The sequence below is a fragment of the Ctenopharyngodon idella genome, chromosome 21 (assembly GCF_019924925.1).
Source record: "Ctenopharyngodon idella isolate HZGC_01 chromosome 21, HZGC01, whole genome shotgun sequence".
Lineage (NCBI taxonomy): Eukaryota > Metazoa > Chordata > Actinopteri > Cypriniformes > Xenocyprididae > Ctenopharyngodon > Ctenopharyngodon idella.
In genome coordinates this window covers 23461367-23603963 of record NC_067240.1, presented here as the reverse complement: position 1 = coordinate 23603963, position 142597 = coordinate 23461367, and the positions used below count along the sequence as shown (strand labels likewise).

At 36.4% G+C, this 142597-nt stretch overlaps 4 protein-coding genes and 1 pseudogene across 7 annotated transcripts; 2 read left to right on the top strand and 3 right to left on the bottom strand.

The window, feature by feature from the left end:
* The first annotated feature begins 4817 nt into the window (after nt 1-4817).
* Nucleotides 4818-10228, top strand: il12bb (interleukin 12B, b). The gene is made up of 9 exons (XM_051878811.1): nt 4818-4902; nt 5151-5232; nt 6302-6568; nt 8095-8200; nt 8333-8505; nt 9469-9629; nt 9716-9834; nt 9922-9955; nt 10064-10228. The coding sequence occupies exons 2-8, from the start codon at nt 5151-5153 to the stop codon at nt 9950-9952; spliced, it is 939 nt and encodes a 312-aa protein (XP_051734771.1). The 5' UTR covers nt 4818-4902; the 3' UTR covers nt 9953-9955; nt 10064-10228.
* A 9088-nt stretch (nt 10229-19316) lies between these two features.
* LOC127504235 (serine/threonine-protein kinase pim-2-like) lies at nt 19317-21155 on the bottom strand (annotated as a pseudogene).
* Nucleotides 21156-24400: 3245 nt separating this feature from the next.
* Nucleotides 24401-37329, bottom strand: ublcp1 (ubiquitin-like domain containing CTD phosphatase 1). Of its 2 annotated transcripts, none has more exons than XM_051878779.1 (12): nt 37182-37329; nt 36723-36803; nt 33618-33784; nt 33169-33255; nt 32924-33005; nt 32270-32385; nt 29949-30047; nt 29824-29861; nt 29515-29613; nt 29317-29433; nt 28035-28162; nt 24401-25420 (listed from the first exon to the last, which is right to left on the bottom strand). In XM_051878779.1, exons 3-12 carry the CDS (start codon nt 33769-33771, stop codon nt 25393-25395), a joined length of 948 nt encoding a protein of 315 aa, XP_051734739.1. In that variant the 5' UTR covers nt 33772-33784; nt 36723-36803; nt 37182-37329; the 3' UTR covers nt 24401-25392. The 2 variants fall into 2 exon arrangements, with proteins under 2 accessions (XP_051734739.1, XP_051734738.1); XM_051878778.1 differs by having other exon boundaries at nt 32924-33009; nt 33164-33255; nt 37182-37328.
* Nucleotides 37330-38013: 684 nt separating this feature from the next.
* On the top strand, nt 38014-62566 carry rars1 (arginyl-tRNA synthetase 1). Its single transcript, XM_051878777.1, has 15 exons — nt 38014-38192; nt 38801-38938; nt 40728-40916; nt 41074-41182; nt 41266-41366; nt 41461-41582; nt 41806-41926; nt 45278-45407; nt 48767-48871; nt 50273-50451; nt 50891-51000; nt 52306-52411; nt 53423-53595; nt 58333-58580; nt 61018-62566. The coding sequence occupies exons 1-15, from the start codon at nt 38148-38150 to the stop codon at nt 61125-61127; spliced, it is 1986 nt and encodes a 661-aa protein (XP_051734737.1). The 5' UTR covers nt 38014-38147; the 3' UTR covers nt 61128-62566.
* A 1804-nt stretch (nt 62567-64370) lies between these two features.
* On the bottom strand, nt 64371-135887 carry si:dkeyp-23e4.3 (rho GTPase-activating protein 7). Of its 3 annotated transcripts, none has more exons than XM_051878774.1 (14): nt 135404-135882; nt 83866-83937; nt 83678-83759; nt 83477-83540; nt 82059-83350; nt 81715-81885; nt 79977-80136; nt 78431-78629; nt 78062-78275; nt 76900-77014; nt 71198-71407; nt 70733-70950; nt 68082-68255; nt 64371-65374 (listed from the first exon to the last, which is right to left on the bottom strand). In XM_051878774.1, exons 1-14 carry the CDS (start codon nt 135522-135524, stop codon nt 65248-65250), a joined length of 3219 nt encoding a protein of 1072 aa, XP_051734734.1. In that variant the 5' UTR covers nt 135525-135882; the 3' UTR covers nt 64371-65247. The 3 variants fall into 3 exon arrangements, with proteins under 3 accessions (XP_051734734.1, XP_051734735.1, XP_051734736.1); XM_051878775.1 differs by lacking the exon at nt 135404-135882 and adding an exon at nt 88106-88319; XM_051878776.1 differs by lacking the exon at nt 68082-68255 and having other exon boundaries at nt 135404-135887.
* Nucleotides 135888-142597: the final 6710 nt, after the last annotated feature.

The window sequence follows — 142597 nt, the reverse complement described above, 5'->3', positions numbered from 1 at the left end:
CCTTTTGAAGTTCCAGTCTTGTCTGACAAATGAATATGCTGGAGTTTGTTTTTAGATGAGCGAGGAGGATTTTTCTCGAACCCTCCCAAACAACTTGTGGGGATATAGGTGCTGTTTGATATATTTTTTTAGGCTTTCTGACCCTAAGACTCAACTAATCTCTGCAATTCTCTAGCTGTGATCCTTGGAGACTCTTTGGCCACTCAAACTCTCCTCCTCACTGCGCATTAAGACAATATAGACACATGTCCTCTTCCAGGCAGATTCGTAACATCTTTAGTTGATTGGAACTTCTTAATTATTGCCCTGATAGTGGAAATGGGGATTTTCAGTGCTTTAGCTATATTCTTACAGCCACTTTCTATTTTGTGAAGCTCAACAATCCTTTTCTGCATATCTGCGCATCTTTGGTTTTACCTGTTGTGATGAATGATTAAGAGAATTTGGCCTTTGTGTTTCCTCATATTTTATACTTCTGTGAAACAAGAAGTCATGGCTAGACATGTTCCTAGTCACCCTGATGTGCTAAAAATATGTAAACATGAATGGGAATATACTTCAGAGATATTTTACTCTATTGATGCCAATAGATGCTAATAATTGTGGCCAACGTGTTTTGGAGAAAAACATTTAGTTCATAATCTGATCTCCCCCCATAATCTGATTTTTTTTTTTTTTTTTTTTTTTTTGAATGAAAGATCAAAAGGATAAACTATTCAGATTTATTTTTACGTCCATCTTTGATCTTTGGCCATGATTGTATATACACTACCATTCAAAACTTTGGGGTCGGTAAGATTTTTTTTAATGTTTCATTTTCTTAATGAAATAAGTCTCTAATGCTCAAGACTATTTATTTTATATATATATATATATATATATATATATATATATATATATATAAATTTAAAAAAAAAACACTAAAAGACAGTAAAAATGATAATATTGTGAAATTTTATTACCATTTTAAATAAAAATATTTTTTAATATTTTTAATATTAATATATTTTACAATGTTTCTGTGATTGCAATTTTTTTTCCTGATGGCAAAGCTGAATATCTGAATCTATGTTCAATTTTTATGCATCCTTGCTCAATAAAAGTAGTCATTTCTTTCATAAAATAAAATAAAATCTTACCTACCCCAAACTTTTACACAGTAGTGTATAATTTTTAAAATGTGTGTGCACATGTATATTTATGAATTTTAATGGAATAATTAATTTAAATACGTATTTGAAGCAATATTTCGTATTTTTTTAAAAAAAGTTTTAAATACTAAAATGTATTTATTTATATTTAACTGTTTGCTGATGCCTCTTGGTTTGATTTGGTAATAACCAGTTCTAGGTATAAGGCCTATTTATTTGATCCTGCTTAGTGTCAGCAGAGTTGAAGTTTACGCTACTAAGGGTAACCATACTCAAAATTACGTTTTTATTAAATATGAATAACATTTCAGCCCATTCAAAGAGTCCTTTGTGTAATAATGGGGAAGTCGCAATTGACACTGGATTTTCTTTATTTCCTGAGAGGACTGATTTTTCCCCTTTCCTCGTTACTTTGCAAGTGATGAAAGCTTTAGAGGTTTTTATAGATGTGTTCCTGTTAATAATTAATAAACTTGGTTTTTAGGTTATCATATTAGAGGAATTATGGAACTATATACAAGAATGACAATGCCGGTAATGTGCAATAAATTTTAACCAATGGTTTGAGAAGAAGTCTTTATTGCGGATACATTGTACTGAAGCATCACATAAACTTCCTCCTCATTATCAGCATGAACATTATTGATTTGGAGGCAGGATTTGAGTGGATGGATGTTGGAGCAATTGTGACCACTCTAGAAAATTTCTGAGTAATTTTAATGCTGACGTTCAACAATTTACCCTTTTAAAATTATTTACAAACTATGCAACCATGTAACGTTTGACCTACTTTATCATGTCATAAAAATACATATAGGTTTTGTGGCTTTAGTTTAAAATGTTTCAATGTGGCTTTATCACACCATTATGCATTGTCATTGTTGTATAGTCATTATATTGAGGTAGATCTTGGAATCCCCTTCCATTCCATTCATCCATTCTGTAGTTTGGTTTGTGGTCGATAAAGGTACACACTTTCTCTTGTTGTCAGTGCTTTTGCATGTCACTAAAATGTGTAACTCACACTAAGACAGAGGCTGTGGTGTAATATCTGCACAAGTGCCACTACTGCCTAAATATCTACATGTTACGATTATGTTCAAATTGACACGCTCTACGTTTGCATTTGGCAGCAGCGAACCTAATCATTTTCACCATTAACTTCACCTGAAGGAATGTAAGGGCCATACTGTTGCCATTCATATATGTTAAAAATATGTAATTATATATTTATAAATTATATATTTATAAATTACTATATACTCCCATATTGATGCAATTCATGTTAAAAATATGTAATTATACAGTAACTTATGAATATATCGTAATTTATAAATATACAATTACATATTTTTAACATGAATTGCATCAATATGGAAGCATATAGTAATTAGTAGATATATCTTAATTAATATATGCCATTCATATGTTAAAAATATGTAAGTATATATTTATAAATTACCATATGCTCCCATATTGATGCCTTTCATATATGTAAAAAAGGTAATTATATATTTATAACTTACTATATATTTATAAATGACCATATGCTCCCATATTGAAGCCTTTTATATATAAAAAATATTTCTAACTATATATTATATTCATAAATGACAAACTACAATTTTATATATATATATACACACACACACACACACACACACACACAAACAAACCTGAAGGAGCATGTAAAGCTCATATTGATGCCTTACAAAATTGTTTGAATATTTATAAATTACAATAAAATAATATATATACAGTATATGTAACCACAAACACACACACACATAATATATATATATATATATACAGTATCTCACAGAAGTGAGTGCACCCCTCACATTTTTGTAAATATTTTATTATATTTTTTCATGTGACAACACTGAAGAAATGACACTTTGCTACAATGTAAAGTAGTGAGTGTACAGCTTGTATAACAGTGTAAATTTGCTGTCCCCTCAGAATAACTCAACACACAGCCATTAATGTCTAAACCGCTGGCCACAAAAGTGAGTACACCCCTAAGTGAAAATGTCCAAATTGGGCCCAAAGTGTCCATATTTTGTGTGGCCGCCATTATTTTCCAGCACTGCCTTAACCCTCTTGGACATGGAGTTTACCAGAGCTTCACAGGTTGCCACTGGAGTCCTCTTCCACTCCTCCATGATGACATCACGGAGCTGGTGGATGTTAGAGACCTTGCGCTGGAGGTGTGTTTGGGGTCGTTATCATGTTGGAATACTGCCCTGCGGCCCAGTCTCTGAAGGGAGGGGATCACAGTACATGTTGGCATTTGAGTATGTCACAGTACATGTTGGCATTCATGGTTCCCTCAATGAACTGTAGCACCCCAGTGCCGGCAGCACTCATGCAGCCCCAGACCATGACACTCCCACCACCATGATTGATTGTAGGCAAGACACACTTGTCTTTGTACTCCTCACCTGGTTGCCACCACACACGCTTGACACCATCTGAACCAAATAAGTTTATCTTGGTCTCATCAGACCACAGGACATGGTTCCAGTAATCCATGTCCTTAGTCTGCTTGTCTTCAGCCAACTGTTTGCGGGCTTTCTTGTGCATCATCTTTAGAAGAGGCTTCCTTCTGGGATGACAGCCATGCAGACCAATTTGATGCAGTGTGCGGCGTATGGTCTGAGCACTGACAGGCTGACCCCCCACCCCTTCAACCTCTGCAGCAATGCTGGCAGCACTCATACGTCTATTTCCCAAACACGACCTCTGGATATGACGCTGAGCACGTGCACTCAACTTCTTTGGTCGACCATGGCGAGGCCTGTTCTGAGTGGAACCTGTCCTGTTAAACCGCTGTATGGTCCTGGCCACCGTGCTGCAGCTCAGTTTCAGGGTCTTGGCAATCTTCTTATAGCCTACGCCATCTTTATGTAAAGCAACAATTCTCTTTTTTTCAGATCCTCAGAGAGTTCTTTGCCAGGAGGTGCCATGTTGAACTTCCAGTGACCAGTATGAGAGAGTGAGAGCAATAACACCAAATTTAACACACCTGCTCCCCATTCACACCTGAGACCTTGTAATACTAACAAGTCACATGACGCCGGGGAGAGAAAATGGCTAATTGGGCCATAAACTTTTGTGGCCAGCGGTTTAGACATTAATGGCTGTGTGTTGAGTTATTTTGAGAAGACAGCAAATTTACACTGTTATACAAGCTGTACACTCACTACTTTACATTGTAGCAAAGTGTCATTTCTTCAGTGTTGTCACATGAAAAGATATAATAAAATATTTACAGAAATGTGAGGGGTGTACTCACTTCTGTGAGATACTGTGTATATATATATATATATATATATATATATATATATTATTGTGTGTGTGTGTGTGTGTGTGTGTGTGTTTGTACATATATGGGGATTTGACAATGATAGAAAGTAAAACAAACCAAAAAAAAAAAAAAAACATAACAGCAGTAAAAACATGAATCACAAAAAAATTTGCACAATTTTGCTAAGTGAAGATTATTTAATTGCTAGAGATGACCTGTAAGGTGTTCTCATGCTCAAGCCCCTAACATATAACAAAGAACTCATGGAAATCCCGAAAAATGGCTTCACCACTTTGGTTTCCACATCCCTTTGTTCAGCGTTTCTCACTTTTGTTTGCTGGAAATTCACACTTCTGTATTACGTACATATATAAATGCTGCTCAGGTCTAAAACTACTTCAGTGAAAGGGAAAAGAGTCACCTCAACTCATTCAGTTCAAGGTAAGATTCAAATAAGGTATCCTTCACATCTGGACTGCTTATATGCACAGCAGTGTGAGCTATTATTTAGATATTATAAGAACATTGTTTTGGAGAATGTTTATTAAACACTGTTTATGATTTCGCCGTGACTAACTTAAAATAATATTAATATATAATTAATATTTACTTCTATATTAACATAAACTTTTTCAAAATGTACACAATAATACTATAATATTAACAATTCATTTTCCTTTATTTTTTAGATGAACAAGATTGTCTTTTTTATTCTGCAAGCTGTCCTTCAGTTGGCAGGCAGCACTTCACTGAGGTTCCTCAAGCCAAATGGTGACTATTGTTTAAATCTCATTCATTGTTTTTTTTTTTTTTTTTTTTAGCTGAAGTCTTTAAACAATGTATATATAATCTTATGTTTCTGAAACATTATGTTGGTTACACTTTATTTTAATGGTCCCCTTTAGACATCCTGTTAAGTAACATTTGCTACGTCAAAGTTAATTATAGTCAGTAGAATGTCTGTTGGTGAGCTTCAAATAAACAGCCCTGGTGAAAAATGGTAACTTTATTTTGATGGTCTCCTTTAGACCCCTAAGGTGTTACCATTATGTTTACCAGGGCTGTTTATTTGATAAAAACAAACAAACAAACAAACAAACAAACAAAAAAACGTAAAAACTGTAATAAATTGTGAAATATTATTACAATTAAATTTGTTATTATTTGTTTTTGTAATATTTGTTTTCTATTTGAATATATTTTAAAATGTAATTTATTCCTATGATGAAAAAGCTGAATTTTCAGCATCATTACTCCACATTGTAAAAAGAATTGTTGGTTTAACTTAAAAAAGTATGTTACCTGGTTGTCTTAAAATTTTGAGTCCATTAAAATTAAAAATTTGAGTTAATACAATGAAGGCGATTGATTTAATCAACAGAAACTTAAAATATTATGTTATCTGAACAACATTAATTATCTATGTTGATTTGACAAAAGAAAAAAAAAGTTTTTTTACAGTGCAGTCTTCAGTGTCACATGATCCTTCAGAAATCATTCTAATATGCTGATTTGGTGCACAAAAAACATTTCTCGTTGTTTCTTGAAAACAGTTGTTTCTCTTAATATTTCAGTGGAAACTGTGATACATTCTTTGATGAACAAAAATACATTTTTTAAAAAAAAATATATAAATCTTTTGTAATATTATAAACATTATAAATAATAAATGTAACAAAAACTAACATAAATTTTGATCAATTTAATGTGACCTTGCTGAATTATTTCATTTTTGGAAGTAGATATTATTCCTTTAATTATTCTATTATTAGGTGTCAGATCTGTCAGATCTGTCATGAAATCCAGTGGCAAGTCTGATGAATGAGCTTTTCTGTTGTAGTTGAGGTTCTGGAGGTGTCAGATCTGTCCAGCTCAGAGGTGTCACTGCATTGTGGAGAGCAATATGAAGGAGAGCAGATTCACTGGGAGAGGAATGGGGAAAGCATCTCCGAAACAGGAAACCGCATCACTGTTACGATAGATGGGCTGCGTGGCGGAAACTTCACATGTCACAGAGCAAACGGAGATCTCCTGAGTTACACACTATTACTGGTCCATCCAGTCAAGTTTTCTAAAGGAGGAGTTCTCATAAAATCCAGTGATGGAGGTAAATATAAAGAATATTTCTGTGTTCATAGTGTAATCGCAAAAGTACTAGGAGGAAACGGCTATATGGCTGTATATCAGCACAGCTGTGATTTGACCGTAGACAATCACAGTGCACGGCTATGAGTGTGATATTGCGTTTATACAACAGTTCGACGGCACGAGTGTGTAAATAAATAAGAACAGCAATGGAGTGTCTTTAAAAACCCTCATTTGTGCAGAACTACTTCTGCCACAGATTCACATCTCAAGTTGACAGTTTAACAGTTGAGCCTTTTAATTCTAAAACATCATTTTAGAATTAGTAACGAAGGAACGTTGTGTCACTTCATTGAAGCTTATTGTATTTTGTAGAGTAGAGTATGGTATTATGAGAGAGAGATCAACTAAAGGAGTGCATTACCTGCATCTGATATAGCATTCATTCTTCAGGTCGATGTCCGTAATATTATATCCATTATAAAAAATCTGTTTGAATGTCCGATGAGGAAATGGATATCTTTATCTTTGTCCTTTTAAATGTTAAGGGGATTTCCCATAACACTGAAACAAACCTCCTTGTACTGACTCACTTTGCCGCAATCTAATGGTGTAATAATGTAACTTTCACTGATACTTTTGACGGACCCTTTCTCAATACCAAATATGGCATATTAATTATATAAAATAGTATTTATTGAACAACAATATTTAAATTAACAACAATAGCCATTATAAAAGACATAAACACAAGTAAACAATAAACACAATCAAATAAATAAAAAAGACAAGCAAACAATTTAGTCAAACATACAAAAGTAGCACTCTAGTACAGGATTTAACTTAAATATAGCCTAAATATAAAGCTTTGCTCTGGAACAAGTAATAAATTAATAAGACCAAAGACTGCCCTTTTGATAAACCCCAAATGAATTATATCTCGTTTAACCACTATTTACATAAGAGCCCGTGGCAAATACCCGTAGGACTGGCTGAGATTAAGCTGTTCTCTGCGGGTACATGAGCGCTGAACGGCCGCTGGCGGCCTGGAGCTCGCATCTGTGAACAAATTGTAAAATAAGGCATTATTGAGTTATTTTGCTTCCATAACTTGTCTTCTTTCAGACTAGTGCAAAGAAAATATCCAAAGTACAAATTTACATGTTTATTGCACTTTATCTGTTTACATCTGTAGATTTCAAGTACAATACAAAGGCCGTTTTCTCAAAATGAGTTTTTTCTCCTGCACTGAGTACAAAATCTCCACTTTAGTAGCTTTTAAAAACACCATACTTTCCAGATTTATTCCTATGTATCTATATTCTGAAGCTTTTTACGAAGGGGTTTGTTCATATAATATCCGCCTGGTTTATATAACATTTTTTTTCTGCCTGTTAACATTTTATGATTCATGGAGGGATAAAAATAGATATATAAAAATTAACTTTACATATGATTTGTGTAACATAAACATGAATGTGAAACATATCAGTTTTTCTCACTGTACTGGACTTAAATGAAACTGCTCAACTTTTTTTGTCTGTCTAGAATTTGTTTCTTGCACTGCGAGAAACTATAATGGACAGTTTCATTGCTCTTGGAAGTGGCATCAGGAACGGACCAAAAGAGCCGTGGTATATTTCACAGCATTACGGTAACGATTCAGGATTATTCTTATTCTGGATTAATCATTTATCAAGAATAAATAATCAAATTGTCAATATGTTAATCAATAATCAATGTTGAAAGGGCAAATCAAAGCTAAACTGAGCATGTGTTTCTGCAGGAACTCTAGTCTCATCAACTGCACTCTGGACTCGGATATCTCTGGACTGACTTGTATCGACAAGGAATACTGTCCGTACTCCGAAGAGCCTAGGAGCATCAATCTCACTCTGTTCGTCAGAAACCTGTATAGGCTGGAGGAACACCAGAGGACTTTCTTCATCCGAGACATTGGTAAGAGCTTTTGTGCCCCCGGGTGGTCACTACATGTAATGGACTTCAGATTTGGGATCCATGCTGTTTACATTTACTGTGGACCCATAATTTATATGAACACAAATATATGATAACTTAACTTGAATACTTTTTTGTATTAATTTTGAAGAGTATATCTATTGTTTTAGTATTTGAAACCAAAAATTGTAGTTCAACTGACCAATTTTGTGGGCAGTATGTGTAAATAAATACTCTTGTGAAAAAAAAGTACAGTTCAGCATACTCTTAATTAAAAAGAGTATTAATTACGGAAATAATAAACTTAAGTGTGAACTGAGTGTAATATTTCAACAGTTTATTGCATGTTATTTACAATTAAATGGAAATGTATTTTAGTTATAAGGGATTTTGACCCACTTAAGTAGGATTTTTACAAATATACCTTTAAGATTTGAAGTACATTACACATTCAATACAATTAAGCGCACTTCTTTTTCCACAAGAGTATGAACTAGTTATTTATAAGTATCAGTTTGTTAGTAACAGTTAAGTAATACTAGGCCAGTGGTTATCAACCTTTTTGACTCCAAGGCCCCCAATTTTTCGCAACAATATATGGGCACAGAAAAATAATTACATTTCAGAATTCCAAACGTTTTCCAGGATTCTTACTCTTTTTAACCCAATAGTTTATATATCCCTTCCAGTTGTTAGTGATTTACTGAATATAAGGTTTTTTACAAATATTTTTACTAATACATTTGTACCCGGTAAAATATTTTCTAGTTTGGAATAAATGGTAAAATGTGTATTCATTATAAAAAAATTATGATTTTATTCTTATTTTAAATCATTTTAAGTCATCTTGAGGCCCCTAGTTTGTCCCGGTCCCCTGGTTGAAAACCACTGTTTCTAGACTGGTGATTTCCAATAAACTATTATTTCTGCCCTAACTCTTTTCTCATCAACTCAAACTCTCAGCCAAACCAGATAAAGTTAGCATCACCATGATCGAAGATGATGTATTTGAGTGGCGCCCCCCTCAGACGTGGAGTTTCCCCTGCAGTTTCTTTCCTCTCTCCTATGAGGTGAAAGTCGTTCCCAACAATCATGACTGTGACTTCACAGGAAATCGAGTTGAAGTAAGCCACTTTCCTTGATTTTTTTAATTTTCAAGATCAGTTTATTAGGATCTGAATATTAACGGTGTTAATTTCTGGTAATATAGAAAATGGAAACCAACGAGACACATTACAAGGTGAACATCAAAAAATCATATACTTTCTGCGTCCGAGCTCAGGACCCACTAACTAATAAAGTTTGGAGTGACTGGAGTCACCATCATAAGTAAGTACAGTATTAAGTTGAACTACAGTATTATTGTATATTTTATGAAAATATTCAGCTACACATTTTGCATCTATTGTGTAACAGGAAAAAACACCGGCACACCTCGGAACAATAAAAGGTGTGTTGATTTGTGTTTTAATGACAATATCGATCATTTTTAGTTGATGTTATATTATCCTGGTGCTGTTATTGTGACATTTTTCTATTCTTTGTTTTATGAATGCAGGTCTCAAGGGAACACACCACTCTGCTTGACAATCTGCCTCCTATTCCTGATAAAATATTGCAGCTATTCATATTTATATACATTTTATGTTTTTAATATGTGCCACGGTAAAATGTGTTTGTACAATAATTTTCCAGATAATTAAAAGTACACTATGGCTTCAGATTTCATGTTTTTTCTGTATTTTATTTCATTTTATAGTGTTATGTCATGGGGTTTGTGTTAGTCAGGGAGAGTGTCATTCCTGCCTGTGTGATTTATCTTATTTACATATAATGTGTTTCCATTATAATATAATATAATATAATATAATATAATATCATAATATATAAGCAATCACACAAGTTGCCATGCGATATCTCTATATCAGCACTAGCAACGAAGGAACGTTATGTTTTCATTGAAGCTTATTGTATTAGAGAGAGAGAGAGAGAGAGAGAGAGAGAGAGAGAGAGAGACTAAGCGATCGCATTACCGGCATTTAGCTGATATTCGTCAGGTCAATCTTGTAGTCATAATCACAAAATTTGTTTGAATGTCCGCTGAGGAAAGCGATATCTTTGTCTTTATCCTTTTAACAGTTAAGGAGATTTCCAATGACAGGGCTAGTCAATGCATTTGTAGGTTGCATCTTATAAGGTGCTGTTTAAAGTAAAAACAACGTCCTTGTTTACAACCTTGTTTCAGTCCCTTTCAATATAAAAGTCTTTGCTATTCACTCATAAAGACAGTCTTTGCTGCCATCTAATGCCGCAATAATGTAACTTTCACTGAATTTGAAATCGCAATCACTAACAGATCCTCATGTTTAAACACTATCTACATCAGAGCAAATGGATTATTTTCACACATGAATTGGCACCTCTGTGTCCAGACCTTAAATTCATTGAAAGTAGATTTTACAGAGTACTTGACTCTTGCATTGTCAATACAAGATCTTGACCAAAAAATTATGCACCTCTTGATGGAAATAAATGTTGTAATGTTATGTGCTACACTGTTGAAGCTGTAATTAGCCAGTAATTAATAATTTTTTAACTTAGCCAACACTGTGCACAAATTAACCTATATTAGGAGATTATTTATATATATATATATAACAGTTTTAATGTAGAAATATTAATTGATTAAAAAATATATAAATAAATAAATAATAGGCTATATGAAACCAAAACCGCCAGTAGGTGGTGGCAAGTCACTTGCTTAATTAGTGAGTTGAATCCTTCAAGAGATTTGTTCAAAGTGCTAGTTTATTTACAAACTTTTTAACTATATCACGAATTACATGTTATATTCCGATTGTCAAATATGTGGAAGCAACCGTGATTTTTTGATGCAAACCATGGTTTTAAAAACCATGGTTCGAGTACCACAAATTAACTATGGTTGTATTACCGTTTAACCATGGTTTTCCAGGAAATGACGTCACAAGGGCAGAGGTTATTTTAATGATTCTCACATTTGTCCTCCGTCATAAAATAAGTGGAGAGAATCTGAAAGATTTCCTGTCACTGCTGCACATCTTGTTTCCAAGTATTCTTTCAGCCACAAAGTACCTATTTGATAAGTACTTTTTATCCATTACAAATCAGTTTGAAATTCAGTTTTACTTTGAGTCATGCAAAGGATACATTTGTAAGGAAGCAACAGTATTCCCCAAATGTCCTCATTGTGATCTTCCTTATGATCTTGCCTCTAATCTTAAAAGTGGATCATTCATGATCTATTTGCCATTGTCTTCCTCATTGAAAGATATCCTTGAAAGTCTGAAAAGGAACTCCCAACAGCCAATAAACAAAGCTGAATGGGTATGGGATGACACAATTCGTGGTGACGTCATGAGAGATCACATTCAGAACAAAACATTCGCCAGTGGGATTTTACTTTGGAATTGTGATGGAGTTCCCATCTTTAAATCATCTTAGTGTTCCCTCTGGCCAATATAAGTAACAATCAATAAGCTGCCACCAGCTATGAGAAAAGAACATATCCTGCTGTCCTCACTGTGGTTTGGCAAGTCAAAGCCAGTCACTGAGACCTTTTTAAAGCCATGTGTTGAAGAGATGGAAGTTTTAAAAGAGACAGGACTACAGTGGATTGATAGTGATGAGATTCGCACTAGTAGAGTTTTTGCAGTTGATGTCATCAAAATGTCATCTCTTTAAGTATCTCTTTAAGCCTCTTTAAGTGGCCTTTTATTTCATTAATATTATATTATCTGCAAGTGCAGTTTTTAAAAATATGCCTTTAAGATTTGAAGTACAAGTGCACATTCAATACAATTAAGCGCACTTCTTTTTCCACAAGAGTATGAACTAGTTATTTATTCAATTCAATTCACATTTATTTGTATAGCGCTTTTCACAATACATATCGTTTCAAAGCAGCTTTACAGAGAATGCATATCAACATTACAATTTAGAGAATGCAGTTAGCTAATAATGTATTAATTTAGGCAATTAATTTACAATCACTGTTAGCAATTTAATTGAAGGTAGAAGCAAAGAGCTCCTGGAAAAATGAATTACATATTAACAATAATTAGGATATATAGAAATTTGGGAATGTGCGTGTTGATCCTCGCAGGAGAGACAAATGTGAAAACGCTCTCCCTCCTTTAGTGGACTTAGCTATCCTAGGTACAACCAGAAGTCCAGAGTTTTGTGATCTTAAAGAATGTGAAGGATTGTAGGGCGGTAGAAGATCGGTTAAGTACACAGGAGCTAAACCATTTAGAGCCTTATAGGTCATTAGCAGTACTTTATAATCGATATGGAACTTAATAGGTAACCAGTGTAGAGATGATAAAATTGGTGTTATATGATCATATTTTCTTGACCTGGTAAGAACTCTAGCAGCTGCATTTTGTACTAATTGTAGCTTGTTTATTGAGGAAGCAGGACAACCAGCTAATAATGCATTATAGTAATCTAGTCTAGACGTCATGAAAGCATGAACTAACTTTTCTGCATCAGAAACAGATAACATATTCCGTATCTTAGCAATGTTTCTGAGGTGGAAGAAGGCTGTTTTTGTAACATATGAAATATGATTTTCAAAGGACAAGTTGCTGTCTAATATAACACCCAGGTCTTTAACTGTCGAGGATGGAGTAATAGTACATCCTTCTAAATGCAGATTATAGTCTGAGAGATTCTGTGTACAGGTTTTTGGCCCAATAAGTAATACTTCAGTCTTATCTGAATTTAATAGAAGAAAATTACTAGTCATCCAATGTTTTACTTCTTTAACACACTCTGTCAGATTGGATAATTTAGAGATTTCATCTGGTTGTGTTGAAATATATAACTGAGTATCATCGGCATAGCAGTGGAAACTAATTCCATGTCTTCTTATAATATTACCAAGTGGCAGCATGTATATTGAAAATAGCAGAGGGCCTAACACAGATCCTTGCGGCACTCCATAATTTACTATTGTTATCTTAGATTTTTCCCCGTTTAAATAAACAAAATTGTGATGGTCTGATAGATACGACCTAAACCACCGTAATGCCTGTCCCTGAATACCAGTGTAATTTTGTAGTCGATCTAGGAGTATTTTATGATCTATAGTGTCGAACGCAGCACTGAGATCAAGTAACACTAGTATTGAGATAGAGCCTTGGTCAGAAGCTAGAAGTAAGTCATTCGTGATTTTAACGAGCGCAGTTTCTGTGCTATGATGAGACCTGAATCCTGACTGAAATTTTTCATAGATAGCGTTTTTTTGCACAATTGGACCGACACCACTTTTTCTAGTATTTTAGATATAAATGGAAGATTTGAAATGGGTCTGTAATTTGCCAATACATTTGGATCTAATTGTGGTTTCTTAATGAGAGGCTTAATAACTGCTAACTTGAACGGTCTTGGAACATGACCTAGAGATAAAGACGAGCTAATAATATTGAGAAGAGGCTCTTCTGCTACAGGTAACAATTCTTTCAGTAGTTTAGTGGGTATTGGATCTAATAAACATGTTGTTGGTTTAGATGCCGTGATAAGTTTATTTAGCTCTTCCTGTCCTATAGTTGTAAAGCACTGAAACTGTTCATGAGGGGTGATAATTGAGGCTGAATCATAAAACTCTGTCAAAGGTTGCACATTTACAATTGTATTTGTGATGCTTTCAATTTTTTCAGTAAAGAAATTCATAAAGTCATCGCTACTAAACTGTAATGAAATGTTTTGTTCTGGTGATGTCTGTTTATTTGTTAATCTAGCCACTGTACTAAATAAGAACCTTTTGGTTATTTTCTATGAGTTTGCGGAGATGCTCGGCCCTGGCTGCTTTTAGAGTCTTTCTATAACGGGACGAGCTGTCTTTCCACGCGATTCTGAAAACTTCTAAACGAGTTTGTCTCCATTTGCCTTCTAGATTACGAGTTTCTCTTTTGATAGCGTGAGTAATACTGTTGTACCATGGTACAGTATTTTTCTCTCTAACCTTTTTTAATCTCAGCGGTGTAATAGTATCTAATGTACTAGTGAAAGTGGTGCACATACTGTTAGTCATTTTCTCGAGATCATTTGTGTGTTTAGGTACAATGAGCAGCTGAGACAGATCAGGCAGTTTATTTGTGAATTTATGTATAGTTGTCGGGAGAATTGTTCTACCTAGTCGATATCGTGGCGCAATTTGACAAATATCAGCAGTATGCAGTACGCATGTTACAAGGTAGTGATCAGTGACATCATCACTTTGCGGTAGGATTGATTCCATGTGATATAATTAAATCTAGTGTATGATTAAGACGGTGAGTGGGTCCAGTGACGTTTTGTTTGACCCCAAACGAGTTTAGTAAATCTGTAAACGCAGCCCCTAACGCATCATTTGTATTGTTTACATGAATGTTAAAATCTCCAACAATCAGCGCTTTATCAACGTTGACCAATAGGTCTGAGAGAAAGTCTGCAAACTCTTTTAGGAAATCAACATAAGGCCCTGGAGGTCTATAAACGGTAGCCAAAGCAAGAGATAGTAGCGACTTTTTACTTATATCTGAGAGTGTAACGTTTAGCACGAGAATTTCAAATGAATTAAACCTGTAGTTTGTTTTCTGAATAACGTTAAGAATATCTCTATAGATTGTTGCGACACCACCGCCACGGCCAACCGGACGGCATTTATTTTTATAACAGTAGCCAGGTGGACAAGACCGAAATAATCATTTGGTTTAAGCCATGTTTCAGTAAGGCAAATTACATCAATACTATTATCTGTGATCATTTCATTTATAATAACCGCCTTAGGTGTCAGCGATCTAATGTTTAGTAGCCCTAGCTTTAGAAATTGTTTTTGTTCAGTAATTTTGCAAATTTATGGTTTGATCACGATCAGATTTTTTCTAGATCCTTTATTTTTATTGTTAAACCTCACTATTCGGGGAATAGACAGTTTCTATAGACTGTACTACACTCACATTTCTATCCAGCCTGGTCTCATTGTTAATACGTAGGTATTAATACGTAACTTTTCAAAGACACAAAACGTACATTTTTTGTACGTTTAGAAAGGTGCTAAAACGTACAATATTGACGTAATTATGGCACTAAAACGTAAAAATACTTACGTTTTTACAGCGAAAAAACGTAAAATATTTACAAATCTTTCATGTCATAAAGATATATGTATAATTTCCATTTTATCGTTTTGTAGATAAATATAAGATCCCTAATCCCCATCCCGAACATATACAGAATGTTAAAAGAATAAAACAAAAAGAAAAGAAATGTGTAGGAAAATGACAATTTTAGTGAAAATATAACATTAAAACGATATTTTGAGCCACTAATCCTACACCTACCCCTAACCATTTCTTTAAACTACCTACGGTTATAAATAAAAGAATGACATACAAACAAGCGTAATCACAATAATTTATTTTTTGCGAAAATGTCAAAAGTGGTACCAAAAGTAGTTGTGTGATGATAAGTTCCAGTCACAGTCCTCTCTGGCGGTAGTGTACAGAGCAGAATTTAATTTATTAATCCATGAAAATATGATAAATCCGGCTACCCTCCGTGAAGGCGCGCACTCATTTCAAATGTCAATCCACTGAAACACGGCATGTCGCAATCTGTGACGAAGCAGGTGAGAACCAATGAGCGTTCGATATCAGTGCCGTAAACCATGTCGTAACGCTTCTCGAGGGTGGCGCTACTTTCAAATTTGAATCATAACGAGCGCGAGCTTTGACTGTGACTGTCGCTGTTGCTAAGAATGAAGATGAAAATCGATGGATAAAGAGCTGAATTTGGATCTGTTCCTTACAAACATATGGATTCTAAAGATTTGGAGTACAGCGAACAAATAAAATGGATGTGATTTGTGAATTTATGTTGTGCTGGTGTATCTGTCAGTCGCTGCATAGGAGAAAACGCCTTCTCTGTCTCACAGCAAACAAACTAAATATTACAAAATGGTTAAAGGATTACAGAAATTTTATTCATAAGGTTTCAAATTGTAGTCTTGTTTAACATTATGTAATCCTCCGAAACGAGCAGCACAAGTCACGAACAGAAATGTTGTTTCATATTAAGTGAGTAAACTGCTTTCAATAAATTCGACTAAAAACATAGTTAAATCATTAAAGCCACGATATTTAATATTAATACATGGGAATTCATATACATTCACACTTTACGTTACGTGATTTACGTTTTTTTTTTTTTTTTTTTGCTGTTAATACGTAAGTATTTTTACGTTTTAGTGCTATAAATACGTCAATGTTGTACGTTTTTGTGTGTATGAAAACGTAAGGAAATGTACGTGTGGTAGAATCACAATTTACGTAAAAATACATACGTTTTCTCATGAGATCACGTTGTTCTATCAATTAAGTGGGCAGAACACAGACTGTGATTTGAGGTTTGACTTACTAGTCATACGGTGCGAAGCGTCTTGGAGATGTTCTCCGACAGAATATCAGCTCCGATTCTGCTGGGGTGCAGGCCATCAGCACGGAAGAGCCTAGGTCGCTCCCAGAAAAGATTCCAATTATTTATAAAGAGCAGCTTTTATTTATAAAATGATCGGTAACACTTTATTTTAGGGTCTTTTAACTAGTTGCTTATAAGCATGCATATTTCTAGAATATTGGCTATTTATTAGATTATAAAGCACATATTAATGCCTTATTCTGCATGACCTTATTCTACATTCTTAATCCTACCCAATGCCTAAACTTAACAACTACCTTACTAACTGTTAATAAGCAGTAAATTAAGAGTTTACTAAGGGAAAAGTTGTAGTTAATAGTTTATATGTGTTCCCTATACTAAAGTGTTACCAAATGATCAGTTTGTTAGTAACAGTTAAACTATCAACAGTCATGACTGAGATTTGCACTAGTAGAGTTTTTGCAGTTGTAACTGCTTGTGATGCTGTTGCCAGACCAATGCCAAAAGACAGCACACAGTGTAATGGCAAGTATGGATGTGACTGGTGTCTTCACCCCGGTGAGCGTGTAGAAAAGGGAAATGGCTTTGTGAACACCTATCCTTATGAATATTCCCCTGTAGAAAAAAGGCAACCTCAGCAGTGGGAAGAGGATGCCTTCAAGGCCTCACAAGAGAGCTCTGCTGTGAGGGGAGTAAAATGAATACACTAAAATGAATACACTTTTGTTTCTGCCATTTTTTTTGCTGCCTTTGCAGCATAAATACATTTGGAGAAATATTAATAAATATCCTGACTCATCTGAGCTTTATAATCGCAGTGAGTGAGGATCAACAAGTATTAGCTGAAGAAACTGTCTCCATCCACATCCATCCATCATAAACATACTCCACACGGCTCCAGGGGCACAATAAAGGCCTTCTGAAACAAAGCGATGCGATTGTGTAAGAAAAATATCCATATTTAACAAGTTATGAAGTAAAATATCTAGCTTTCGCCAGACCGCCTTCAAATTACGAAAAAAACTGAACTGGCGTCGTGTCAGTTAAGCTTTTTACATAAGTAGGACGTAGCGTAAGCTTTTTGAACTGTGAGAGTTTTACACTTTCTTCGTAAGTAAAATACGGAAGGCAGTCTGACGGAAACTAGATTTTTACTTTATAACTTGTTAAATATGTTTTTTTTTTTTTTTTTTTTTACACAAACGCATCACTTCAGAAGGCCTTTATTAACCCCCCGGAGCCATGTGGAGTACATGTTTATCAAGGATGGATGTGGATGGATGCACTTTCTTCAGGCTATATAAGAGGCTGATCTTGCCTTACATAAATTTGTGATAGAAGTTGCAACGTTATACAGCACATTTAAAGTTATGGGGTCCATTGTGGAGTATATCTGCATTTACATTTGAAAGTAATAAACGTAATCTCATGCTGTATTTTCATAGTACCCAGTGTGTTCCTGAATAGGTATGCTGCACATTTCTCCTTTGGCCTGACATCTTTACACAAGCAGTAACAGCGCAAAGTAGTCTTGTGTTCAGTGCAGTAGACTAACAGGAATGAGGCAGGTGAAAAAAACAGTGTACATCTGTTTGGCACTCATTTCAAGCACTTGCACCAAGCCAACTTTCCACTATTAACTGAACTTTTAATGTTATGGTATTGCGTCTCTTGTGGTTCTTCAAACGATTTTTACATGGTGTTACTTTGTACACTTCTACAACATACATAAAATGTGAAAGCGCGTTAATTCAGTTGCAATGCTTCAAGATTGAAGCTTTTTGTAAATTCAACATTTAAACCATGGTTACTGTAGTAAAACCATGTATTTTTTTGTAGTTACTATGGTTTTATATTTTGATATGTCCCTCTCCACCCCCCAAAACACGATCGATTTTAAAATCGATCATGTTTCGGGGGTGGAGGGGGGACAAATTTTAACTGTTTAATAATATACATATTATATATTTAGTCATATCAAACTGCTTTAAAGTCAGCATGAAACATAAGTTGCGAAAGTTTTTTCTTCCCTATTGTGACGTATAATCCGAGTGAAATGTCACTTTAGAACTAGTAGCAATGACAGCTTGGGCAGCTTCAATAAAATATTTAGTGTATTAGTAAAGTAGAGTATTATGAGAGAGAGAAATATAGAGTGTGATTACCTGCATCTGTTAGAGCTTTCATTCTCTAGGTCAAGTCAATGTAACCTGCACTGAAGTTGCTGAAAAATCCCCACCACTAACACACAGACCGTTTCTCAATAACAGGTACACCAATATTATTTATATAAAATATTATTTATTGAACAATTATATTTAATTGACAAAAACAGCAGCAGCAAACAATTCAGTCAAAAGAACAAAGATTAAATAAAAATATAAAGGCATGGAGGGAGGGATGCCACTTGTGTCAGGAACTCTGGAACTGTGGTGGTAAAGTTTCCATTTCATTTGCACTTTTTACATATTCCTCTCCATGTCTTATTCTGTGAGTCTTATTCTTCATGTCTTATTCTTATTCCTGAAGAAAAAAACAAAAACAAATCAAGGTTATAGTCTATATACATTACAATTAGAAGACAATACACAAACAAACACAATACACAAACTACATATAAAAGCAAATGCACAAAAATACATAGGCAACATTCTTAAAGAACAGAAACTGTTTGGGAAAAAAAATAGGGAAAACATTTTTAAAATCTTAAAAAGTGAATCTATCTTCAAAATCATTTGTAACTGATCTTAGGCTCAGTACCTTAAACCATTCATGTTGAAGGATTTCCCTCAACTCAATCCGCCGGCTTGGGTTTTCCTGCAGGAGGGATCGAATCAGGTGGCAGCATTCTGTGCAGAACAATGGAAGAGAGTCAGATTATTACTTTAAACTGTGTATTAAGATGTAAGATTTGACTATTCTAAACTGTATGTTCAGAAAATAAGGAAGAATTCCTGTATTATCCACATTATCCATCTTTTATAAAGCCATCTTGTTGTGATGAATGCCATCTTACCGTTTGACAAGCCAGGTTTAAACCAGATGTCGTCATCAATCATCTGTGTGTCTCTGGGTTTTGGAAAGTGTCCACACACCAGCAAGAATAAGACCACTCCCAGAGACCACACAGTAGATGGTTCACCATGGTACTTGCCCGTGAAGTACTCAGGTGGACGGTACTTTCGAGTGCCTGAAGGAAGGAGATTTTGTTTGATAGGTAAGCTTGAAATACTACAGCATGTTCTCTCAGTAAAAAAAAAATGCCGCTTCAAAAGTGAGATATGGTTTACTTTACATGATATCAATTTAACTTGTGACTAGAACTTAAGTCCCAAACTACAGGTTTGATGCATAATACATACCACCGAATCTTTCATATCCGGATTCCTTCAGGAGATCCCCGCACCCGAAGTCTATCAGTTTGACTTCAAGTGTTTCTGTGTTTATCAGCAGGTTCTCTAGCTTTATGTCACGATGGAAAACTCCACGGCGACAGCACATGTGAGCGGCCGTTGTTGCCTGCTTCATGATGAAACGTGCTGTGTCCTCATTAATGGTGCCGCCGTGAAACCTAAACTTCCACAGATCTTGGCAGGGTGAGGGACGCTCCAAGACCATGATGTATTGGTCAGGTTGGTCTTGCCAGTCCAGCAGCTCAATGATCTCTGGAACTTTTGGGCCCCTGTTAACAAGCATCAACAGGCCGACCTCTAATGGAAGGGGTGTGGGATGACCAGGCTAGAAGAAAGATCATGAAGATTTAGGTGGTGCTGTCAGTGTGTTTACGCATTTTAATTTGAAAACAGTGGAAAAACAGAGTAGCACATGTCGCCTACTTACAATGTTGATGTATTTCATGTTCCGTGGCTTTCTGGCAAATTTCACTGCCACCTGATCAACCAAAAAATTGTTACATTTTCAACATGTCAAGTGCACTAAATAGTAAAAATAATAAACACTAAAAGGATTTGAAATCGATATAATGGGACAAAACAATTTGTTAGCTAAATAAAATTACAATACCTCACGACCATCCCTCAAGCGTTTCCCTTCATAGACAGATCCGAATCCTCCCATACCAAGCAATCTGCCGATTTCATATTGGCTCAGAATGTTGTCTGTTAAAAGATGAATCATTTGAGTTGATATGAAATGTCAAGCATGGACAGTAGTAATATACTGTAGAAAACCAGTGTTAAACATTTAAGTTATCATTAATGGATACTTAAATATGCCTGAACATTATGTAGACTTTATGATGTACAGAGCTCTAATAAACAGATTCTCAAATGGATACTGGATTTACCCTCAGCGTGTCTCTCACTGACGCCTGCAGTGGTCTGATCCTCCACTTTCTGACCCTGACCTGAACTGCAGCTCCAGTGAAGAGTGAGCAGCTCTCCAAAACTACTCTTCCTCCTCCTCTTTCTCACTGGCATCTCAGTGTCCTCACCAACACTAACGGGCTGATGGTTTTCAGCCGCATCAGTGCTAGATGTTGTACTCTGATGGGAGTCGTACACCTGAGCACTGTGAGAACTTCGTTTTCTCTTTCGGCCAGTGATGAGAGATGTCCGCTTGGTTTCATCTGTGTTTAAAGATACATGACGTGCTGGAATAAAAATCTGACCATGATTTTGATCTAACTTCAACTGATTTTTGATCAAATATGTGATGGTGTGGATTTTTAACCTATTGTAATAAATGACACTTCATCCTAAGGAACAGAAAAATTCCGCCTAATTTATGAATTAGGTTTCACACTCATATCTAGCAGAAAATTATGTAGACTTTATGATGTACAGAGCTCTATAAACAGATTCTCAAATGGTCACTGGATTTACCCTCAGCGTGTCTCTCACTGACGCCTGCAGTGGTCTGATCCTCCTCTTTCTGACCCTGACCTGAACTGCAGCTCCAGTGAAGAGTGAGCAGCTCTCCAAAACTACTCTTCCTCCTCTGTCTCTCCTGACTATCATTTCCCTCACTAACAGGCTGATTATATGCAAAACACAAAAACAGGTATCAGGGTAGGTGCCTACATTACACATAAAAGAGATCTGACCTCAAAATTCTTCCAAATATTAATATATATATTCAGAGTCATTTGTAGCTTAGACTGACTGGACTGAGGTGGACTGGAGTTGGAGCGGTTTGAACCTGCTGATCTGCAGGAGGAAGAACTTCAAGACCACTGGAAAGAGGTTCCTGAAGACCATGATCCTCTACAGCACAGGCACTGTACCGTACAGAATTCTGATCTAAAGCAGGGAATATTGAACAAAAGCATGTTTTAATCAATAATAATTATTAAACATTGCATACTCATATTGGTGATTCTTCAGTTATTTATGTCTTGGGGGGAAAATCTGACCAAACTTCAGTTGTATTTTGATATAATATGTGATGGTGTGGATTTGTAACATATAATTTATGACACTTCAATGACATTCTCAAATGCACATTAATTTACCCTCAGCACGTCTCTTATATTTCACAGCGATATCTTGAGCTGAGCTGCCGCTCCAGTCACAGAAATGAAGAGACGACAGCTTCTCAAAACTATCCGTCCTCCTCCTCTTTCTCATTGGCATCTCATTTTCCTCAACAACACTAACGGGCTGATGATGGTCATTAGCCGCATCGGTGCTAAACGTTGAGGATGTGCTGCGGTAAGAGTCGTACACCTGAGCGGGAAAACTACGTTTTCTCTTCAACATTGCCATGATAACAAATGTTGACTCGGGTAACTCTAATACGAACAGCAGAATGAGCAACGAGAAGACTGAGAAAACTGACGCTGTTAAAATTAAATTAGCACACACAACGCTCTAATTCATTATGGCGTCATCACATTCCTGAGAGACGCGTTCGAATGCGCGTGAGACTGAACTCTTCTCACAGCTGAGAAAAGGCCTGTTTCAGATTCTTGCTATTATTATTTGTTGTATAGGTATATTTAGGAAAATATTTCTAATTAAGGTATCACTTTCACCTTTCACTTCACAATAAAACAACCATTCAAAAAATCCTACACTATTCATGTATAAAATATAATTGCTTATAATCTACAAATTTTAATATATACTAGTAAAGCTTAGTTAAGCATTGTACATCCAAAGTGATACATAAAATAGCTTTGTTTTAAATTTTAGGGAGTTAAATGAAATACTTGAGTTTTGGAATATAGCGTCAACAAGGCGAAGATCTGAAACCATTCAGCTGCGGTCGATTTATAGATTTCACATCTGGAAGAGAGGCGTACATTCCAGAGCGCCCCACCAAAATATTTATCCAAACATAAACCTCTGTATACATACACTGAATTAATAATAAATTATAAATGTGTTCAGCATTCTGCAACATAATATTTTTAGGATTTTCTAGACTATTTAAGTCGTAAAGTGAGCAGGATATATTAAAATGAAGAGGCAGGCATATATTCATGATACTAAGTGGGGCAGCCGGTCTCAGAGCCCTCCCTAACTCTACAGCGCCCCACAAATTTCCAATGTAAATCTGTGGTGAAAAATGGAACTGCAGCGCGCTGCAGATTTCTGGCTATCCGCTTATTTTCACACCTTACGTAAACCTCGCTCTAGACCAAGACGATATCAGCAGATATGTGTCTGCATCAGGTCAGTAACTAGTTGGCATATCTGTTCTTCCTATGTGGAGTAGCGTATCAAATTAATTTAAACGTGCTCATGTAAATTGCTTTTATATACAGTAACGTTAGTTCTGTTATGTTTGTGTTATGTTTGTTTGAGAATAGACTACTTTTTTCTCACTGGAATTTCTACATAACTTGCAATATTCTAAAACAACATTCGGAAGCAATAAATACTAGATGGCATTCTCTGTCCCTGCATCCCAATGTGCATACTATCCACCCTATCCGCCCTAAATAGTACTGAATATTACTAATGTCACATACTATTTAGGATGGATAGAATGCACATTGAGACGCAGGCAGTGTTTGTCGTGTGTACTAAAGTCTGCCAACCATCATTAGAGCGCCAATAACTAAATAACGCAAGGACATTAACGTTACAATACTGCCAAAAGTGTGTCTGATGTGTTAAGCGATTAGAATTTAAATCTTTCAAAAATGGTTATCATAAACTAGCGCTAAGACCCTGAATCTGCCCTACCTATATTTATGGCCAGGAGCCGCTACTGGTACGTTCGTTCTGTGAAATGATCTTAGATCAAATGTAAGACGGTTTCTACGCAACATTTTATAAATGAGGACCAATATTAAGGCTTGACATATTTAAGTATCTTAAAATTTAGGCCTTCAAGGGACTAGTATCCCTGCTAATTTCTTTCTTAAAATAAAATATTGACTGATGTATTAACTTTTCCTTTGAGTGAGGTATTAAACGTTAATCAAACTCGAGGGCAGATGTCTGACAAAGTACACACAAACTACTGTAAAACCATTTTAGTTTATTTTACATTTAGGCTACAAACATAAATCCAATGCCCACATTTGAGTACCGGCTGAAATGCACAAAATGCAATACTGTTTACATAAGTTAATATCTACCGAACTTGATGACTTAACTAAACACATACTTTGTGTTTAAAATGGGAGGGGGGGAAATACCAACAAGCTTCAATGTTATGACTTGGTAGATGGAGGAAAAAAAAAGAAAAAAGAAAAAAAAGTCTGTCTAGGCTAGTTTGATATGACCTCTTTTTCTCCCTATCATGTGACTGCTTTAGTGAACATAAAACATACATCACATTTGTATTTAAAAAAACAAAAACATGCATGTAAACACGACAAACGTTCATCACTGTTCATTTGGAGAATTGTTTTTATCTGCTGATGAAGCTGCAAATGCATGTTCATCTCTAAACCTCTTTTGTGCTGCTTGAAATAACATCTCTTTGGAATTTAAAGCCATTCAGACAAAGAATTACACAGCCAGCCCTGAACTATTGCTTCTTTTAAGACATGGCCAGTGTTTACACCTTCTTGTAAACATTTCAATCTTTCCATGGACTACAATTTTGCAGAAAACAATTACATTTGCATCATATCCTCTTTCAATCAGATATTAACAGAATGTCCAAATTTCCATATTACCACCAAGAGAAAAAAAAGTTAATTATAGGAAGAAGAGTGTGTCAGGCAGGAAGTGAGGTAAGAGGACCGTCATGCTTGCTTTAAATGCAGTCGATGCTATTAGTTGTTGAATGCTTTTCATTGACCTGTTGAGGTAAATAGTGTTTTGAGTAGGACAAGTGCTAGAATCTTTTTTTGTCCTCCAGTAATGACCGACTATAAAGAGATGTAAGATGAACGACGCGAGATACAGAGAAGCTGATCTGTGGAGCAGCAGTTGTTTGGGGAGGACGGGGTTTCCAGCACCAAACCTTTCTAGGCTCAGCTTCTCCTCAGTGCTGAAGAGGTCATTGATTCTGCCTCTTTGAGAGGTACCTGTTGGACAAGGACACACAATCATTAGGGTTGTAAAAATAATTACTTTACACATTTTTATTGAATTAATTACATGATATGCTTATTAATGAATCAAATTAAATCACAATTAGTCACATTTTCTTTTGTTTGTTTTTTATTCCATCAAATACTGCTAATTCAAATCCATTTCAATGCTGCTGTCTTCACAATAATGTAGAGACAAAAAGGGTTTTATTTTTCATATTATTAAACAGTCTATCACAGTCTATAGCAGTAATATTTTAGTATCACTGATATACTATTATAGTTTTTGTTAATATTTTGAATTATAAAAATGTATTTTCTCATTTATTTCAACTTTAAAGTTGTGATGTATATTTTGTGTATACACATATATATATATATATATATATATATATATATATATATATATATACACACCTTATAAAATACATTAAATCAGTATTTTTGTCAAAGTTTAGAATTTTGTTGTTGTTTTAAAGTCTTTTAAAGTGTCTTGTTTTTGCGATAATGCCACATAAGTTGCCACTAAAAGACAAGACTTGCTTGTAATCACATATTTCAATCTAAATGTATAAAAGTAATACATTTTAGAATAAGAAACTAATTATAAAAAGGTAAATAAAGGCAAAAAAAACAAAAACAAATCAGCAATAAGCAGATATGAACAGGAGTGAAGTGAGTGTGCGCACTTGTGTGATCATGTTCGTTCCACATTACATTTGTGCTCTAGTACCAGGCCCTCATTTATGTGTGGAAATTTTCAGATTTATGCTAGATTTATTGATTTTTTTTTTTTTTTTTTTCCCCACTTTTCTCATTCATTTTCAATGTGGGGTCATTCTCACCCCAAACACAATATGAGGGTTAATAATAATAATAATTTGTAATTTTAAATTTTGTGTTGATGTCCTATGGAAACAAAAAGTGCTGACGAACATGCCGTTTTCACCTTGGCTTAAACAACAACTGTATAAGAATGATGCGTCTCTTTTATAACAAGCACTCTCGACAGTTAGTGAATAGATCACCTTGCAATTCAATTTTGATGCGGGATGTAGTTATAAATGTCTTTACTGTCACTTTAATCAATTTAATGCATCCTTGTTGAATAAAAGTATTACATTTCTTTCCAAACAAACAAAATCTTACTGACCCCAAACTTTTGAACAGTAGTGTGGTTACAAAAGCTTTCTATTTTAGATAAATGCTGTGTTTTGAACTTTCTATTCAAAGAATCTTGAGAAGAAAAAAATAAAAAATGAAAATTGTACACAACTGTTTTCAACATTGATGATAATAAATGTTTCTTGAGCAGCAAATCAGCATTTTAGAATGATTTCTGAAGGATCATGTGACACTGAAGACTGGAGTAATGATGATATATATAGAGAGAGAGAGAGAGAGAGAGAGTTCTCAGCGTAAATGAGTACACCCCTTTTCAAAAGTAACATTTTAAACAATATCTCAATGAACACAAAAACAATTTCCAAAATGTTGACAAGACTAAGTTTATTATAACATCTGTTTAACTTATAACATGAAAGTAAGGTTAATAATATAACTTAGAGAACAAAATTTTCAGTTTTACTCAAATTACGGTGATGCAAAAATGAGTACACCCCACTGAAAGTCTCTGGAGCAAAGCTAAATTTTAGACTACAAATGTCTAATTTAACAAGAATTCAACCACAGGTGAGTCTAATTATTCATTACACAGGTGTCCAGCAGACAGTTGACTATAAAAGGGTGTTACTTAAAGAAAACCCCTTCCCATTTCATGCTGTCAGCAATGGCACCACATGGAAGAGAAATGTCACAAGACCTGAAAAAAGAAGACAATTTCTTTATACCAGAAAGGTGAAGGCTACAAGAAGATCAGCAAGATCATCCCTTGGTTGTTGTGCGCTTTTCCAACATGACAATGATCCTAAACACACATCTAAGGCCACTGTTGGATTTCTGAAGAAGAACAGGGTGAAAGTGATTCAGTGGCTCCTGATCTGAACCCAATCGAACACCTATGGGGAATACTGAAGAGACAAGTTACTCTCCATCCAGCATCCAGTCTCTAAAAGAGATCATTCTTGAAGAATGGAAAAAGATAGATGTTGCAAAATGTCGCCAACTTCTTCATTCCATGCCTAGAAGACTTGGTGCTGTCATTAAAAATCATGGAGGCCATACAAAGTACTAGATGTAGTAGTTTTTGTTGTGGGGTGTACTCATTTTTGCATCACCCTAATTTGAGTAAAACTGAAAAATGTGTAATCCAAGTTATATTATTAACCATACTTTCATGTTATATGTTAAACAGATGTTATATTAAACTTAGTCTTGTCAACATTTTGGAAATTGTTTTTGTGTTCACTGAGATATTGTTTAAAATGTTACTTTTCAAAGGGGGTGTACTCATTTACGCTGAGTACTGTATATACACACAGAAAATTAAGCAAATCAATATTTATAAACATTAAAATTTCACCTTATGGCATTGCAGCATAAGAGTCATAAAAAGTCAACACTCTACATCTCTCAAATCTCATTTGTAGCTTTTATTTTCTCTTTGTGAATTAATTGTATAGTGAATACAGTATTTTCTTTGCTTCACCTTTCCCAGTGCTTGTGGTTGAGACCTGAGAAGTCGTCCAGTTTAGCGATTTCCTTCAGATACAGAGACAGCTTGTAGAGCTCTTTGTCTTTCTCACGGTTTAAGTGTGCCTTCATGAACGGTCTGATCTGTGACCAATACATGGAGAAGACGACATTTTGAAACCATTTAATACAGTTTCGTATAAAGCAGAAACGAAAATAACAGAGACATTTATTTGACACAATGCTAGTGGTGGGAGAGAAAAAATAAACAGATTCTCTGATACTGAAATGATTCTGAAGATTTTCACCTTTGATTCTGGGTTTAGTTTTTAACTGCAGCTGCTGGGTAGATTACTTACAAATTGTAGTTGGTTGCTAATTCCAAATTACTTGACAAAAATTGTAGTCAGTAGTAACGTAATCCATTACATTACACATTTTAGGGAATATAATCTGACTACTTTTTGATTACTTTTAGATTACTTTTGACCTAACTCATTTATCACATTGAATTGAACTGGATAATCTTACTATATTGATATAAAACTACAAAGAGAAAGAAAATATATTCCATTCTTTGTCATCAACAACATGAATTGCATTAAACATTACATTACTTCAGTTTTTTTCCAAACTAGGGTTCGTGAAGGAGCTCCAGGGGTTTGTGAGTTTAATGAAAAGCTAATAATTAAATAAATCATAAAAAAATGTAAATTAAAATAAATAATTGTAAATATAAATGGGTTAGAAAGACAAAAGCCTTCCAAAGACAGTAATAACATGGTTAAATGACATATGCAATGTTGCAATGTTAAGAAAACACTCCTTAAAATTGAAATGACTTCTGTAAATCCAGTAATCAAATGCATTGTGGCCCCCTAAATGTGCAATTTCACAGAACTAGAAGACTAAGTGTATATAAGTGATATGCTTTTTATAGAAAGGAAAATTTAAAACGTGAAAAAGCTGTGTGAATAATATGTAATCATGTAATCATTTAAAAAGTAACTGTAGTCTGACAAGTATTTTACGTAATCCAGATTAAATTTAAACAGTTACTACCCAGCACTGCACTTATATATGTGCCAGACAAAGCCATATTGTGCTAGGCTTGCTGTCAAATCTCTTACGAAGAAGTTCCATAAAGTTCGAAAAGGTCAAAGCAAATTCCTTGAACAATCATATGCTTCATTGCACAAGATATGATATCATATCAAATCAAATCGAGGTGCCTAAATATTTCCAGTCAATGCCGTACTTAAATCAGAAATACACTGTAAACACAGACTCCAGCATACCTTCAGTCCATTCTGTGGATTCATGAGGAAGTTTCTTCCGATGTCATCAAACATAATTGTGTTCTTCCTGTCGTAGAACTCACTATATTTACCCCATATGACTCCCAAAGGCTTCACCTGAAACATGACATGCAGACATTATGTACTAATGGAACGCAGAGACAAGGATGTGTTTATTTTTATTAGAATATGTCTGACCTCTACGACTCCTCTTTTAGGTGTGTGCACAGTGATCATAGCTGCACTGTCCAACATGAAGGTGATCTTGTAGTTTGGGTTGTCCGTCACCCCCAGTTCCTAAAAGACCACAGTTATAGCAATATGTTAATGCCAGTAATGGGGGCAGTAGGGTTTGTTTAACTATTTATCACCATCATAACCTGAGGCACATTCAAGGGAAAACAGCACATTTTCGGTGGAATACACTTTTAGCACATCAGCATATATAAAAGCATTATGATTGAAGGCTTCCATTCTAATGTGGAAAACAAAACAACAAGGACCTACTTTCATTTTAGCATCAATCCACTTCATACTTGTTGCAGCTGAAAAGGAATGAAAGAGAAACAAGAGATCTGCGTCCTTGAGCGTCTTGAAAAGAATCTGCAAATCTTGACCAAATGGATACTTACACCAGATGACAATATCATAGTCCTCATACGCTGATGTAAGAAACTCATGTAAGTATGGTCTCATCAGCTCCTGACCTGTCTCTGCACATGACTTATGATCTACATTCAAAGAAAAACAAAACAAAAAACATATGAATATACAGTGCCCTCCACAAATATTGGCACCCTTAGTAAATATGAGCGAAGGCAGCTGTGAAAATAAATCTGCATTGTTTATCCTTTTGCTCTTTCATTCCAAAAATTCACAAAATGCTAACCTTTCATCGAAGTAAAACAATTGAAAGTGGGGGGAAACTCACATTATGAAATAAATGTTTTTCTCCAATACATGTTGGCCACAATTATTGACACCCCTAGAAATTCTTACGAGTAAAATATCTATATGAAGTATATTCCCATTCATATTTACATTTTTTAGCACACCAAGGTGACTAGGAGCATGAAATTGTCCAGCCATTACTTCCTGTTCCACAGGAGTACAAATATGTGTAAACACAAATGCCAAATTCCCTTAATCATTCATCACAATGAGAAAAACCAAAGAATATAGTTCTGATGTGCAGCAAAAGATTGTTGAACTTCACAAAATAGAAAATGGCTATAAGAAAAAAACTAACGCATTGAAAATCCCCATTTCCACCATCAGGGCAATAATTAAGATGTTCCAATCAACTAAAGATGTTACTAATCTGCCTGGATAAGGACATGTGTCTATAGCATCCTAATGCACAGTAAGGAGGAGAGTTTGAGTGGCCAAAGACTCTCCAAGGATCACAGCTGGGGAATTGCAGAAATTGGTTGAGTCTTGGGGTCAGAAAGCCTTAAAAAAAAAAAAAACAGCAGCTAAAAATCCTCTGCTCTCATCCAGAAACTATCTCCAGCGTATTCAGTTGTCAGACACGACTGGAACTTCAAAAGGGACCTGGTTCTATGTTCAGATGAAACTTTAAAAAAAACAAAAGAGCTTTTTGGCAGCAAACCCACCAGATGGGTTTGGTGCACACAGGAATAAAAAGTACCCCATGCCCAAAGTTAAATATACTGATGGATCTTTAATGGTGTGGGCCTATTTGTTTTGCTGGAGGTCCTGGACATCTTGTTCAGATACATGGTATCATGGATTCTATCAAATACTAACAGATAAAAATCAAAACCTGACTGCTTCTGCTAGAAATCTTATAATGGGCCGTGGTTGGATCTTCCATCAGGACAATGATCCAAAACAAACTTCAAAATCAACACAAAAATGTGTCACTGAGCACAAAATGAAGCTTCTGCCATGGCCGTCCCAGTCCCCTGACCTGAACCCTAAAGAAAATGAGTGGAGTGAACTGAAGAGAAGAAGCACCAACATGGAGCTGGAAATCTGAAGGATCTGGAGAGATTCTGTATGGAGGAATGGTCCCTGATATCTTGTCAGGTGTTCTCCAAACTCACCAGGCATTATAGAAGAAGACTTAGAGCTGTTATCTTGGGAAAAGGACGTTGCAGTAATTGGGTGTCAATAATTGTGGCCAACGTGAACTAGAGAAAAACATTTATTTCATAATGAGCTTTTCCCCCCATTTTCAATTGTTTTACTTCAATGATAGGTTAGAATTTTGTGCATTTTTTTGAATGAAAGATCAAAAGGATAAACAATGCAGATTTATTTTTCACAGCCGCCTTTGCTCATATTTACTAAGGGTGCCAATAACTGTGGAGGGCACTGTACGTACACACGCAGTTGCAATAGTCTTTTCTTCCCTATTGTGATAATAGGGAAGAAAAAATATATTCAAAATATATCCTACTATGTATATTCAAATGAAACAACTTCTCGAACTACACAAAATGTAGGGCGGGACTTGATTTTGTCCATAGGGAATTAATTGAATTGTTGTGGTTTGCTACTGCTGTGATGTCATGTGAGTGACAGGTTGCCCCGCCCTCACGCCAGTAAACACATCATCAGAGAAGAGATGTTGCTGCAAGAGTTTTTTTTAAAGATTTGTTTTTGGCAATTTTTGCCTTTATTATGATAGGATAGTATAGAGTGGACAGGAAGCAATGTGGGAGAGAGAGAGAGGGGGATGGGATCAGGAATGGTCCACGAGCCGGGACTCAAACTCAGGCCACCCGATGCACAATGGCATTATGTCAGGCTGCACACAAGGCTATCGGTTACAAGGGTACATGAATGTATAATAAATACCGCAAAATTGCATAAAAAAAAACCAAAAAAAACAATTGTCAATTTTTATTTCATGACAACTTGAATGCTTGCTATTGGCTAGATGGATTTACTCAGTGCTATGTACATTATCAGATGCAAGACTCACCAAAAAGCGTATAGTCAATATCTAGAACGAGCAATCTTTTTCCTTGTCTTGGGGGATTCAACTCATCAACTTTATAATCTTTCACCCGACGAGCTATCTTGGCCAAATTCTCCTCTCTGTATGAAAGGAAGACAAATACAAAACACTGAATCAGAATAATAGGATGAATAAACTTGTTTCCAAATGTATGATAGTGGCAAAAGAAATAATTAAAGTAAATGTAACTCTGGTAATTCATTAATAAACATATACAAGTATGTTTGGGGTCTGTCAGATTTTTTAAAATGAATTTCAAAATCTCTTATGCTCACAAAAAGTGCATTTATTTATTTTCCTCATCATTACTCCAGTCTTCAGTGTCACATGATCCTTCAGAAATCATTCAAATATGCTGATTTGCTGCTCAAGAAACATTTATTATATATTAATATTTTTATGGAAACCGTGATGCTTCATTTTTTTCAGGATGCTTTTGTGAACAAAGCTTCAAATAAACAGCATTTATTTGAAAATGTTTAACATCATAAATGTAATAAATGTTTATTCATACTTACCGAATAAAAGTATTAATTTCTTTAAAAAAAAAAAAAAAAATCTTACTGACCCCCAACTTTGAATGTGGAAAAAATTAATAAATAACTGGGTTTCACTGGCCTGTTTTCAACCTCAGTCACTTCCTCTTCAATGTCAAAGTCATTGACCACATCATCATTTTCTGGTGGAGGCGCCAAGACATCTTCCTATGGAACGTTAACTCAAAGGTTACGAGATCTTGCATTGTACAAAGAGCAAAATGTACTTGAAATAACATAACATAGCATAACATAACATCATAAAACAGAATTGCATAACCCCCCTCCCCCAATTACAATTAAACTCAATAATATTACCAACCAAACTTTCCTCTCTGGTGCCCATCATCATAATTTTGGTATTGGGCTTCAACTTCAAGTCACCCAGTTTGACATCGTCATCTGCTGGTTTACCTGACAAAAGAATAAAGTTAAACAACATTTATTTTTTTTAAACTTTGCATATTTTGTATCAGATATATGCCTGGTTTCACAGACAAGGCTTAGATTAAGCCAGGATTAGGCTTTAGTTCAATTAGGACATTTAAGTAGCTTTTATAAACATGCTTTAGAAAAAAAAAAAAAAAAAAAAAAAAAACATTACTGGTGTGCATCTTGAAACAAAACAATGGCAATGACATATTAAGATCAGTGCAAGTCATATCATTGAGGTCAGTGCAAGTTGCTTTCAGTTAAAACAGCTCAACATGCATTTAGTCTGGCTTAAGCCTTGTCTGCGAAACTGGGTGAGAGTGTCTGTTTTTAATGCCACACACCTTTCACTTTCAACCCCAGGAGCTTCTGTCGTTCTGGAAGAACTCCTGTGAGTGATTTAATGGACTGTTTCAGATCCAAGACGGTGTCCTCCTCAGACAGTGTGCTAATGGAGTACTCCTGCCCACCCCACTTGATAATAACTGAAACAGACATGCTGGTGGACGAGCTGTGAAAGGTAGTTTTGTGTTATTTGCTCATCTTTGTAATGATTTTTGAAATCAAATCAACTGCCAGCCTATCAGAAACACTTTATGGAGTGCATCAGCATATACAGGGGTTGGACAATAAAACTGAAAAAGCTGGTTTTAGACCACAATAATTTATTAGTATGGTGTAGGGCCTCCTTTTGTGGCCAATACAGCATTAATTCATCTTGGGAATGACAGATACAAGTAGGGAATGCCATGATATTGCAGCCCAAACTATCACTGATCCACACCTGTGCTTCACTCTGGGCAGCAACAGTCTGGTTGTTAAAGGGATAGTTCACCCAAAAATGAAAATTCGGTCATAATTTACTCACCCTTACGTTGTTCCAAACCCGTAAGACTTTTGTTCATCTTCAAAACACAAATGAAGATAATTTTAATGAAATCTGAGAGCTTTCAGTCCCTCTATTGACAGTCTAAGCAACTACCACTTTGAAGCTTCACAAAGTTCATAAAGAGATTGTAAAAATAATCCATATGAATTGAGCAGTTTAGTCCAAATTTTCTGAAGAAAATTTAAATGCATCGCATTTCAATGCAACGCAAAATCAATGCATCATCAAATTACGCCCTTGTTTTAAATAAGCAACCTCTAGAGACCAAAACTACATAGTGTGCCTTTAACTTAAAATACTCCGTCATTTTGGTCATACAGATATGAGTAATGTAAGCTGTAAAGGGTCCACTTTTATTTCTGTAAACTCACAATAACAGCAAAACGTTGTTTTTGTAAAATAACAAAAACAGTCAGGATGTGCTTTCAACCGTCTCGGCCTCAGCGAACTTGAGCGCGTAACAAACATGAACCGAAACCCAGCGTATACTTGCCTCACAGACATGAGAAATATATCTATAGAAAGCTTGAAATGTCTACTTTTTAAACAAACCAATTCAAATGGAAAATAAACATTCTCGGATTATGTAATCCATATGAAACATGCATATAGGCGCGTCCACTACTGCAGAGATGACGAGTCAGCATCGACTTAATCCCTGCAGCCGAAAACATTATCAATAAATTATTCAAATGTTTAGACTGTCTCCTTGCTGTTTTTTCACGACACACTCTTAATCATTATGTTTTCCGGTGCGCTGTGGCAAACTTTATGCGTGCGCTTGAGTGCTGATTAGACTATGTATTATATATAGGCAAATAAAGGCTCATTATTATGATTTATGGCTTATTAATATAAACGCGTGAATAATCGATTAATGGCTTAAATGAATGACTACCAGTCGACTAGAAAATCTTCAGTCGAGAGCAGCCCTAGTAAAAAGTGAAGTATAAGTTGGCCTTAAAGGGATAGTTCACCCAAAAATGAAAAATTGATGTTTATCTGCTTATCAATGACGACACACTGATGTCCTAAGACACGAAACGATCGGTTTGTGCGAGAAACCAAACAGTATTTATACTGTTTCTTCAGTAGAACACAAATGATGATTTTAACTCCAACCGTTGCGGTCTGTCAGTTGTATAATGCATGGCAATGGGAACTTCGTCTATAAGAGTTAAAAAAAAAAACATGCACAGACAAATCCAAATTAAACCCTGCGGCTCGTGATGACACATTGATGTCCTAAGACATGAAACGATCAGTTTGTGCGAGAAACCGAGCAGTATTTATATCATATCCGGTGTGTGAGGTCTGAAAACGCACTCTGATGACGGAAGTGATCTCTCACGCTTATACTTCAATGAGTGCGAGCGATCACTTCCGGCGTCAGAGTGCATTCAGACCTCACACACTGGATGCTCAAGGCAGTTGGACATAATGGTGTATTAGAGGTAAAAAATGATATAAATACTGTTCGGTTTCTCGCACAAACCGATCGTTTCGTGTCTTAGGACATCAATGTGTCATCACGAGCCGCAGGGTTTAATTTGGATTTGTCTGTGCATGTTTTTTTTTTACTCTTATAGACGAAGTTCCCATTGACATGCATTATACGACTGACAGACCGCAACGGTTGGAGTTAAAAATCATCATTTGTGTTCTACTGAAGAAACAAAGTCACCTACATCTTGGATGCCCTGGGGATAAGCAGATAAACATCAAATTTTCATTTTTGGGTGAACTATCCCTTTAACACACGAGAATGAACATCACTGGTTCTCGTGCGTCAAGCAAACATGCTTGAGCATCCGTTTACCATAACTGATGTGATTTGATGTGAATATGAGTCTAAATTCAATCTGTTCATCATATAACGTGATCATGTCTCTTCAGAAAATTTGGACTAAACCGCTCAACTCATATGAATTCGTTTTACGATCTCTTTATGAACTTTTTGAAGCGTCAAAGTGGTAGTTGCTGTCAATGGAGGGACAGAAACGTGTTTCAAAGATGAATGAGAGTCTTACGGGTTTGGAACAACATGAGGGTGAATAAATGATGACAATTTTCATTTTTGCTTGAACTAACCCTTTAAGCCTCTTTTGAGCTTCTCCACACCGTAACTTCCATGGATGTGGGAAAGACAGTGAAGGTGGACTCATCAGAGAACAATACTTGTTTCACATTGTCCACAGCCCAAGATTTGCACAGTTGGCACTAATGAAACTGACGTTTGTCACTGGCATGATTAACCAAAGGTTTGGCTATAGCAGCCCGACCATGAATGTTGACTCTTTGGAGCTCCGACGAACAGTTTTGGTGAAAACAGGAGAGTCGAGGTAAAACTCTGATACGTTTCCTATTATGTTGTGTGGATTGCAATATTTTATGTACACCTGTGCTATTGCTCTGCTAATTCAACCTTCACAATCTGCTCTTACTGATGGAATGTAGTCAGTGAAGACTGGCCACCAGGCCGCGCATATACAGGCGTGAAACCTCCAACACTATATTGGCCAGTGTTTCAGTTTCATTGTCCAACCCCTGGAAATGTTACCTTGGCAACGCTACACCAACATCAGCAACAGAAGATTTCCACTGGTCAGTATACAAGACAAATGGGTCAGGTGCTACATCACTGTAAAAAAAATAGCAAATAACAACCTCAACTAAAAAATACAATCTAAGCATAAGGCATGATGATCACAGAGCATTATTATTACATCTCTAAGTGTTTGTAAAAAAAAAAAGTGTAACTAACTAGTTGATTTATTTGTTTTGCCATTCTTTTTTTATCAAAGACCTCGATAAAGGGATGGATTGATCTGGTATATTGCATTAGTGAACAAGCATGCATTAGCTTCATTAGCTTTTAACTCATTAAGTTATTTTGCATGTAATACATTAATGAGATATGATCTGATAATCGTAATCACGCCATTAACTTATAAATTAATTCAATCTAAATTATCCATACTAAACAGACAAGAAGAACAGAGAAAGGTTTCTCACGTACATAAGATCCAATTCATTCAAAGCTCAAGCTGAATACTGCAGGTACCACTAGATTTGCTTTGTTCTTCTTCTCTCTGCTTTTGACTGCCTGACTGCTGCGCCTACTGCCACCTGCTGTCAAAAAGTAGATTGAATGCTATTTTTGCTTTCTTTAATAATCTAATTATTTTTTTTCTTTTTAAATACAGACATCATTTGTGTTTAACGTATTGGGTTTGAATTTTCGATATGGAGACTAAATAAACGCATTTTCGCGGAGTTGTGTGTGTGTGTGTGTGGGCGGCAATGAGTTCGACTCCGCGAATCGGTTCTTTCAAACAGTTCATTTAAGGAACCGATTAAAAAAGCGACTCGATTGGTTTGCGTGCAACAGTGCCCGACCAATTTTTAGCGGTGTTGGTTCCGGAAATATTTTCCGAATTCATTTGTAGATATAAAAATGTATTCCAAAATTGCATATATGCATAAATATTTAAGTATTTTTGAGAGCGTATATAGCTGACGCGATTTACTTGTTGGACTCTCTGATTGGTGGAGATTTCTCTGCAGAATCATGGGTAATGTAGTTTCTCACCATGATTCCCGATTATTTAAAAAAATTTAAATAGTGTAAGCTGATGGCTTTAACAGAAATATATACCATCGATTAACAACTACGTTGCTCACAGTATATCTTTTTTAAAATGTTTGTAAGTTATCGTTCAAAATGAATTCCTCTATGAAGAAAATGAATGGGATTTTTTTAACTTCCGGAACACGACTGCTGCACTCATATGAGACCACGAATCGTTCAGACCAGTTTTATGAACCAGTTCAACTGATCCAACTCACACGAAGATTTGTTCAACAAATCGGTAACTGATAATCGGAAGTGACGTGCTGAAGCCGGTGAAAGTGGTTCTTCGCGTTGGAGAAGTGAACATTTTTCAGAATTTGTGCCTGTTTGCACCTCACTTTATCCGAAAAAATGGGTGATCCCGTTGCCGAGCACACGTCCCGACTTCAGCGACAGGTCAGCTTTGCATTAAAACGTTAAAGGCTGTTCATTTAAAAGTTGTGTTCATGTTTCCATGTGTTTCTCGTGTTCTGACGTAAGAGACTGAAACACGCATGCAGTCTGACAGTCATGAGTGTTCAATGCACTGCATATTCGGCTCTGTTGGGATGACATTAAAGTATGAAGAAAATAAATCATGACCTACTGTACTAAGGGTGCCTTAATATCTAGTGAGCTGCATACCTGGGCTGCGTTGAGGGCTATTGTATGTACATTAACAAAAAAAAATCACAAAAATGGGCATCATGAAACTGTCCACAAAAAGTCCACAGCTAATGCTTAAATGCAAAGTATCCTAGTTATGCTTGTGAATGTGGTGGTTTTTACCTTTCTTTAAACAGAAAGCCTTTTTTGGAAGTAATCACATTCCCAGTTAAAGTGAAACCAAAATAACTGTGTAGCATAATAAACTATTGTCGTGACGTCAAGTGTCACAATCTTAATGCCACAATCAGCTTCCACTTTGAAGTATTTTCTTATAACTGAGATATGTGTTATCTGATGTTTATGATATTTGTCCCTTGCCTACTTGAGATTTTATGTGGTTTTAATTTGCCATACAGGAAAGAGAAATCAAGTTACTCCAAGACGAAATCGAGAGGCTGAGAGATCCACAGCAGCTGAACTTCACGTCTTCACAGCTGGATGTGTTGCGCGAGGAGAATTCCCGTCTGAAGTACCGCCTCAACATCCTGAAAACAGTGAGTGTTATGTGCTTTTCCTTTAAATGAGATGATTGTGATCTTTGTAGTGCAACCTTCACTACAAATTTTCAATGCATGTTCTGTGCAATTACATACAGTTAACACATTAAACTATGTCAGCAGAGTTTACACACTAATGTAAGAATAAAATCTAATAATTTGGGCACGCTATGAGACCATTTTACAGGAAAATTGTGCTGTTTGCGGAAGTTTCTAGTTCATTCCTATGGAATGTTCTGTAAAACTTGAATTTGTAAAGCTTTATTACATTGTAACAGGATCACAAAACAATCTGCACTGAAATGATGTGTTATGGTAGATCGGTTATCAGACGAAATCAGAGATTTTTTTTATTTTTATTTATCAGCATCCATCAAAATTAGATATTTTTTTGTGCATACTTATTTCCCTTATTACCACATTTATATAATATTTTGCTGTCATCTTACACTCACTTAAAGTAAATCTTAAAGGGGGGCTATCACACACAGTTTCTGCCAGTCTCATGTTAATCTTGAGTACCTATAGAGTAGTAGTGCATCCTTCATATCTCCAAAAAGGCTTTAGTTTTATCATATTTATAAAAGATACATACGCTGTACCGAGTCTTTCCGAAAACAGCCGAGCGCCTGGAGGCGTGCCGTGTGAGCGGAGCTAAAGAGTGACGAGCATGCGCAGCTTTTGTGTAGCGATCGTCTGCAAGCTATCAATGGTCAGCTAAACAAATGTATTTAAACACACACAATACACCATCGCATTATCCATGGATAACTTTTGAATCACTATAATGAATATAGCATATAGTGAATGATGAATAATGAATTTATGAATTCACTACGTTCATGTTGTTTACATTATATGCACTTAGGCGCCTATTGCCAACAAAACAGACATTTGAAGCAGTTTTACTCACCACCTGCAGTTCTGACTCATGACCGGGATCATTATCGCTGTAACAGTTCCATCTTTCAGTTTCAAACAATCTCTAAATCCAGCGTAGAACTGGGCCTTGTTTATAAAACTATAAGCGCCGATCCTGAGGGCTCAGGCAGCCATGGAAAAACACGAGATATTCTCCATTCATTTTAACCAATAAAAAAGTGATTGCAACTATCAGTTTCTATGGTTATTTTAATAACAAATATCAAGAGCGCATCAATGTAATGCTTGAGATTAGTGACAGTGACCAAAATAATATCAAAGATGGCAACATCCATAAAAATTATTATTACTTTTGATACGACAGGAGTGCAATCGAGCTGAGAGTTCATCCATCAAATCTTTATTAACCGACAGCAGCTTTTAAATCTGAGTGGAGAGCAGAGCATTTGAGTCGTGAATAAAATGCAAAATTGATGGGAGCAGCTCCGGTGGAGAACAGTGACTGGATCTAGAACTTTCAGATCACACACAGCTCATATCTCCGTCGCTGTAAGTTACTGAAACCAAACATGAAAACCCACAACACGCGGTAGGTGCGCGTTTGTGCTGCGCAGAGCGGCTCTCTCACACTGACAGACAACTAGTTGTCCGGTCCGGTTCCATTCACACAGCGTGTTTTCTGAGAATGCGGTTGTGAGTCCTGAAAATGTACAGATGTTAGTTCGGTTATAGAATGCGGTTGTCACTATCGTAAATTACTGAACTGTGTGTGAATGTAACCGTTTTAAGGACTAAAATACAGGACTGACAACCATATTCTGCTGCTGTGTGAACGTGGCCATAGTATATACTAAAATAACACTGCAATTCAGTTATTAAATCTGTTGCCACTATGTTTCCTCAGAGTTTACAGGAGGAGATAAGCCAAAACGGCAAGACGATGTTGAACATCAACCAGCGTTTGCAGCAGATCTTTGGGGAGGCCATCAGTACCGCCTACCCTGACTTAGAGAACCCGCCACATGTGGTCACCCCCAACCAGCAGGCCAAGTTTGGCGATTATCAGTGTAACAGTGCCATGGCGATGTCTCAGGTCAGTTTCCTTTATATTATGTATGAATTTTCATTTTTGGGTGAACTGTTCTGCTGCTCCCCTTCAAACTTTCTGTCAAAGGAAAAAGTTTTGAAGAATGTTGATGTGACTTGTTTCTTTTGTTTTGGGATTATTTTTGTAAATGTGTGTTTTTAAGATGATGAAAGCTAAAGGACAGAAGGTCAGCCCCAGGGAGATAGCAGAGAAGATTGTCCAAAACATTCCAAACAATGAGTTAATTGAGAGAACAGAAATCGCAGGGCCAGGTTTGTTCAGAACCACCAAGATAATTTTTTTCCAATCCTTTTAAAGATTTATTGTATATAATCAAGTACATATTGCATTTTAGGGTTTATCAACATTCATCTCAAGAGAATGTTTGTCTCTAAACTTCTCTCAAACCTGCTTGTGAATGGAGTTCAGCCTCCACCGTTGGAGAAGAAAAAGAAGGTAGGCGTTTCACTGTAGTGATGAAATGCATCACAACATAGTTCTACAAAGCAGTGTGTTATCAAGTGGTATTTACCCTTTTGGTGTCTTTCAGGTCATTGTGGACTTCTCCTCACCTAACATTGCCAAAGAGATGCATGTTGGTCACCTGCGGTCCACCATTATTGGAGATAGCATGTGTCGACTCTTTGAGTTCCTGGGTTATGAAGTGCTAAGGTTGGTGTGTATTAGTTGTGAAGCTCAACTGTGAGCTTTCATAAAATTTAAATCTCTGTTGTAGAGTTCGACCGATTGATCTTTTTCCCTATAAAAACATAAACCTGTGGTTAATGTGAAGTGAAAATTATATTCTTTTATTGCGTTTGTGTTGGCCAGCAGTAATCTGTGTGTTCATTAGTGCTTGTGTGCATTTTTCATCCTTTCGTCCTCTATCTGTCAGGTTGAACCATGTTGGAGACTGGGGGACACAGTTTGGGATGCTCATTGCTCATTTGCAAGACAAGTTCCCAAATTATCTCAGTGTTTCCCCGCCTATCAGTGACCTTCAGGCTTTTTACAAAGTGAGTACATGTTATATACAACCTGAAGGGATGTGCTTAAAATTTGGTTATCGACTGCTGATCATACCAGCCGATGTTTCACCAACATTTCACCAATGTTTACACTGTTATTTAATGTTATTACTATTATTATTATTATTTTTTAAATCAGGTCAGCTGATAAATGGTGGCATCAGGGGGTCTGTAAAAATAGCGCTCAGACTGGATTAATGATGCTGAAATGAAAATTCAGCTTGGCATCACAGGAATACATTACATTTTAAATATATATTAATAGAAAAGTTATTTTAAATTGTAATAATATTTCACAATATTACTGTTTTAATTATATTTTAATTGATCGAATAAATGCAGTCGTGATGAGCAAAAACATTTAAACAATCTTAAAACCCCCCAAATTTATGATTTATATTTGTATCTGATATTATTTACCCCAAAATGAAAATTGTCATCATTTAAACCCACAAGACTTTGGTTAATCTTTGAAACACAAATCAATATATTTCCATTGAAACCTCCATCCATTGAAAGTCCAGGTAACCAAAACTTTTAAGATTTAAAAAGGTCATAAAGGCATCATAAATTGAATCCATATGAATCAAGCTGTTTTATTAAATTACTAATTAATAATTTAGGCTAAACAATGATCAACACTCATACATAGAGCACATCACATTAGGTAGACACTGAAGCTCAAACATGCATGCATGATGCTCGAGAACCAATGAGGTTTTTTCTAGCACGTGATGCACGGCACAAGCTTTCATGCTTATCATGCGTGATGCGCTCTATGTCTGTGTTTTGATCATTGTTTATATGCAAATAAAAGCCTAAATTAAACCTGTTTATCATATAAAGTGATGGTATATCTTCACAAGGCTTGGATTAAATTGCTGTATTCATATGGATTCATTTATCAACGCCTTTGTAATTTTTGTTTACCTGGGCTTTCAATGGAGGTACAGAAACCTCTCAGATTTCATTACAAATTTGTGTTTCGAAGATTAACCAAATACTTAAGGGTCTGGAATGACATGAGGGTGAGTAAATGACAGAATTTTCATTTTTGGGTGAGCTAACCCTTTAAGTCTGCATTTTGTTACACTTCAAGGGTTCATAATCATGTGGTAGTGAAGCATTAACACACCGGTAGTTGATGATTAACTGAACATATAATAAAGGAATATTAGCCATTATTTATGTGGTAGTTAAGCATGAACACACCAGAAATTGTCTTTAGTCGTACTGTATTACTGGCTACTTAGCCATAATTACTGGCTTATTCTGGTGAATAAACTTGAACATCACTCAATAAGTGCCATACAAATCAATAATTAATGTGGATATACTTTTCGCTTTAGAATGGGGGTGGGGGGTCAAATTGTCTTTAATGTACAATTTTAGCAATTTATTACTTAACTGTAAGAGCAACACTAATTAAACAATGATTCATATTGTTCAGTTTACTTAATAGATGGTAAATCACAGAAATATTACATTATGTAATTCATTTACTACACACACACACACACAACAATTAAAGGGTTAGTTCACCCAAAAATGAAAAAATCTATCATTAATTACTCACCCTCATGCCGTTCTAAACCTGTAAGACCTTTGTTCATCTTCGGAACACAAATTGAGGTATTTTTGATGAAATCCGAAGGTTTCTGAAGCACACATAGGCAGAAACGTCTTTGTACCTTTTGAGGTCCAGAAAGATAGTAAAGACATCGTTAAAATAGTCCATGTGTCTATAGTGGTTCAACCTTAATGTTATGAAGCGACAAGGATACTTTTTGTGCGCAAAAAACAAAACAAAAATAATTACTTTGTTTAACAATTTGAACTGTTATGCATAATGCATATGCAGTTGACGCAGGCTTCCGTGTTTATGCCCGAACGGTGTCTCAGTATTGGCTGGCGCTGTTAATGTGAGCAGCACAACGCATGTGTGTGGTGCTGACACAGGAGTCTGCGTTCTGTCGTAGAACACGGAAACCTGCATCAACTGCATATGACAACACTTCAAAAGGTACAATGACGTTGCTGCCTATGTGTGGTTCAGATACCCTCGGATTTCAACAAAAATATCTTAATATCTTAATTTGTGTTCCGAAGATGATTGAAGGTCTTGCGGGTTTGGAACGACATGAAGGTGAGTAATTAATGACAGAAATGTCATTTTTGGGTGAACTAAGTTGTAAATAATGGCTGAAAGGGGTGATACTTTATTTTCGACAGTCCACTTTAGACATTCTGCTGACTATTAGTAACTTTGCAACTACATGTCAACTAATTCTCATTAGAGTATTAGTAGACTGTCTGCTTAATATGTTACTTTATTTTGATGGTCCCCAACAGACATTCTACAGACCATAACTTTAAATGTACATGTCAGCTTAATCAACTAAACCCAACCCTAACCTAACAGTCTACCAATACTCTAATTAGAGTTAATTAACATGTAGTTGTAAATGGAATGTCTAAAATGGAATATCAAAATAAAGTGTAACCATAATTTATTGTACATTCAGTTAACCATTCAATATTGGCTTATTTCTGCTTATTTATCCTTCAAATGTTTAATCCTTCAAATGTTTGATAGATAGGTTGTAAATAATGCTAATATGCCCTTTATATATGTTCAGTTAATTATTAATTACTGGTTTGTTAAAGCTTAACTACTTCATAACTAATAGCTAATATGCCTTTACTATATGTTCAGTTAATCATCAACTAGTGGTGTGTTAATGCTATACTACCACATAATTATGGACCCTTAAAATAAAGTGTTATCCAAAAACTCTCTCCTATAATTTCCTGTTCCTTCTATACTGGCTCTGTCATAACAGTGAAATAGTGTCAAAATTCACAAAAAAACACACAAACTGCAAAAATCCGCTGTTTTCTGCAGGTCTGTCCAAACACTTTGTGCACAGTTCATTTGTTGTGATGCATTTGATGCTTTTCTTATTGCTTGCAGAACCGTTTTGCTTACCCAACAGAATGTTTGCTTGCTAAACTGCTGTTACACAGTGGAGAGAAAAAATGAAAGTGAAATTTGACAACCTTGACCCTTTATTTATTTATTAATTTATTTACATAGGACACTATACTGATTGAGTTATGCAGAGTAGCTTGCTTTAACTTAGATCTGTGGTTGTATTGTTTGTATTTTGTCTCCACATAAATGGAGCGTTTAAGTAGTTTTTCATGGCACCCTGTAATATACAGTCTTTTTGCAGAAGGCTTTGACGGAATCTTGGTTTCATAGGTGCTAAGAGCTTTGATCCTGTGCAGCTGAATGTTTTACTTTTCAAAGCTTGTTTCTTCTCTCATCTCTATCAGGAGTCTAAGAAGAGGTTTGATGAGGATGAAGAGTTTAAGAAGAGGGCCTACCAGTGTGTGGTTAAACTCCAGAGCAAAGAGCCAGACTTCATCAAAGGCTGGAACCTCATCTGTGACGTTTCCCGGAATGGTACGTGCGAGACACACTAAGAATGTCATTCTCACTTTATCAGGTATTGAATAGACCAAAACCTTGCCTCATTCATGCTGGTACAAGCCTCTAGAGTGTCCTCTAGAGGCATTTAACGCTCTCCGTTACATTATTCTCTGAAACAACAGCCCGCAGTGTGGAGAGAATATCAGCTGAACCAGCAAGAAATAGCAATAAGAAGTAGTTTGCCCCACTTTATGTATCTAAGGATAATGTGAATTGTTCACTGGAAAAGGAAGCAGACAAAACATCAAAGATTCAAACAACTACACTACCGTTAACATTTTTTTTCTTTTGAAAGAAATTAATACTTTTATTCAGCAAGGATGCATTCAGTTGTTCAAAGACGTTTGTAATTTTACAAAAGATTTACATGCCAAATAAATGTATGTCAAATAAATACTATTCATAAAGGAATCTTGAAAAAAATGTATCAGTTTCCACAAAATATTAAGCAGCACAACTGTTTTCAACATTGATAATAAGCAGCAAATCAGCATATTAGAATGATTTCTGAAGGATCATGACACTGTAGTTTGGAGCAATTCAGATTTGCTATCACAGGGATAAAATACATTTGAAAATATATTAAAATTGAAAACAATTACTTTAAATTGTAATAATATTTCACAATATGACATTTTACTTTATTTTTTGTCAATTAACTGCTGCCTTGGTGAGCATAAGAAACTTTAAAAACATTAAAATATTTACCAACTGCAGTCTTATATTTTATTTAATTTTTATATTTAGAATATAATAAAACATTTTATTTATTGCATTCACAATTTAAAAATATTAATAATTAAAAAGACATTAATATAAGTAAGAAATGTTATTATTTTGCGTTTAATTTAAATGCATTATGAAAATGTGCATTTATTTTTGTTTTAAAAGAGCTGTACCATAATCAATTTGTTTATTTATTTTTTTATTAATATAACATTATTTTTTATAAAAACATTATTTTCTTCTCAGAGTACTATGCATACAGGCACATCTACTCAGGTGGCCTTCCCTCAAATTTCTCTAATGGGATTGAAGCCCAAAAGTGCACACTGACCAAATTTAGGATGCCACGTGAGACCGAACTTTTTGGAGACGGTGTGCACTGGCACGAATGCCACAATGACATCACTTTTGACATCACCAGGCTTCAGACCAGGGCTATGAACCACAGGCCAAATCCAGCCCGCCAGTCATATCCATCTGGCCCGATGGCATCCCCCCCTCCATTCCCCCTCTTTTCACTGTGCGTGCTTATCATGAGCGCTCCTACTGACACGAGAAACATTTTCTGTGCGAATATTACAGCAGTTATTATGTGTGTCCTGTATTTCTGTCGGCTGAACTAGAGATTCAAATCATTTGTGAATTATTCTTTCGATTCTTTCTTTTCGGTGAATTGGCTAAACGCACTTGCATAATGGTCTGAAACTATTCAGATTCGTTCGGACTATCACTGAATCATCTTAAGCGGTTGTTCAGTTGTTTCACTAGTTTGAACTGCGCTGCACGGCCGAAAGGATAACGGAACACAAGCTCAAAGGAGTTGCGTTTACTCCTGGTCACTAGTTTAAACAGCGCTGCAACATCCAGTGAAAAGCAGTTCAACTCGACACACACCTCTCTGTTACAAACCACAAACCACTCGATGATTTAACCTATTTTAAATCGGATGAAACAGCCTCGACATTCCCAACAAGACTGATGAAGAAACATTGTGCCATGAACAAAGTTAGAAGACTTTTAAATTCCCCAAATCACCACCCTTACAAACATTTACAGGTACCACTAATGTACTGTAGTAACACTGACTGTATTTACCATGGTTTTGGCACAAATGTGGAATATTTATATTGAATACTATGCTATTAATATAGTCATTTATATTGTATTAGATTTATTAGGTGGGTAGGGGAAAATAATTCATTTTTGTTATAAAATTATGGCAAATTTTTTGAAAGGTGGGTGCATAGTTTCTAACTGTGTTTAGGCTATTTTTTTTTAATAGCATATAGATTCATAATATCATAATATCATTTGACTGTGGTAGTGAGTAGCCAGCATGGTTTAACTAGTGATGGGGAGTGGACTCCAAAAGAGTCCAGATTTTCAGTTTTATCTCGGCCAAATATTGTCCTATCCTAAAAAATCATACATCAATGGAAATTTCAGATAAATCTCAATTTAAAAAAAAAATTGACCCTTATGACTGGTTTTGTGGTCCAGGGTCACATATCTATAGCTAGGAAAATAGTTGTACAAAGCTGTATCTGCATACATCATTATATCTGCATACTGTTGGGTATCACGTTTCTAGGTATATTTTAGCTTATTTATTGAAACTGTTATGTGTCAACAGCCCCCCGCTATTCCCACCCCCCAACCAACCCCTGGACCACCTCAACTTTTCGATTTGATAATCCGGCCCTCAAATGAAGCTAATTGAATAGCCCTGCTTTAGACTCTTTTAAGTAATATTTTATAAGGACAGTAGAGGTCAGTATATAACTGCATCTTAGTAGTAAGTTAACATAACGGTAGACTCAGTGTCCATACCAGGTGTGCCACATAGGTCCTTAAAAGTGAAGCCAAAGAATCGCTACTGTGCAGGATCCATCTCAGGATCAACTGCTGCGCAGACTCGGGCTCCGAACGACGTAATCGGCAACAACCATTACTGGGATATTTTGGCTTCATTTGTCTAAAGTAGGAGGAGGCATGCTGTCCATCTTTTTTTTTTTTTTTTTTTTTTTTTTTTTTTTTTTACAGTCTGTGGTTTATACCAGTAACTAGAAAAAATGAAAGTCATTATTTACTTACATTACATCCAGACAGGAAAGGGAAAAGCTTCTGTTTCAAATATTGTAATTCATTTAAGAGCTTTCATGTTCGAGAAGGTATCATTTTTTTAAAAGCTTTATCTGCCATTTTGATTTAATTCTTTAATAATTCCAACATTTATAATCTAAGACAGTCCTCACACATTTGTTCTCCTCTTCCCCTCAATTTCTATATTTATTGCAGAGGAAAAATGTTTTGGGTAAAACAAGCCTGAACATTTTAAATCTGAAGGGCACAGATGCCCTTCACCACCACCCAGCGACACCAGTTCTAGACTCTGATGTGACAGCATCTACCTTTAGCCCTTAATCAAACCTCGTTCCCCCACCGAGGCTTGTCTAATGAAGGTCAATTAGTATTTTTTTTTCTGCTGATGCTGTCCAATCAGGCTTTGCTAAATCAGGAGAGTGTTGCATTTGATTTCCCTGTGGTGTGACTGTTGTAATTAAACCGTCTTGTCCCTTCCGCTTCTGTCCGCTTTGCTGATGCAGAGTTTCAAAAGATCTACGACTGCCTGGAAATTCGCATAGAAGAGAGAGGAGAGTCCTACTACCAGGACATGATGACGGCTGTGGTGAAAGAGTTTGAGGAAAAAGGTACAGATGGAGTGTTCTTTGACTCTTTCTTAAGTCTGTTGTCTTAGAAACTAATAGCAAACTTTGATATATGCAATGTATCTTGATTTGAGAACAGATATGATAACGATAGTCTATTGACATTTGAATAAAGATTAATAAGTTGCTTTATTTCCTGTGTTTATGTATTTCTAATTGAAACTGGAAGTGTGGCCGGGACATATCAAAGGGTTAAAAGTTTATTTTAGGAACTTTTTGGAATACACTATAATATTGATGGGCTCAAAGATAACACGTGATGATCTGGAGCCACAAAACTTCTAGTTTGAAAGGGAAGTGCATACATTTTTTACATCAATAGATTCTCAAATCTTTCGTTGTTCATACAAATAGGCAGTCCCACCCCAAACCCAAACTCACGCTATAGGTAAGGTCACTGGGCTGCAGTTCCAGATTGCAATTCTGTTTTGTGCTGCTAGTGGTACCAGAAAAACAGACTTCACTTTTAAGATGGGACAAAAGAAAGTGTGTGTGTGTGTGTGTGTGTGTGTTTGTTTGTTTGTTTTATTTTTTTGTTATTATTATTATTATTATTATTATTTAAATTTTATTATTTTTTTAAATAATTAAAAATATATTATTTTAATTATTTTATTAATAAACAATTTTTATTTATTTATTTTTAGTTGATTAATATTTATTTTGATTATTTTGATTAATATTTATTTTGATTTTGTTTTTATTTTCATTTATTTTATTTGTATCTGTTTGTATTATTTATTATTTTTAGTTGATTTTATTTTTATTAATTTGTTTTTATGTTAGTTATTTTGTTTTTGTTTATTACTTTTAATCACTTAATATTCATTTATTGTTATTTGTTTATTTTATTTTTTATCGGTTATTTTTTTAATTGATTTAATATAGTATTTACTTATTTTCATTTTATTTAGTTTTTTTTTTTATTATTTTGAATTATTTGTTTGTTTGAATGTTTGTTCTGAAGAATGATTGACAATTGAACAGTCCCAGTTATCCTTGCAAACAAGGTTTACATTGACATCATGAGTTAAAGATTGTATAACATTGTACAGGCAAAGTTGTTACTGTATGTAATGTAGTACACTAGTGTCATGTACTAGCAGCTGTACTTCCAAAACATTGTGTTTAATGTTTACTCTGGTGCAGTGCAACTGTAAGTACAATACTGTAAATACAATTTTTGTTTGTTTTTTACAAACGGAGGGACGAGTATTGCCAATCGACAATAATTGAGCCAGAACATTCCGTTTAAAAAAAAAAAAAAAGCATTGCACCTCTAACCGCACATGTCCAGTGGGGGGCAGTGTTGTTTCAAGATTGATTTTAGCCCCTCGCTCTACTATACATCCATTTCACATTCACATTCTTCTCTCTCATCAGGGCTGGTGGAGTTGGACGAGGGCAGGAAGATAGTGTTTGCTCCGGGCCAGTCTATTCCCCTGACGATTGTCAAATCAGATGGTGGCTATACTTACGATACCTCCGATCTGGCTGCCATCAAAAATCGTCTGTTTGACGAGAAAGCTGACATCATCATCTACGTGACCGACAGTGGCCAGGTGCGTGGGTGTAGGTCTGGATATATGGGTTTGTAACGGAGAGTGTTGGGGAAGTCTTGAACGGCACAAACCTTCCCACAGTTATCTGATGCGCATGAGGACACATGCAGCAGGGGTCAAGGCTGCTGGGCGAGACACAAAAACACCCCAGAATTCAAACGGCTGTATGTTTAAAAATGTGTGCAATAGACTCCTCACCTACTCAAATATTAATGCGGTCTAGGTCACGAAATGTGGTCTGCTCACATCTCTATCAACACTGCTAGTTTGCAATTCTGCTTTGCTTAGAAAAGAAAGATGGATTTATCAGGAGGATCTTGATCCAAACTGTGTACAACTTTTTGTTTGTTTGGTGTGTTGCTTGTATTGATGGTCAAATAACTAAATGTTCTTGGTGTTTTTTTTTTTTCTTCTTGGCTTTAACGGCAATGTTCGACAGGCAATGCACTTCCAGGTGGTCTTTGCTGCTGCTCAGTTGATAGGCTGGTATGATCCCAAGGTCACACGGGTAGAACATGCGGGTTTTGGTGTGGTGCTCGGGGAGGACAAGTAAGTGCATTGATCAGTATAGAAGTCACCTTTTGTCTGCATCATGTTTCCATCTGGATGACCCTTAGTGCTGCAAAAACTAGTAATTGATAAAATTCATAATAATCGATAAGAAAAATGATAAATTTCATTATTGATTAGTTGAGCCTTTTTACGTGGCCACAACAAACCCGTGGCGTGACCTTAAAGTAGTTTAAATGCATTTCTTTGAAAAACAAAATGTTTACACATACTACGGTTTAAAAGATTTACTTTCTAACTACGTTCTAATTCTTTTATTCAGCTTGGTCACATTAAATTGATCAAAAGTTACCGTAAAGACATTTATAATGTTACAAAAGTTTTCTATTTTAAATAGACACTGTTCTTTTGAACTTTCTATTCATCAAAGAATCTTGTATTCTTGTATTCTTGTTTTTCCACAATAATATAATTTTTTTCGAACATTGATAATAATAAGAAATGTTTCTTGAGCAGCAAATCAGCATATTAGAATGATTTCTGAAGGATCATGTGACTGAAGACTGGAGTAATGATGCTGAAAATACAGCTTTGCATCACAGGAATAAATTACATTTTAAAATATATTAAAATAGTAAATAGTTATTTTAAACTGTAATAATATTTCTCAATATTAATGTATATTTGATCAAACAAATGCAGCCTTGGTGAGCATTTTAATTTGAGACATTAAAAATCTTCCCAAACCTAAACTTGAATTTATTCTTATAATGCAAGCATTTCTATTTTGCAAAGCAACAGCAAAAGTGTAATTAAATGTCACCATCAGTGCGAAACTTTGAAAACTTCATGGAGCATATAGCATAAATGGAATGAATTCATTTTGATTAAAGCAATATTTACTGTTCAGTATCAGATTTGATGAAATGCAAATAATAGTATTTTTATATGAACGATAACTGGATTACTGCAAGATTAATGAAAAATAATAACACTTTGGTGATCAGAGGAGATAGGGGATATTCTAGTGTTAGTTTTTAATCTGTTGCTTTTCAACTGTGAAAGGATTTTTTGTTCTACTTTTAGTCATTTTTATATTTTAAACCATAACATTGTTTGAAGGCGAAACCATGGCAAGGTAGCCAATAAAATATTTAATGTTCGATTGATCAAAGAAATAATCGATCGATTAATCATCAAAATAGGGGTTAGTTGCAGCGCTAGTGGTTCATGTAGCATTAGTTTTAGCTGTAATAGAAATATTGAATAATGAATGATGCATTTAAAAAGCACTTTTCACATTTCCATGATTATTTTTTTATAAACATGAAATTTCCATCTCAGGAAAAAGTTTAAGACGCGTTCAGGGGACACAGTGCGATTAATGGACCTTCTGGAGGAGGGTCTGAAAAGATCCATGGACAAACTGAAGGAGAAGGAGAGAGACAAGGTGAGCCCCTCAAACTCCAAGGAAACTAGCATCATCTTATGCCACCCTGAAAGCTTCCATCCAAATCCTTTTGTGTGCCTGAGTACTTCAGCTCAATTCAGAAGAGATCAATGGATCTCAATTGAGACCAGATGTGCTAATGACAATTACTGGCTGTATTACTCACAACTCCTTTGTGCTCAGAAATGAAGAGCATCCTAATGCCTCACTCACTTGATTGATATCTCACAAACGAGTGAGCTTCTGACAGTAAAGGAGTTTGAAAAAAGACAATTCTATTGCTTCAGACACAAGTAAGCAAAGTAAACGTCCTCGAATAGCCTTTCTTGGAATAGTTAAAGGCGCACACACACCATTTTAAAAGTTTTTTTGTAGATTTTATTATTTGACGGATGTTACCGAGTATAAAAAAAGACTTCCTTTCCCTAAAGTGAATCAGACTTTTGCCAAGTGCCTTATTTGTCAGGAACATTGAAAGTAACATATGCTGCATTAAATTAGGCAGAAAAGTTAGCAGGCGTGTAATCGTGCAATGTTCCTGTGAGCATAATCAGTTTGAACCAGTGATGTAGGACAGAGCCAAAATTTGATCTGATCTGCTGATCTGAAGCAATCTTTTTTTAAATCACTCTGAACACTAGTTATCTGTTCATTCCCCTTTAATTGGAGACAAACGTGTATAAAATCTAATAAGGTATAGTCACATTTTTTGTTGCTCAACAAAATTTTGTGCTTCGAAATCCAGTCATTTTCAATAGGAATTCACATAATCTGGAATTTCATATGAAGCGAAAATGTTCCCCATGCATGTTTTGCTAATTTTCAAGTTGGTCACACATTGACCAACAGAAAGCTGTTTGGTTTGTGACCGTATCTTAAGATTAGCTTATTTAATCCTGATTGCCTATTCAGCACATACTTGGTAACTTGTTTTTCTGAAGGTGGCAAAAGGTCTTGGCTGCTCTAACCTCAAGGGGTTATCAACATTTTGAAAGCGTGTGTGTATTGCAGGTGCTGACCCCGGAGGAGCTGGTAAAGGCTCAGCGTGCCGTGGCCTTTGGCTGCATTAAATATGCAGACCTTTCACACAACCGCATCAATGACTACGTATTTTCCTTCGACAAGATGCTGGATGACAGGGGCAACACCGCGGCCTACCTCCTCTACGCCTTCACACGCATCAGGTAAGCCCTCAATGTGATGGATATCTTTAACCACGACAAATGAGCCCCGCTGGGTATTGATCTGCGTCATGTCTATTAATTTTTTTAAAAAGTATTTTCAAGGGGACCTATTATGCCCTTTTTCAAAGTCTTGATTTTATTTTTGGGGTCTATTAGAATAGCTTTTCATGCTTGAATGTTCAAAAAACATTATTTTTCACATATCTTATATTGTTGGAGCACCTCTCTTCCTAGTATGTCTGTAACGCTCAGTTTAGTTCCTGTCCCTATCCTGTCTCCTTCTAAAAAGCGCATTGTGCTCTGATTGGTTGGCTGGACCAGTGTGTTGTGATTGGTCAACTGCTTCGAGCCTGTTTCAGAAATGTCACGACCCTTAAAGGATTAGTTCACTTTCAAATGAAAATTAGCCCAAGCTTTACTCACCCTCAAGCCATCCTAGGTGTATATGACTTTCTTCTTTCTGATGAACACAATCGGAGATATATTAATAAATATCCTGACGCGTCCGAGCTTTATAATGGCAGTGAGCGGGACCAAAGAGTATGAGCTGAAGAAAGTGCTTCCATCCACATCCATCCATCATAAACATACTCCACACAGCTCCGTGGGGTTAATAAAGGCCATCTGAAGCAAAGCATTTGTGTAAGAAAAATATCCATATTTAACAAGTTATGAAGTAAAATATCTACCTTTCATATTCAAGTTACGAAGAAAGTGTAAACTGACATCACATCAGTTACACTTTTTCCGTAAGTTGAATAGGGAAGGCATAGGACGTAGCGTAAGCTTTGTGAACTGCAAGAGTTTTACACTTTCTGCGTACGTTGAATACGGAAGGCGGTCTGGCAGAAGCTAGATATTTCATAACTTGTTTAAATATGGATTTTTTTTTTTTTTACATAAACGTTCCGCTTTAGAAGGCCTTTATTAACCCCCCGGAGCCGTGTGGAGTACGTTTATGATGGATGGATGTGGATGGAAGCACTTTCTTCAGCTCATACTCATTGGTCACGTTCACTACCATTATAAAGCTCAGATGCGTCAGGATATTTATTAATATTTCTCTGTTTATGTTCATCAGAAAGAAGAAAGTCATATACACCTAGGATGGCTTGAGGGTGAGTAAAGCTTTGGCTAATTTTCATTTGAAAGTGAACTAATCCTTTAACATAACCACAAGTTTCAACACACTACTAATGCAACTCAACCAGGCCTGGCCCTTTATTTTGCATATGTCTTGGGAATCATTTAAATGAGGAATATTGTGACGTGTTCAATCCTGTCATATACATCACGCTAATATAAAGGGTTAAAATTAACAGCAAACTATCAAATTCAACTGCTGTTTATTTCTAGACACAATCAAAACATAGGTTTTGCTTTATTCAAACATTTAAATTGCACGTGAGGCAGTTTCTATATTTAATGAAGTAATGTGTACTCAAATTCATTGTTTGTATAAACATTTAGACGGTGGCTGTCAAAAATATGTTTTCATGACAGATTTATTCAAACATTCATAAATAATGAAGACATCACTAACAGGTTAAGTAAAAATGTGATGAATATGTAATGCAGTGCATATATTTAGCAAAGTGCTCCTCTCTAGAGAACATTGAATGGCTTTTTTCTGTCCTATATTGTCTTCTACAGTATTGACCCATCTTCACCTGCTTCAGGTGAGGTCTTCTGGGGTTTGATATACCCCTTCTGGGACATCTTTATGTGGGTCTGTGCTGGAAACGGTGGCCTGATTGATTCCCACATGGGTGGTGGGAAACAACCCACCAACACTGTTGAATGGCCCTTCTAGTTCATTCTCATGGGTTGTTGGTTATTTGTTCTCTTGGCAGTTGTAACTGTGCTGCTGTTTGGAAATGGTATGTGTGTGGGACCCTGGGGCTTTGGGTTTGTGTGCCCATGAATGAATGCATGCATCTGCTGTGCAGTCAGTGTGTTTTTCTGGCTGAAATGTGTGTGTTTGTGACAGATCTACTTCTGCTGTCGCCCGAGTGGATGCTCGGCACAAGTGCTCTATTATTCTCACTCTTTATCACCTTGTGTATGCTCTTCTGTCTCAGTAGGGCTGTTGACCTGATGTCAGGAGCGTAAGGTACCACAATCCCTTTGGTCTCATGGCTCCCATGCATTTGGAGAGCTTTTTTCTGTCTCTAATTGGCTGTTCAAAACAATTGGTTACAGAAAATCATTTTTGGGACATGTGAAGGTGGAAATCAGAGCCAATGACAGAAGAACAAGCCAAAAAAATAATAATTGGCCATGGCAGCAGTTGTTGGGGATTTCAGTGTTTGATTTCTCAGAACGTGTTCAATAGAACCTGCTCCTCTAGTTCTCTGGCAGAAAGGTCTTTTAGACACTTAGCCATGGTGATTCTTTCTTGTAACATGTTTTTCTTATTTATGTGAGCTGTTGCAACAGTTAAATGACACTTCTTTCTTTCCTTTTGTGCACTTTTGATTTTTGTTTGGCCATTTGCATTGATCTCATCCTGTGTTGATCTCCGTAGTAGACCATTTAAAGGAATAGTTTGTTTGAAAATGAAAATGATGTCGTTGTTGTTCTTCAAAATCCATGAATTCCTTCTATGAAACACAAAAGAAAAAACTTCTAGCTGCTTTTTTTCATACAATAAAAACATACAGTGACTGATGGCTGTCAAGATCCAAAATTAGAGCCTGACCGATATGGGTTTTTGGGGCCCGATAGCGATATTAGGAAGAAAAAAAAGTCCGATATCGATATATCGGCAGATATTCTTTGTGTATATTATAGTTCAGTACCAGTAAAAAGTTTGGACACACTTTCCATTTGTGTGTCCAAACTTTTGACTGGTACTGTATATTGAATACCATATATACATAAACAGAATATATATACATAAACACATTTTTTTTGTAATGATCACTCAAATGTGGTGATCAAACACTTATGTTTGACTTGATAAACATATGTAATGAAGGCAGGGTATTTAACAATTTAACAATAAACTTTATTATCCAAAATAAGTTCACTTATTATAAATAACTTTACAACACAAATGAAACAATGTGGATATATAACTTGAATTAAGAAAATAAACAAGGTAATTGTGTAGGGCATGCAAGCACCTGCCAATCCAACAGTGGCAGGTTTATGCAGTCAATGGCTTATTTTCTGGTATTCTAATGAACATGCAGAACATGAGCATCATATTTAAATAGTCTTTTTGCAGTTAAATATTCACAGACGCTAGTCTACATCGCGATTTGATTTAAGTGCCGATTGCCGATTTTTATCTGCCTAAATGAGCCTGTAGCCGATATATCTGCATCGGCGTATATGGTGCTGATATGCCACCGATATGAACATTTATTTTTACAGAACATATAACGCAGATAAAATGGTTGTAAATGGTGTGACATCACATATCCTAAATTAGCATAGTTTATCAGTACAGTCAGTTAACGTAGCAGATTGAAAAGTTAGTATCTTTTTGCAGTCCAATAGACCGCGGTGCGGTGGTGGCTTGAGTCTGTTGAATGGTGATTTAGCGCTACGTTGTCACCTAGTTGGTGAAACACGCTGCTATAAAATAAATAAACATGTCCCCATCTTTTACTCTTACAACCATCTTATCATACTCATTTGCTACATTAGTAGGATTTCCGCGATGCAGAAAACGCGGACGAAATCACGGAATCCATTCATAAAACGGATTTTACTGTATAACACAGAATTTGTCATATTTTTGATGAATTAATAAAAAACAGGTCAGAACACTTAAATCAAATTGCGTTGTAGACAAGTGTCTGTAAATATTATCAAGCAAAAAGACTATTTAAATATGATCCTCATGTTCTGCATGTTCATTAGATTACCAGAAAATAAGCCATTGACTGCATAAACCTGCCCCTGTTGGATTGGCAGGTGCTTGCATGCCCTACACAGTTACCTTGTTTATTTTCTTAATTCAAGATACCCTGCCTTCATTACATATCTTTATCACGTCAGTATAAGTGTTTGATCACCACACACCATTACAAAAAATGTTTATGTATATATATTCTGTTTATGTATATATGGTATTCAAAATAGAGTACCAGTCAAAAGTTTGGACACACAAATGGAAAGTGTGTCCAAACTTTTGACTGGTACTGAACTATAATATACACATAAAAAATATCGGCGATATATCGATATCAGACTTTTTTTTACTTCCTAATATCGCTATCAGCATTGTGCCCCAAAAACCCATATCGGTCGGGCTCTAATGTTTAGTTGAAAACGGTATCTTGTAAACCCTTAAAATACATTTTCATGGCATCAAAATGGTTAAATACATTTTAAAAATACCCTCACAAATTACAGAGAATTTTAACGGCATTAAGCATTTTTAAATGATACACTGTAAGCAGTGTAAATTTTGGCAAAAATAAAGATTTTGGCCCTAAATTACTAAAAATATAATAAAAATGAAATGAACTGAAACTCACAAATAACAAACAAACAAATAAATAAAACAACTAAAACAATGAGCAAGCAAAAACTAAATTGAAAATAACAAATTAAAAAAAAAGAAAAATCATTACTAATTAATAATTAAAATTTCTAAACTAAAATAACCCCAGCATATTCAAATCAGTTCTCTTATGTCTCACAACCAAACGTGTCAAGTTTGACCATGCAGAAATGTACAATATCTTTTATAAGACGCATTCTTCTTCTGTTTACCTCCAGGTCTATAGCTAGACTGGCTAACATCCAGGAGGATGTCCTGCGCAAAGCAGCCGAGACCACAGAGGTCTTACTGGACCATGAGAAAGAGTGGAAACTGGGTAAGTGCATCCTGCGCTTCCCTGAGATTCTGCAGAAGATCACAGATGACCTGCTGCTTCACACACTGTGCGACTACCTCTACGAGCTGGCCACCACCTTCACAGAGTTCTACGACAGCTGCTACTGCGTGGAGAAGGACCGGCAGACAGGTGGGTTCCCTGAAGGAGCACGATCCAGAAGCCATTAATGTTCACAGTGAGCGGGATCTATATGCTCCACGCTTTCACTGACAGTGATGACTGAAAATAAGTGTTACTGGACCAGAAATTCCCCCCATACTGAGAAAGAAAAACCATGAGGTTTTAATGGTTAAAGGGTTAGTTCACCCATCATTAATTAATCATCCTCATGTCGTTCCACACCTGAAACACTGTGTCCTAACTACACGCGATGCGATAAGATTCCAGCGACTGAGCAATTTTACTGTCCACACTAGACGTGACACGACAATGAGAAGCGATAAAATCAATCAAAAACCACAGCCAATTAGAATAGAGTGTGGGCGGGCTCTCTCGGCAAGAGCACAGCAGACACAATGAAATAGGCAAGTACATAGTAAAATTCATAAATATTACACATTTAAACATTGTTTAAAGTACATACAGAGTGACTGAACCAATCTTTGTAATAGAATACACTTGTTTGTTCGCAGTGAGTTTATTTTCAAGATCTGAGGTGAATTAGCCAGTGTTGTTTTCATTACAGCTAAAAAGCTGGGAACACAATGATATTCAAACTCACATAGACGCTTTTAACATTAAATAAAAGCACATAAACAGTACCTGATATTATCATTGCTATACTTTGTGTTGCTGTTCCAGCCGCGACTAACCAGCCGGAGAAATAGAAACCGGCTAGTTAGGACAAAAACTCTAATTAACATAAAAAAGATACCTTTTATCGTGTGTCGCGGCGTTGCAGCGCGTCTGGTTAGGACACGGTGTAAGACCTTTGTTCATCTTCGGAACACAAATTAAGATATTTTTGATTAAATTTGATGGCTCAGTGAGGCCTGCATTGCCAGCAAGACAATTAACACTTTCAGATGCCCAGAAAGCTACTAAAGACATATTTAAAACAGTTCATGTGACTACAGTGGTTCAACCTTAATGTTATGAAGCGACAAGAATACTTTTTGTGCGCCAAAAACAAAATAATGACTTTATTCAACAATATCTAGTGATGGGCGATTTCAAAACACTGCTTCATGAAGCTTCGAAGTTTTACGAATCTTTTGTTTTGAATCAGTGGTTCGGAGCATGTATCAAACTGCCAAAGTCACGTGATTTCAGTAAACGAGGCTTCGTTACGTCATAAGTGTAATTTCAATGGTTAGCGTGACTTTGGCAGTTTGATACGCGCTCCGAACCACAGATTCAAAACAAAAGATTCATAAAGCTTCGAAGCTTCATGAAGCAGTGTTTTGATATCGGACATCACTAGATATTGTTGAATAAAGTCGTTTTTTTGTTTTTTTTTCTTGGCACACAAAAAGTATTCTCGTCGCTTCATAACATTAAGGGTTGAACCACTGTAGTCACATGAACTGTTTTAAATACGTCTTCAGTAGGGCATTGAAAGTGTTAATTGTCTTGCTGGCAATGCAGGCCTCACTGAGCCATCGGATTTTATGAAAAATATCTTAATTCGTGTTCCGAAGATGAGCGAAGGTCTTACGGGTGTGAAACGGCATGAGGGTGAGTAATTAATGACAGAATTTTCATTTTTGGGTGAACTAACCCTTTAAATCAATCCATGTACTTTGGAGTATGTGGTTTTTGCACTTTAGAAGATGTGTCAGGCGTGTATTTGGTCCAGAAATGTATTTAGTTTCAACTCATAGGCCAGAATAAACTTTTATACTGTAATGAAAGATACTAAATAGAGGAGCTGTAATTTAGATACAGTGTAATAACTTTGTTTTTCACAGTTACAATACATTTTAATGAAAAACAAATGGTTTATCTGAACAGGGAAATTTAATCTAGGACAATATCAGATAGAAAATCCTTTAGTTGTTTTTTTTTTTTTTTTTCCTCCCATTTTAATCTTCTCATTAAAAACTAGTTACTTAGGCACTGATGAAGCTACTGTCTCATGAATTTTACAGCTTCTTTAGTCTTTTAATGTAGACTAATGAAATTAGCTGTAAGAGTTTGAAAAAGACTGCTGCTTATGGGACTTTTGGGTTTCTTATGTTTAATTGTTTTGTTTAAAAACTCATGGATTTAAAGGTAAAATGTAATTTCTGCTGCACTTAATGCAAAAATAATGACAACAGTATAATTAAAACAGTACTGTCTTACTGGGTCACTTATGTGTCTCACATTAAACTAGGAAAAAAAGTACATCTTAAAAGAAACATCTTGGAATGCTATTTGCTGGAAGGACCTCATGAAAAATTATTGAAAGAACAGAAATATATTATTGGCTGGTCACATTTAGACATTAAAAATGTAATTATTTTTATTTTTCTAATGTCCAAATGTGACCAGCCAAAACTATAATAAAGACTTTGCATTAGAAGTGCCTTAGACTCCCAGATGGCCTGTTTGACTAATGACTGCTCTAAATCATTCTCCTCAGGGGAAGTGGTCAAAGTCAACATGTGGCGGATGCTCCTCTGTGAAGCCACCGCAGCTGTGATGGCCAAAGGTTTTGACATTCTGGGTATCAATCCAGTTCAGAGGATGTGAATTGGTCAATGCCTTCCTTCTCTGAACACAAGACCTTTTACACAAAAACATTGATGTCCCGACGGATTCTTATGGTATACCAAATAAAAGTCATTCGACTGTCCATAACAAAATCTTTGATTTCCTGGTCATTTCTCCTCACATAAATGTCAGAGTAGCCATCTGGAACCTGAAAACTGCCAAAAAGTCAATCTCTTCAACCTTTCCTTTCTATATAACAAGTCTGAATATTATGCTGCATTCCAGACGAGGTTGGACGTGGGAATATCCCAAATTAAATGTCCCACTTCAGACCCAGTCAATCACATATCACGTTTACATGTTAACCACATTATATCACATTACACATAAGAGCATATTGAGTTTTGTGTCAATTATAGCAAAAACAGAATAAAAACAACATAAAATCGCTTTGAAAACAGCTGATTTGAAAGTGACGTCAAATGACGCGTCTTGCTGAGGTCGGGGTTGATCGATGTACCCCGAGTTCACACTTGTCCGAATTTGAGTGGCGTTCCAGACATTATTTCCTAAAAGAAGGTAGGAAAAATCCAAATTCCGTTCTGTCTGTAACGCAGCATTATTCTAGTCTGGCAATAAGAATTAGCTCACCTAATTTTGGTTTACCTAGTTTTCCAAACTCGTTGCTGGATGGCAACTGTCCTGCACTGTGTCTAAAATCGCCCCCTATACCCTTAAATAATAATCCCACAATGCACTGCAATAACAAGTGTACAGCTGATGTATGCTCAACGGCTAGAGAATACCCATAATGCACTGTGATAGTCACGCGCCAAATGAATTCCCGCGTCTGACCAGAAGATGGTCCCGCAGATGAATCCATTTTCCAAACCGCTGGTCCAATGTTGCTACAGCGTAATATCATACAAGTATAAATTCTTTTTAATTGATTATTAAGTTGTTTAATTAATCTTACTACTGGAGCTTCCAGATTGCTAAGTTTCAAATGATTATTAAACAGCAAGAACAAACTACGCAAAAGCAGCAGCCCTTCTGGGGCACTCAGTCAAAGACTTTATATAAAGTCTTAAAGGGACTTTGACTCAGTTTCTGAATTCACTCACTCGTTTTCACTCACTCCCTTAAGTGAACTATATTAGTGGACTAATGTAGGAAATAGTGAATGAGGGTATAGGGGGTGATTTCGGACACAGCCCTGGAGAGTTTAGCTCCAACTTGTCTCAACATAACTGCCTGGAAGTTTCTAGTATGCCTAGTAAGACCTTGATTAGCTGGTTCAGGTGTGTTTAATTGGGGTTGGAGCAGGATTGGACACCCTTGACCTAAAGATTTTACAACAACAACAACAACAGCATTATTTATTTGGCTTTTGGACTTTTGAATCCACAATATGCACAAAATATTGTTCTCCCTTGAATTGTAATGCAATAAATCAATTTCTAATGTGTTTATATTCACTGGTGTATTCCTGTATCTGCTTTCGCTAGAGGCTTTCGGAGCATTATTCAGTTTGAGATAGTAACTTATTTCATTTAAGATTTTTAATAGAGTTCAGTGTTTGTTTTGCTCTTGCCATCAGGATTAAATTAATTGGGAGTGATAAATGCAGCGTCCACACCTGATAATCTGTGTGAAGATTAAGAGGAATGATTTAATTCACTCGCGGGGTCACTGGTTATTTACTCTTTGGATGTTCTGCAACTGGGATTTTCTTGATAATTTCAGGTCTGAGATCAAAATGAAAGATTTGGACACTTAATTACCTTGTTGAGTCTAGGTGAATCCAATAGTTTTCTTCTAAGCAACTCTAAGGCCATTTGTACTTCATGGGTTTATTTTCAACCCCTGACAATAAACTGTTGTTTCTGACCACGCGCCCCTTTTGGAAAAAAAAAAAAAAAATACTAAAATGTATTTGAAATACATTTTTTTTTTTTTTGTGCCAAGTATACTACAAATACATTTACATATGTATGTGCTAATTAAAAATACCCTGCAATTGTACTTTTGGCATACTAAACTGCTATACTTAAAGTCTGCTAAATTGGAACAACTAATTTTGTACTTAATGCAATTTAACTGTGTGGAAGTAGTGCTGAGGTCCAACTAAAGATATGCTGAAGTATATTTGTGCTAAAGTGGAACTATTGCAGGTATACTTTAGGTACACTTTAAATATCTTGCGTTTAAAGACTGATATTATGCAAAGATCATACAATCCTTATTAATAGTGATATTAAAACACTTTTTAGGCATAATATTAAGAAATGTGCATTGTGCAATAAAGAATACTCAAAATAAAGTTTAATAATAGTTTTATAACTGTAAGTCTGAAGTGATATGTCAATAAATATGTTAATGGATTTGAAGTATACTTAGTATGAAATAAATGTATTTTAAATATATTTTTGGTATAGTTTTTTTTTTTTTTTTTACTAGGGGCAATTGTACATCGCACATTGCTGGAAGTGGTTGTAGTTTATAATTCTTCTATACATGATCAAAAACAACCTATTTAATAACAGACAATTTGACTATTTTACTATTTTCATCTTGTAAGATTATGCAAGTGATTATGTAAAATGTACAGTCAAACCGTTTTAATGGATAATAGGGTTTATTTTGTTGTAATAACCAGCTGACTTTACATTATTCCACCTATTACCCAGCTATACTCGCCAAATAAATTGATTTGAGTTTAAAATATTTATTTTTAGAAAGAATAAGATAAATTATTACTTAAAATAAATGTTTTTTTTTTGTTTTTTTTTAAATATTAATTTAACCTGTGTTATCAAGTCAGCATGAAATGGAAATTCACCATGTCTATTTTTTAAATGTATGTTTTATATCTTATTTATCCATGTATGTTGTTGTTGTTGTTTTTATTTTGACCTCATAACGTTTAATCATGTAAGAACTGAATCTTTCAGTGAAGATGACAGACTTCTCTCTGGTGACCTGTGCAGGACTTCTCCAATCATGTAGTCTGCTTAAGCCCCGCCCCCAAGTGCCACGCCCTCATCTCAAAATCCAATCAACAACTGATACTCAGAACCAAGTCCCGCCCTCCGTTTTCTCTTTTTCAGCAATCCGTTACACTCGGACATGTCACAGTACGGCAGCTACTTCCATTTCATCATAACTTCAAAGCTTCAGATATGAATAAAAATAGTCTATTACAATGTAAAAAGCAGATTGACCAATCAGAAAAGAAATAATTCATCAGCGCATCAAGAAATAAGTCATGTCAAGCCATGGTGTACTTCAATGATATATATTTAAATAAAATCTGTAACATCAACAAAACCATCACAAAATTATGTTATATTAGAACTTGCTATGATAAAGTTGATATTTATAGTATAATTATGCTATTTTGATTATCAAATCACATTTTGATCATATAGTTCAAAACTCTATGATAGTAAAATACAAAATAATTATAATACAGTGGTAGCATTTGAGTCTGACACAATAAAGCTTTGTAATGTGTCAGGTCACATATATCATCAAATGGTCGATCAGACAGTCTTTTAACGCTTTCGAATAAATAAAAGCGAACATGGCAGCTTCCAACTGAAAATCACGCCTGCTTGAATCAGTGTCTCCGCTACTGTACACAACATGGCTAATCTGCCTTTGTGTTTCTCATCTTGAAGCATGTTTGTGATGAAGGTGTCTCAAGAATGACACGGTAGTCGAGTCTTCAGAGTGGTATATTTCCAGATCATGTCAACCAGTCCATCCTTTAAAACTCTCAACTCCCGCTGTTTTTAAGCATTAGAGTCAACCACTGCAAAGCATTAGCCCGTGGAACGGTCCTTTAAATAGGATGAGACATTTCATTACTCTGACACTCTCTCTTGTCAGTCTTGATAATGCCGAGTGCACCAGCTCTCTTGGAGCACCTCATCACACTGTTGTTGTTCCTTGTCTGCAGGCTGAATGGTCTTTGCATTAAAATGGTCCCGTAACTCTCAACGGTACCGAGATTCTGGAAAATCATCTTGGAGCTTTGGAGTTCATTCGCTTGCTCACACCCACTTTATTTCTTTGTTTTCGCTCTTTCTTTTTTTTGTTTTTTTTAGCTGACACATTGCTCATGGGTTTTTAAAGCTGTCTGGGGTTTAACAAATTACTCTTTGGAGTCCTTACAATGCTTTGAGTCTTTTGTTTTGTGTCTAAAAGAGTCCCTCATGGCCATCAACACGGATGAAACCAGGTGTCCTCCTACTTTATGGTGCCATTCTGGAGATCGACCTCTGAAAGAGAAAAGAGTGAAAAGTCAATATACACGTTCATTGCATCCTAAAATAAACAGAAGCTTTAAGGATTGAAGAGTAAGACGGGTTTACTTTGAGACCCATTTGCTTTTCAGATTTGTTTGTCAATATCTGATTCTAAAAACTGAAACTTTTGTCTTTTGTCATTAGCATGTCAGACATTGCTTCACATTCAGGCATATTGTAAGTCCAAAACAGCTAATTCTGCATCCCAAACCATGAAAAAAAAAAAAAAAACTATATAATCTGATTTGTCCATTCACACTGAGATAAATCTATTTAATTGGATTTACATGTTTGTTTACATTTGCATTTATAACTATATATTTCATGTAATATTGACATATGTAAAATATTAAATAAATAATACAACTATTTTAATATATTTTTTGAATATAAATATATTTTACATAATTTATATTTGTATATACAAAAATGTATATTTATAATATGATTTTATAATGTCATTTTTATCTATGTGGTTTAGATCAGGTTTGAAAATGTAATATTTCATGTTTTTTTTCCCATATGAATCAGCTACACAAATAGCAGGTTTGTAAACGAGATTTATTCATTTGCTCAAATTTATTTATTTGCTCATATCTTGTCAGACTACAAGTTGTCTAAGGGTATGTTTACACGACAACGATGTACTAAAAATGCAAACGTTTTTCCTTTGCGTTTTTCACCTACAGATGACAACATTGTTGAAACGATCCACGAAAACAACTAAAAACGCTGTATTATTCATGCCAGGCCAGTAGTTGGCGATGTCACTTTGAAAAGAAACATGTGACGTCACCGTTTTCACAAATTCACATTTTTTTTTTTTTTTTTTAGTTTACAGGGAGATGACAACAGTATCATTTTCAAAAACTTGCACTTTGAATCCCGTTTTCAAAACTTTACTTTTTTTAGACCCCCAAAACACTGTTCACCCAAAAATGAAAATTCTGTCATTAATTACTCGCCTTCATGTTGTTTCACACCTGTAAGACCTTCGTTCATCCTCAGAACACAAATTAAGATATTTTGGATGAAATCCGATGGCTCAGTGAGGCCTCTATTGACAGCAAGATAATTAACACTTTCAGATGCCCAGAAAGCTACTTAAGACATATTTAAAACAGTTCATGTGACTACAGTGGTTCAACCTTAATGTTATAAAGCAACGAGAATACTTTTTGTGTGCCAAAAAACAAAATAACTTTATTCAACAATATCTAGTGATGGGCGATTTCAAAACACTGCTTCATGAAGCTTTGAAGCTTTACAAATCTTTTTGTTTCGAATCAGTGGTTCGGAGCGTGTATCAAACTGCCAAAGTCACGCCCCCCCAGTGGTGAACCATTGAAATTTCGAAACACTTATGACGTAATGAAGCCTCATTTACTGAAATCATGTGACTTTGGTAGTTTGATACACGCTCCGAACCACTGGTTTGAAACAAAAGATTTGTAAAGCTTCGAAGCTTCATGAAGCAGTGTTTTGAAATCGCCCATCACTAGATACTGTTGAATAAAGTCGTTATTTTATTTATTTATTTATTTTTGGGGGGGCACAAAAAGTATTCTTGTCGCTTCATAACATTAAGGTTGAACCACTGTAGTCACATGAACTGTTAAATACATCTTGAGTAGCTTTCTGGGCATCTGAAAGTGTTAATTATCTTGCTGTCAATAGGGGCCTCACTGAGCCATCGGATTTTATCAAAAATATCTTAATTTGTGTTCTGAAGATGAACGACGGTCTTACGGGTGTGGAACGACATAAGGGTGAGTAATTAATGACATAATTTTCATTTTTGGGTGAACTAACCCTTTAACAGCCAAAATGCAGAAAAAGTTTTCCATTTGTAGTTGAAACGGTGTTGTGTAAACCACCCCTCAGTCATTGCTAATTTTTGCTGCCTGTCAGAACAAAGAAATATGAGTGAACTCTTAAACAAACTGCCAGAAGCTTACAATAATGTAGTATTTGATAAGAAATCTAACTGAAAGTCCAAGTGGCTAAAAAAAAAAAAAAAAAAAAAAAAAAAAATGGAGAAAGGGGTAATTTACTGCTTTGAAAATAAATAAAATGCAGCTTATTAGTGTATTGTTTTAGGTTCTCAAAATAAGTGTAAAAATGTTCTTGGTTGCCATCTGAAAGTGATAAAATAGTAGTAAAATGTGCAGTCTTTTGGAAAATGATGCCCGTATAGTCACTTTGTAAATGCCTGCTTGCTTAATTGAAAACACAAATTGATGCTCCCAGCCCCACCAATCAATATGCAGCAATAGAATGCTTACTTTGTTTTGACAGGACAAATACATGATGCAATCACAATAACGTATAGTGTCTCTCTTTGCCTGCTCTCTCAAATATGCCAGCTAGACTAGTTCTAGCCAGTGGAGGTAATATAGTATGTCTCAATGATTGTGCCGCATGTTTGCGCTGTCACACCACATCTCCAGGAACGCATCTCAATTTCCAGTGACAACTGTTTTCTGTATTACAGCCCTGTGTTTCATTGAGTCTACCCTAAAATATGAATCTATAGGTGGTTTTGTAGACCAACAGAGGTTTGCAGGGAACAAATTGATTGTAAAAGAAATGAAATTTTGAAGAATTTGGAGCCTGAAGCTCTTTGTCCAGTGTGCCCTCACTTTTCGTCTGTGTTCTCGTTTTTATTTGAGGTACACACCTTGTGTCTGTCCGGCAGAGGTGTGTGACTCGTGACTTTTTTGACCCCAGTGGCTCGATTAAAAAGAAGCTGCAGAAAACTTGCGCCCGTACTCCTCTGACAGTCACAGCGGAGTGCTCCACAGAGGTGGAGGACACAAACATGGACCCTGTGGAATGATCCGTTTGCCACATCCTGCAGGAAGAGGATGGAAAAGTTGTAATTGAAAGATCATGTAGGGTGACACCAGAAACAGAACAGCAGTGCAAGCACATAGATATGTGGGGTGGCTCGATTACAGCCATGGCAGCGGTTAACGGGATTACACGTGCAGTGGCGCGTGTGTCATGAGGTGCCGTTGTCAAGGGATTTACTCTTTACTGTGCTAATTTGTCACTGAATTTGCAAAATTAAATCCAGGATGGAACCCGTGTTAAGTTTCAATTTTCTGCTGAAAGGTTCACCTATTATCATTCCAGCAAGCTAATTTAGACATCATCATTATAATTTGTCCCAGATGCTAATGCAGGGAATTATACAAAGGTGAAACCTTTGAGTATGAAGTACAAAGCTCTTGCTCTCAATTCATTCTGTGAGTGTCATCCCATTTCATGGTCTCGAATTACTTTATTGCAATGTTAAACTCAGATACCCATAGAGGACTACAATCTTTCGGGCTTTGGGTGATAAGCCTCAAGTTTTAACGTTTGACCTTGATTTTCTAAATATTGCCCAGTTTTCAATTTTCACTGTTGTCATCATTGTGAATAACATATTAGCGCTGTCAAATTGATTTATCGCATCTAACACACATTAATTGATTTTATATATATATATATATATGTAAGCAATAAGGTACTCGAGGCTGTGCTGTATCGTGACTAAGTCCCGGCTGAAGGGCGTTGTTAGGCATGACGCGATGCGGAGTGCCTGCAACCCCTTCAGCCATGACTTATTCACGATACAGCACTAGCTTTCGAGTACCTTATTACTTTTATAAAACGGTTACCACACAATACAAATATTAAAGCCAAAAATATGTATCAATTCAACTTTCGTGAAGTAAACTTTCAATAAAGCCTTCCTTCCGCCGGAAAAAAATAGTCCCTGACCGTGAACAGCAAAAGAAGTTACATTATTACGCCTTTAGATGGCGGCAAAGACTGTCTTTATGAGTGTGTCAGTCAATAGTGAAGACTTTTACATTGAAAAGACTTTTTTTGTGTGAACACGGAATAAGACGCAACTGACAAATGCTTTGACTAGCGCTGTCAGTCACGGGAAAACCCCTTAACTCTTAAAAGGACAGGATAATACATCGGACATTTAAACAGATTTTTTATTATGAACACAGGACTGATCTAAAGGAAAATGCTAAATCTGAATGCAGGTAATAAACTCACTCAATCTTTTTCTCATTTATATATATATATATATATATATATATACACACACACACACACACATATACAAACTTATCAGACTTATATTAGATCGATTTGACAGCACTATAACATACAGTATATAAACTTTAAAAGCACTTTGTGATTAAAATGATTGTTTACATGGAGACACATCTAAAAATTGGTTTTTAATTGGATTTCAAACTATGCATTTATATTTGTAAGTAAAAGTCAGTGTTATTTTAGTATTTATATATAGTTTTTATTAATATGTAGTATAAGATTTTTCTTTCATTTTAGTTTAATTTTTAGTAATTTTGTTATGTGTATCTAATATATATATTTTTGGTCATATTACTATTTAGGTTAAATGTATTTTTATTTCAGTTTTAGTTTTTTTCTGTAGTTCAGTTTTTATTTATTTCCAGTTAGTCATTTTAGTGCTTCAACTAATTTCAGTTTATTTCAGCATTTCTAATTTTCATTTAGTTAACCTTTTCCATCAAAGATTTATATTCTATTTTATTTCAAACAAAGATAAAACAAAACATACAAAATGTTTTAATAGTTTTAATTAACAATAATAACCCTAATAAAACCCTAAAATATGAAAAATATATTAGAATAAAACTCAGATTTTTATTTTTATTCTTATTTTATTATTCTTTTATTAAACAAGATTTTTATTCTAAAGTATTATGCATATATTTATAATAAAATTCAATATTTCAAAATATAAATATTGTATTTTGTAGTAATCCAGTCAAACCCAATTATTCAAATCACATTTATATTAATATCTGTATATCCAAATCTAAAGTTTGCTTGGCTATAAATGTGGCAAAGTGCTAACCAATTGTGATCCTATTAACAAAAATACATTGTTAATGCGATAGTTCACTCAAAAATGAAAATTCTGTCATCATTTACTCACCCTCAAGTTGTTCCAAACCTGTATGAATTTCTTTCTTCTCCTGAACACAAAAGAAGATATTTCAAACAACAGTTGATGGAACCCATTGAATTCCAAAGTATTTTTTCCATACTATGGAAGTCAATGGGGCCCATTAACTGTTTGGCTACCCATATTCTTCAAAATATCTTCTTTTGTGTTCAGCAGAAGAAAGAAATTCATACAAGTTTGGAACAACTTTAGAGTGAGTAAACGATGACAGAATTTTCATTTTTGGGTGAACTATCCATTTAATGGCTGGTGTAAAAGGGGGCCTTTGAGAATAAGTTACCCTAGATTCTCCAGTAACGTCTTACCTTAACAGAACATGCTGCAGTGGTGGTCTGGCCCCTGCAGCCTGCAGTATGTAATGGTACACATCTGCATCCTTGTCCAGAGTCTCCACCACCTCGCTGTGCAAGAGGTCTCTTTGCCACTGACTCTGTTCTCTTAACACGTGGTGGAAGACTTCCTGCTGCGGAGCATCCACTTCGGTCGTTCCTCTCCACAGCCGCAAAGGGTAACCGTCCTCCACCTTCAACAATCACATTAGAGCCATCACATCCTTATCTTTGTTTGCAGGATGTTAATAAAGATGAATTGCAAGCGCAAACTAAAACTACGTGTTTGCTCACAACTGATTATGGCTTTGGGACAAAGTTATCCTTTATGTGCATAATATATTTGAAATCTTTTCGGCAGGAATCTCTGTAAGTGCTTTGGGTCTCTAAACCCAATATTAGAATGATATTAGGATGCAAGTTGGAGGAAAACGTACAAACCTTTTTAACCGCCACATCCACATGATCACAGCTTAAGCAGGATATCCAGCCTTTAGACTTGTCTCTGACCTCCTTCAAGAGTTTTTGTGTTAGTAGAAACAGCCTGGCACGGTCCGGAAGTTCATTTTCTCCACAGTGAGACACAGAACTTGCATCATTTGAATCTTCAGTAAAGCTGCCTGCTCCCTGGTCTTCCCAGTATTTCGGTATCTGTATTGATGACAGATATGATTGTTATATATTTTATATAGTACACATCCTTGCATATTAAATTTTCCAGTCCCTTGGAACGCTTTAAAAAAGCGTGAAGCTGACGTCATGCCATGTTGAGTTCTGGGTAACTCCTGTTTAGACGCCATATTAGGAGGATTGCGCTGCTTTAAGGCTGGAATACACTACACGACTTTTTACTAGTGAGTTTAAGACAGTGTTTTGAATTTCAAGGTCAAGGTATCTTTATTAGTACCCGAAGGTAAATTTGTTGCGCAGACAGGAGATTCAGCAATCAATCCTTAAGATAATCCATATGAAACTCAGCATGTAAAGGGTGGGAACAATCTCTAATTATAAATCTTGCTGTAAATAGTTGGAGTAAAGACCTGCTAAGTTAAGTTGTGGTTCACCTATAATCTTACTTGCCCACCTAACAATTTCATTTAAAGAATTTTTGTTCTTCAAAGACAAATTACCAAACCACGCTACAAGGGAGAACGACAAGACTGATTCAATAAAAGCCATATAGAAAAGGGTCATCATAGATGTCAATGTGAAATCTGGACAGCTTTCTTAGGCAAAACAGACGCTGATGTCCCTTTTTACATACGATCTCACAGTTCATTTCAAAAGTCAATTTAGAATCTATGACTGTCCCAAGATATTTGTAGCTTTCTATACAATCCACCGTCTGGTCTTTAATAATCATAGTGTCATAATGTAAAACACAAGTTCTAAAATCTATAATCATGTCCTTTGTTTTAGTTATATTTAACTCCAAATAAGATTCATCACACCAGGTGACAAACTCCTCAATAATAGGACCATGACCAGACTCATTGTCGTGTAGCAGACTCAGCGAATTTCAATATAGTCCTATTTACATGCTTACCTTGGCACATATTAGTATACAGAATATAAAATAAATGTGAAAGAACACAGCCCTGGGGTGAACCAGTGGACGAACATAATAAATCTGATAAAATGCCATTTACTTTCACCCTCTGTGTTCTGTTTGTCAAGAAATCCAGTATCCAACCCACCAAACTGTTGCTCAGCTTAAAATGCTCTATAAGTCTCATAGCTAAAATGTGAGGTTGGATAGTATTAAAAGCTGAGGAAAAGTCAATAAACAACAGTCTAGCATGAGTATTTCTCCCTTCTAAGTGCTTATACAAAAGATTAAGTAGAGTAATTGTAGCGTCCTCAATTCCTCTATGTGCCCTATAGGCAAACTGCTATCTGTTGTGATTGGGAAAAATGTTCCCACTGTAGATCATTCATGCTGCATCAGAATTGCCATAGTAACTAACATCATCGTTCAAGGAGAAAACGAAACAATGTAATATGTTTTTTTGCCTTTTCTACGTGTAAAAACACTAAGGGAAGCAGGTTGAGGGGGTGACGAAAAGATGTCGGATAGCAAATCTATTAATGTCACTGATTAAACACGTCCTATCACTCAATAAAATAATCAATCAAATAATTAAATTTCTGAGTGTTTTTGAAAGTTTTGTATTTTGTTTGATTTAAAATTACTTTTGACTCTCACAGTTTGTTTCTTTGTGAATTAGCAGAACTTGCACATAGCCACTGCAAAACTGTTCAGCTTCTAGGAATTTGATTTTGATTGTCGTGTGTTGAAATAAATATACAGGTGCTGGTCATATAATTAGAATATCATCAAAAAGTTGATTTATTTCACTAATTCTATTCAAAAAGTGAAACTTGTATATTATATTCATTCATTACACACAGACTGATATATTTCAAATGTTTATTTCTTTTAATTTTGATGATTATAACTGACAACTAGGAAAATCCCAAATTTAGTATCTCAGAAAATTAGAATATTACTTAAGACCAATACAAAGAAAGGATTTTTAGAAATCTTGGCCAACTAAAAAGTATGAACATGAAAAGTATGAGCATGTACAGCACTCAATACTTAGTTGGGGCTCCTTTTGCCTGAATTACTGCAGCAATGCTGCGTGGCATGGAGTCGATCAGTCTGTGGCACTGCTCAGGTGTTATAAGAGCCCAGGTTGCTCTGATAGTGGCCTTCAGCTGTTCTGCATTGTTGGGTCTGGCATATCGCATCTTCCTCTTCACAATACCCCATAGATTTTCTATGGGGTTAAGGTCAGGCAAGTTTGCTGGCCAATTAAGAACAGGGATACCATGGTCCTTAAACCAGGTACTGGTAGCTTTGGCACTGTGTGCAGGTGCCAAGTCCTGTTGGAAAATGAAATCTGCATCTCCATAAAGTTGGTCAGCAGCAGGAAGCATGAAGTGCTCTAAAACTTCCTGGTATACGACTGCGTTGACCTTGGACCTCAGAAAACACAGTGGACCAACACCAGCAGATGACATGGCATCCCAAACCATCACTGACTGTGGAAACTTTACACTGGACCTCAAGCAACGTGGATTGTGTGCCTCTCCTCTCTTCCTCCAGACTCTGGGACCCTGATTTCCAAAGGAAATGCAAAATTTACTTTCATCAGAGAACATAACTTTGGACCACTCAGCAGCAGTCCAGTCCTTTTTGTCTTTAGCCCGGGCGAGACGCTTGTCTGTTGTTCAAGAGTGGCTTGACACAAGGAATGCGACAGCTGAAACCCATGTCTTGCATACGTCTGTGCGTAGTGGTTCTTGAAGCACTGACTCCAGCTGCAGTCCACTCTTTGTGAATCTCCCCCACATTTTTGAATGGGTTTTGTTTCACAATCCTTTCCAGGGTGCGGTTATCCCTATTGCTTGTACACTTTTTTCTACCACATCTTTTCCTTCCCTTCGCCTCTCTATTAATGTGCTTGGACACAGAGCTCTGTGAACAGCCAGCCTCTTTTGCAATGAACTTTTGTGTCTTGCCCTCCTTGTGCAAGGTGTCAATGGTCGTCTTTTGGACAACTGTCAAGTCAGCAGTCTTCCCCATGATTGTGTAGCCTACAGAACTAGACTGAGAGACCATTTAAAGGCCTTTGCAGGTGTTTTGAGTTAACTAGCTGATTAGAGTGTGGCACCAGGTGTCTTCAATATTGAACCTTTTCACAATATTCTAATTTTCTGAGATACTGAATTTGGGATTTTCCTTAGTTGTCAGTTATAATCATCAAAATTAAAAGAAATAAACATTTGAAATATATCAGTCTGTGTGTAATGAATGAATATAATATACAAGTTTCACTTTTTGAATGGAATTGGTGAAATAAATTAACTTTTTGATGATATTCTAATTATATGACCAGCACCTGTATATAAAAAACAGCATGTCGGTGTCTATCCGCTAAATGTGACCCACAATCTCTGATTCCCCTCCATGGCCATGGGAAAGTGAGTATTTACAATGGCAAAAATCAAACTTCAGTTACATTTAAATGATTCCAATGAAGAAATGGATCGACTTCTTCAGCCATCACACGCTAGAAATGTCCAAATAAAAATAATGTGTTCAACAAGCTGAAAGAAGCAGCAGTAAGCGCCCAGCATGTGATACTGTTTTCATGGTAACCAGATCTATTGTGAACATAATTCTGCAAAACTACAGTGAAAACATCAAATTATCATGCAGTGAACTAAAATAGCTTCTCTTTCCTCCAAACAATGGCATGGAGAATGTGAATATTTAATTTAAAGGCATAAACAAAACAAAAGGTGCAGGTATTGGCAGCGACCCAAGTCAAGGCATGTAGACATGGTCAAGATGATCTGAAATTCAAACTGAGCATCAGAATGGGGAAGAAAGTGATTTTGAACGTGGTATTGTTGTTGCTGCCAGACGGGCTGGTCTGAGTATTTCAGAAACTGCTGATCTACTGGGATTTTCACACACAATCATCTCTAGTGTTTACAGAGAATGGTTCAAAAATGAGAAAATATCCAATGAGCGGCAGTTCTGTGGGTGAAAGCGTCTTGTTGATGCCAGAGGTCAGAGGAGAATGACCAGACTGGTTAGAGCTGATAGAAAGGCAACAGTAACTCAATAACCACGCGTTAAAGCAGATGTATGCAGAAGAGCATCTCTGAACGCATATACGTCGAACCTTGAAGCAGATGGGCTACACCAGCAGAAGACACGCCGGTGCTACTCCTGTCATCTAAGAACAGGGATCTGAGGCTACAATTTGCACGGGCTCACCAAAATCGGTCAATAGAAGACTGGAAAAATGTTGCCTGGTCTGATGAGTCTCAATTTCTGCTGTGACATTCAGATGGTAGGGTTAGAATTTGGCGTTAACAACATGAAAGCATAGATCTATCAAGCCTTGTATCAACAGTTCAGGCTGGTGCTGGTGGTGTAATGGTGTCTGGGATATTTTCTTGTCACACTTTGAGAACTTTAATACCAAATGAGCATTGTTTAAATTCTTATGGCTACAGCAGGATAACATGCCATGTCAGAAAAGCTCAAATCATCTCAAACTGGTTTCTTGAACGTGACAATGGGTTCACTATACTCAAATGGCCTCCACAGTCACCAGATCTCAATCCAATAGAGCACCTTTGGGATATGGTGGAACGGGAGATTCGCATCATGGATGTCCAGCCGACAAATCTGCAGATGCTATCATGTCAATATGGACCACAATCTCTAAAGGAATGTTTCCAACTCCTTGTTGAATCTATGCCTCGAAGAAGTAAGGCAGTTCTGAAGGCAAAAGGGGGTCAAACCCGGTTACAAGCAAGGTGTACCTAATAAAGTGGCTGGTGAGTGTATTTACAAGTATAAAAACTCATTGGCTTTGAACAGAGTTGTTTTATAAAGAACCCCCTTTTCACATTTCCGGGGTTCTCCAAAGCAGAAGTCGTTATAAGCTTCTATAGTGGTGAATGGAAACTGCAAGAAATATGTATTTTGTATTCCCATTTGCTCCAATGGCAAAAGAGGGAAAAAAAATATTGAGAGATTGATTACGTTGATCAGAAGAGAAAAAGATATCAAATTTGCCATCACTCTGTCAGCCGTTTTTAGAAACACCCACATAGCAGCCTTAACTAGTTTTTCTGAAATTTAATGGCAAGGTAATATAACACAAAGTATAGTAAATGGACATTATTATTATTATTTTTTTAAATTGAAAAAGTAATATATATATATAAATTGTTAAAATATTTTCTTTGTATTATGTAAGAAGTAGTAGTAGTATTTCCCACAAAATTACATTACAATTTTTTTTTCTTACTATTACAAAATGTGGCACATTAAATTTAATAATTTCTGAATGAAAAATGTAAAAAAATCTTTAATATCATTTCAGGAAATAGTATTTATTTATTGAATTTAATTGAATTGGATTCTGAAGTTAAAAATATATTTTGTAAAACCCCTGGTTTGGAACTTTTTTCCCCTTTTAACACCTGGGATGAGAAAAAAGAAGAAGAAAAAAAAAACATTGTGCATCAGAGCTCTAAGCATGTTCAGATTGCATGCAGCTGGGGTGCTGATAGTCATTAGCACTAAACTCAATGCACATGGTGCTTTGTACCTGAAAAAGTCGAGAGCATTCAGTAACCATATGGGACAGTCCTTGTGTTGCAGCCAGGTTCTCACTTAGATCCCTCTGGTCTGGCCTCCCCAAGCTGTATTTCCGTTGTCTAGACCTGTGTCCAAAAGCAGAAAAATGGCACAAATTTAAGATATTGTTTACACAGAGCTGAGTAAAACAGCTTTGCAGCCAACCAAATGAGTAACACTCCCTCCTATAAGCTTTAACGGGGACCCAGAGGGAAAAGAGGTATTGATATGATAAGACTGGGGTTCTCTTATGGTTTTTTGTCAAGAAAATTTAAATTGAGGGATGGGATTGCTGACGCATTTTATTTCACAACACATTTAGTCAATTTGTTTCTTTTCTAGTGGTTCTTCTTTTAGCAGCACGCTGAATCTAAGCATGGAAAAGTTGTCTGCAGTGCCAGTGCATAGCAGCACATCCACAGCTCAGCAGGAGGGCAAAAAGAGCTTGTTGGCTCCGAGGCAACTGGCTTGCAGCAATATGGGGAGTTTCTTCAATTGCCTTCAAGTTAGCCTCTTGGATGCGTTTACCCAGGCAGGACTGTGACGTAACTGCCTCACTTTCCTCTTTACCCTCAAGACACTCCAGAAAACAAACTAGTGTCCATAGCATCCCTATACTTCAGAGCCAAAAGTATTAGATAACTTGTTGTGGAACATACGCCAAACATTCATTAGTCCTTATCTTCTCAAAAATAAAGTTTGAAGGGACCAGATTTGGAAATATTAATCCCAATTTCCTGTAGAATCTGTCTTTCAGACATTCTCGTCCTCACACTTTCTGTCGCACTTCCAGCGTTTCATTAACCAGCTGAAGTGTATTACAGATACAATATCTCCCTTATCTGTGAAATTAAAGCCAGATGTTGAACTGCGCTGTTACATAAGCTGTGCTCACACAAACTGACCCAACAATTGTGGCGTACGAAACGGTAAAAAAGATTTTTTGTATTGATGTAATCTTTATTGTGAAAGATGACAAGCCTTAAATAAAATCTGGAGCTGTTTACAATAAAAATGCTTATTGGATGTCCAGAACAAAAGTATGGGCACCAATGCAATATTATATTAACAATATAAAATGTTATGTAACCATTACAGTGCAACTGATTATAGTTTTGATGGCTTAAACCTACCTCATGCTGGTTCTGTCTCTTTTGAAAGAGTTGAGGTGGAACAGAGAGGGCGCCAAGCACACAGCGATGTTGGTTGGGGTCATCTGGTTCTCCTCCACGCAGGCGACCACCTCTTGGAGGAAAAGGAGAAGGCTCTGAAGAGCCTCCCTGTTCTCATCAGGCAAGAGGTAGATGGCTGCTTGAACCCCCGCAAACTGTTGATCTTTTGGGAAGTCTGTGGAGAAATCATAAATGCAGAATATTAGCTTAGAAGAAGATGCTTTTCTTGGTCTCTAATTCAATCAAATTCAACAATTGGTTACTCTTGATGTAACTACAGTAGATTATGGAGTCAAATATTTTGCTTTGTTTCAACTTGAGCTAGCTTACATTGGTAGATGTGAAGGAAGCTTTCGCACAGTTTGCTGGAGAAGATGGGTTCAGGTAGGTCTCTGAAATACTGCTTCACCATGTCAGCCACATCAAAAGCAGACTGATTTTCAAAGGACACGCCATCGGGGTCAGCCTCCACCATGTCCCTTAAATTTTGAATGCGGGATTTGACCCCAGACTTTCGGAAGAGCCCAACCTGTCGGGTTCAAAGAGATATGTGTTGGCGAAGGGGACAAACTGTTACGTACTGAAATGATGCAGTTTATTCTACTGTAATTATCATGTAATATGCATTAGGATAGAAACTCAGTCGATAACACATCAGTCATAAATCACATTTATACACTGTAAACCCAAATAAGTTGGCTAAACTCCAAAAATTTGAGGCAATCAGTTGCCTCAATTTTTAAGTTAAGAAATTTAAAGACGGCAGATTTATATTATGTACTCATACATTTTAATTGTTCTTAGCTTGAAATATTTGAGTACACTAATTTACACATTTAACTTAAAATTTTTGTGTAACCTCAATGTAAACATTTTTAGTGTAAATTTAGGTAGCTATAACGAGCTAATTCAGAAAATGCTAACTTGCTAATTAGCTAACATGTAAACAATAACATGGTATAGCACTTGCTGAATGAGTACAGCAATATGAGGCATTTAACATACTTGCTCTCAAACCAAGCCACATGCACCACTTGTCACCATGAGGGTAACTCTCCAAAAACCCACATTTACAGAAACTCTTTAAATTAGCATAACAAAACATTAATCACTACTAAATCTCCCACATAACATTAATCTTGCACACACACACACACACACACACACACAAATATTATATAACACTTAATTTTAGCATTTACTCTCCCTTTCGAGTGCCATGGGCAAAGTATGCTGGGAAATAGAAATCCTAGCCCAGATTCAGTTAAACTTAAGTTTGTCTAAATTAAAAGAAATATGTTCATTAAACTCAAAACAATGAAACAGTTCAGTTTACTTCAAATATATCAGTTCTGTGGACCTGAAAGAAAAAGAAAGTGCTAAATACTCATCATAGTTGATTTGACTGAACTTATTTAAGTTAGTCCTAATTTTTTTGAGCGTTAGGGTTTACAGTGTAGACTGCAGATATGGATTCAGCATGTCTAGTCTCATGGGAAAAAAAGCGTGACTTTACATACATTTATGCACAGCCTGAAATTTGCTGTCTCGGGAAAAATTGTAAAATGTGTCCACTAGTGGTTCTGAAGTAAGACATTTGCTCTCTTTGAGAAAACACGGTTTCAAATCAGTAAAATGCACCTCTGGTAGACATTGAAACCTTGATTTTACACATTATTTAAAATTCCTTTTATGCATTATTTGTTAATGACCATTTCTGTTGACGAGAATAATTCTGATGTACAGCCATGTTTTTCCCTTTAGCAAGAAAAACTGCTGTTAATCATAATTTTTGGATGATTATGCAAATTCAACTTTGTACGTTTAGCTTTTGTTGAAACAGCCTCTATTTTTGGTTGGTGACTGGATGGCATACCTGATCCAAGCACTCGGTCCTTAAGAACTCCATTGCTCTCAAAATGCTTGGTGGCAAAGGTTTCCCCGATTGCTGGACGCTCTGGATCAAAGGCACCTCAAACACCTTTCTGCTCTTATGTTCTGCAGGTTTAACCTTTCGGTAGACTTTTGGCACAGTCCTAAAATGGCAGAAGTGTAGAATGATGTATTTTTAGTGACTGGCATTACGCAACTACATTTGTCTGAGATAATGAAATGTTGTGCTAAATTGAAAGTAGAAGTAGCAGAGTATATTTAGCGGATCACATTAACCATATTAGCAGTGTTGTAAGGCTCTCATGCACATCAGCATCAGTGATAAATGTTTGCATGTGTTGAACTGACATTTCATTTGTTTGTTGTATTAAGCTTCTTGTTATTTTCTCTGTCTGAGCTTGAGGAATCTAGTAGTAAAGAAATAAAGCAATTAGAAGAGATGTAGTGGTTTTAATCTTTGAGTACATATTGGCCAGCTGGCGAAAGGCTCGTGATGACTTTCGAACTGTCCCTTTCGTTTAGCAAAGCCCATACTGATTTACATTCTGAAAGGCCTTTTTTCATTAGACAGTGAACTTGCTGCCATGACTATAGACTGTGTATTAGAGAAGATAACCTGACAGCAATTTAAGTCCTGCTTCTCATTATTTCTATATAAATCAGGTTCAGGGACCTTGAGATAAAACTTCAAAGGCAATTAAATTCGTTTTTGCTGGAGCCAACTAATTCGACAAAAATTTGATTTGTAAAATTTCATACAATTTAGTTTCTCTTGATAGCGTTACCCTCAATTACCCCTTCATTTCTCTTCTAGCCTAACTCTCCTCAACATCAAGCTAGGTTGTTCAATTAAAGACAATATCGATATCCACCCCTAGTGTCTCAATGTTACTGTTTAGATTCAAGAGGCTCTGCACTCTACACAAATTTGCAATAATCAGTCTCATATATTGTTTATTGTAGAAGAGAGAAAGAAATTTTGAATGAACAGCTTATCTGAAATCAAGTGAGCTGACTCGGAGTGAAGATGCTGAATACTCAAGCAAGCGATCAATGTGAATGCGGGGGTAGAGCGTTGTTTCTTTTGTAGTTAGCTCAATGGTTGTTAAAACAAATAGCCCAATTACTCCTCTCCCAAGAAGTCAATTATCCTCTCCTCTTCTGCTTTTTTTTTTTTTTGTCCAGTTAACCTACACAAATGTGTAATGTCAAACATGTTATTAATTGCTCAATGGGGAGCTTAGTTCTCAGATTTGGGTTAAATATGAAGCTAGCAAAAGGCAAATATTTTCTATGAATGATCTGATCCTAGTATGTAAGAACCTGCAGTTACTCGTGAATTGGACATCAATGGACTCAATTTCTCAAAGAACAAATCTCCATTGTTAATCTATATCTCCCCATGGCAGAATCTCAGTGTGAGAGTGTCTTCCAACGTGGTAAAAAAGACTCTGCTGTGTCAAGCAGCCTATGGTGTGAGAGAGTTCACTCTCGTTTTCCCTCACTCGTTTTGAACTCACTACTCTTGTCTATTTTGTCTGCTGAGAGATTTTCCAAGGTTGTTACTCAGCATAAATAATGAATGAATCTCTAAACAGCAGGTCTCTCACTCTCTATTTCTTCCTCTGTCATTGTCTCAGTGTTTTTTAAGCAAGCTACTTTTACCAGATTGTATCTATCCCTCTTCCCCTCCCCTGCTTTTCTTCCTCACCCCATCTTACCAGTTCCAGCCTTGTTTGCTGAAGGGTGAGTGCTTGTCCATCAGAGCCGTGAGCCTGAGAAGGCTCAGTCTTTGCAGCATGGAGACATGTGGTGCTGATTTTGCCTGTATGCCTGTGCTGGGGTTACTCAGTGAAAGCATCTGTGCACTGGACCAGTGGGGCCTCTGAATTCTGAAATGTAGGAAATGAACCAGCTTTTGTATAAATACGCTTTGTCAGTGTATGTTTAATGGTCTTGCAAGCATTTGCTCTTTATTGAATGAGGGAGACGTGTACACTAGATCCCTAGCGTGTAGCATTCTTGTTACAGTTGCCTTAATAAAATGGTAGTTTGTGTCTCTTACCGATCAGTATGCTTTGTAGGCCGAACAGTGTGTGGAAATGCTTCTGGGTTCTTGTTGTATGTCTCCTCTAGGGCAGCTTCATCTGTCTCTTCTGGCTCTTTGATCTCAAGGTGGATGTCAGTTAGAGAGGAGGGTGAGGGAGAACCCGAGTGGGAAAAATCTGAATCCCCGTCCTCTGACAACTTATCCGTCCAAGAGGTTACCAACTGCTGCAGGCCACAAATGCGTTCCATTACACTGTCCAAAGCTGAGAAGACGTCATCATCCAAAATTTGCACGTGATCTGGGACGTTGTCATAAATGCTGACGCGGTGATCACAAGTAGCCAGCGGGCTGCATGCTTGTTCCTGGTCCTTGGAGCTACTGCTTTTACAACGTCTACCTCGGTAACCATGGAAGCTTCCAGTCCTCCAGTTGACCGAAGTGTTGTCGATAGGTGAGAAGGCGCTGTTGTGGGAGAGCACAGTTGGGAAGGTCCCTGGCTTGTGTCCATGGGGAATTTCAAAGACGGGGTTGGCGTCAAGGTTGCGCTGGTTGTTGAAATGCTGCTCGTTGATTTGCTTCTGGGTGTCATCTTGTTTGGGCAGCCCAGGGCGTTTGCAGTTGCTGCGCACCTTGGTCACAGGGCTTGGCGTGCTGACTGCGCTGCTGCTTTCAGATGGACTGCTACTGGATCCAGAGGGTGGTGAGCAGGATGCAGGACTTCCAGTCTTGTCTTGGACCCTTGCTAAGTCTAGACATTGAAGATGCTTCAGCCTTTCCTCAGCAAGGCCTTCCTGGATAATTGGTCCACTTATGACAAGTCTGGCTTTCCCACTTTGGGTGTGTGGCTGTAGCGTGCTTCCTCTTAATCTGAGTTTCTCCATCTTCCGAAGAAGGCTTTTGCCTTTTTTTACTGGAGGCTTTTCAGCAAGGCACTCTTCGCTACTCAAAGTGTGATGTTCACTGGGGGATGGAGGTCTGCTGGAAGAAGTGTCGGGAGATTGGGGCTTGTAGTTCGAGGAGCATCTGGAGGAGCTACGACTTGTTTCGGGTTCCTCTGCCGTTTTGTTGGGAGCGCTTCCCCCATCGCTGTCAGCATTACTAGAGCTATGAGTGGAACAAAGCTCATGGCATTCACCACTATCGGAAAGAGAGGCCTCACAGCTTCCAGATCTCCTCAAACTTGAAATGGGGCTGTTCAGAGAGTGCAGTAGCTCCCCATCATCCACCCGGATCCAACGCCTGCTCTTCCTGTCGAATGACCATTTTGGGCTGATAGCATAGAGGCCTTCTTCCTCCTCTTCATCTCTCTACATGAACAAAATGATGTGTTATACACAGCGAAGGATGGTGGGAAGGAAACTTTTCCCCAGGCTTTCTTTTGTTTATGCACTGTGTTTACACGTAGCTTCTCTAGAGTCTTCTCTCACACTCACCCTTCTTTTGGACCGGCTCAACTCCAGCTTCATCTCCACACACTTGTTTAAGGTACTTAATCTCCTGAAAGCAAAAGAAAACATTGATGTCAAACAGGAAGACAGCATGATGTTCCTCTCAAATTCCTCCCGCTGTGATTAGCAGCTCATTCTACGTCAGCATAGCATGAGCTCTTGCCACCGAGGGGTGAAAAGCACTACCTGGAGAGAGAATCTAAGGCATCCTTATCCAGAAATTCGTGATCACTCTTCACCCAGTCTATGTTAATAGGGAAACAGCAATCTGCAAGGCAAACAAAGTAAATTGAATTGTAGCACAATAATATTTGCAATTTATTAGGACACATGGTTAAAGTATGCAATGAGAATTGATAAAAATAAATATTTACCGGTGAATAACTGTGCATACTGAGGAAAACCAGCTGCATGAAGCCAATCACAAGCCTCCTTTGCTTCAATCTCTGCAAAGAGAATCAGTGCATATAAAGTATGTCATTTCAGGTTGTTTAGCTTTTATGAGCCTAACATAAGAGGCAAACTACTGTATTACCACTTAATTCAATTTATTTTTTTAATTAACATTGAAAGTGGAGCATTTTTTTTTTTTACAAAGCCATTTTATTCCACCCCAAGTTTATCAACCATCCTCTCATTTAATTAATTTCATGTGGATTAAAAGTGGAGGCTGGCTAATTTGCTGCTAATTGAATGTCTTTGGCTTTAACATGGTTGACCAAAAGAAGGCAAGCAGCAGGCACACATGATTCCAGTCTTGCTGCTTCTATTCCTCTGTCACTCATTTACTTTCACCTTTTTAGATTTTTTCCTAACATAACTCTGCCAGGAACAGATGGTGGAAACAAATCCTTTCTTCGCACTGACTGGCGATCCATAAAACCTCGCATAGGATTCTATCTTTCCCATAAGCGGCGAAGGGGTCAGGGGAAGACAGCTGGATCTGTGCTACAAAGAACAGATGGCTCAGATATGTAAACATAGGGACCAAGTTAATGCTGCCACTCCCTGACTCTCCACTCTCTGACGCAGGAGCGGCATGTAAAGGACTGTACTGGGTGTGATGGCCTCATGTAGATGCATTGCAGACGACATGCAGGTTACCACCGTGGCTTGCAGTCAGCTTGCATTATCTGGGCTGTTGAATTCTGATCTGGATAAATGAGCATTGCAGATCAGAAGTTTCTCAGACAGTGGGTGTGAATTTGGAAGGAAACTTGTGGGAAATGTGTACATACTCATGCTGGTAGCTGACGCAATAACAACTACCTCGGCAAATTACCCTGTTCTAGCCATTTTTTGAGAACTCTAGCATGGGAATTATATAAGCATGATCATATCACATGGCTCTCCACTGTTTAATAGAGCTGAGCAGGGAAAGGCACTTCCTTTTCCAAATACCTCAGGCGGCCCTACAGGAAGTTGTGCTTTTAGGGTTTGGATGCTGATAACAGATGTGGCTTGTGATTGTCCCTTACCCACCCTGGAGCTCTCTAGAAGACTACAAGCATCTGAATGGTCTGGGAGGGTCTTGGCTAATGGTGCTACGTGCCGTACAGGCTGTAAGCTATGAATGATACAAAACGCTGTTAGATTGGTTGGCTGATACATCCCTTCCTCCTTGCAGGAGGCACATAGACACTCCAGGTTGAAGCCACCTAATAAAGTGCTACAGCAGGACTCCTGGGGCTTCAGCAACTGCCATAAACACCTACCTTCAGAGGAGCACTCAGAGAGTCGATTGACATGAGAAAGGCATCTATGGGACCCCTGAGGGGTGGAGAACATCATGTTTGTCTGACAGCAGTTCTAACCTTGAGAGTCTTGGCAGAGCTCAAGCAGAGCAACCTTTAGCTTTTGAATAAGCTCAGAAATAAGTTCAAAAGATTTAAGAGAAACGTAAAGTTTTGTGAAGGCTTCCAAAGTCTAGAGAAGCATATTTGTGTTACGATTCAATATATTGTCTGCATATATGTGCTTATGTTTGATAATAATAGAATAAGTACAGTTCTATATTAAAAATAGCACTTGTCATTCATTTCATTCAAAATGTTGAAGCTAAATTTATATGTTTTCTCTCTTTAAATCTTTTTAAATTGGGTTTTGACAGCAGTGCAAGTCAAATGCTCCACAAATCATTTACATATGAATTACTTTACAGATGTATAAATGAATCCAATGAGTATTTAATTCTGATTGGAATTAATCAGTTGATTCTATTGGTTAATTCTGTTGTTTTTTTGACCAATGAGATTATTTTCAGTTTCATTTATTAAACACTGTTGGCTCATTTACTTTGGAATTATAACATTTCAGTTCTGTGTCTTCTGGTGCCAGCTCTATTCAAAGTAATACACATTTTTAAACAAAACTACAGTTTAAAATCTTAAAATTAATAAAATTTTCATTTTAACATTAATTTATTTATTTTGTTTGCCATGGGACATGGCAGTTTTCTAAATATGAACCCATAAAATACACCACAAATGCACCATAAAATGATCCATCCATTTTATTCTCGCACCATAATCCTAATTTTCCAAAACCATACGATTGCATTATTTGCGGAACAGAACCAAATTCAAATCTTTATTCAGTGATCTTCATCTGCAATGAAGTAGCGAATGTAAGGCTGTGTGTCCACCAAAGTGTTTTTCCCCGAAGCTAGAACATTTTTCCAATTGTTTTCAATGAGAGCGCCACTTTCTTTCAAATGGCAGCAGTGTGGCAAGGTGCTGTGCATTTTTTTTTACGCTGAGCTCTCTGCATTTTTTACCGGTCGCCGAGAGTTGAAGAATGTTCAACTTTGGGTAAAATGCAGCGCTCATCATTGTCACTTTTTACCCAGCCGTCCAATCACAGTGGAGGAGGGGCGGGACAAATACCACACTGACCAACCATCACATTCTGCTTGTACAACGATAACAAACCACCACAAGCAAATCAGATACTAGTAAAAGTTCAGCAGCTATTCCGTATAATAGCACATACAGCGTCTTAACTGAAAAAACAAACAAACAAACAAACAAAAAAAAATGCTGCGGCGCCAAAGTGCTGTCAGGCGCCTACAGCAAGGCGTTTTCAGCTGGCTAAAATGTTTTGGTGGACACGGCCTAACCGTGAAATCCCGCACTTTTGGGGGATGTGTGGTTTTGAATAAGACAAGAATGCCTTCACAAAGTGGATCATGATTTTCAGTCATTAACAACTAAAATATTATTTAAAACCACACAAAACTGTTACCACCAGTGAGCACTTTTGAATGCAACACATCATCATTGGTACTGCTTTTTGCAAATAAATGATTGTGATTAAACTTATGTTACAAATTTGTATAGGGTTAGATTTAGAGATAGGAGAGGTATTTATATATTTGATTTTTTGTAAATAAAATTGTCACAACTTTTTCTATGGCTGTTACTTATACATTGTTGAAAATGGTTATGTTTAGGTTTGGGGATAGGGTATATAAGAGATCTAAAATATACCGAAAATATAAATATATTCGTGATATAAAGAATTTGTAAATATATTACATTTCTATAGCTGTAAATATGCAATATTGCTTAGATTTTAGATGCTGCCACTATGTCCATATTTACTTTTCTATATATTTTAGCATCAAACCAAACAGTATAGTTTGTACCTGTAACCGTTACGTACAACATATAACAATGAGACCAGGCTGGGTGCTCTCCATCCCAAGTCTTTGCGATTATATGTCGAGAGTAAAAGTGACAATTCACTGGCTTTCCAACCATTATCATAATATCCAGATGTGGCACAAAAAGTTTTTAAGCCATGTTAGCCCATTTTCCACAACTATGAACTCGCACAGCTGTTTTCTGACTGACAAATATGCTCCATTTCATCAGTGACAGGACTGATTTCGATGAAAATCTTGGCAGGTACAGAAAAATGAGGTCATTGGGATAATTGCTCAGACACTCTGTTATTACTCCTGGTTGCTAACAACAATCTTTGCATAGCTCAGATGTGCCAGTTCAAAAAGAGACTAACTCCTCAGAGCTATAGTTACCCCTGCCCAGTAATCAGAGATCATTGCTTGTACAAATCTTTGCAAATTGTTAGATATATTGCTGATGAATTAAATGTTCAATTTAAAATGGCCAAGGACTTGTCATAACCAGCAGACAAACATAAGTGAGACAATGAAACTTTGTTAAAGTAACTGCTTTTGCTCTCCTTTTTCAGACCAGCAGACCAAAGTATACATTCTAATGTGATTCAGATATAGAAGTACAGGTATTCAGCTCTATAATACCATGTAACATCCTTATACGCTCACTTTTGTTTTTCTGTGATAAAGTATTCACTCTTAATTACTAAGTGGGCCCCTTGAAGTCATTAAGATGTTATATCGTCTTCACTGATAACATCTCAATCACTGCTGATTTACAAGTGAACAGTTGTATTCGTTCAACTAAATTATGCTCATGCTTGTTCTGCCATATTTATTAGAATATTGAACCGCTCAAATATACCACGCTCTCATAACTAAAGAGCAATTTTAGTCATAGCTTTAGATTCATTTGACATAAAACTTTAGAATCGCTTAAAATAAAAAATAAACAGACAAAGATTTTTACTTACTTGTAATGAGCATTGTTGTTCGTTTGGTTCTTACGCGGAAATGTCATACAAAAAGAAAAAAGTGTAATAAAGACTTTCAGGCATTACTACTAAAAAAATAATAACCTAGGCAATAAGCTTCAAGCTTCTATTAACGGATGCAAAGTATTGCTACTTTTAGGAGAAAGCTAGGATTCTCATTCACACCGGTCACCATAATGAAATCACAGGAAAGGCATTCCCCTCTTTCCTCACTGGACCAAACCAAACACAACTTTGACTGGGTGGGTTGATTCCAAAGTAAACAATGACTTTTGTCAAGGTTATTTACAGTGAGTGCCTGAAATTATTCTAAGCATTTTGAACAACTGTTGTATGTACATGTGTCTTCAAAAGGCATATATTAATCTAATGCATTACACTATAACCTTTTAGTTTTATGAGGAATTTCCCTTATAACAGTACTCAGTCATGAAATAGTATGTGTAGATAGTGCCAGTTCAGTGATACCTCAATGAAAGTTTTGTGAAAAGGTTTTAGATTTGAACATCTGCTCTTTTGTTGCATTTCTTCGAAGGACAGACGCAAAGCTATGACGGTAATGAGTGCCCTAAATCCCATAAGGATATCGACACAGCCCATCACAGCTAATAGTTTTTGACTCTGAGGCTTCATCAGGACTTACTCCATAGTAACCCATTAGCACTAATGGCTCTCATTAAACACACCGGTGTTGATTACATCCTCTTAAGTGAGAAAGCCTGAAGTTCTCAGTTCGACATTCTCTCCAAAGTGAACATTGAAAGTACAGATGAGGACAGGATGGTTTACTTTACTTTGTTTCTGCAAACATTTCCTAGACTTGACTAGAGAAACTAAGAAAGTGTTTTATAATGAATGCAGTTCTATGCAAATCTAATCTGACCTTTTCTGTTTACTGTAGTTGTCAGTTTTCTTAGCAGACAATTCTGTTGTTTTGTATTAAAAATATCAGTGTCCAGCGGAAAGAAAGGGGACGGAATCACAAACCAGGCATGTGATAAGTTAGCGGAAGACATGACAGGCGTCCTGGCTCCATCGTGTCCCCAGCCTGTCCCACCCTCGCCTGAGGGTGGGATGGAGTCATTTGGCGGCAAGGCACGCAGCACTGTAACAGTGCAGTTTCCTTTCTGGCTCTGTGTCAAATTGTTTCAAAAGTGTCACTATAAAAGCCTGTTACACTGGAAAAAGTAGAAGTACTAAATGGAAATGCACAATATGGATATATCGACATTTCCAAACTTAAAATACACTTTGTGTAAATGCAAGAAAATACATCTATTTAGATTGACAATAAATAAAAAGTTGCCCTAAATTATGTAAGAAAACACAAGTAACAAAAAAAAAATAAAATAATTGAATATATATTGAATATATAGACCTATATAAATCTACATGTGCGTATATGGTCAGATCACATTAGCCTGTTATTAGGGGCCAAGCACCGAAGATGCGTAGGCACCTATTGTATCCGCTGGCATTCTTATTATTATTCTGGTAACACTTTACAGTAAGGTTCATTAGTTAACATTAGTTAACTACATTAGTTTACATGAACTAATAATGAACTGCACTTCTACAACATTTACTGATCTTTGTTAATGTTAATTTCAACATTTAGTAATACATTATTAAAACCTTAACATTAGTTAATGGACTGTGAACTAACATGAACAAACAATGAACAACCTTATTTTCATTAACTAACATTAACGATGATTAGTAAATACAGTAACAAATGTATTGCTCATGGTTAGTTAATACATTAACTAATGTTTAACTAATGAACCTTATTGTAAAGTGTTACCATTATTCTTCTTCCGTTTCTTCTTCTTCTTCCGCTGTTGAATCTATGGAAGCCCATAGAACCGTATAGTAAAATGTTGTGAAATTTGGCACTAAGATAGAGGTCAGTACCGACATTAACCACACCGATTTTGGTGTCTCTAACTCCATCCCTCTACCGCCACCATCTGTCCAAAATTTAAATAACTCATGAACGAATTTTACGTAGTGCTTGCAAAAATAGATGTAAGGCTGTATCTCTGCAATGCTTTATTGTATTCAGACGTATTTATGCGTTTCGGCGCAGTGCCACCTACTGGTCCAGAGATACGAAAAATGGCTATGGCTATAAAAATGAATGGTTTGTCCAAAAATCATAAAAGTTGTCTCATTAGATTCTTGCATCATGCCTGCACCATGCTGAGTCAAATGATTTTTTCCATATCAGCCTTTTTGGATTTTGTACTAAAATGCTGTATTTTATGAACGCATTAGCGAATCGTTACGAAACTTGGTATGGGTCATCAGCACAATGCCCACTCTAAAAGTTTCATTGCACCTTATGGTCAAAAGTTATAACATTTTCAAAAATGCTAATAACTTTTGAGTTAATTAGCCTATTGTAATGAAACTGGTCTTAATAGATTCCTTGGGTCATACCGAGAACATAGATATCAATTTTGCCATAGTCAGCCAAACTTCCTGTCCGCCATTTTGATTTTCTTAAAAAAAAACTACTTTTACAAACTCCTCCTGGTCTATTAGTTTGATTTTCACCAAAATCAAATTGTATCGTCCTCAGACCATGCCGGCAAAAAGTTATTGATTTCGTGTCGATAGACAAAACCGTTTTCGTATACCACAGCAACAAATTTGAGGTATGATGCCAAAACGACTTTTGAGGCTGTATCTCTGCAATGCTATGGAATATTGACACCAACCTTTGCATGTTTCATTGTCACCTCACTCTGACTACACTGCATCAAATTGGTCACAGAGCCACCTATTGGTCAAAAGTCATAAACCATTAAATCTTTACTAGTGACTGTATTTATGATTTTTCATTCATTTTGCCTAAAAGCATCTTCATATGCCTTTAATTGCTCATTGTTGCAGTTGGTCTGATGCTCCCAGCCATGGTGGCATGACTCATTTGTGCTTGGCCCCTTAACGGCTGTTTGCAGCTATATTTTTTTTGTATTGTTTTCCATATGTGTTCTTATTAAAACTATAATATTGTTCAATTTCAGGGAATGACGGTTCTTAATATGCCTTAAAAACATTGAGTCAGTATTCTTGGTAATGTTTATTTGATAAGGACAAGTGCTGACATTTTACATGACTCTCGTAATAAGTATATACACTGCCTGCTTTCCATGGCAATTTTTGTAATTGAAAAACTCAATTACTATTTACAAAATGAAAGAGACTGGAAAAAGATGTATTCGGGCATAAAAAAGTATGTTCACTTTTGTAACCATACTATTCAACGTCAAAAGGTCAAAAGCTTTACTGACAGTATAAAGCAAATATAAAGTCTCTCTTTTCACTTCCAGATTGCTTTTGTATCTAGCCTCTTTGGATATCATAAAAGAGGCACTCAATCCCCAACATTAATCGCTTGACAAAGTTATTTATTTTTTTTTAGTTTTTCTGTGAAAGAATTGCTCTTGTTCTGGGTAGAGCTATTTTGACACCTGGGGATAATTACAGCTCTGTTTAAGATTTGTTTTGTGTACCGCTTGGCATTTGGATTGTCACAGACTTGTCAGATCCCTTCAAGAAGAAGTGCATTTGAGAAAAAGAGTCATTCTGTGAACGAAGCTGGCACAGACTTGAATATACCCCCGCAAAAAAATCATTCCAGCTCAGCTCACATAATTGTGTGTTTTCGGACAGGCTGACGTGAACTAGTGGTGGCAGGACTATCAGCGTGTTTCATTTCAAGAGAACACAGCATACTACTTTACTCCGGTGGCAGCCTTCCGCATTCATTAAAGGCTAAGACATCCATTTGATCAAACTGTGAAAGAACGGCGTGAAAAGGAGCTCGTAAAAGAACGGTGATAGAGACTTGCACTAACAAAAGTGTTCCAAATCGAATGGAGATGAATGGCTTTGTTTTGGACTTATGTGTTTAGTTGTATACAAAGCGACAGATGGCTGACGGCCGTCTTCCATGAACTCGTCAGAAACTGCAGCTCTTTCCTCATTCTGTCAAAGCGAACCTGCTGTTTGCGTGATAATAAAGTTGTGTCTGGGCATTCTGTTGACCCCCTGGTCACCCTTTACAGAGGTTACACAAGCACGTTTCCTTTTCTCAAATACAGGAAATAGACGACCGTAAAGACATATTTGTGCAATATTATTGAAGGGTGAGCCCCTTGTGTTTTGGTTATATTTATAGATGGGTTCTTTTGTAAATGCGAGGAAGAGCTTTGAGAACCGGCCAACTTGAATCCGTGGCTGCCTCTGAGTCTCTCCAGTGGTATTTCCTATATTTCCGTAAGCGTTCTGCTCCAAGAACTGGCTGTCCTTCCTGTACACACACACTCTGTCATCGCAGCAGCGACTATCAGCTCCACTTCCACAGGGCCCGGGGCACTGCGGCCCCTGATCTGACTGTTGTGCAGTCATAATCTTCTCTGGTTCTGTGACTGTGACCTTCTAGGAGGGCGGTGGAGATAGCAAATTAAGAGTGTGAAATACATTATCAAGATAATCCAGACTGCGGAGATGACTGCTATTTGAGACTTTCTCTCCAAGTAATGGCCTTGCAGAACTGAGAAAGCCAGCTAATCAATCTGGTGCAGGGGCAAGAAGAGATGCAGTGGGCTCGGGTCCAGATGCTTTCAAATGAGATTCAATTAGGAGTGAATATGATTAGAGATTACATTAACAAGTGCTCATAGCTGATCTGTGGCACTTAGTGTTTGCTGTGGCCTTGGAAGACCTGGCAAACTACTGTCAAACTCAAAGAGTCCAATTGGCCCTCAGGTTTTATGCGGCACTAAATCAGGCATGTCCAGAACTTTGCAATCAGAACTTTGTAAAAAGAAAATGTCATATTTAGGGCCTTTCACACTGAGCGCGAGTGAGCAATGTGAATGTACGACGCGATAACGCTCTTGAATTGAAACAATATATCCCAATGAAGCTAAAAATGTGACAAAGCGAGATTTTTTTTTACGACCATTGTGCCAATTGATGCTAATTGTAATGCAACTGTTACCTAGCTGCGATTATATTTTATGTTGTATTTGATGTATTTGTCATTATTTTTGAATGACAAGGTAATTACAAGGAGAAACAATGTTTCTCCAGGTTGTGGAAAGGTTTTAAGTGTTGTCTGATTGACTGATTCAGTGTAGTGATAACACCACTGTTTTAAACTATTTAACTGGGGAATTATGCTCTCAGTAGTTTAACTTATCTGCCTAGGTTTTAGTGGACAATTTACTATTAAAAATTCCCACTTTATATTAGGTATTTTTAACTACTATGTAATAACATTTAAAATTAATCAACTGATACAATGCACTTATTGTGTATATACATGTTTTTACATTCTACTTATATTTTTTTTTAAAAAAATACCAGCATGTAATTACAGCTATAATTACATTGTTGACCTTCCCTTATCCATTAACCCAACTTTAAACCTAACCATACCACCAAACCTTGAAAGTTACAGGTGTCTGTAGTTGCATTTTACCGTTAAAAAAATAAAGCTTCTTTTACTGGAACCTAACAATAATTGATTTTAAAACCTCTACAATTGCAGATATGACTACTTGTAGTATCATCATATATAATCATATTAGTTATTACTGGTAAAAATAGTCAGAATTGCATTATAGGAAAGAGGAAATTAGGTGTAAAAAAGTAATTTTGTTTTTAGCCTTTATGATTTAAGTTATCAGCATAAACGAGTGCAAATTTGAGCTGTTGGAGGCATTAGAGGGTTTGAGATAGACTTCAAATTTGGTAGGTACCAGGTCAGACTGTTATATCTGTGTGCCAAATTTCATAACTTTACCACAAGATTTTCTCTATGGGCTGCAACACACCAAATGCAAACAAACAAACAAATAATAAATAATTAAATAAGAATAATCTTAATGGTGATGTATGTAGTTTCTGCGACACTAGTGGGACTTAGCAGAATTATAAAAATAAAGCATATTTTCAAACAATTGCATTTTTGACATGATGCACCACAAAGTAAACTATATAAATTGGAACATTTGTCTTTCTGAACAGTGCATGATGATGCTGTATGGTAAAGAAGTGTCCATTGTAGCGCGTTGCATCGCAATGCCCCATTCACTTCGACATGTTTATGACCTGTTTCATCTTTAAAGGTATAAATGCAGCGCAATCTGGTTTGAAACTGTATTGTCTTTTTCTGTGTAACACGCCATTCATGGTCCCACACTGGCTAAACACCCTCTGTCTCCGCCTTCTACAGTAGCCACGCCCCAAATTCACACTATAGATTGTCTAGAAAGAGATTGACGGATCTGAGCGGGCCGCTCTCAATGTTTAGATGGTGCCTTAGAGGCTCAATGTTTACACTTTTGGGGGAGATAAACCCATAAATGTCTAAGTTTAATTACCACTAAAACAGGGATATTAAAAGTCAAGTCAAGTCAAGTCACCTTTATTTATATAGCGCTTTTTACAATGCAGATTGTGTTAAAGTAGTTTTACAGTGATAACTGGTATATAATTTTGGCTGCACAGCAGCTCTTAAAGAAAATGGTGTCAATGCAGGCAGATCAAAACACTGTTGAATATCAAATATCAAGTGTCCCCAACTAAGCAAGCCAAAGGCGACAGCGGGCAAGGAACCCAAACTCCAACAGGTGACATCAGGTGGCAAATAGGTGTTAAATGGAAAAAAAAACCTTGGGAGAAACCAGGCTTAGTCAGGGGGCCAGTTCTCCTCTGGCGAACAGTGCTTTGTTACGATTCAGGTAGCTATCATAATTCCGATGGGATCGCAACATTCAAAGTATTTATTCCAGTTCCATCCAGTTGAGGATCGTATTTATCACGCAGGTATGGACGGTTTGTTGAGGAACTGTGCCACTGGCTGTCGTGTTGGCTAGCTTGCTCGGCAAGCTAAGTTGGCTAGCCATACATACATCTTTTTACTGACCAACTCATTTTTGCTGTCTGAACTTTGTATCATTTTGGGTAGCTCTGAAATGTTGATTCTCCATTTGATGCCTGCCTGAAGTTTTAGACTTGGAAAGGACAACACGATCAGGCATTAGATGCTGGTGGTCAAACGGGCAGCAGTTGTTTCTGTTCGGGACACAGGCTTTAACAAGTTATCCAGTTGTTCTTGTTGTTGTAGTCTGTGGAGTGGAAAACGTTCAGTCGTGTTGGCATGAAGGTCAATTTGTTCTGTTCATGAGGGATAGAGTGTTCCTATCAGGATATCCCCAAGCCAGCCCATGTTGTTGGTATCGGGGTCAAAAATAGTGCTTTCATTCTCTTGTCCATCACAGGAAATGATCATGCACAGGGGCTACAAAGTTCTATTTTTCCCTTTGACGTTTTATCATGCAAAATATAATTGATTTAGTGTTGTGTAGATCATCAAGCCCTCCATATGTTTTTCTAATACATTTAAAAGGGGTCATGAACTGTGTTGTTTTATTGTTTTATAATGTTGGGTGCACTTATAATATTGCTTAAATATGCTTTTTACATCAAAAATTGTCATAATTTAGAAATAAAAGGCATTTTCCCTGATTTTAGCCCTCTTATTTGAACGCTCTGTTTTAAGGGGCGTTTCTGCTGTGAGACTTCTGTGTAAATGATAACATCGTTGGATAACATCTTTGCCTATAAAATAGCTAAGTATTACTCTCTCGAAAACTTTTAGCACGTTTTTACTATTACAGCTCTCAAGGTTAACTAATCATGAAAAGTGTTGATTATAGCATTACATTTAGATCTATAGCTTTATATTGTCGTGCCATAAAAGACATATTGTTGAGCTCAAGAAAGCAGTGATCTCATCATTGCAACTCAAGAGTCCAAAACTCAGTCACTGATAAACTCGCGCTGACTGATTGACAGCTCCAGCGATTGTAAAGGCAACGTTCTTTGATCACTTCTATATATAATTTAATCACCGTTTAGATAACAGATTATTTTCATCCTACTAAGAAAAACAACATTAAGTTGACCGTTTAGTCATCGGTTTGATTTACTGACACATAGACAAAGCACATCTGACTGTACATGAATCATTACATATCAGATCAAGCATTAGAATGAACACAGTTACTTACATGTTGTTGCATTACTGTCGAGTCCATACCGTAAAAGTTTGTTTGCAAAGCCTGCGCCGAAATGTGATTGATTTACCAAAGAATCCACAGTGAAATGTACAAATACAAATAAATAATGCTTAACTGAGACATTCACATTGTTGAAAATAAATAACCATATTCCTAGCATTAGGATCCTTTGAAAGGTAATGTTATTTTTAGTCCTGTATCGCTCTTCTCTCCTCGTCACTCACTAACACGCCAGTGGGTGGTGCTAACATTGCAATGATGAAGTAGGCGTTGATTTCTTCTGCGGAGGCAGCGTTTCACCTATCTATGAAGATAGGGACATTCTGAGAGTCGTTCGCTGGGCCTGGTGTCAATAAAAGCTTTTATTGGACTAACAAGGAAGTTTTCAGTTCTGAAACTTACAGGATATTCTTATAATACGATGACATCATATATCAAAAGCTCAAGGAAAAGTTGATTTCTCAATTAATGACCCCTTTAAATGAAGATGCAGAAATGTCTTTTACGAGGCCTCGACATCTTGGCCACAAGCACTGTACTTTCTTTTTCTGGTTTGGAAAACAAGATTACATATTCAGCTTAACATCTGATTCTAAATAAGAGGGAAATGGCAGAATTGCAGCAATTGAGAGGATGGCTGCATTGAAACAGTTTTCACACAGTAAAGGAGAGCACAGAGAGAGAAAGAGAGAGTATGTGTTTGCTTCTCCTCTCGAGTTGTAATGCCAGCTGCCTGACTCTCAGGGGGCCTGGAGCCAGTATGCACAGTGTGAACTCAGTATATGCAAACTGTTTAGATTCAGCTTTGCATAATATCTTGCTGGCTTCAGTCAGCAGTGCCAGAAACTGTAAACACTCATTCACCTACATGTATATATACATGCACCCATTCATCGTCTCTTTACAGCTATAACTATAATATAAAATCACTCACAGTTTATAAAAGCTGAATCATTTACTGTAGCTGACGCTTTTATCCAAAGCAACTTGCAGTACGTTTTCAGTTACCAGCCTAGATCTTTAACCATACAAGACTGTGAAAGCATTATAATGTGCTTTCAAAATCAAAACCAAGTGCATCTGCGATCAAATGTTGCTAGAGATTTTCTCAGGCTATGTCTACATTAATGCGGATAAATTTGAAGATGCTTTTTTCTTCAAAATGCTGTCCGTTCACTTGAGTGTTTTGAAATCACCTTAATGCACATGCGTAAAATCTCATGAAATTGCACTAAAATTATACCTAGAGACCAGACATATTAAAGTTCTCATGCCATTTCTCTAACACAGTGGTTCCCAACCTTTTTTACACCAAGGCCCCCCTCCTCTCCGAATCAATACTGCACCCCCCCCCCCCCCCCCCCCCCGCCTTCAGGGTTATTTTTGGCAAACATACTTTGCAGAGATTCTTAAAAGTACTTACTCTGCTCAGTAATACAGTAACTTAAACAAATAAGCACAAGTCAACGTGCCATACCAAACAAGACCACAGGGAGATACCAAAGGACTGAATTTAAATACTATGCAGATCCATTCAAAATTATTAAACACATATAACACCACTGATCCTCTCAAACTTCTCCAAAACACGCTTGTTCGGCGAGCATCCGTTATAAAACACTCACAGTACATTAATTTTTACAACTACGCGAATATATTTAACTGTGTTCATGCAGAAATACGATGTTATAGCGATCAGTGAGTCGAGAGCGCTTGATATACTTTTTAATTACAAATGCTCATCTTGCACTAGCTCTGTGATGTGCCACGCATTACGTAATCACGTGGACCTTCAACCCATTGGTAGCTGTTGAAGTTCACTATATGGACAAAAATCCTGGAATGTTTTCCTTAAAAACCTTAACTTCTTTTCAACTGAAGAAAGAAAGACATAAACATCTTGGATGACATGGGGTGAGTAAATTATAAGCAAATTTTAATTCTGAAGTGAACTAATTCTTTAATAATATATATAAAAACACAAATCAACATATTCTCACCTTTGAAAGGTTATCCCATTTCTTTGGCAAATTAAATCTTGGTGGTTTCACAACTAGAAGCTGCACAATGTTGTGGCATCATTGATTCTTACTGTGAGTGACGACACGCTGACTGTTCCAAGATAGCGGGTGCGCGGAGCGTTCGAATGTGGCATCTACATATACATATCTATGGTTTTAGGTTGAATAGATCACGGGACTGCATCAAAAGTCTAAACACACAAGATATAGTACCTTCAATGCCTTGTAGATGGCAATATCACTTCTTTTGTAGTAGAAATAAACTGCTGCAGAAAAAGTTAGGGGCCAAGCAAAAGGTAACAAGTAATTGCATTACTCATTACAAATGTATTGGAGTAAAGAATACATATATTTATTCAAAAATGTAGTCAAGTAGAGAGTAAAAGTTGCTAATATCTTTGATACTGTAGTAAAACTACAGAGTAGCCAAAAAGATACTTAAGTACAGAAACTAACTGATCATTTTCAATCAGTCTGTTTTTTTTTTTCTTTTTCAAATTATGCAAAAAGTATAATAATATCATTTAATTGTATGTATTTAGGATAAAATAAATGCTAGCTGTGAAAATAGCCTTAAGCCAAAAATGTAATTTATATTACAAAATGCTATTAAACATTATATATCATTTGAAATGTGCAGGAAATGACACTGTGTTGGAAAATGGAGAGAAAATGGAGAATGCTGCATATACTGTATGTCCAGTAGGGGTGTGACGAGATCTCGCAATATTAAAATGTGACAAGATTTCTCGTTGAGTGAAAAGCTCTCTCGCGATATTGCAATGACAGAGCATGAGGGTGAAATTAGCATATTCTATGTGGAGTGGGCACCGTGGTGGGCACCACCTCCACTGTCATTTTGCTTTTTTTTTTTTTATAGAAATAAAAACCATTTAATTCAGTTGGATAACTGTCACTTCAATTGTAAACTATTGTAAAGGTCTGCTCTGCTCATCCAGCACGAGCTGTGCAGCAGGAATCACAGTTCACTGATCACATGACGAGAGTAAGGCGAGATGACTGACAAGACCATGGCGGAGAATTCGTTGCACAACAGAGCCTAAGCGTCTGATAAATGTCTTATCTTGTAGAATACGTGCTCAGCAATGCCGCTACCCATACACAGAGTGCGTGCTATCTCGAATTCGAAACGCGAGCTCCCTGATGCACCAAATTAGGCTACTTACAATAGCTTGTCTCCCAATATTAAATCTATCATAGGCTGGGCTGTGTAGTTGTAACCACCTCTTAGCTCTGGTCTCTGTTTTGGTTTCTTTTTGCACTTTGAATATTGAGACAGTACTTTGATTATGGTTGCACCTATTGTTTGCACTTAATAAGACTAAGACAATTTTTTGTTATTTATACTGTTTTTATTTCTATGTTCAATTTGTGGAGCTCAATTAGGAGGTAACACACAGCCTCAATCAGAAGTTCTGGAAGCTCATAATTCATGTACAGTAAGATCTGAAGAGACTCATGTGAAGTAACAATATACAAGCACTGTAAAAGTTTTACAGTGCTTGTATATTGTTGTTTTTCAATGCATATGATAACTCATACTCAGAAAGTAGAACTGAAATGGCATTCATTATGATTAGTTAAAACATTTCAAAATGCACCTGCAGACTCTTTTTCCAGTCAAATTAAATAAACTGAGAAAGTAAAACATGTTTTAAAAGAGTTCAAGGAGCCAATGGTTGAAGAAACACCAATATGAGTGTGGGTGTCTTTTGCATCACTGTCTGTCCTACTTGCACCACCTTGTGCTCTATGAAGCACATGGCCAAAGCAATCTCAGATAACATCATTCGTGACCAGAGAGTCAGGACGGAAACAGACAGCCGGCAATATTGTAAGCTTTAAAGTTCTTAAAGTTTAAAATCATATGGTTATTTTAAGCATGTCACTTAATTAAAATGAATCTGTAATTTTATAAACCATTAGTGATGTACTTTAGTGTCATTTACACAAAGGTTACAAGTCCTGTCCATCTGCTAATCCCCTACAGTACAACATCAACGTCTTAACTTTTCTGAATCATAGAGGACAGACATCTGTTCAATGAGTTGGTTCAGTCATTGAGGAGTTACTTGAATTGGGAAGACTCCAAAACTGGCAGCATATTTGGGAATGTTAAATGACAAGCCTGAATATGAAGTCTTACAGTACATTATCCCAATTAAATAACAGCTTCTGAATGTCTAAATGAATCATGTTGTCGCTGTGAACTGCCATACTGTTGGTAGTTAACCAAAATACAGTGAAGTATTACAGTAGCGGCAGTGTTAGATATGGGCTTTTTTCTTTTTCTTTCTTTTTTTTTTTTTTTTTACTGTGCAGTACTAACCAGTATTTTAGATTATTACAGATTAATGAGGTGTGCATTATGCTAAAATACAAAATAATAAACAGAAAAGGTGGATTACTCTGAATGGGAACATTATGAGTGAGAGTAGTTTTCTAATACATGTATTTACTTTGTCAATATTCTGACCACATTATTCAATGTTTAAAACTTATATTTGATAATAAGCACATACTTTATTTGTTTACTGTCCGTTTTTGACACATCTATTCCCAAACTAGAGGGCCCTGCACATGACATGCCAAAAAATATAGTATCCATGAATTAAGAAATTGTTGTTCACTTTTAATTAAATCGTTCCTTTGTATTAGTTAAAACGTGAGAACATTGTGTTAATTAGTTCCCAAGATTTAACTAAAAACAAAAGGAAACAAATAAGTAGGAGGTAGCCACAATTTTAAATTACATGTAAATTACACATTTTCAACTCACATAAAGTCTGGGGACAGTTGAAATTTGTAAAAATGCGCGCTTGCCAAATATGGGTCTGTCGCTCATTGAGCATTCAGACATTGATTTATGAGAAGAGATCGGTCAGTGACACTCAGGATGTAATGATGGAAACTGAACTCTGTGATCTTGAGCGGTGATATTGCCGTTTATAGAAGTTTGTCTCCAGAGGAAATCCTTGCCTGATTAACCAAGTCCTGCCCTCAGGCCCAGAGCCCAGCCCTTTCCTGTTTAGTCCCAAGGTGAGAGAGAGACAGACACGGAAAGATAAGTAACTGTCTGAGGATGTGGACAGTAATGAATGAGGAACTTTATGAAAGGATAGATGTCCATGAGATGTAGATACAAGGAGTTGCCTATGCCTTTGATTATCCCTGACGGCAACGAAACTCAACTGGACTCAACTGAATCACTCTGACTGGTCTCTCGCTAATTGTGTTTGACAGGACTAGAGCAGCGCTCCAAAATAATATTTCCGAACCCTCATGGGCCCCATAAACCTTTGATAGGAAGATGACTGATATTTCAGAGGAAAAATTACTCCTTATAGTTATTGGTCATTCATAATCCTGTTTTGAAGTGTTAATGGAGAACCATATTTAAACTGCCAAATTTAATACATGCATACAGCAGATATATTAAATCTTTAATGCTTATTTTAGGAACGCACATGGCCAACTCCCAAGGACAGCTAAGTTCCTTGAGGTAAAAATGCTGAAATGCTGTGCTGTGACCTTTTTTTAGAAAGCAGGGGTGAGATTAAAGAAAGTTGGCGCTGGTAAAAGTATCGTTACTTGAAAAGTAGCAGGAGCAATATATTATCATTGAGTGCCTTCTTGTGTAATTTGGAAGACGTACTGAAATGTGCAACTATTTACTTTGAGTAACATGTTAAGTGAAATCTGTCATAATCGGTGCTGTTAAGGTATTTAGTGCTCTAGATGCCAGAATATCATATCCAAATTGAAAAATTAGTCATTTATAGAAGCAGTTGAGTAACAAGAGCTGTATGTCTTCATTAGGTTGACTTTTGTTTAACTGACTGTTTAAGCTTTGACAGCAAGAAAAATTTAGTGTGTAGCCCAGATGTAATTATAAACCAGTTTGATGTTTTTTGCTCCTTAAAAGTGTCAGATTTTTGAATAATGATGTATTGAAGCCGAAACAACATAGTTCATTTAGTAATGAGGTAGTGATAAGTGAATATGATATAATTTTTTTTTTTTTTTTGCAATCTGACTGATTCAAGATCTTGCACATAAGAAAATGGACCATTGACCCTACAAATGTTTCCATACGGCATTTTCAAACAAGCTTTTATCTCTTTTTCTAATGCAAGTCTATGAGAATCTGTGTTTTTGCATACTTTTAAAGGCAGTTTAGCCAAAAAATACAACGTTGTCAAAACGATCCATGAAAACAACTAAAAATGCTGTATTGTGAATGCCAGGTCAACACTTTGTAAAAAAAAAAAACACTACACAACTGAACACGTAATACGTATGCGCATGACGTCACCGTTTTCATCCAATGTTGACTTTGAAACCGTTTTCAAAACTTTGCATTTTCAGGCCCCCAAAATGCCATTGTCATGTGTGAAAGGACAAAACGCAAAAAAAGTTTTCAGTTTTTAGCTGAAAATGGTGTCATGTAAACAGACCCTTAAATTACTATTAAAGTCCCCCGTAGTCAATCATTTTATCCCTTTTAACTCATCTCTGACCATCAAAATGACATTTAAATGTTTTTCCTGTGAAAAAAAAAAATTCTTCATGCCTTAAAATAGCTTGAATGTAACTCTACACCCTTGGTTCATTTTGTATATGCAGATCTATGAACATGCTAATTAGCCCCGCCTCCATAAACTCACACAAGCTCAGAGATCCACTCGGTCAACTTACTGAGGTAAATGCTGCACAATGGTATCACTCTTTACAACGTTGGACACATAACGGCAATTAATATGATTAGCCTTTTGCTTGACTAAGTTATCAAACAGCTAATAACGTGTTGCTAATGGTACACGACTCCCTTGCTTCAGAGTGGTCATAGTTAATGATATGCTAAAACCCACTGGCACATTGACGTGATTGGTTACAAGGTAGTTTGTGATTTCACAGACACTAGCAATTTCAAACCGCATTTTTGAAACTGTCTTTAGATCACTGCAGTTTAAAACAGAACATACTCAGCAATGGTGTTGACTTACGGTATGAATTTGCACATGATTTGTCTTAAAGCATATTAAAAACACTACATAGACATATAAACAACATTAAAAACTTTTTAAAAATTGCACGAGATTCCATATACCTAAAGCTGGCAACATTAAGCACTGGACTGGAGTCAAGGCCCGTTCACACAAAGGACAATACAACTATAATTACTACTATTACTATAAAGTTTTTATAATAATTCTAATTCTATGAGAATAGGGAAGTCCACATCATAACGACACAGGGGAATGATGTTGTTTTTCACAATTTTTTCATGATGATGAATAATAAAAACACTAGCAGCCAATCAGAATCCACCCAAACTTACAGAGCTTGTGCATTTACAGCAGCAGAGAACATAACTGCAGCTCGTGCTTATAATAAACAGAACGTTATCGTGTGTTGATGTGAACATTCCTTCATGACATACCTTCTGAGCCAGTATTTACTGTTACACTAATGAGACAGTAGTGCATTAATAAGGTAGCATCTTTTAAACCTGTTTTATTAATATGCATTGCCTACGTTTAAATTGGGAAGGAAGGGAGGGCGATGACAGAATAAATATTTTGAGGAAGTAACATGCCAATACTTATAACCTTTCTCGCAAAGTGTTGGATGAGGCAGGCTTTGATGAAAATGTCACACCATCTTTTCTTATTGAAAATCATTACCACCTTAAAGATCATGACATTAAGGAACTAGGCAGGTACATAAACATCGTACAAGTAAGCAAAAATGCCCGCTGGCCAACACTGGGTCCTGATCTGGTGTGGCTGTCCCATTGGTGCCTGAGAAAAATGTCACGGACAGGAAGTCCATTCATCAGCTGATATGGAGACATATCACAAGTGCTGTCCAAATATTGATGCATGATCCCATTGATGTCCTATTATTTGACGGTAAATCATGGTCAATATATATATATATATATATATATATATATATATATACAGGTGCTGGTCATATAATTAGAATATCATCAAAAAGTTCATTTTTTTTATTATAAATATTTTTAAAAATGAAACTTTCATATATTCTAGATTCCCTACATGTAAAGTAAAACATTTCAAAAGTTTTTTTTTTTAATTTTGATGATTAGAGCGTACAGCTCATGAAAGTCCAAAATCCAGTATTTCAAAATATTAGAATATTTCCTAAGATCAATTAAAAAATGGATTTGCAAAACAGAAAAGTTCAAGTTCTTTAAAGTATGTTCTTTTGTGCACTCAATACTTGATCGGCAGGACATATTACAGCAAATGACTTGCTCCTAGCACAAATTACTGCATCAGTGAAGTGTGGCATGGAAGTGATCAGCCTGTGGCACTGCTGAGGCACTATTGAGCCTTCAGATCATCTGTATATTGTTGGATCGACTGTTTCTCATCTTTCTCTTGAAAATATCCCATAGATTCAGGTCAGGCATATTGGCTGGCCAATAAAGCACAGTAATATCATGGTCAGCAAACCACTTGGAAGTGGTTTTTGCACTGTGGGCAGATGCTAAAGTCCTGCTGGAAAAGGAAATCAGCATCTCCATAAAGCTTGTCAGCAGATGGAAGCATAAAGTGCTCCAAAATCTCCTGGAAGATGGCTGCATTGACTTTGCACTTGATAAAACACAATGGACCAACACCAGCAGATGTCACAGCCCCCCCAAATCATTATTGACTTCAGAAACTTCACACTAGACTTCAAGCAGCTTGGATTCTGTGCCTCTCCAGTCTTCCTTCAGACTCTGGGACCATGATTTCAACATGAAATGCAAAATTTACTTTTATCTGAAAAGAGGACTTTCGACCACTGTTCACTGTCCAGTTCTTTTTCTCCTTAGCCCAGGTAAGATGCTTCTGACGTTGTCTCTGGTTCAGAAGTGGCTTGGTAGTCCTTTTCCTGAAGATGTCTGAGTGTGGTGACTCTTGATGTGCTGACTCCGGCTTCATTCTACTCATTGTGAAGCTCTCCCAAGTGTTTGAATCGGCTTTACTTGACAGTATTCTCAAGCTTGCGGTCATCCCTGTTGCTTGTGCACCTTTGCCTACCCAATTTCTTCCTTCCAGTCAACTTTGCATTTAATATGCTTTGATACATCACTCTGTAAACAGCCACCCCATTCAGTAATGACCTTCCGTGACCTCCTCTCTTTGTGGAGGGTGTCAATGATTGTCTCCTGGACCATTGCCAAGTCAGCAGTCTTCCCCATTAGTGTGGTTTCAAAGAACAAAAGATACCCAGAATTTATACTGTAGGGATGGTCATATAATGAAACTCAAATGTAAATATTCTAATATTTTGAGATACTGGATTTTGGACTTTCATTAGCTGTACGCTCTAATCAACAAATTAAAAAAAAAAAAAAAACTTTTGAAATGTTTTACTTTACATGTAGGGAATCTAGAATATATGAAAGTTTCATTTTTTAAAAAATTTACAATAAAAAAATGAACTTTTTCACGATATTCTAATTATATGATCAGTACCTGTATACATACATATATATATATATATATATATATATATATATATATATATATATATAGTAAATATATATACTTTTTTTTTTTCTAAGACCTCTCTGTTGAGCAATACTTCAAGCAATATCTGAATGGTCCTATGAGTCACAGATGCATCATGCATAAGTACCAGTAAACATTATATCTCACTGGGAATTATACCTTATGTCCTCTCATGTATGCTACTATTTAAAGTCCAGTGTGGCCCATGTGTCTAAAACTTTGCTCACCCCTGCTTTAAAACCTTTAGTGAATAATTAGGTCTTGTTGGCTTTCCTGTTGCTTTTGGGTTTTTGGACTAATTATAATGAGTTTATTACTCATGTGGCACCTAGTGGCTGAAAGGGGAAACAAGAGGTCACTTAAATCTGATGTAATGTCTGGCAAGTTCAGTGTCACCTTATATGGTCATGTAGAAAACAAATTACACCCTTCCTCAACATTACCAGATGAATCAGGTGACACAAAATAAAATGTATTTATGTAACAAAATAAAAGTCTTTATTGGCACTTTTCATCAATTTAATGCATCCTTGCTGTATAAAAGTAATAATAATAATAAAAGAAAATCTTACTGACCCCAAACTTTTAAACGGTAGTGTATTGCATATTGTACAACCATTTTTATCAGAAATAACTTAAAGTAATAAATCAGTAGTTTCATATTCTTCTTGAGGGTGGCAACTCTTTAGATCATTGATGTTTAGAGGTAAAGCTAGTTCACTCTTCTCCAACTTCCAATGGTTGCTGTTGGATCGGTGTGGTAGTCCTGTCGGTGTTTGTTCTTACCAGCTGAACATGTTCAATCAGTGTTTGTCAGATTATGGAATATTTGAGCAGTCTGGTGCGTTTTACCAACAAACCCTGACATAATCTGACTTAATTATGGAGTCTGTTCCATTGAGTTGCTGGTTCTCCATAGAAATAAAAATATTGGCTGCCATCTGTCTTGGTGAGTATATTTACAATATTATTAACATATATTTATAGTATTATTTCAGGGTAAGTAGATCTTAAAACTGCATATTTTCAAAACTACATTAGTTTTCAGACTTAAAGGGATAGTTCACCCAAAAATGAAAATTCTGTCATTAATTACTAACCCTCATCTCCTTCCAAACCTGTAAGACTTTCGTTAATCTTCGGAACACAAATGAAGATCTTTTTGATGAAATCTGAGAGATTTCTGTCCCTCCATAGACAGCTATGCAACTGACACTTTGACGCTTCAGAAAGTTCATAAAGAGATTGTAAAATTTTTTTGAAGAGACGATTGCTTTATATGATGAACAGATTGAATTTAGACTCATATTTACATATAAACATTCATCAACTCACACATCAGTTGTGGCAAACGGAACACATCAGTTGTGGTTGACGTGCAAGAACCAATGAGGTTCATTCTTGTGTGTTACGCAGCACGTTTGAGCTTCTAGAAGAATCAGTGAGGTTGTTCTTGTGTGTTACGCAGCATGTTTGAGCTTCTGCAAGAACCAATGAGGTTCATTCTCATGTGTTACACAGCACATTTGAGCTTCAGCAAGATCCAAAGAGGTTCATTCTTGTGTGTTACGCAATGTCTGAGCTTCTGCAAGAACCAATGAGGTTCGTTCTCATGTGTTACGCAACACTTTTGAGCTTCCGCAAGAACCAATGAGGTTCATTCTCATGTGTTACACAACACGTTTGAGCTTCCGCAAGAACCAATGAGGTTCTTTCTTGTGTGTTACGCAGCACGTCTGAGCTTCTGCAAGAACCAATGAGGTTGTTTCTCGTGTGTTACGCAGCACGTCTGAGCTTCCACAAGAACCAATGAGGTTCATTCTCATGTTACGCAACACGTTTGAGCTTCTGCAAGAACCAATGAGGTTCATTCTCGTGTGTTACGCAGCATGTTTGAGCTTCTGCAAGAAAGAACCAATGAGGTTCATTGTCGTGCGTCACGCAGCATGTTTGAGCTTCTGCAAGAACCAATGAGGTTCGTTCTCGTGTGTTACGCAGCATGTTTGAGCTTCCGAAAGAACCAATGAGGTTCATTCTCGTTTTAAGCAGCATGTTTGAGCTTCTGCAAGAACCAGTGAGGTTCATTCTTGTGTGTTACGCAACACTTTTGAGCTTCCGCAAGAACCAATGTGGTTCATTCTCATGTGTTACGCAACACGTTTGAGCTTCTGCAAGAACCAGTGAGGTTCATTCTCATGTGTTTTGCAACACTTTTGAGCTTCCAGAAGAGGTTTGTTCTTGCTCGTCAAGCAGGTTCGGTTGACCTTCTGTTTATGTTTGCTGATCAATGTTTATATGTAAATAAAAGCCTAAATTCAATCTGTTCATCATATAAAGCGATAGAGTCTCTTCAGAAAATTTGGACTAAACCACTCAATTCATACAGTATTTATTAGTTTTAGAATCTCTTTATGAACTTTTTGAAGCAGGACCGAAAACTCTCAGATTTCATCAAAAAAAGATTACTTTATTTGTTTTCCAAAGATGAACAAAATCTTATAGGTTTGGAACAACATGAGGGTGAGTCATGGGTGTCGGAACTATTGTATGTGGGTGGGACAAGACATGTCCACTTTTCATTTTATGTCTGTCCATATAAATTAAACTCCATTCTGTGTTTTCACTACTCCCGTGACACAGCAAATTAAACAAAGCATCTTAGCATGTCTGCTGCTCAGGTGGGTCTGGCTGTGTGCTCACATACTGTCACTAAACAAGCTGGTAATTACAGTAAGTGAATGTTCATCATTTTTTTGCCTGTTGTTTTTAAAGGCATCATGTACTCTATGTTGCAGCATTGAATTACAGCTACACTTACACTATGTTGTTATAACGCTAACAGTTATCTGACATTTTTTATTAGGCTAGCTAGCTGGTCAATGAGAGAAGCTAGTTGTTGTACCAGTGCTATGTGTTGATATTAAAGCAATTGTTTAATTAAAAGGCAGAATACAGGAAATGGCGCCCAAGGGCTGAGATATTAATTACAGAATTTTCATTTTAGGGTGAACTATCTCTTTAATAATCAGATTTAATTTTCAGAGGTAAATAGCATAACATTTAAATAAGCTCCTATGCCACACCACATCAGTCATCGCTTCATCAACAACCACTTTTTTTGGTCGTCTTTGAGTGGGATAAAAAAAAAAAGATCTTTTTTTTTTTTTTTTTGTACCAGTAGAGACAGAAAATTATTATTTATTTTATATTTTCAGCATCTCTTTATGTTTCCTCATCCACATTAATTAGTGCAATTCCTATTTTCAGCTCTTGTGTAGGATGTCCAGCCATATGGCAACTCAGATAAAAAGAAAATCTGGTAAATGTCTCTAGTTGGCTACTGCTTATAAGAAAAAAGGATGAATTGCATGGATTTGTCCTAGTCCCTATGTCATTAACAAATTCCTTAACATATTCCTGAGGGCTTGATTAAATAATTATATTTATATATTGGCCTGTATTATAGTGACTGATATTGATCAGCCAATTATAGGGCCTGCTGTAAGGCTCTACATTGGACACATACAGTATATGTACTGTATGTAGTGCTCTATTTATTATTCCCTGTTTCATGAAGTCTCTACACCAGGGGTCTTCAACAGGGGTCCACTACTTCTAGGGGGGTCTTCAGTGGTACTGCAGGCAGGTGTTCCATCAATTATTGTTTGATCTCAAACAAATATTTATGAAAATAAAGTGCAAGTAATATCAATGTGTGTTTTAGTTTGCATGTATTATCTAAATCCCTTAATTACTTTTGAACGGCTTTTCAGACTTTTCACCTGTGACAACCAATCTTATTTTCATTAACACTTTTTGAGAATCAATTACTCTCGTAGAACAATACAGACTAACATTTAAATCTCGTAATAGAACAATACTGACCAATATTTAAATCTCTTAATTGTCTTTGAACAATTAGACTTGTGCCAGAGTCACCACGGCACTGATATAGTATGTTCTACACAACACTGCCTAGCATCGCTTGTATTATAGTAATGTATGTCATATCATCCAGCTCTATAGCTCTAGGGTAAAACACTATAAAGGTATTATAGACATAACACTATGACTTTCTGTAAAGCTGCTTTGAGACTATGTGTATTGTGAAAAGCAAAATAAATTTGACGATTAAAGGGGTTCATTGTGATTTCACTTTTTTAACTTTAGTTAGTGTGTAATGTTGCTGCTTGAGCATAAACAGTATCTGCAAAGCAGCAGCACTGAAAGTTCAATGCAAACGGAGATATTGTCTTTTAAAGAATTCTCTGTTTAAGGACTACAACAAACGGCTTGTAGGGACTACAACAAGCTTCTTCCCGGGTTGGTGACATCACTAACCCTAGAATTTACATAAACCCCGCCCCAGAGAACACGCAACAAAGGGGGTGAGGCCATGTTAGTGCATTACAGAACGTAACACAAATGCAATAGTGTGTCATAAAAGCAAGATGACAAAATGACAAGTAATTAAACTAAACTATACCTGTTCTATCTTCATGCATCATATGTTCTCTGCCTCTGTAATCTTACAACAGTTCCCACATAAGTGATTTATAGATTATCATGACAGAATATGCTAATCAATGACTTTAAGATTAACTCCACATCAGCTACAAAAATTAATCAACTACCCGTTCAGAAATGTCCTGTTGCAGTCTACATGTTGTCTCCATCATTGTCTGACTCCGTTTTGAACATAAAAGGCTGAACAGTTTCTAACATTTTCATTGAGTCTGTCTGAGGTAACATTAATCGGAGCTGCTAAGTGCTAACAAGAGCTCCTGAAACTCCGCCCCCTCTTGAGAGCAGCAGCTCATTTGCATTTAAAGGGACACACAAATACAGAGCGTTTTTGCTCACCCTCAAAAAGTGACATTTATCATGCTACAAAAAAAAAAAAAATATCTGTAGGGTATTTTGAGCTAAAACTTCACATACACCTTCTGGGGACATTTTACATCTTGTAAAAGTGGCATTATATGACACCTTTAAGTAATCTTCAACCAAATGTTAAAAAGCTAAAGCTAAATTGTTCTTTGTCTTTCCCACATACAACCGTGTCAAGTAAATTTAAATTAATGTACAAGCATATGACTCTATAAATGATTATTTAACACTTTAGGTTATTCTATACATTAACAGCTAACATGAAAATCAATATTTTTACAGCATTTATTAACCAAGGTTTATGTTAAATTATGTATATAATTACTAAAATATTTTTATATTCTATAAGTTGCATAAATGAACATTAGTTTGAATGAACATGAATTAACAATGAACAATAACATATTTATATATTTATAAATGAACATAAACCTAGTTCATGATATTGAATGAACAAATGTTAATGAATTAAAGGCAAACACTTTACAATAAGGTCCCATTAACTAACATTTAACATTAACATTCCCATGCATTAACTAATATTAACTATAAACAATATATTTGTTGCAGTATTTATTAATATTCATTAATGTTACTTGTAAATTGATGTAAAAAATACATCTGTTTATTGTTAGTTCATGTTAGCTCAGGTCAATTAAATATTAACATATACAACATTTGATTTGAATAATGTTTCAAATAATGAATAATTGAATTGAATAATGCTTAGATTTTTAAGTGTTATTCATTGTAAGCTCATGTTAGCGAATGTTAACAAATGTAACCGTATTGTAAAGTGTTACTGATTATTTTAAAGGTTTTGCAGTGCATCAAGGTATGTGAAAACATGCCCTCTATCCACAAGGGGTCCTTGGCCTTAAAAAGGTTGAAGATTTCTGTTTAAAACTAAGGTCACCCCTTCATTTCCTTTTCTTACTCTGTTAAAGATAAAAGGCAATAAATTTTGATTTGGCGGGTTTCATAGCACATTCAGAAATATTGTCCTCATATGCTTCAAAGGACTTTATATTGCTTCCTTATAGTAAGTAATGCTACACATAATCAACTGTTATACTTCCTTTAACACCCCAGCTTATTGATATGACAAATCCCACCAGGCCACAGAGAGTCAGAATTTGCCAGTACAGGTCAGAGGCAGAGGAAAAGCGCAAGTTTGAAGCGTTGTTTATTTGTCACACCTGAAAGGGCAGAGGAGATGTCCTTTGCAGCAGTTAAATGAAGTGAATGGTTGAAGAGACTAAACAAATGGCAGGAATGGTAATGCGTTTGTTATGCAGTCTTTGGAAGTCCTCTCAATCTGCGAGATACGGCTCAGTGGAACTTTCCGTAGTTTGTTTCTGAACGTGTTTGTCCTCGTAATTATTCCGCAAGAGTTTTTTCCGCAGCGTTATCCCTGCATGCTTGGCTCAAGTTGATGTCTGGGCATATAAACAACGTACCTCACCTTCATTTCTGCAAATCTACATTCATATACAATTCACTGCAGTTTCCAGCTGAAATGTAGTCTAATGACAGTAGAACACCAGTGACTTTTATTTATTTTCACACTTATGATGATTACAAGTGCAGATTATTGATTAATAAAACTTATTTTCACACAGTTCCTTGCACAATACTTTATTGTGACCTCAAACGACTTTTACCATGGTGCATGATTTGTAAACTAATACATTTTGATGTTTGCATCATTTAACCAGCTCCGCATATATATGGTTTTGATGTAGTAAACTTGCTTAGTAGCCAACCTGGTACAGTGAACGGGACCAACGAGTATGAAGCTCAAGAAAGTGCATCCATCCATTATAAGCGTACTCCACACGGCTCTGGGGGATTAATAAAGTTCTTTTGAAGGGAAGCGATGCGTTTGTGTAAGAAAAATATCCATATTTAACAAGTTATAAAGTAAAATATCTAGCATCCGCCAGATCTCCTTCCGTATTCAGCTTACAAAGAAAGTGCAAAACTCTCACATTTCAAAATGCTTACACTACATCCTATGCCTTCCGTATTCAAATTACGAAAACGTAATAAAAAATGTAATATTGAATATGAATATGGAAGGCGGTCTGGCATTAAAATATCATGGTTACTATTAGATCAGCAGTTGGTTTGGTTGTTTCTTTTACGAATTGTTCTCTCTGTTGTTTTCTTATTTTTGCTTGTTGGGTTGAGATCGAATTGTTATGGTCCTCTAAAACTTTGCACTCCCAGTCAATAAGGATCTCAAGCGTGACAGGCAACATCCAGGACAGACAAAAATTTGGAAGTGTTACCAAGCAAATGATTGGGTTTGGTCTCCAAGCCATAGTCATTTAGCTTGATAAATAGGTTCTCTTTGATTCTCACCCCCTGCCAACTTATTGACATTACTCTCCTGTGAAAGTTGTTATCCAAGGGATACAATCCAATCCCCAGATTTTTCTGTTCACAAAAGATTCCAAAACATACCGTTATATATATTAGAACACAAAAAAAGCTTCAGCCACATCATCAGCTTTCTTTGCAAAGACTAATACAGAATCAAACGGTCCACTTTTAACTTTTTGCAGCATGAATCGATCTTCCTTTATCTCGAAACAAACTCATTGTAGAGAGTATTTGAACAGAAAGGCCAGTGATCATGTTGAAAGGGTGAATCATTTATTAAGCATTATTGTTATTCTCATCTCTTATTCAAGCCTGCAGTCATAGTGTAGCACTACGGAGCACCTTAGCTCGCTGTGATAGATTCGAGAGCTAAGCAGAGCTGACTGAAGTTTCAAGGTTAGGGGGCTTTTTATGGACTCTGGGATGGGAGCGCCAAGCTCGGTCGTGATCATGGTTTCCATTATGGTTAACATGGCCCCGCAGACTACTCATCCGTCATGGTGATGCTGAACGAGTGGAGCGTTCCCTACATCAGGCCTGATCTAAAACTGCTCTCCCCTAGCTCAGGCAGTCGGACAAGGCAGTCAAACAAGGTAGGACAAAGCACCATTCGGTAATACGCATTATGCATTCATAGCTTTGGATTGAATAATGAAATTCGATCTAATCTGTATAATATTGTGTTGTAATATTCTAGGGATCAGCCACGATAATCAACTAGTCAGGTTGCCTAGTTTATCTAGACTTTTTGTAGAGTGTATATGTGTGTGTATATAAAAAATAAATAACCATACTACCATTCAAAAGTTTGGGGTCAATAAGATTTTGAAAGAAGTGTCTTATGCTCACCAAGGCTGCATTTATTTGATCAAAAATACAGTAAAACAGGAATATTGTAAAAATATATTACAATTTAAAATCTGCATTATTTTCTCAATTTTTAAACAAATTGTAGTGCTGACTAACTGTTACTTAAGTAACAGTTTGTGAGTGCAAGAACACATCATGTAAATGTCCCCTAAGAAACTCATTGAATCGTGGTCAAGTTAACCCTGAAACCAGTCTAAGACCACTTCGTTGACTAGTTGATTCTCCAATTTCAGATCTATTTAATTTTTTCTTGATACAGCACTCTGTTTTATTCTTATAATATATACCAGGGGTGGCTAACCCTGGTCCTGGAGAGCCACAGTCCTGCAGAGTTCAGCTCCAACCCTAATCAAACACACCTGAACAAGCTAATCAAGGTTTGAAAGGTTGCTAGCAAGCTATAGGCAGGTGAGTTTTTATCAGGGTCGGAGCTAAACTCTGCAGAACTGAGGCTCTCCAGGACCAGGGTTAGCCACCCCTGATATATACAGTAACATACTGTATACAGCAAATATTTTATTGCCTTTCCACTTTACCTATAACTGCTGCGTACAGTATATAAACCCCGTTCTATTAGCTTTAGGTTTCACACTATGAAACTTGGGTTCCTTCAGAAGCTCTGGACAGTGGCTTACAGGCACATCAACCCCTGGCAGGTCACTATGGTTTGTACATGGATGATACTCAAGCTGTGCTGACTCTGGAAGAGTCTGATTCCTGTTGTTACATGGCCTTAGGGTTAACTCTCACCTTTGTGTCCTGCAGAGTGGTAGACATTTTCCTGCTCTTTCAAAAAATTTTGCACCTGGCAGCAAGTGGCCAAAAAAAGTGTCTCTTGTTCATCGCTGTGAGCAGTGAAACAGACCTCGCTCTGTAAATGATCAACTGTCTGACAGAGGAGCAAACCTTTTCTTGAACTAAATTTAAACAGGGTACACTGAACAAAGCAACAGAAATAGAAAAGAAAAAGTTTCAGAAGACACAAAATAGTTGCCAACAACATCAAAAGTTTCAGTTTAAGGCCAATTTTATATTCCACTTATTCCGAAGCCATTAAATTTATGTGGAGTCTGTGTAATTTTATTAGTAATTGCAGGTATTCATAATATAAAGTGTGGTTCTAGCATATTGGAGAGTGGGGTAAGATGAGCCAGTTGGTAAGTTGACCCACCCCCTGTATCTTGGCAACCGTACACTTTTATTGTCATGTGATCATACATTTTGGAACCACCCATCCTTTCTGCCAGACTGTGAAAAGGAGAAGCACATGGGAGGAGTGGTAAGCACCAATTTACTTTTCTTTATTTTACTTTTTTGGCTCGTCAAAGTAAAGTTTTAGCATATCAGATGTAATGGCTGCTTACTTCAAAGCAAATTTATCCAGGTCTAAAAAATATTTATGATGCATGTTGGTGATTTAGCAACATATAAAACCACGCAAATCATTCAGCTAAATATTAGCCTGAATTGGTAAGCTAGGAGGTTTTTTTTTTTTTTTCAAAATGGCAGCTATGGGGTAAAGTGAGCCAAATGTTGTGGGGTAAATTGATCCAGCAGTTCAACTTACCCCACTATAAGGCACTGAGGTTAATGTAGTACTACTTTGTCCTGCATTACTTCCTACATAGTTACCTTTTAATGACGGACCATTTTTTTAAAGGGTTACCAGTAGGGCTGCACGATTGTTCGCACGATACGTAAAATAACATTGAACTTAAACGTGATTATCGCTTAAATGTGATTCTTTGTGCGATTATGAAATCACAAAGGCTGCAATTTGTTTTTATGCGCAGCTTGTCAATGAAGTATGGCTCCAAATGCTAATCCATCTCAAAGCACTGCGAGTTTGAGTCGCTTATAATGTACATATGAAAAAGCAACACGCGTCAAACATCTTTCCAGACATGAGAAGCACTTATTAACATCTTGTCCAACAAAAGACAACATTTAATAACATGATTTTACTCCAAACTCACTTCATAACAACAGTTGAGCATCCTTCTGTGAGATGATGTGGCTTCTTACACAGAATAAGGTAGTCGTGTGTTTATTAGTCATGTTTAATCAATCAAAGCGTTTCAAGCTGTGTCTCATTTCGAAGGCTGCATCCTCTGGAGGTCGCATTCGAAGGTTGCATACGTCATTGAGGCTGTATCATTTCAGAAAAGTAAGTAGGACTCTCCGAATGCGACCTTCGAATGCGTCCTTCTTTCACAGGAATTTGGAGGATGCATGAGGTGTATCCTTCGCTGCTGCAGATAGCCCACAATTCTTTGCGTCACTGTTAAAAACCGTCATTTATTTGAAAAATTAAAAAAAAAAAAAAATAGCGGCCGCGGCAGATGTACATGTACAGTACAAGTGAAGATGTGGTGTTTAAATGTAAGTAGTTTCAAGCTTGTTTTTGTTTTAAACTTTGTTCTTCTTAATATCCTTTCCTTTGTCTCTGCAACAGATATCTGTTGTACATACGTCAGCTCCTCAAGCATTAACCAAAATAAAACAAGTGAATACATTTTCTTTTCAAATTACTTTCCAAATTTATAAATAATTTTAATTCATTTAACTGTTGTGAGAGTGCAATGACGCAGCCTTGAACGTGTTGGCATAGCAACGTGATACTTCCTGTTTCCTTTCCTGCCTGTTTGTCCTACGAAGGACGTCTTGTTTAATTCTGGTTAAGGACACTCCGTATACAGCATCCTTCACAGGATTCGTCCTCTTGAGGATGCACCCTTCGAAATTAAATGAAATAAGACACAGTTTCAATCTTCTGCATTTACTACTGATCACAGAGCCGTACAGCTCTGACAAGCTGCGCATAAAATAATCGCAGCCTTTGCCAAATCGCGTGTGGTTTAATCGCGATAAATCGTGCAGCCCTAGCCAGTTTATTTGACAGGGACAGCGTACAAGTACACCAAACCATTCGCTGATGAGAACCAAACGATGCTTTGCACCAGATTGTAATCATATATATTTTTTTTTTTTACCTGTAGTCTCTAATGGCCTAACATGTTCGACATCGCAGAAAAGCTATCATGCCAAGAATCTTTTGACTAAAATGTTAATTAGTTTCAGTGACATTTGTATAGAATATATTCATTTAAATTCAGTTTTTATTTAGTTTTATTCAACAAACTCTCTGTTTAATCTTTTGGGAAGGTTACAATTTTGGTGTTCATTTTTTTTTTCAGAAATGCAAATAATTAAATATATTGGAATTTAAACTTCATTTGGTTGGTTTTATGTTGTTAACTTTAAGAAAATAAATTTCTATTTGTAAAAGGAAATCTGATTATTGAATTAGTTTTTAAAAGAGGTAAATTATCTCTAAAATTTTACATGGGTTTGATTCAGATTTATTTAGATGGTCAGTTTACACCCAGATGGTGCAACTTACCCCTAACCCCTAAGGAACACGTTTTTTTTTTTTTTAATAAGAAGCCATATTTTTTCGAACCATTTGTCATAGATGCATTCTGATCATTTAAATTGAGAGGAAATATCCTGAAATTAGGTTAGATACTTTCATTGTACTTCTGCCTCATTTCCCCTTCTCTTGAGGACCAAATAAACAAAAAATGGCTCATCTTACCCCACTCTCCCCTACATATATTTTCAAATGTTTTAATAGAAACATCCATTATAAGCATATTGTGAGCATCTAAAACTCGAGAGCATTTTACAACTTGAAAAACAAATTATTACAACTTATTTTAGGTTCATAGAATATTTACGGAGCCCGGACATGACATGCAGGAAAAAAATAGTAGGCTAAATCGTGCGCACGATTTATTAATTCGTTCCCTCGATTTACTAAAACGTGCGCACGATTTATATTTCGTTCCCTCGATTTACTAAAACGTGCGCACGATTTAGTAAATCGTAACCCCCCCCCAATATTCAAATCCATCAGTTACAACCCCCCCAATATTTCAACATGAAAATCCCAGTAGATCAAATGAAAAATATGTAGAATTCATTTATTTTGTAACAATAATTTTGTTTCTATTCAAATATGAGTTTGTCATAATAAATTAGACAAAAAATACTCCCCCTCCATTGAACCGATTGGTAACGCCCAACCAATGCGTCGCACTTTCACCAAAACAACGCGAGTGGTGCTGTACTGTTTAAACGGGAGAGCACGGGCAGCACCAAAAACGAAGAGAACCGCTTCCCAGCCGACTATATTAAGCTGCTGGTCAAAGAGGGACGTTAAAAAGAATAAAGCATGTTCTGAGAAGGAGGTATGAGAATATTGTGTAATAGCTAAGTACACTCCACATATATTTTAGCTAGCTAATCCATTGCAATTTAGCCATAACTATCAGTGTAACTGTAACCAGTTACCAAAACAGCCGTCTGTTTTGTTAGTTCATTTTTCAATAGTGTCTGTAATTATCAATGACAAAAGTATTCACATCGGTGTTTGTTTTCTTCCTAAATTAATCTGACTTTTGAACGAACTGGCTGAACGAACGATTTAAGTGGCTCACTCATTAAAACAGCGAATCGCTGCCGCCTACTGGCGGTTTCAATTTTTAACATAATTTCTTTCTTTTTAGAATCACTCAGTTATGTTAGAATTTGATGAATGATTATACATAAATTTCATGAAGTTATGAAGTATAGATAGATAGATTTAGTTTGATAGATAGATAGATAGATAGATAGATAAAGAAGAAATAAATTATCCAATAACGTAAAACATATTATTATTATTATTATTATTATTACGGATTATTAAAAATAATAACAGGCAGCATACCAACGTTCAACCCCCCCAATGTTGAAACCAAATCTACGTCCTTGCTCAGTGTCAATAACTCTTCTCTTTGACTGGCAGCTCAGTTTTTGCATGGTCTTATCCCATGTCAGTATTACAAATAGGATCAAATGTGTAAAGTGACCTTTTCCTGCCAGTTTACCAGCAGCTTATTTTCTCTCATCGGGTAGATTTACAGCTCGCCGGCTTCCCTCTGCCTTATTGTGTTATAGTCAGCTGTTTTCTCTGTCCGTGCCCTGTTCCCTTAGACCTGCTTATCCAGCATTATTCAGCCCTCATCTCACCCCAAAATGAGAGTGTCTTATTATGTTGGCCTGAATCAATCAAGCCGGGGCCCAAACCACTTATTGCAAAAAAGGAGACACGGGCATTCCATAAGGGTGAGGAGAGATGGAGCCAGGTTTCCAGCAGATGAATAAGAGTGAGGAAAGGGAGAAAGATTGAGCGTGTGAGGGAGGGCCCGGGATGGAGTGAGCCGGTAGGTGCGATGCCACGGATAAGAGAAGCGGCTCAGCACGGGCGGGAGAGACCGATTTTTCTGATAAGACTGCAGAGAGCCGGAGGTAATAAATAGAGGTTCACAGGAGGGTTGGACAGCGAGTGTGGAAATGTGTGAAGGGAAGGACTTCTGAAAGCAGAGGGGTTGCAACCAACAAATGTTTTCCTCTGTGAGTTCAAATGTGGTGTTTTGAACGGGAGAAAGGTGTGGAGAGTATGAGCGAGAGGACGTTTCATCTGTTGTCTGAAGACTGTGTGACTGAGTTTGTATGACATCAATAAGTGGATACACAGCGTGTGTGAGTGTCCAATTCTGTAAATTGTTCTTGACCATTGCATCCTCATTCATAGAGACTGAACACACAATGGGGTTTTTATTGTTTGTCAGACTGGGTGTCTAGACGCTGCTGACAGAGACATCTAACCCGAGACCCATGAAGGGCAAACAGGACTCACAAAAAAAACAAACACACACCTGAGCCCACAAACAAAGGTTTAAAATTACAGATTTGATGGCGTATCTTGTGAGCTGTAGTCATTACTGACCTGTACAGTAAATCAGCAGGTTCATTCACCCTACTGGTGCTGTGATTTAATACAAACACACACACAGACCCATAGACTTAAGGCTGATGAAACACAGATAGACATACTGTGATACAACGTCATTTTGGCAGTAGAACGCACAACATCAAGCTACTGCTCTCTTTTTGTAATGCTTACATTATGGTGCATCTGGTGTTCCATTTCATTTAATTATTAGAGACACAAATCTCATGTTTGGCATGAGAACTGTTAGCTGTAAAATATTCTTATTGGTTCCTTGCACAATACTATGACCTCAAAACACTTTTACCATTATCCATTATTTGTAAACTAATACATTTTGAGGTCTGCATCACATAACCAGCTTCATATGAATGGCTGCTCTGACATAGTAAACTTGCTTGATAGCTCACCTGGTACAATTGCAATGTGGAGCGTTCAGGTACAAGTTGTTCAAAGAAGCAAGCTGAAATGGGGACGTTTCTTTCAGCAAATGTTTTTTTTTTAATCTCAAATTTGGTTTTGTTAACACTATCAGTTAGGTTCAGGGTAGCGTTTAGGTTGTACGTTTAAACACGAGCATTCATCTTTTTGTAGCACACACCGCATATTTCATTTCAACCACCATGATACGTACAAAAAATTCAACAATAATTTTGCAGAAATGTCAACACAAGCATGTTTTTCCAATAAGCCTGGCTTGCATATAAGACAACAAATGCATGTAAGCATAAAAATTGCTTCAAAATATCACAGTTAGCAGCTGTTTGGTTGTTTCATTTAGTAATTCTTCCAGTTGTCTTCTGTATTTTTGCTTGTTGGTTTAGAGATCGAAAGGTAATGTTCTCTTGAAACTGATTTGTTTGAAAGTGTCGCAAAACGTGCAAGAAGTAACGTAATATCATATTGTAGAAATGTTGTCATAGGCACGGTTTTCCAATGAGCCTGAGTTGATGTATTATTAAACATAAAAGTAACCTAAAAAGTAGCTACTTTTAAACATCAACTATCTAGACAAAGATTTTTGTCCTGTCTAACCTCACTCTGACTGTTTACAGCAATTAAAATCACATCATAATCTGTTGAATTGATATTCAGTTCTTTGTAATATGGAAAACATACTGTGTTTTTATTGTAATAAGTTTAGTATCAGTCAGTTAAACAAACTTCAAACAAATCAATCAGTTAAACTTTCAAACAAATCCAATGTAATTCAATGTGCTTTACGAGCGTTAAGAACAATGAAAATAACAAAAATAGTTTATAATAAAACAGTAAAATGTTAGAATAGAATGAAAAGAGAATGAACAATTAATAAATGCTGTAAAAGCAAAACAGAATTTAAATAAATGATAAAACAAACAAATACTAGAATCATAAAGTAGTGTTGATTTTGTCAAGCGGAACAACGCTTTTATTAAAAAAATACAGTTTTGTCATTAATTTAAAGGGGTGGTTGATTATGATTTCACTTTTTTAACTTTAGTTAGTGTGTAATGTTGCTGTTAGAGCATAAACAACATCTGCAAAGTTATGACACTCAAAGTTTAATGAAAAGGGAGATTTTTTTTTTTTTTTTTTAAGAATTCTTTGTTTAATGGAACACTCCACTTTTTTTGAAAATAGGCTCATTTTCCAACTCCCCTAGAGTTAAACAGTTTTACCTTTTTCGAATCCATTCAGCCGATCTCCGGGTCTGGTGGAACCACTTTTAGCATAGCTTAGCATAGTTCATTGAATCTGATTAGACCGTTAGCATCTCACACAAAAATGACCAAAGAGTTTCGATATTGATATTCTCTCACAAATGTCTCCATGGTTGCAAGGCACGCTCCCCGTACAAGCAGGGGGTCACAGGCGCTGCGCAATATCATTGCGCCTGCTGCACCCATGGTATGGCAGCAAAGTTCCTTGATTATTACGCTGGAATGAGAGTATAGTTCCTAGCCATATCAGCCTAGAAAATCGCAGCTTTTCATTTTCTGTCGGTCTTGGTACACGATGTAACTACAGAAGAGTCAAGTTTAAATAGGAAAAATATCGAAACTCTTTGGTCATTTTTGAACGAGATGCTAACGATCTAATCAGATTCAATGAACTATGCTAAGCTATGCTAAAAGTGGTTCCGCCAGACCCGGAGATCGGCTGAATGGATTTGAAAAAGGTAAAACTCAACTGTTTAACTCTAGGGGAGTTGGAAAATGAGCCTATTTTCAAAAAAAGTGGAGTGTTCCTTTAAGGACTACAACGAACGGCTGGTAGGGACTACAACGAGCTTCTTCCTGGGTTGGTAACATCACTAACCCTAAAATTTACATAAACTCTTCCCCCAGAGAACATGCAACAAAGGGGTAAGGCCATGTTATTGCAATAATGTACGTAACACAAATGCAATAGGGGTTATGCACAATTTAACTTCTGTATTCCTTAAAACAGATCGGATCGCTTCCGGTTTAGGTCTTTTGTATGTGCTTCATGAAAAAATTAGCTGTTTTATTCAAGATAACTTAAAAGGAGTGAGCAAACATGAGAAAAACTGATGTCCCTCGCATATGCAGATTTATATATTTTTTCTTCACACTAACATTTAGATATTTAATAGAATAAAACACCTATAACAATGTGAACTAGGTAGATTCGCTGATTACCTTAAAAGTCCATAAATATGCCATCAGTAAATACTCCTGTTTGAAACAGTTTCTGACATTTTCAGTAAAATTGCAGATAAACAGAAAGACAGACAGACAGACGGATGGATAGGCTGTATTGAGACATTAAAAATTTTCGTAACAGGGTTGAAAACCTCTAATAAATTGACAGCGCTAATATAACCATAGGTTCACTTTCAACATTGTAAGAAGCTTAAAAACCTCCTTTCACTGACCGTTTGTTGAAAAAAAAAAAAAAAAATTTTTAAAAAACATTCAGGCCCTTCTTCTCAGCCCCCACTGCTGTAAAGAATTGTGCTATCATTTTCATAATATTTGCAGTCTTCCGGATCTACAGTATCAGTAAATCACCAATAAACAGAAGGTTATTTTATTAATACTTATTTTACTTACTAACCAGATGATACTGTTAATCCATTTCATGGATTATGTGAAACTCTCTAAGATAACAAACACGCCATGCTTCACATATTCTCTGGGTCCCAAAAGTGGAAGTATGTCTTAGTCAGATGGCTCAGGAGCTCAACACGCAACTGTCACTTCCTGTTTCCATGTTCATTCTGCGCACACAATAGTGCTTCAGGGTTTAAACAAAGCCCAACATTAGAATATAATCAAGGAATCCTATCTTCCTACTTATCATGATTCTACTGGAAATAATCTGAGATATCTCTCCAGCTGTGCGTGAAACTAGATTGAGATCAAAACTAATAAGAGGCGTTGGGAAGCGCCGGTGATTCAGTTTCAATGGCTCCTCCTTTATCGTCCTCCGCCACATGCAGCCCGGCATGCAGATGAATTGGTCTCAGAATTGGATGTTCTTCAGGAACCAATGGGGATTAGATGTCTCGGGACTCTGCAACATTCTGTTATCAGCAATCAGTAGAAGGCATAATGAAAACTATGAGGGGCCCTGTAGCCCTGTTGAATAAATACAAGGCACTATAAAAGTTATATAAGCACCAAATAAAAAAAAAAAAAATAATAAAAAAAAAAAAACAGAACAATGGGGTAATTTTATTTCTAAAGAGGGCATCAGTAGAGGTAACTCACTGACCAGAAGTGTATTAAACTGTACACTGTAAAAAAAAAAACTCAACTTATTGTTTTTTGTGTAGTTTTTTAATGGGTTTTCCTTACTCCAAAAAGTTGAGATAACCTTTTTCATTTTGTCAGTTCAAATACATTTATACAAATCAGTTGGACAAACACAGAAAATTAAAGCTGCAGTACAGAACTTTTGCCTCTTTATCGCCATCTCTTTTTGAAACATAAAATTGCAAGTTACTTGCAAGTTACTCAGTAACCAAACAGTTGATGGGCCCCATTGACATCCATAGTATTTTTTTTTTCTATACTATGGAAGTCAATGGGGTCCATCAACTGTTTGGTTATCAGCATTCTTCAAATTATCTTCTTTTGTGTTCAGCAGAAGAAAGAATTTCATACAGGTTTGGAACAACTTGAGGGTGAGTAAATGATGACAGAACAGTGTTAATTTCACATTTTTTCACAGACAAAAACGAGACAATGACTAAATAAAAAAACAGCTTTGAATGACAAAAACTATGATGAAAATCTATTGACATTTTTGTCAACTAATAAAAAATAGATGAAAATGTTAGGGAGGGACGATTTGGCAAGAGATCCAGTCCGAACTGATGTCCTCCGCTGTAGATGCGCACATCTGAATTGTAACGTGCTGAGATAAGTTGGCATACACTTGCTGCATGTCTCATAAAAAGTAAAAAAAATGTAAACGTCTGGGAAAAAGAGAAGAGCAGACATATAAATCTGAAAAAGCGTGACGACACTAAAGAGAGCTCTATTTGGTGCGGTTTTCTGTGCACACACACCCGAAGCACGCAGCCGTGCACAGAAATCCGCCTCTCAGACAGCGTACAAGTACTGAATTGAGCTCTCTTTCGCGTCTTCACACCTGAACGGACAAATACACACAACATTGTTAAAATGTCCATTTTGGAGAGTATTCATGTAAACACAATCAGTTATGTCTTAAGAAAATGTAAACAGTTTTATCAGAATATCAGATGTGCATCAGTGTATTGGATCCACGTATTCAGTCTTAAAGTGACAGCAGGTTTATTAGAACATCCTCTGCCCTTAATATTAATCAAACAACAAAAGACAGAAAAACTCACTCACTGCTCTTTAATAGCTTTAATAGCTAGAAGACCATATGTTGTTCTTTAGGAGAAATGGTTTTATTTAATTTTTAGATTATATTATTTTATATGTCACAGCAGTTAAATCTGTGTCTGTATTGCATGTTCAAATTTTAATATCATTCATATTAACAGGTTAATAGATATTTTCTCCAGGAGTATATAATGGGTTTGGAAATTTTAGAGAAATTCTTAATTGATGTATTACAATTTAAGTAAACCCATTAGATTTTAGTCGACTAAATCTACTGGAAATTTAGTCTACTAAAACTAGACTAAAACTAAAACAATTCAGATGACTAAAATATGACTAAAACCAAATGGCATTTTAGTCTATATACTGTGACTAATACTAAATCAAAATTTGCTGTCAAAATTAACACTGTGACAGAATTATCATTTTTGGGTGAACTATCCCTAACGTATCTGCTGCTTTTGTTTTGGTCTCTGTGAACTTCTTTCTGGAGCACATCACAAAAATACACCACAACCTTGCCAATACTTGCCACAGACATGAGAAATATGTCTATAGAAAGCTTGAAATGTCTACTTTTAAATGAAAAATTCAAATTATGTCATCCATATGAAACCAACTTTCCAAGCAACTGCATCCTCAGCACAGGCCACATTAGCCTGATTTTCTTTTTTCTGTTTACAGACGTGATGTAACCACGCAAGGATAAATGTCCTCAAATTGACATTTCCCATGAAATCAGACCTGACAGCTTAAATTGTAAGTCATTTTTATAAGCTTACCGTAGCGAATCATGCTTGGGAGACAATGGTGTATTATGTACTTGCTCAATAGCTGATTTTTGTTATTTTTTAACCAAAAAAAAGTTACATACTGCAGCTTTAAGTTTAGTTTACTAAAATCACTTTTCACTTCAATTTTTCAGTGTAGATCTACACATTAATGGAAAGTCTGAGCAATGGAAAGCCAGAGTTTAAAGGTACTGTGAGTGATTTAGGTCATTCTGCTGTCAATATCGGCATCTTTACTGCACATTCAAATATGTCTTTCTTAGGCCCCATCCACACGAAGCCAGATCTTTCCCTATCCGAACTTTTTTTTCCTTGTCTCAAGAAATATCTGCGTACACACGAAACCGCTGAAACCGGCTCAAAACGATGTAGTATACATGCCAGACCAGTATGTGGCACTGTTATTCTGCCACAGAGATACACTTAAAACAGAGAATAAGACTTGGAGCATGCGCATAAACCTTGCGCGCTGTATACAAACTTTAGTAAAGCTTAGAAATAATGCTTTATTTTGGTTCAGTAGCTTCTGCAGTATGAACACAAGCATCTAGAGTCTGCTATTGTTGTTGTTGTTGCTGTTTTGTGGTGACTAGGGTCGACACGTGGGGTGATGACAACATCGTTTCACAAAATACACGGATAGGCTGTACACACGAAAACACAAGAGCGTTGTTTTCAGATTTATCCACTCTGGGACCCAGTTTAAAAAAATATCGGATTAACCTTCTGAAAACGCCGGATTTGTCTGGACAAAACGCCTATCTGATACAACATTTTTGCGTATACACCTAAACACGTCTCCGTGTGGACAGGGCCTTAGTTTGGTGAAGGAGCAGAGTATTTTGCATTCTGTAACATTTTTAAAGCAGTGCAGAGCTTCTGTTCAATATGTCTCCAAATCAAGAAAGCAGCTTAATATTTTGTTTTTGTAAGTGGATGCAGGAAGCAGACAGAAATAGTTTGATGAGATTGTTGAAGGTTAACAGTCTACACCTAAACTAGGCTCTTGGATATCTCCCAGACGATGTCTAGCCATTTAAGGCTATGACACTCTCCATGCTTAAGCGAAAGACACTTAAGCTCAGGCTTTGAATAACAGACTTGCTTGCCAAGTGACACTACAGAAGACACTGTGCAGATTGCAGTGTGAAAAACCATTAGGCAACCTACACCTTTGGAGCTCAAACTGATGACGCAAACTGCTGTAAGTCTTAGAAGACGGCTACTTATCGGGCTTTTGAACCAGAATAGAAAAGTGCCCCTGAAACAAGAGACAAAACTTTCAGAGCTTCCAGTAATCTCTACATTGAGCAATGATAAAGCTATGGTTTCAAATTATGCTAAAGCCTTGATTCCTAACTTGGAACTCCAGCCCTGCAAAACCTGAACAGTTAGCCTGTTCTGCTCTCTTCTGGATGTCTCTGTAATAAAAGTTTGGGATGACTGTATTGATTGTTTGTGTGTGTGTGTGTGTGTGTGTGTGTAAAGAAAAGGAGCAATTATTTTGAAGATCAGCCAGCTCTTTTAATAATCAGAATGTATATGGTACAAAATACAGCCTGAAAAACTTGTGCTTGACCTTTAGAAATCTCAGGATGTCAAACTGAATATATAGGAGTTGTTTTATTTTATATTTAATAATCAGCTGATTTATTTGGTTTTGTAATTTTATAGTGATAAACATTAAAATTAAATTGACAATATGGTAACACTTTATTTTGATGGTCCCTTTTGAACATTCTGTTGACTATAAGTAACTTTGCAACTACATGTCAACTATCAGTCATTAGAGTATTAGTAGACTGTCTGCTAAATATATCTGCTAACTCTTTATTGTGATGCTCCTCTACTTTAAAACTACATCTCAACTTATTCTAACCCAACCCTACCAGTCTACTAATACTCTACTAACACTCTAATGACAGTTAGTAGACATGTAGATGCAATGTTACTTATAGTCAACAGAATGTTCAAAAGGGACCATCAAAATAAAGTGAAACTGACTATATATTTTAAAGGTAACAGGGTTGAAGATTTAGGTGAAATTTAACTTAAGTTGTTACTCAGTAGGGGCTAATTATTTTGGGACCAAATGTTTGTAATTATTGATAAACTAATATTTTTCCATAAAAGAAAGAAAAAAATTGTACACTTACTTGTGTAACAGGGTTGAATGGTTGAGCTTGACATTCATACATTATAAAATGTCAACATAACAATATTTAAAAAGTTTGAGAAAACTGAATGAGATTATTTCACTGGGACAATGTCACCATCTCTGTTTGAAACATGCAATTGCAGTTATTCGCGGAATTATCATCTTTACATGGGTTATGCATGATAAATCTAATGTTTGCTGTCAGTCACCGCACCCGTGTGGTTACTGTACTTCGGAATCACAGACTGTAGTCTTGGAAGTATGACCAAAATAAGAATTTTCACCGGAAAATATCATCTGAACAAGTAAGTAACAAATCTGCCACTTTTGTTCTGACCAACTGAGAAAAAAAAGCATTACAATAAATCGTGCTACCAATGGTGATTAAATGTAATGATCGCTTAGCTTATATCACATCAAACCGTGCAAATTATTACTGTTATACTTTTTTCTCAAATTGTTAATGTTAACAACATCAGCATTGCGTGACTGTGTGTATTTAGTGTGTATTAGCGTTACCTGTAGATTTCAATTTCTGCAAAGACGAATGGCGCCATGCTCGAATTTCCTATGGAAAACCACTAGTACCACTCGGATTAGAAAACATTATTACAAGCTTACTGTTGTGAATCGGGTTAAGGTAAGCAGATAGTTTTGAAGTTTATGTACTTGCTCAAAAATTTATTTTGGCTTATTTTTAAGCAAAAAAAAAAAGTTATGGATTGCAGCTTTAAGAAATAATACCTTTTTTGTGTAAAAAATAATGGCTGCATCAACAGGGCTGCACTCTAAATGTTTTGTCTTTTATTTTACTTCATTGAATTTCAAATATAAAGTCAAAAGTTTCAAATCTTTCAATTTGATTCAAAATAATGATGTTGAATGATTTTAATTATTGGTTACAGTTGAAAAGGACAAGACTTTTGAGGTGGGACAGGCCAAAGGGGGATTTAGATGGATTATTTTATATAAAACAACAAAAAACATGGTATTTGTGCCAAAAATGCCAATTAAAAAGTCCTGGGACCAAAGTGTACCACGTTTCTAGAAAGTGCCATTCAATTTCGGTGCCCTCAGTTTTTGGTCATCAGTCTTCAAGAACTCTCATTGCTAGTCTATTTGACTGATTCCAAGAGTGGTTAATGTAAGCTGTTTATTCCAATTTGCTCACTGTTTACTTTGAGAAAGTTGTGTTTTCATGGTCAGATGATCTCATAAAGTCATGGGTGTGCGTCAAAAGGATCAAGTTCACATAACCATTTCTATTCATCTAAAGAGCTTTACAAGTGGTAACTTAACATGGCACTCTAATTTCTATAAAATATATCTCTGTAGGCTTCAATTGGTAAGGGATGTTAAAGGAAGCACTGTACAGTATGCATGTACACAGGACTTGACGTTGCAAGACTCTTATTCGTGATGTTATTTGCATGTACTCAACGGTGTAGAGTGGAGCTGAAAAGTATTGATTTAATAACTTGCAGGGCTGTAGTGGCAGTTGCTTTGGCTGTGCAAGCACTGAGAGATGACAATTTTATGCATCATCAAAGGTAATGAAGGATCTGGATCCTTCCTTCAGGGAAGAGACTTTTGATTAGGCCATAATTCCAGATTATCCTTTTGAACTGGATAAAAATGAGGGAAAGCTGAAGAGCCTATCTTTTTGAAAATGCTGTAAGGGGAGGAAAATGAGGTCATTAGAGAGAGAAAAGTCATAAACAGTGCTCTGAGAGTCATATGGAGGACATTTTGGCAGTTACAGAGGTCAGTCCTCTGAGCGGCCATTTAGCATGTGAACTTTAATTTATGAGTTGTGGGGTGGTACAGCAGGGGGGCATTCTCAAATGTTTTATTAGCAAACATATTATTGTATCTTAACAGTATTGCATTATTCATGTTGGAAACTGATCCTCAGCATTGGTCTTGTTTTCATAAAATTTAACATAAATGTCTTGTTAGAGTCTTGAGGCAATAATATACAACCAACGAGATATGAAAAACAGGAAACATGCTTCTCGAACCACTGAATGCAGAAGTTTTAAGCCATGCACCATTCGATTATTGGGCCAAGGGGGTTTCAAATGTAACCTCAAGAAAATTTTAATTTTAATTGGTTTATTAGTATTTTTCCAGGTCCCCAGACATCCTGGTTCTGGATGGATGGATCAGATAGATAGATGGATGGATGGATGGATGGATAGTGTTGGGGGTAATGCATTACAAGTAACTTTAGTTATGTAATCAGATTACTTTTTCAAGTAACTAGTAAAGTAACACATTACTTTTTTAATTTACAACAAAATATCTAAGTTACTTTTTCAAATAAGTAACGCAAGTTACTTTTTCACATTTATTGACTGACAGCTCTCCTGTCTCCATGTTGAGAGTAATAAAGTGCAGGGGTGTTGTGCACGCTGCGTAAACATAATGGTTATTGTAGTTCTAGACTAAATGTGAACATGCATTTACTCATCTCACTTGCCAAAAAGATTTATTATTCCTCAAAATGAATAAAAACAGTGAAATGCAATCTCAGAATTTTATGCAAACCTGTAATAATTAACTATATTAAATTACACAAATATACTTTATGTATTTAATCTCACTTTATTAACCAGTGTCTTTGCTGCTGACCTTTAATGATCTAATTCAACCATACTAATAAGCAAAAAATACTTTAGATTTAGAAATAAGAGTGTTGTTGAACTTCCTTTTCCAAATGCCTTAACATTTGCCAAAAAATAGAACTTTTTTTGTTGTTATTAAAAAACACAAGCAAGCACAGCCCAGGTGAGAAAAAGTACTGCAAAAGTAATGTAACTTTTCATAAAAAGTAACTTAGTAAGGCAATTAGTTACTTTTCTAGAGAGTAACGCAATATTGTAATGCATTACTTTTAAAAGTAACATTCCCCAACACTGGTTTTCATTGTTATTCTACATTTAACATTTGTACAGACTGCCATTGACCAGAGCAGCACAAATTCCAACACATCCAATGTCCAATCAGCCCCTGGTCACATGGGACAATAGAGGGAGACTGAGCAGTAAATCTGAGATGCAGCTGGTTTAATGAGCCTTGGCCGGCAATGAGAACCCTGATTATATATGGTTATGAGGGTGTGTGAACGCCTACCTCATACCCACCTAACCTTTGAGCCCCATTTATGGAGAGGTCCACATGTAAATCTTTTACTCTAATCAGCTATTTGCATTTTTTATAGTAAATCGTTGACAGATGCGATCGATCGTTCAACGTTTGGTGTAATAGAGGCCAGTTGTAAGTAGTTCAAATGATAATTCTGCTACCCCAGTATCAGAATTCCTGACTGGTCTTCTGTATTTTTTAGTTCCTAGAGGTGTCAGCTGACTTTTGTTGTTTATAATAGTCTTTATAATATGTTTTCATATTTTGAAACATTTGTGTATCAGGTAAAGCCTATGAAATGGAGACCTGCAAAGTCTCTGAAAAACAAGTCAGTGGAATTTATTGTCTTACTGATGGCCTGCAGTTATTCCAGCAAAGCCACTTGTGAAAAACATTAACAGACTCAAAAGAATTCTGGTTTGAAAATGATATAGTAAAACCAAATGTAGGAGTAACTTTAGGTTGCCATCAGGTAAAAGCTTTAAAAAAGGGAAAGAAAAGAAACCAAAAGAAATGAATTGGTATTCCTGAGCTTATTACTTCCTCAAATTAAAGAAAGGTTAAAGGGTTAGTTCACCCAAAAATGAAAATTCTGTCATTAATTACTCACCCTAATGTCTTTCCACACCCGTAAGACCTTCGTTCATCTTCGGAACACAAATTAAAATATTTTTGATGAAATCCGAAAGGTGTATGACTCATCCATAGATGGCAATATAATAAAAACTTTCAAGGTCCAGAAAGGTACTAAAGACTTTGTTAAAACTGTCGACGTGACTACAGTGGTTCAACAAAAATAAAGACTTTTTTTTTAACAATATCTTCTCTTCTGTGTCATTCTCATATGTTGTTTACGTCCAGCACTTCTAGATTCTACGTCAGAACGCCAACTCATTATTGGCCGGCTCCTGCGACAGCATCACATGCATGCATCGTGCTGCTCACATGATCAGCTTTGGCCAATACTGAGCCAGTATTCGGTCGTAAACACAGAAGCCTTCAATGTGCTTTCCTTGTCACCAGCATTAGGATAATGACAAGGAAGAGAAGATATTGTTGAATAAAGTCATTTTTGTGCACAAAAAGTATTCTCGTCTAAGGCTGGGCGATACAGCTAAAAAAAGTATCACAATACAGTGTTTCATATTGATCGGTATCAATAATTATTGAAAAAATTTTAGTAGAAAAAAATGTTTGAATTTAACCAATGCATTTTTAATTAAGGCAAACAACAAATAATTTGAAACAAAGCAAAATAAAATATAAACAAATCTTTGTTATATTTTATATGAAGATTAAATTAATAAGTGTTAAAAAAACTTAGAGCTGCACAATTCTGGATAAATTGAGAAACTTTTTTGTTTGTTTCAAACCGAGATCACAATTCTGAATGACAACTAAAATGAAAAAAACATGTAATTTACTAGAGGTTCTGACAAAGTATTAATTGCTGCACTCTATTTTAAATGATCGATAATATAGACATTAGTGTTTATCTGAACTATAAACTTTTATCTCAGTACTTCTGTGATAACCTGAATATTTGTAGCACAGAAATAAAGATACTGTGTGATTGAAAGCACTGTTTGTGCAGCTGTTAATACCGACATAACTGCTCTCTCAAGACGAACTTTCAAGTAGATCAACTGTAAGACGTAAGGAAACCATGAAACTGCCACACTGACGAGCTGATATATACTTTTTTTTAATTCACAATCTCCTCGTCGCCGGCAGGTACAGCACTCATTTTCATGTGTTTGTGTGTTCTGATTTCACGTGGCGATTGTGCAACTGAACTCTACAGCAGCTTGTTTGCTGTCACTCGTAGCGCGTCATTTTAGTGAAACTATATCGAGAGTTATATCGAACATCTTTTCTATCGTCATCGATTAAGACGTACCGTCGATAAATATCGATACCGTTTTATCGCCCAGGCCTATTCTCGTCGCTTCATAACATTAAGGTTGAACCACTGTAGTCATGTCGACTTTTTTAACAATGTCTTTAGTACCTTTCTGGACCTTGAAAGTGGTGATTATAGTGCTGTCTATGGACAAGTCCTATACCTCTCGGATTTCATCAAAAATGGTTTTACGGGTGTGGAACGACATGAGGGTGAGTAAGTAATGACAGAATTTTCATTTTTGGGTGAACTAACCCTTTAATTGTGACTCATAAGCCCGGTTTCACAGACGGGGCTTAGGCTAAACCAGGATTAGGCCTTAGTTCAATTAGGATATTTAAGTATCTTTTATAAAAGTACACTAGAAAAAAACATTATTGGTGTACATCTTGAGACAAAACAATGGCACTGACATATTTTAAGATATGTCTGTACAAGTTGCTTTCAGTTAAAACAGCTCAAACATGCATTTTAGTCTAGAACTAGCTTAAGCCTTGTCTGTGAAACCAGGGGATAATCTCAAAATCAAGGCTTCATATCTCATAATTGTGATTTTATATCTCACAACTTTGACTTTGTATCTCATAATTATGACTTTATATCTCAAACTTTTGTTCATTTATCAAAATTGTTACTTCATTTCTTGTAATACTTACTTTATATAACACAGCTGTGACTTTATTTCATGTAATTGTGACTTTATATCTCAAAATATCTCAACTGTAACTTTATTTCCTGTAATTGTGACTATCTTTTTATCTCACAGTTACAACTTTCTTGTTGTATTTTATATCTCAAAATATGAGCTTAATTTTTTACTTTAAACTTTTTTTTTTTTTTTTTTATGTACTCTGAGATGGAAACAGGCTTCCATAAGATGAACACTGCAGTAATATCAGTGACCTAGAAAATGCAGCTTAATTCTGCATTGTGACTGCCATGTTGAGAACACTTGGCATCCCTCCCAATTGTTGCACAGTTTTGGTTGCAGAATAAATGAATGATGTGTGATAAATAAGTCACTGAATAATATTTCTACAGTGGCAATGGTAACCAAAAACCAACTGCTACCACTCCAAAATCACTTGTCGCTTCATCACGTCTGGTTAGGACATGGTATTAGAAACAAATTTAATCTCAGAATTTTCCAATTATATTTTAGGAGGGTTTGCAAAAATAATCTTTTTTTTAAACTGTCATGACAACATTTTCAAATGAGGAATTCAGAAGAACAATGATTTCCCCAATGTGACGTTTCAAAATCAAACAATTCCTCAAAATGACCTGCAAAATATTCATGGCTGTGGTAAAAAGAAGAACCGTTTTTTTTTTTTTTTTTTTTTTTCAGAGATTCTCTTTGCTGTTATTGTAGCTTAGGAAAATGTGGAATCTGACCCCATTTCCTCCCATTTTTTTTTTACAGCTGTGTATGTTTCTTTTCTATTTCTCTCCCCCCCCCCCTCATTTTCTTTCTTTTTTTTTTTTTTTCAAGATTGCAACATCTGGTGAGGCTTTCTCACAGTAATCTCTGGAGCTAACAGGCCTGTTCTGCATCATAATGGAGCTCAGAACTCTTTATACACAGTTACTCTATCGTTCACACACGCAAACACTGCTCTGACAGGCACACCAGAAACACGTGGCTCTGGTTCCTGCGATGAGGTAATGCCTCTTGGCAAGAGTGAAACAAGAGCTGACCGTACTGAATGGTGAGGACAATCTGTTCAGTGTAAACCTCTCAGGTAAAAATAAGTGAAGCAATACAATAGAAAAGAAGGAAAAGTGATTATCATTGTTTTCGTTGCGCAGGCGCGCACATGTATTCCGACTTTGACGTAACCCAGATACTGCAATACCTCACACATCAGCCCACATCGATAAAAGCTCCAATCTTTCTGGCCAGATGTTTACTCCAGATGCCAGACCATCGTTTTGCAAGTGCCACATTGTATTTTACTTGGCCGTGGTGTCGTGTGAAGTGCCACGACAAATGCGAGTCCCTGGCGCCGTGCCGCATTTAATTGGGGTGAGTTAGTGTTTGGCAACAATCTGTTTTAATTGGCTTTCAGAAAGCTTTTCTCGCGCTAATGTCGTTTTGGAGTTCTTGCACGTTTATGGGCTGCATCTGGCCGACACAGATCCTTGGATGCACCTCGTGATCTATGTGTGTACGACCGTATTTGGACCAAGTTATGACAAGCTGGGTCAGGGCGTAAATATTAGGACAGGCTTGTAATGTATGACGGACAGAAATCCCCACCCTTGAGCAAGAGGAGACCTCACAAGAAAGAAATAGAAAAACTATCAAAGAAGATTTAGACCCCTTATCGACCAAAGGCCATTTCCTGCAGTGCCTTTCATGCGTCTGGGGTTCCAGTAATGTGGATATCCGAGCAATTAACTGGCTCGTGTTAACATGTCAGAGTATTCTTTTTTTTTCAACCACAAAAGTTTCAAACCATTTTAGACATTTGGAAAGCCATCATCTCTGAAAACTTTGAGAAGTTAAGTGGATGACACAGACGGTGAAGCGTTTCCACAAACTGTACCTGAAGGTGCAGTTTTATATAACAGCCTTTTAAAATACATATTTAGCTGCAGTTCACATATAAAGCCTTGAAACCATTGGAGATTTCCCAATGCACACTCCTGGTATGCTTAAACAAACGTTTAGCTTGTCATTACACCTCGGTTATGCAAAGTTCACTGAGAAAATCATGCAGCAAGAACGTTAGTGGACCACCAAGGTGGTCTGTCGACCACAACAGAGAAACCCACAATCACTTTACCTGAGAGACGCTTCTCACGTGCACTCTTCCAAAATACATCCCAAGCCTTGTTAGTGGAATCCTTCACGTGCTCGCTGAAAGACCTCCTGAGTGGAGTTTTCACGGTGTGTGCCATATCCATACACTTTCCAAGCTGTCCAGTCGCTTTTCACTCCATCTGAGCTCCGTGAATCCTCCAAGTCCAGTGGGGAGCCAGGAGAGAAGGAGGTTTCTTCTTACTAGCTTGACACTTGATGCAAAAAGTCTGCATGTAGTTTTGCAGACACCCTCTAAAATGAGATTGTGTAAGAGAGAGAGAGAGAAAGAAAGTGGGAGAGTGAAGAGGAAGGGGGAGAAAACTTTTTTCCTCCCAAGTTAGGGGTCAGAGGAGCCTGAAAAGGAAATAGCATCTACTTCGGGTTAAGCGTCACCACCCCTTCTCATCTCCCTTTTGCCTCTAAGACAAAGTCAGTTGTGCATCTGGATGGTCACCAGTCATACACAATCATTTCCAAGAAGGATGCTAAGATAAATATTACGTTTGGATGTCTCTTTTGCTGAGGGGTGGGGAACTATGCAAGGACTGTCCCCCTTTATCTTTCTCTTTGCTTTTTCTCCAGTCATTTTGGCTTTACCGGAACTTCCCGTTTCAAAGGAGAACTTCTCTGTTTTTGATATTACATACTGTCAGCCCTTTTGAGGTTGACTCTTTGATTCCAAACAAACAATTTGGTTCTCAATAAACAGATCTGTTCATTGGCTTGTCACAGTGTCCTTGTTAACTTGTATTTATTGAATAATCGAAGTTCTCATTGTGCTTACAAAGGATGACATTTATAATTACACGAGTTGAAAGAGTGAATTTTTTTAGTGTACTTTTTTAGTGCTGATCAGGGGATTTATTCTTCTTATGTCATCTTCCAAATTCGAATGCTAATACGCAATGGGTTCCAGCTTTCACAGTTTCATTTTCTTAATTCATATTTTTTGTCTTGTTGTACACTACTAATATTTAAATATCAATAAAATAAGATTTTGTTTTTGTGAGTAAAATTGCAGAAGATATGTAGTTCCCTTTCAGTCGGTCACGTTCGACGTTCGTCGGTCACTACTGACGTACGTCTCCGTTCCCTCCTTCAGGGAATGAGGGTTACATACGTAACCGAGACGTTTTTTTTCTTGGTTCAAGCACAAGTCTGACTAAATATATGATATTTAATTTATGAGTAAACTAAGATCACATTACTTGAAGAGGCTGTTGCATTTTATTAAATAAAATAAATTAGTCACACTTCAAACAAGAGGTTTGACTCCATTGTGTGCTTTAAAAATGTAAAGAGGTTGCTTTTGGTTACATGTAAAACAAATTACTTTTACATAAATGAGCAAATGTATGTGTGTGTGTGTGTGTATATATATATATTTACTTTTGTTGTTATTATTTATTATTGTTTAATGTCAGTTTTCTTTATTATTATTGTGGAAGATGTGGAAATATGTACAGCCATACAAAGTTCTGTCATGAAATGGTGCTGATAAGTCCAAAAAAAAAAAAAAAAGAATAAATAAATCATTTTCTATAGGGCACGGCTGTTTCCCGCTGTATCAGTAGTCAATGAGCTTGCCGCTCAACATTCAGATATTTGCCTATTGCTTGCTGTAGCAGTTTGCAGCACACTTTCAGAAATCCTTTGAAACCCTCCTCCTTCCCCAGCTCCATCTGTATAGATCCACTATGGGGTGATTCATGTATTCTTGTACAGCAGCAGCATGTCTTCCTTGCTCACAGCAGCGTGTCATATATGTATAGGCAGTGGCAAGTTCTGTATATGCTCTGCAGCAGCAGCAATAACAGCAGCAGCAGTGTACAAGATCTATTCCACCAAGACCAAATACAGTATCATTGTCATATTCATTACCATGCCAAAGTCTCAGAGAGTTGTCATTCCATTCTAACCCATTCTAAAAACCCATTCAAAACTCCTCAGGGAGCCCATTGCTCAAAATTAGTTTCCGGGTTTGAGCTATACAAATTGAGCAGTTCTACTACAGTACTTCCTGTTGCCAGAGCAAACAGCACATGAACACATAAACTGGAATGACCCGGGCAGATTCTTCCTGCCCTAGAGAATATGTTGAGCTTCTGGCAGTCCGGATCATGGCATGTCACTGGCACAGATGCTGTGCTACCATATGTCAGACATAATTCAATTCTGTGTTAACATACCAAATACCCAGCATGAGCTACAGATTCTGCCATCTTTGTTTATTTTTTGCTGTAGTTCCCTACCCATCTGCCTTTTTAAACTTTAAACCGTAGCTTAAAAATGCAAGGCCTTGTAGTGAAAATAATCAGTGGGACTTGTCAGATGGCTAAAAAGACATCCTGTATCCCTTCTTTGAACTCTTCCCCACACATGGAATGGCAGAATTACTGCTAGCAGAAACTGTGGACAGATTGCAAATGGTGGAGCTTGTTGAAACTTCAAATGCGCATTCATCTCAACAGTGAAATATAATTAGCAATGTCTTTTCGCCAGCTTTGCTCCTCACGACTAAACATGACGTTCTGCATGAATGTTTTTGGGATGAAAAAGCAGTTTATGATTCTTTCATAGAGGGAACTGTCAGGTTTCTTTCTATGAAAAAATCATGAACTGGCATTGTTGATTGACACAAAAATCCACTTGTGAATATTTAGGTCCTGTGGAATTCCATGCGTGCCTGTAAATTAGTGTGCTACAGGCATCTGGTTCACATTTGCGACGTTTTTGTTCTTTTCCTTAAAAGTTTCTGTTTGCTGTACATTAATTTTTATTGGTTTCAATATCACATCAAAGGTGGAAAAATATGTTGAGATTATATATATATATATATATATATATACGCAGTGCCGTGCAGTGGTGTTCTGAAATGAGGAGGCACATTTTTTATTTATTTATGAATCAAATGTAAATTCATGTGCATTTCTCTTAACGTCGACACATCTTCCTTGTTAAATGAACATTACATTACATCAAAAAAGAAAAAAGAAACCAAATACAATTCTATTTTGTAACTTTACATTAACAATGTATTGTAATAAATGTTCTATTTATCAAAACCAAGTCAATCTCATCAAGTTAGCGTTTTAAACATTTCTACATTCATTCCAAAATAATAACTAAAGGCAATAATAATTTAAACAATATATTTTATTTGTGTATTGATGTTTTTTGTTTATTGTCAGCTTAGGCTATTTTGGATCATCAGTCATGCTCCGTAAACACCGTCTGTCACAGACACGAATTGTATTTTTAATTTCACCAAGCTGATTGCACTAAAAAAAAAAAACCCCTAGTCATCGTGTTTTCAGTCCATTTCAAGTTTGACTTTGACGTGACATAAAGCGGTGATATCTAACTGGGTGATCTGTTTACTTACTTTTCAATTAGTCTTCCCATTTACTCCATCATTTGTTCATTCAAACTGACGCGCGGAACGTGCACGTCAACAAGAGGTGGGATTTATCGCACAAACCAGTCATATCCAATCATAACCAATTACATCCAATCATAGCGCGATGGAGACATTGCCACCTCTCACGTGACCTGATATATAGTCAAACTAAAATGTATTCAAACACCTTGAACGTCATTCATTATTACAGTTTATTCACTATAGTTTAAAATAATAATAATAAAATATGACAAGATCTCCGAGTTAAACTGTGTCAGAAAAAAATTATCTTAATTATGTCAGATAACACTTAAGCAAAACATGGTCAGGTCAAAGTAAATAATTTTTGGTCCCAAATTTTTATCAGGTTTACTGGTATTTTACTGATTTTGCTATCCTCACTGAAATGAACTATAGTGTCCTGCACCCATTAGTAAAAAAAAATATAACAAAGTATATCTAGTGTCTGAATAATTTTTGGTTTGACTGTATATATGTATGTACTGTATATATATGTATATATAAACTATATATAGTAAATATAGTTAAAGTATATAATCCATATTTTAATATATATTATTTATTTAGCTATAAATATACTGTATTGACACATATTGAATATTGATACCAATACTGATACCTCTGTTTTTTTGTTTTGTTTTGTTTTTTCAAAAGTAATTACTGAACAATATGACAGTTCCCTATAAATATGCATGAAATCTATCTGTGAAGTGCACTACATTGTTGACTGACACACAAAAACCCACTTGTGAATATTTAGGATTATTACGGTCATGTGGAATTCTCTGGATGGCTGTAAATGATTGCATTACAGTCATCTGGTTCACATTAGCAACACTGTTTTTGCCCACTATGAATCTGATTGGCAAGCAACAATAAAAATCCCTCATTGTATATTTTCTTTATGCGGTGAAATCACTCTTTTGTGTTGTACAGAGGTTAGCTCAGAGGAAAGGTTACGCTCACAGGACAGGTGTTATGGGAGAAGGCTCATTATTTTCAACCCTGACAAGTATGCGTAGTAACAGGCTAATATAATTAAAAGCGTCCTTCTCTGGCACATATGCTGAATTGCATTAATTATTTAGAGTCTTATGCTGTTATCTTTGCACTGATAAAGATTTATTCAAGCAGTATGTGTCCTTACATGCAAAACAGACGGCATTGTGGACCTTGGCTGTTGCGGGTGGTGGTAGTAATGATGTGGTAAAGGAAATCTATGCATTCATTAAAACCAAACTTCAATTGCCATGACTTAGTGCACAAAATCAATTAAACAAGACCACATGTTCTTTCTCAACACCCATTGATTGTTTCTGTATAGTCCAAACCAGCTCTGAATTCCTGCAGTACTTGTGGATTCATTGGATAGGATGTGATTTATGATAAATGTGAATAATTGAAACAACATAGTATGTTATGTACAGTTCTGGTGTAAAAGGCAGCGATTTGATTGGTGGGTCCAGTGGGTCAACAGCAAATTGCACACGACTCACAGATCATTTCTGTTTGGGGAGCTCTAGCTGCAAAGCAGAAATTCTTCATTTGTAAGTGGCACATATGCCATACTAGTCATCATGTCGGCACCCTAATATGCATGTGTGTGTGTGTGCGTGTGTGTGTGTGTACAAACCCTCTTACAGTACAGCTCACTCAGCTGCATTCCCTTAGGATTTAATTGTTCATCCTAGCTGGCATATTTTTTCCCAGCAAGAATACATTCTTGTCTCTCCCTCAGCTCTCTGCTCGCTCTGGAATAAAACATGATTAAAGGTGCCATTTTCTCCTTCCTTCTCACATTTATCTCTTCCACACCATCGTTCTGTAGTGAGTGAAAGCACTTTGAGACTTTTAAGTGGGACTTCAGTGATCACTTTACATTGCAGTAATAAATACACTTCATTGTATAGTGATTACAAACCTCAGCTGAACAGCCTTAACCAAACTAAAGTCATGTGTTTCAGGATTAAGGATAAGGCTTTGTGTTAATTACTTGCAGTGTTGGGCTCGTTTCTCAAAAAATAAAAATGTAATTTATTACTCATTACTCCTTTTAAAAGAAATATTATTACTTTACTTATTACTTCCTGGCAACAGTAATTCGTTACACTACTCGTTATATTACTTTTGTTACACCCCACAGAATTGTTAATTATTTTTCTTCTCAAAATCCTGACTTTACATGTGCGCCTCTTTGTGAATGCTAGGGTAGGCTATATTTAAAATATTTAGTTCGTATTTCTTTAGACAGAATCATCATTTCTGTTCATTTTCCACTGCGATCTGGTGAGCATATTAGCTTCCAGCGCTATTTCCCTCGCTGCGCCAAATATGCCTACTTCCCTACTATAGTAGGCCAAAAACAGTATGTAAGCTGAGTAGTATGTCTGAATCCATAGTATTCATAAAACAGTAGCCGAAAAGTGGATGACTGGCTACTTCCGGAGAGATTCTGAAGTGCGCATTCGATGGACACTTTACTATCCCATTAGGCCACGGGAGATGATTTGTGAAGCGACACAACTGGCGCCGTATAACAGTGACAATATGGTGGATGTAGTATGTCCGAATTTCATTCATACTACACACATTCATACTATATAAAACATACTTTTTAAATTTTTTTGGGGTCGCAAAGTAAGTACAATGTAAGTACCTAATATATAGTATGCAATTTCAGGTGCAGCACCTGTGTTTTCATTTCCACAATTGCTGTTATGATCATTCGCAGCACATAAGTCACTCATATTACGTGATTATAACCCGCCCTATCTCTTGACGAATTCCACACTTCCGCGTTTTGTTCCATACATACTAACCCAGAGAAACGTTTCTACACATGGAACATGAAGCTAATAAACATAAGATTACAACACCATGTGATTTGTACAAACCCGATTCCAAAAAAGTTGGGACACTTTACAAATTGTGAATAAAAAAGGAATGCAATAATTTACAAATCTCATAAACTTATATTTTTTTCACAATAGAATATAGATAACATATCAAATGTTGAAACTGAGACATTTTGAAATGTCATGCCAAATATTGGCTCGTTTTGGATTTCATGAGAGCTACACATTCCAAAAAAGTTGGGACAGGTAGCATTAAGAGGCTGGAAAAGTTAAATGTACATATAAGGAACAGCTGGAAGACCAATTTGCAACTTATTAGTTCAATTGGCAACATGATTGGGTATAAAAAGAGCCTCTCAGAGTGGCAGTGTCTCTCAGAAGTTAAGATGGGCAGAGGATCACCAATTCTCCCAATGCTGCGGCGAAAAATAGTGGAGCAATATCAGAAAGGAGTTTCTCAGAGAAAAATTGCAAAGAGTTTGAAGTTATCATCATCTACAGTGCATAATATCATCCAAAGATTCAGAGAATCTGGAACAATCTCTGTGCATAAGGGTAAGGCCGGAAAACCATACTGGATGCCCGTGATCTTCGGGCCCTTAGACGGCACTGTATCACATACAGGAATGCTACTGTAATGGAAATCACAACATGGGCTCAGGAATACTTCCAGAAAACATTGTCGGTGAACATAATCCACCGTGCCATTTGCCGTTGACGGCTAAAACTCTATAGGTCAAAAAAGAAGCCATATCTAAACATGATCCAGAAGCGCAGGCGTTTTCTCTGGGCCAAGGCTCATTTAAAATGGACTGTGGCAAAGTGGAAAACTGTTCTGTGGTCAGAAGAATCAAAATTTGAAGTTCTTTTTGGAAAACTGGGATGCCATGTCATCCGGACT

Bases quoted from the DNA above. Each gene is read 5' to 3' on its own strand.
- il12bb (XM_051878811.1), top strand. From the start codon at position 5,151: ATGAACAAGATTGTCTTTTTTATTCTGCAAGCTGTCCTTCAGTTGGCA. The intron at 8,201-8,332 runs GTAACGATTCAG...GTGTTTCTGCAG, and splicing joins GTATATTTCACAGCATTACG to GAACTCTAGTCTCATCAACT. The intron at 8,506-9,468 runs GTAAGAGCTTTT...TCAAACTCTCAG, and splicing joins TTTCTTCATCCGAGACATTG to CCAAACCAGATAAAGTTAGC.
- ublcp1 (XM_051878778.1), bottom strand. From the start codon at position 33,771: ATGTCTGTTTCAGTTATTATCAAGTGGGGTGGGCAGGAGTACTCCATT. The intron at 29,614-29,823 runs GTAGGTCCTTGT...GTGGTCTTTTAG, and splicing joins GGATTGATGCTAAAATGAAA to GAACTGGGGGTGACGGACAA. The intron at 28,163-29,316 runs GTATGCTGGAGT...TATTGGTCACAG, and splicing joins ATCCACAGAATGGACTGAAG to ATCAGACCGTTCATGAAGGC.
- rars1 (XM_051878777.1), top strand. From the start codon at position 38,148: ATGGGTGATCCCGTTGCCGAGCACACGTCCCGACTTCAGCGACAG. The intron at 38,939-40,727 runs GTGAGTGTTATG...ATGTTTCCTCAG, and splicing joins GCCTCAACATCCTGAAAACA to AGTTTACAGGAGGAGATAAG. The intron at 52,412-53,422 runs GTGAGCCCCTCA...TGTGTATTGCAG, and splicing joins AGGAGAAGGAGAGAGACAAG to GTGCTGACCCCGGAGGAGCT.
- si:dkeyp-23e4.3 (XM_051878774.1), bottom strand. From the start codon at position 135,524: ATGGATATGGCACACACCGTGAAAACTCCACTCAGGAGGTCTTTCAGC. The intron at 83,760-83,865 runs GTAAATATTTAT...TTTGCCTTGCAG, and splicing joins GTATGCACAGTTATTCACCG to ATTGCTGTTTCCCTATTAAC. The intron at 77,015-78,061 runs GTAGGTTTAAGC...TTTTGGACACAG, and splicing joins AGAGACAGAACCAGCATGAG to GTCTAGACAACGGAAATACA.